The 118,712-nt window shown below is 40.0% G+C and overlaps 18 protein-coding genes and 1 pseudogene across 30 annotated transcripts; 8 read left to right on the forward strand and 11 right to left on the reverse strand.

Annotated features, from left to right (window-relative positions):
* Positions 1-9,900: 9,900 nt before the first annotated feature.
* LOC137934192 (aspartic proteinase CDR1-like) lies at positions 9,901-11,196 on the reverse strand. The gene has a single exon (XM_068778461.1). The coding sequence runs from the start codon at positions 11,194-11,196 to the stop codon at positions 9,901-9,903; it is 1,296 nt and encodes a 431-aa protein (XP_068634562.1).
* A 951-nt stretch (positions 11,197-12,147) lies between these two features.
* LOC137934193 (probable folate-biopterin transporter 7) lies at positions 12,148-13,666 on the reverse strand (annotated as a pseudogene).
* LOC137933987 (LRR receptor-like serine/threonine-protein kinase FEI 1) lies at positions 13,566-25,376 on the reverse strand. 2 transcript variants are annotated; one of them, XM_068778149.1, is made up of 14 exons: positions 25,275-25,376; positions 24,273-24,491; positions 24,041-24,176; positions 23,316-23,387; positions 23,152-23,223; positions 21,945-22,016; positions 21,593-21,664; positions 21,424-21,495; positions 21,002-21,087; positions 20,310-20,480; positions 19,355-19,687; positions 17,197-17,442; positions 14,366-14,499; positions 13,566-14,213 (listed from the first exon to the last, which is right to left on the reverse strand). In XM_068778149.1, exons 2-14 carry the CDS (start codon positions 24,406-24,408, stop codon positions 13,995-13,997), a joined length of 1,821 nt encoding a protein of 606 aa, XP_068634250.1. In that variant the 5' UTR covers positions 24,409-24,491; positions 25,275-25,376; the 3' UTR covers positions 13,566-13,994. The 2 variants fall into 2 exon arrangements, with proteins under 2 accessions (XP_068634250.1, XP_068634249.1); XM_068778148.1 differs by having other exon boundaries at positions 20,996-21,087.
* Positions 25,377-25,955: 579 nt separating this feature from the next.
* Positions 25,956-30,956, reverse strand: LOC137934655 (SH3 domain-containing protein 2-like). The gene is made up of 10 exons (XM_068779108.1): positions 30,559-30,956; positions 29,751-29,867; positions 29,589-29,658; positions 29,357-29,505; positions 28,478-28,579; positions 28,206-28,409; positions 27,355-27,417; positions 27,050-27,202; positions 26,535-26,609; positions 25,956-26,243 (listed from the first exon to the last, which is right to left on the reverse strand). Exons 1-10 carry the CDS (start codon positions 30,616-30,618, stop codon positions 26,124-26,126), a joined length of 1,113 nt encoding a protein of 370 aa, XP_068635209.1. The 5' UTR covers positions 30,619-30,956; the 3' UTR covers positions 25,956-26,123.
* A 1,775-nt stretch (positions 30,957-32,731) lies between these two features.
* Positions 32,732-35,417, forward strand: LOC137934194 (uncharacterized). Its single transcript, XM_068778462.1, has 3 exons — positions 32,732-33,733; positions 35,149-35,271; positions 35,400-35,417. Exons 1-3 carry the CDS (start codon positions 32,732-32,734, stop codon positions 35,415-35,417), a joined length of 1,143 nt encoding a protein of 380 aa, XP_068634563.1.
* Positions 35,418-37,669: 2,252 nt separating this feature from the next.
* On the reverse strand, positions 37,670-40,960 carry LOC137934686 (maltose excess protein 1-like, chloroplastic). Its single transcript, XM_068779168.1, has 9 exons — positions 40,526-40,960; positions 40,237-40,404; positions 39,845-40,135; positions 39,664-39,753; positions 39,299-39,400; positions 39,100-39,218; positions 38,873-38,935; positions 38,726-38,787; positions 37,670-38,118 (listed from the first exon to the last, which is right to left on the reverse strand). Exons 1-9 carry the CDS (start codon positions 40,787-40,789, stop codon positions 38,036-38,038), a joined length of 1,242 nt encoding a protein of 413 aa, XP_068635269.1. The 5' UTR covers positions 40,790-40,960; the 3' UTR covers positions 37,670-38,035.
* Positions 40,961-44,389: 3,429 nt separating this feature from the next.
* LOC137934687 (probable serine/threonine-protein kinase PBL15) lies at positions 44,390-46,294 on the forward strand. Its single transcript, XM_068779169.1, has 5 exons — positions 44,390-44,858; positions 44,971-45,106; positions 45,197-45,333; positions 45,500-45,623; positions 45,734-46,294. Exons 1-5 carry the CDS (start codon positions 44,451-44,453, stop codon positions 46,138-46,140), a joined length of 1,212 nt encoding a protein of 403 aa, XP_068635270.1. The 5' UTR covers positions 44,390-44,450; the 3' UTR covers positions 46,141-46,294.
* A 186-nt stretch (positions 46,295-46,480) lies between these two features.
* LOC137934753 (xylulose 5-phosphate/phosphate translocator, chloroplastic) lies at positions 46,481-48,087 on the forward strand. The gene has a single exon (XM_068779276.1). It carries the CDS (start codon positions 46,548-46,550, stop codon positions 47,865-47,867), a length of 1,320 nt encoding a protein of 439 aa, XP_068635377.1. The 5' UTR covers positions 46,481-46,547; the 3' UTR covers positions 47,868-48,087.
* A 936-nt stretch (positions 48,088-49,023) lies between these two features.
* On the reverse strand, positions 49,024-52,513 carry LOC137934684 (protein NUCLEAR FUSION DEFECTIVE 4-like). 2 transcript variants are annotated; one of them, XM_068779166.1, is made up of 3 exons: positions 52,024-52,513; positions 49,963-50,804; positions 49,024-49,711 (listed from the first exon to the last, which is right to left on the reverse strand). In XM_068779166.1, exons 1-3 carry the CDS (start codon positions 52,474-52,476, stop codon positions 49,231-49,233), a joined length of 1,776 nt encoding a protein of 591 aa, XP_068635267.1. In that variant the 5' UTR covers positions 52,477-52,513; the 3' UTR covers positions 49,024-49,230. The 2 variants fall into 2 exon arrangements, with proteins under 2 accessions (XP_068635267.1, XP_068635268.1); XM_068779167.1 differs by having other exon boundaries at positions 49,600-49,711; positions 49,967-50,804.
* Positions 52,514-53,420: 907 nt separating this feature from the next.
* Positions 53,421-71,824, forward strand: LOC137934666 (uncharacterized). 3 transcript variants are annotated; one of them, XM_068779127.1, is made up of 26 exons: positions 53,421-53,681; positions 54,833-54,913; positions 55,088-55,225; positions 55,595-55,705; positions 55,831-55,881; positions 55,981-56,081; positions 57,075-57,165; positions 58,455-58,592; positions 58,670-58,939; positions 59,032-59,110; positions 59,212-59,303; positions 59,405-59,488; positions 59,649-59,723; positions 59,786-59,833; positions 59,984-60,079; positions 60,503-60,732; positions 60,860-64,404; positions 64,774-64,850; positions 65,896-65,979; positions 66,200-66,271; positions 66,373-66,493; positions 66,564-66,615; positions 66,810-66,938; positions 67,066-67,183; positions 67,354-67,436; positions 71,177-71,824. In XM_068779127.1, exons 1-26 carry the CDS (start codon positions 53,517-53,519, stop codon positions 71,625-71,627), a joined length of 6,582 nt encoding a protein of 2,193 aa, XP_068635228.1. In that variant the 5' UTR covers positions 53,421-53,516; the 3' UTR covers positions 71,628-71,824. The 3 variants fall into 3 exon arrangements, with proteins under 3 accessions (XP_068635228.1, XP_068635230.1, XP_068635229.1); XM_068779129.1 differs by lacking the exons at positions 67,066-67,183; positions 67,354-67,436; positions 71,177-71,824 and having other exon boundaries at positions 66,373-66,464; positions 66,810-66,899; XM_068779128.1 differs by lacking the exons at positions 53,421-53,681; positions 54,833-54,913; positions 55,088-55,225 and having other exon boundaries at positions 55,636-55,705; positions 55,841-55,881.
* A 3-nt stretch (positions 71,825-71,827) lies between these two features.
* Positions 71,828-75,194, reverse strand: LOC137934668 (uncharacterized). The gene is made up of 7 exons (XM_068779133.1): positions 74,763-75,194; positions 74,547-74,668; positions 74,219-74,467; positions 73,788-73,922; positions 73,470-73,652; positions 73,161-73,322; positions 71,828-72,458 (listed from the first exon to the last, which is right to left on the reverse strand). The coding sequence occupies exons 1-7, from the start codon at positions 75,163-75,165 to the stop codon at positions 72,006-72,008; spliced, it is 1,707 nt and encodes a 568-aa protein (XP_068635234.1). The 5' UTR covers positions 75,166-75,194; the 3' UTR covers positions 71,828-72,005.
* Positions 75,195-75,550: 356 nt separating this feature from the next.
* On the forward strand, positions 75,551-84,936 carry LOC137934667 (pentatricopeptide repeat-containing protein At4g02750-like). 3 transcript variants are annotated; one of them, XM_068779132.1, is made up of 7 exons: positions 75,551-75,678; positions 75,823-75,994; positions 78,992-79,170; positions 79,268-79,508; positions 80,292-80,428; positions 80,524-81,356; positions 84,760-84,936. In XM_068779132.1, exons 2-6 carry the CDS (start codon positions 75,856-75,858, stop codon positions 80,749-80,751), a joined length of 924 nt encoding a protein of 307 aa, XP_068635233.1. In that variant the 5' UTR covers positions 75,551-75,678; positions 75,823-75,855; the 3' UTR covers positions 80,752-81,356; positions 84,760-84,936. The 3 variants fall into 3 exon arrangements, with proteins under 3 accessions (XP_068635233.1, XP_068635231.1, XP_068635232.1); XM_068779130.1 differs by lacking the exons at positions 75,551-75,678; positions 75,823-75,994; positions 78,992-79,170; ... (1 more) ...; positions 80,292-80,428; positions 80,524-81,356 and adding an exon at positions 81,594-84,507; XM_068779131.1 differs by lacking the exons at positions 75,551-75,678; positions 75,823-75,994; positions 78,992-79,170; ... (1 more) ...; positions 80,292-80,428; positions 80,524-81,356 and adding an exon at positions 81,594-84,102.
* Positions 84,937-85,124: 188 nt separating this feature from the next.
* LOC137934669 (trihelix transcription factor GT-3b-like) lies at positions 85,125-87,019 on the reverse strand. Its single transcript, XM_068779134.1, has 2 exons — positions 86,598-87,019; positions 85,125-86,019 (listed from the first exon to the last, which is right to left on the reverse strand). The coding sequence occupies exons 1-2, from the start codon at positions 86,922-86,924 to the stop codon at positions 85,447-85,449; spliced, it is 900 nt and encodes a 299-aa protein (XP_068635235.1). The 5' UTR covers positions 86,925-87,019; the 3' UTR covers positions 85,125-85,446.
* A 456-nt stretch (positions 87,020-87,475) lies between these two features.
* Positions 87,476-91,039, forward strand: LOC137934842 (phytochrome-interacting ankyrin-repeat protein 2-like). The gene is made up of 3 exons (XM_068779386.1): positions 87,476-88,159; positions 89,905-90,076; positions 90,625-91,039. The coding sequence occupies exons 1-3, from the start codon at positions 88,040-88,042 to the stop codon at positions 90,837-90,839; spliced, it is 507 nt and encodes a 168-aa protein (XP_068635487.1). The 5' UTR covers positions 87,476-88,039; the 3' UTR covers positions 90,840-91,039.
* Positions 91,040-91,146: 107 nt separating this feature from the next.
* On the reverse strand, positions 91,147-92,423 carry LOC137935183 (F-box/kelch-repeat protein SKIP25). The gene has a single exon (XM_068779872.1). It carries the CDS (start codon positions 92,421-92,423, stop codon positions 91,293-91,295), a length of 1,131 nt encoding a protein of 376 aa, XP_068635973.1. The 3' UTR covers positions 91,147-91,292.
* A 1,067-nt stretch (positions 92,424-93,490) lies between these two features.
* On the forward strand, positions 93,491-100,268 carry LOC137934787 (uncharacterized). Of its 3 annotated transcripts, XM_068779315.1 has the most exons (8): positions 93,491-93,657; positions 93,794-93,867; positions 94,208-94,551; positions 94,679-95,938; positions 96,026-96,075; positions 96,175-96,280; positions 96,420-96,478; positions 100,081-100,268. In XM_068779315.1, exons 4-8 carry the CDS (start codon positions 95,837-95,839, stop codon positions 100,130-100,132), a joined length of 369 nt encoding a protein of 122 aa, XP_068635416.1. In that variant the 5' UTR covers positions 93,491-93,657; positions 93,794-93,867; positions 94,208-94,551; positions 94,679-95,836; the 3' UTR covers positions 100,133-100,268. The 3 variants fall into 3 exon arrangements, with proteins under 3 accessions (XP_068635416.1, XP_068635415.1, XP_068635417.1); XM_068779314.1 differs by lacking the exon at positions 93,491-93,657 and having other exon boundaries at positions 93,741-93,867; XM_068779316.1 differs by lacking the exons at positions 93,491-93,657; positions 93,794-93,867 and having other exon boundaries at positions 94,171-94,551.
* A 2,408-nt stretch (positions 100,269-102,676) lies between these two features.
* LOC137934559 (uncharacterized) lies at positions 102,677-107,551 on the forward strand. 4 transcript variants are annotated; one of them, XM_068778977.1, is made up of 4 exons: positions 102,677-102,983; positions 104,310-104,555; positions 104,689-104,793; positions 106,358-107,551. In XM_068778977.1, the coding sequence occupies exons 2-4, from the start codon at positions 104,366-104,368 to the stop codon at positions 107,104-107,106; spliced, it is 1,044 nt and encodes a 347-aa protein (XP_068635078.1). In that variant the 5' UTR covers positions 102,677-102,983; positions 104,310-104,365; the 3' UTR covers positions 107,107-107,551. The 4 variants fall into 4 exon arrangements, with proteins under 4 accessions (XP_068635078.1, XP_068635079.1, XP_068635080.1 ...); XM_068778978.1 differs by having other exon boundaries at positions 106,367-107,551; XM_068778979.1 differs by lacking the exon at positions 104,689-104,793.
* A 127-nt stretch (positions 107,552-107,678) lies between these two features.
* On the reverse strand, positions 107,679-111,351 carry LOC137933949 (gamma-tocopherol methyltransferase, chloroplastic). Its single transcript, XM_068778089.1, has 6 exons — positions 110,938-111,351; positions 109,715-109,884; positions 109,017-109,121; positions 108,459-108,662; positions 108,111-108,213; positions 107,679-108,018 (listed from the first exon to the last, which is right to left on the reverse strand). Exons 1-6 carry the CDS (start codon positions 111,272-111,274, stop codon positions 107,915-107,917), a joined length of 1,023 nt encoding a protein of 340 aa, XP_068634190.1. The 5' UTR covers positions 111,275-111,351; the 3' UTR covers positions 107,679-107,914.
* A 1,073-nt stretch (positions 111,352-112,424) lies between these two features.
* Positions 112,425-114,564, reverse strand: LOC137934695 (protein CDI-like). Of its 2 annotated transcripts, none has more exons than XM_068779183.1 (2): positions 114,126-114,564; positions 112,425-113,579 (listed from the first exon to the last, which is right to left on the reverse strand). In XM_068779183.1, exon 2 carries the CDS (start codon positions 113,517-113,519, stop codon positions 112,689-112,691), a length of 831 nt encoding a protein of 276 aa, XP_068635284.1. In that variant the 5' UTR covers positions 113,520-113,579; positions 114,126-114,564; the 3' UTR covers positions 112,425-112,688. The 2 variants fall into 2 exon arrangements, with proteins under 2 accessions (XP_068635284.1, XP_068635283.1); XM_068779182.1 differs by having other exon boundaries at positions 113,913-114,564.
* Between the last annotated feature and the right edge of the window lie 4,148 nt (positions 114,565-118,712).

A 118,712-nucleotide genomic window follows, 5' to 3' on the forward strand; every position in this document is an offset into this window, starting at 1 on the left:
TTCCGATCTGATAATGCCCCTGAGTTATCTTTTGTTGAGTTTTTTCAAGATCAAGGAGTCTTACACCAGTTTTCCTGTGTTGAACGACCTCAGCAAAACTCAGTTGTTGAAAGAAAACATCAACATCTCTTAAATGTGGCTCGCTCCTTGTTCTTCCAATCTCGTATTTCCGTCTCCTTTTGGACAGACTGCATTCTTACTGCGGTTTTCTTGATTAATAGAACTCCATCTTCTCTCTTGCGACACAACACACCTTTTCATTTACTCTACAACACGGCTCCTGATTATCCTTCTCTTAGGGTCTTTGGTTGTTTAGCTTTTGTTTCCACCTTAGCTGCTCACCGCACTAAGTTTCACCCTCGTGCTCGCGTTTGTGTGTTTCTTGGTTATCCTGCTGGTGTCAAAGGCTATAAATTCTATGATGTGGAGACCAAACATGTTTTTATTTCTAGAGATGCAACGTTCCATGAGGAAGTTTTCCCTTTTCATACCATCACCAGTTCAGATACCGTTCCGGATCCCTTTCCTGATTTGGTTCTCCCCCATTCCTTTCTACAACCTCCTTCTCTGCCAGACCTTGCTTCTTCCTCCCTTCATGATTTACTAGCTAATTCTGCTACCCCTGTTGCTGATATTCCCCCTAATCCTCTTCCAGTGCTTGTTCCTTCTACATCTACTGACCCTTCTCTTCGCAAATCTACTAGGCCGATCCATCCACCTTCTTACTTGCAGGATTATCACTGCAATTTGCTTGCTGGTTCTTCTTCGTCTGTTTTCTCCTCCACCCCTTACCCGATCTCTAACTACATCTCTTATCATTCCCTTTCTGATTCGCACAGACAATTTGCCCTCAATGTCTCTACTAAACTTGAACCTCAATACTATCACCAAGCTGTAACGTGCCCTGAATGGCGGTTAGCTATGCGGGACGAATTGAACGCTCTGGAAACCAATAACACCTGGACCGTCACTTCTCTCCCTCCTGATAAACATTCCATTGGTTGCAAATGGGTCTATAAAATCAAGCTTAAATCCGATGGTTCCCTTGAGCGGTATAAGGCTCGTTTGGTAGCCAAAGGCTACACCCAACAAGAAGGTTTAGATTTTGTTGACACCTTTTCCCCTGTGGCCAAATTGGTCACTGTGAAGGTTCTTCTTGCCCTTGCCGCCTCTCATAATTGGCATCTAGCCCAGCTTGATGTCAACAATGCTTTCTTAAACGGTGACCTTTTTGAAGAAATCTACATGGATCTTCCTCTTGGCTATCTTCGACAGGGGGAGTCCTCTTCATCCCACAGTCGGCTCGTTTGCAAGCTTCACAAGTCCCTCTATGGTCTCAAACAAGCTTCGCGGCAATGGTATTCCAAATTTTCTCATGTTTTAATCTCTTTTGGTTTTCTCCAATCGAAATCTGATTACTCCCTTTTCACCAAAGGTCATGGTCCCTCTTTTGTTGCACTATTGGTTTATGTGGATGATATCATCCTTACTGGCCCTTCATCTCGTGCTATTGCTGAACTCAAACAATTTCTGCACACTCAGTTCAAGCTCAAGGACCTCGGTTGTCTTAAGCACTTCCTTGGACTTGAAATTGCTCAGTCCAAAACCGGTATTGTGCTTTCTCAACGTCATTATACCTTACAATTACTTGAAGACTCAGGTTACCTAGCTTGTAAACCCACTAGTGTTCCCATGGATCCCAAACTTCATTTAACTGCCACTGATGGTGACCTGCTTCCTGATATCACCCACTATCGGCGACTTGTTGGGAAACTTCTTTATCTCACCTTATCCCGTCCCGACATTACTTTTGCCGTTCACAAGCTCACTCAATTTGTGGCCAAACCCCGCCTTCCTCATCTCCAGGCAGTACATCACCTGCTTCGTTATCTCAAGACCAGTCCTGGTCAGGGTTTGTTGTTTTCTTCTACTTCTTCCTTGCAGGTACGCGCTTACTCGGATGCTGATTGGGGATCCTGCCTCGATTCTCGCCGCTCTACTACAGGCTTTTGCATCTTCATTGGTGATTCTTTGGTCTCTTGGAAGGCCAAAAAGCAGACCACCGTCTCTCGCTCCTCCGCTGAAGCTGAATATCGCGCTCTTTCTTCCACTGCCAGTGAAATCATTTGGTTGCAGCAACTTCTTCAAGATTTTCAAGTCAAGGTTGCCTCTCCTGCATTGCTCTATTGCGACAATCAAGCTGCGATACATATTGCCTCAAACCCCACATTTCATGAGCGTACAAAGCATATTGAGATCGATTGTCATTTTGTTCGTGAACGTGTTACTTCGGGCGTCCTCAAATTACTTCCTATTCGCTCTCAGTACCAGTTGGCCGACATGTTCACTAAACCTCTTCCTTCTACCCACCTTTCTTCTTTGTTGTCCAAGATGGCTATCAAGGATATTTACAAGCCACCTTGAGGGGGAGTATTAGAATGTAATTTAAATATATTCATTGTTTATTTTATTTTTTGTATTTTTACCATTTTACCCTTTTTACTTTTCTCTGTATAAACTTACCTGTTATGCGTAACAGTAAACTTAATAAATTCAATGAATATATTTAAATTACATTCTAATACTAACATATAACTATTCGGATGCCTGGAAACAGTCATCTTCTTCCCTAACCTGAACCAATTTGTGTTTGATGATGTTACAGTTGCTTTCATGGATCTTACATCTCCATTTCCTGCATCTTTCATCGCAGGTTCACATACTACACAAATTGTTGAAATGCAATGGACCATGTTACAAATTCCAACTTACTCTTATCTCTGTGACGAGGACAAGGGAGCCCTGTCGGCGGATCCCTGATCCCAAAAGTAACTGGACTCTTGATACGAGTAAAACCCTGTTCACAACATAACTTTACCTTCCTATATGCACACTGAATTCCTTCTGAATTATCTTCCAGGGTGGTAGGGAATTAAAACTCATCTTAAATAACTCTCAAACCACGCTCTCCCTTTTCCACCCTTATTCCCATGCATCTTCCCTTCTGCCCTCTCAACTCAAGATCTCTCCTATGGCCAACGGAATCCGCTCCACTGATGCCATCTCCACTATTTTTTCCATCAACTCACAACCATCTTACTATAGTTATTTCGGAGTTCCTGTTTTTTTGTTGCCAGCTGCTTAGCATCATAGAAGGAAAATATGTATTAGTAGCAACAACTCTGTATTTTTTTGAGAATTTTACCAAAATACCAATTTGAAAAAATTTATTTATGAAAATAACAACGATTTCAACTTATTTGCAAAACTACCGAACTTTGACCGGTTCACTGTACATGTAGACAGTCAAAGGCAACACGTAAGCTTTGACCGCTTACGTGTCGACACCACATCAGTGCAGCATGGTAGTTAAACACATGGGCCGTCATTATTTTTACACACATGTCATCTGACATGTCATTATCAATTTCCCTCATAGCCTCGTCATCTCTCACCACGTCAGCTCACTCCACGTAAGCCCTTTGTTATATTTTTTTCATTCTAATATGTATTCCTCAATCTTTCTCCTCCTCTCCTCTCACCCTCGCTCCTGCTGCCGCCGCTTGGCCTCGCCCTCGACGCCCCCCTCTCAACCACTCTCTTTTTGTCTCAGCCTTATCTCTCGTTCTTCTTCTTCATTCCCGCCCCTTCTCTCAAAACTGAAGCCCAACTCACCCTCCAAACCCGAATTTGAATTTCAGAAGCCGATTTAGGAGGGTGATTTTTTAGGGTTTTTGTTAATTGAATCTAATTATTGTATTTAATTATATTATTGATTTGAATTTAGGTGTTTAATTACTTTATTGATTTTTTTGTGATTTACTGTTTAATTTCTAATATTATGTTAATGAAATTTCTGCCAAATTAAAATTATTGTAAAGTTTTGTAAGATTTTTAATTAAATAATATATTTTTTAATAATTTATTATTTTTTAAATAAGGTGATAAAAATTATACAAATAAATTATATTTTTAAACACTAAAACAAATTTTTTGTATATTTTTTTAATTTATAAATATTTTAAATGGATAATATATGGGTAAGACTTAAGAGTAAAATTTTTTCTATTTATAAATATTTTAAATGGATAATATATGGGTAAGACTTAAAAGTAAAAATTTTCTATTTATAAATATTTTAAATCCATAGTAAATGGGTAAGAGTTAGATTATTTCTATTTATAAATATTTTAAATTTCTAAATATTATTATTTTGTAAATAAGGTGATAAAAGTATACAAAATTGTATTTTTAAACTCTAAAATAAATTTTTTGTATATATTTTTAAAATTTTAAATATTTTAAATCAATAATATATGGGTAAGACTTAAGAGTAAGATTTTTTAAATTTATAAATATTTTAAATCCATAATAAATGGGTAAGAGTTAGATTTTTTCTATTTATAAATATTTAAAATTTTTAAATATTATTATTTTGTAAATAAGGTGATAAAAAGTATACAAATAAATTGTATTTTTAAACTCTAAAATAATTTTTTTGTATTTTTTAAATTTATAAATATTTTAAATCTAATTAATTTACTTATTTTATTTTATTTTTTAAAATTTGAAGAAATAAAAAGTGTAAAGATAATTTTTTTTTAATTAATAAATATTTTAATTGATATTAAATGGTGTTAAATAAGTAAGAGTTATTTTTTTAATTATTTATTAAAAAATTTAGTAATTTATTATTTTAGATTTAAGGTAATAAAAGTGTATTTGATTTTTTTAAATTTATTTAAAATTTTATCATGTAATGACATGACAGAATTCTACTGCTCCCTCACCTTCATGAAAAGAAAATACAGCAGCTTATAAGTATCAAAGACCCAAGCTCTGTTTCCTTTACAACGACGTCTAATCTTGGAGATTGTACGAGCTTGAGGCTTCAGTGAATGCAGAAAGCAATAATATAGAATTGGTATTTGCAGTTATCTCTTTAGATGTGCAGTTATCCTGTCATCGGTCTCAAGAGCCATTAAAGAGATCGGCGTTATTATAGAGGAAGAGTTTAGCCGGCGCCGTTGCCGATCCCCCAAGCTCGTACAATCTCCAAGATTAGACGAAACTCGAATTGCCATTGGTTGTAGCATTCATTCACATGGCGGCGAAATGAACCCGTCAGCTTCATCTTCCATGCAAAACCCATCCATCAACGCCAGAAAAAAAAAGCGAGCAAAATCCTATGCTTTTTACGGAAGATAATGTAAACAGAAGAGAATTCAGTCTCAGTTATTTCAACGAAAAGTTGCAATGCAAATTCAATATGGCTTTTGATTAATAGGTTGAAGTTCTCTTCTGGCTATAAAGCCTTTGATCCCTTCTCCAATGATAAGGCTTGATTCTACTGATCTTTCCTTTCCGAATCCGACACATTCATGGAAGCAGTAAAGTGCTTCTTACAAGGGATAAAAAAAAAAACACATTTTACAGAGACAATTGGTCATGGTCAATCATCCGCTTCCAGAGACAAATGGAAACATCTTCAGCTGTTACCGAGAAAATCTGGAAGAGAGAGGAACAAAATGAACCACCAAGAACCTGACGTGAGTCTGTCATGAAAAGATGGGCAGCAGGTGCTTTCACTTTCAGGAGTTTCTGGAGTCTGAAAGGATATGCAATTGGGTGAAGAAGGACAATCCTACAAAAGAGCATTGATTCTGCCAAGACAAGAACTTATTGCAATTGAGGGAATGGTAATGGATTCCCTTCTTCCATCTTTGTTGCATTGGAAAGAACTCGTAATTGAATTACGTAAATGTCTTTGCAATTCATAAGCCTTAGTGTCAATCAAGACTGTTAAAAGGGTAAAAACGTCAGAAAATTATTACTGGTTGACGTGATATGCCTTTTCCAGAAGATACTAATCTGCCCAATGAGTCCGCTTCTTCTCTTCTCCGCTCCGCCTCTATAAATTATCGCGCAGAGCTGCACCACACTGCATTACACCCTCCCCGTTTGAGCAGACATGGCCTCCTCCCACGGCCTGCGCTCCGCTGCTTTGCGACCAATCTCCTCCGCCGACTTCCCTGAAGGGATCGCTTCCGCGGCCTTCCCTCGCCCAAACGTTGTAACCAAAGAGTACTGGGCTGGCGGGACTGATCCTTTCAAGCGGAAGAAGAAGGCATCGTCAATTTGGCGTGGAAGAAGGTCCGCGGCTTTTCTCTTACGACTCTTAGGCCGGTTTAGGAGCAAGAAGAGCAAGGCGCCGGCTCTTTACACTAGTTCTGCTGGCTCGCAAAGTGGGTCGGTCGCCATCGAGTCCTATTTCTCCATTCCGGTCATGCCGGCGATGGCCACCAGTGCGTCTGTGTGAATCAGAGTCTAAAACTTGTTTCGGCTGCTGAAAAGTGAAAACTTCCCTCTCGGCTGCTTGTTGTAGAAATCGATTATCTTGTAAACCCAGTCGAATTTATGATATTTGATTAAGTAATTAAATTACCTGGAAGAATATGATTGAGACCAAGACTTCATGCTGATGATAATCAGCAGCATCTAACACGAGACCCAAGGTTTTTCAGAGATTCAATTATCATGTTGGAGCTGACTCGTATGGATATGAAAAGAACTACTTGGGTACTTCTGTTTTTCCTGCCTACCTTGTCAAGAGAAGGCCGAACAGATCCTCCATTGTAAGGAACTGCTGATGCTTGAAAGCTCCACGGTCCTGCTTCCAGATAGAGAAAAACTCACTGCCGCTGCCAACGATTAGCACTGTTTGTTTATTTCATTTCTCTCAAACAAACTGTTTGATTCGAGCCGTTTTTCCTCCTTTCGTGGAAATGTGACTCAGAATAAATGAAACCCAATAAAAGCTTCCATCACCATAGCTTCTGGAACGAACAATGAAACTTGAGGCGGTGGAGAGAGGACGCGGAAGAGAGAAAAACATCATAACTGAGAGACTCCCCTACCCTTCTGAAGTGACATTCATTCCGTTTCAGGTTTTGTCGGCGCTGTGATGGAAGTTTGTGGAACACTTTCTGCTGAACTCTTTGCCCTGAAATTTACAGCTCTCATGGACGTAAATTACAACAATATTTTTTAACTTTGATGTAAACGGCTAAGGGAAAGTTTCCATTTTCTCATATAGTCCATTTTCTCATGAACTCCATTTAATATACAGATCCCACATCTTTTCATATAGCCTTGTTTTTCTCCTAGTCTTTATAAAGCCCACGCTTGTGGATCCAATTAGTGTTAAATCAGGACGGAGTAGGGAACGGAAACTTTTGAGGGATCCTTCAAGTGCGAGGCTACGGAGGCGAAGGCCGCCAACAGTTGGCCGTGCACGATGGAGTTGAGAAATAGCACCGGCGTTGAGGTGTCGACAAAGATGTCACGGTCCAATCCCGGAGCTCGAACGACGTGTTCCCCAGGAGGTTCGTTGAGGTGAGGAAAGGAGTGGACACGACGCCGTTGCCGGAGGTTAGATTTGGACCGGGGACCAAGCACCATGAGAACTTGCCACTGATGGAGGAACACGGTTGACGTACGAACAAGAGAGGACCGCTGCCAAGGCCGATTTGCCGTCCATCCTTGGGTTGTTCTTCCCGCAGCCAAAGGTGACGTTCGGAAAGTAAAGCGGCATCCGCCGGCGAACTCGAAGCTCACCGTCTCCGTCGCCAACGAACCACTTGAGTACGATACAGTATTTATAGAGTTAACAGCAGAGACACAGCAGGGCTTGCAGTGGTTCTATACATTATCATTACCTGTGTCCAAAATCCCGACCATTTCGCCGAAGGAGGTTATGTTTGTTCTCCCGGTGACGACGGAGCTTCTGAACGACGGGTTGGAAGGTGAGAGGAGGTATCAGCACTGGCCGTAGAGCGGTGAGAAAGGAGAATCTCGATGGATGAGAGAGACGCTGAAGAGACGGTTTCCTCCTGCCGTTACTTCAGATAAAAGAAGCCAAAAAGCATCGTGAGTTTGGGTGGTTTCGGAAACAGCAACCATACGTGTGACACAATTTGATATTTTTGTACGGTTTTTTTACCTAAATACCAGTTTTAAAAAACTTATTTACGAAAACAACACCTTAATTTATTTGCAAAACTACTTAACTTTGACCGGTCCACTGTACATATGGATATTCAAAGAGACATGTAAACTTTGACTGTTGACGTGTTGACACCTCATTAGTGCGGTATGATAGTTGAACACATGGGCTACCACGTAATTATTTTTACACTTCATCTGACATGTCATTTGACACGTCATTATCAATTTCCCTCTTTGCCCCGTCAGCTCTCACTACGCCAGATCACTCCATGTAAGCCCTCCTTTATATTATTTTTGTTCTAATGTTTCTTCCTCGATCTATCTTCTCTCCTCTCCTCTCGCCCTCGCTCCTACTGCTGCCGCTCGGCCACGATCGCTACCCTGTTGCTGCCGCTCGGCCTCGCCCTCGACGCCCCCCTCTCAACCGCTCGGCCTCGCCCTCGACGCCCCCCTCTCAACCGCTCTCTTCGTCTCAGCCTCATCTCTCGTTCTTCTTCTCCGTTCCCCTCTATTCATCCTCTCGTCGCCCCCTCTCTTAATACTCTATCATTTCACTCTCTCGCCGCCCCTTCTCTCAAAATCGAAGCCCTACTCACCCTCCAAACCCAAATTTGAATTTCAGAAGCCGATTTAGGAGGGTGATATTTTAAGGTTTTTGTTAATTAAATCTAATTAATGTGTTTAAATATAATATTGATTTGAATTTAGGTGTTTAATTACTATATTGATTTTTTTGTGATTTACTGTTTAATTTATGATTTTATGTTAATGAAATTTCTGCCAAATTAAAATTATTGTAAAGTTTTGTAAGATTTTTAATTAAATAATATATTTTTAATAATTTATTGTTTTTTAAATAAGGTGATAAAAATATACAAATAAATTATATTTTTAAACAATAAAACAAATTTTTTGTATATTTTTTAATTTATAAATATTTTAAATGGATAATATATGGGTAAGACTTAAAAGTAAAAAAATTTCTATTTATAAATATTTTAAATCCATAGTAAATGGGTAAGAGTTAGATTATTTCTATTTATAAATATTTTAAATTTCTATATATTATTATTTTGTAAATAAGGTGATAAAAATATACAAATAAATTGTATTTTTAAACTCTAAAATAACTTTTTTGTATATATTTTTTTATTTTAAATTATTTTAAATCTATAATATATGGATAAGACTTAAGAGTAACATTTTTTAAATTTATAAATATTTGAAATCCATAATAAACTGGTAAGAGTTAGATTTTTTCTATTTATAAATATTTAAATTTTGTAAATATTATTATTTTTTAAATAAAGTGATAAAAAGTATACAAATAAATTGTATTTTTAAACTCTAAAATAATTTTTTGTATTTTTTAAATTTATAAATATTTTAAATATGATAAATTTAATTATTTTATTTTATTTTTTAAAATATGAAGAAATAAAAAGTGTAACTATAATTTTTTAATTAATAAATATTTTAATTGATATTAAAAGGTGTTAAATAATTAAGAGTTAATTTTTTAATTTTTTATTATATTTTTTTGATAATTTATTATTTTAGATTTAAGGTAATAAAAAATATATTTGATTTTTTAAAATTTATTCAAAATTTTATCATGTAATGACATGGCAACTTGCATGGCAGAATACGTGTCAACTATAATGGCGTGGCAGACGATGTGTTAATTTACGGTATCGCATTAATGACATGGCGACGCATAAGCAGTCAAAGCTTACGTCTCGCATTTGACACTCCACATATACAGTGGACTGGTCAAAGTTTGGTACTTTCGCAAATAAGTTGATAAGTAGTTGTTTTCGTAAATAAGTTTTTTCGAACTGTTATTTTGGTAAAATTCCCTAAATTTTAAACATTTCCGATTGAAAATTCTAATCAGACAGAGCTTGGCTTGCTGCAATCAGCACCAGCGAAGGAGACCTTCTTCTCCACGAGATCGAACCCAACCTGCAAATTCTGCTGCGCAACTGCTCCGAATATGGAGATACCTTTATCAACCACGACACCGAGGCACACTATGTCGTCGTGCACATGGATGAGCAGATTCTCCCCGCCCAGTCTCAAATCCGCCCCCGTAAACCCAAAAGTAACGGCAGGGAGACGGGAAGCGTATTTGGCCTCGTAGCACAGTTTGAATGATTGGTCCGGACTCTCGACTGTAGGAAGATTTGCAAAGGCGGCGACGGCCGCCACCAGTTGGTCGTGCACGGTGGTGTTGAGTAAGATTACCGGCGTTCCACTGTCCACAATGATATCACGGTCGTCTGACGGGAGCTCGAACGACGTGTTCCCGACGGAAATCCTGTTCAGGTTGAGGGTGTAGAAGGTGACGTCATGGGGTTCGTTGAAGAGAGGAGTGGACACGGTGCTGCCGCCCTCACTGCCACTGCTGCCGATGGTCAGTGTACCCACGGAAGTTTTGTCTTGAATAGGGACCAAGCAGTATGAGAACTTGCCGGAACCTAGTTGACGTACGAGCGAGAGAGGACCGCCGCCGAAACCGACGATTCCGTCCATTCTCGGATCGAACGAGGCAGAGTTGTTGTTCCCGCAACCAAACGCGATGTTCTGAAAAGCAACGCTGCGTCCGCCGCCGGACTCGAAGGTCACCGTCTCCGTCGCGAACGTACCCCGTGTGTACGAGTACGCGTACGTGTAAGTGTACTCGCAGAGGGCGGAGCCGCTGCAGGTGGAAACTTGCCTGCAAGCAGGTGAGTTGCAGGCGAGGCTTCTATAACTAGCAGAAGCGGTCGGATCGAATACTTTATCATTCTGGGTGTAACAGCTCAAGCAGGGCTTGCACTGCGTCCATGTAAGATCGCTCCCGGTGTCGAAAACCCCGAGAATATTCACCGGCGGCGTGCCGATATAAAACGACATAAGATAATTCCCGCCAATGGAGGTCAGTTCTGACCGCCACTGCCGCCGCCGCGCAGTGCTTCTGAGAGACTGGTTGGAGGATGAAAGGAAGTAATCAACGCGGGCCTTTGAGAGAAGGATATCTCTTGCTACGCTATCTCTCAAGGTCAAAGAAGGGTCATAGAACGGAGAAACAGGAGAATCTCGATGAATGAGATCGACGCTGAAGCCACGGTTGCTTCCTGCTGTAACTACAGAGAGACAAAAGAAGATGGCCAAAGAGAAAGAAGCGAGACTTGCAGAAACCACCATTTTTGCAGAGAGAAGAAGGGAAGAAGGAACGGATCGAAAGCTCGATGATACTTGTAAACGGAGAGACGAGAATCTTAAATTGTATCAAGCCAGCAAAGATTTACCTGTCATTAACGTGAGATTACCAGATTTAGTTACACCATAAATTTGGTGAAGTCTCGCATTGGCAATTAAATCTTTTCTAATAGTACCCACCTTCTTCGTTTGTGAATCGTGATCTCCATTTTAATTGCTTTTGATTTGGTTGAACTCTCTTAGTTTACACTTGAACCAGGTGATTGGCTATGTCCAGGAATGTGATGGACCAAGGAATCGAACAAATCCCATATCCATGCATGCACATAAAAGGCTTGTTAGTACACGTTGAGGGAAAGTGAAGTGAATTCGAATTCACTTGTACTTTACTTACCTAATATCATTAATGTGCGCCGAGAGAGTGAAAGTGAAAGTGAATTTCCTACATAATTCACTTTTACTCGTTCTCTCGATGCTCCTCTCGCCCTGACTCCAGAACTCTTGCTTGATGCCTTCCTCCCGACGCTCCTCACTCTCGACTCCTTCTCAGCCACCCTCTCTTCCTTTCAATGCCCAATCTTCGTCTTAGCCAATCAATCACCTTATTAGAATTGAATAGAACCGAACTCCACTATTTAAGACCCAAGCGATCGTGGAGACCTAGACTCACTAATGTACTGGATCAAAATTGATGAAACTCATTTGATCCAGTGACGTGAGCAATTCAAGTTTTTGGTATCCATGTGTATGATCCAATCAACATTCCCGACCTGTCAACTCCCACAATGTCTAATTTGCACAACCACTTTTTCGCCATTGGAATCCTCATGAACGTAATTTGCATCAAAACAGCAGAAAGACAACCCACGGTTCTCCTCCAACAAATGAAGAAATATACATCTGAAACTGAACCACGAACATTGCACTGCATTCATCTCATTCCTGCTTCTTCTCAGGCTGTACACTATAATCAGGAATCCATGTAGCCCAGTAAATGGGGAGCAAAGTGCAGGCAGCTTGTATTAAAATTGCTAGGGGAAGGGCAGAAAAATCCTCCCCGGAAACCCCTGCAATGGCTGCCAGAGCGACACCCAGATACCTGCTCACGATGGTAGCCAGAGCCCTCGCATCCCCGGAGGCCACACCTGCGCCCCCACCAAGATAAACGGGAGCACCTTGAAGAAGATAATCACATAGACTTAATCGGGCACGCCCCATCTTCCGATACATTTCGTTGACAAACAATGCATCGGACACCATGAAAACAGCGATCATAGCCTGCACTGCTGATATGAGCTTTCGCGGGGGACCCAGTTCAGCCTTCGATTATAAGCTGCACTCCATGCCTGACCAAACACCTTTGAGACAACTTCAAGTCCTGGGTCTGGTAGAAGAACAATGTCCCCACCAAGACGGGGATGACTGGCATAGGAGGCTGCGAACCATGCAATGGCGTAGGACAGTTGTGACTTCTTTAATGCAACCGAGAGCTCGGAGAGCTTAAGTATTTCAGTACTGGATGAGCTCTTGGAAAGGTTCAGAGAGGGTTCAGTGAACCCTCGAGGAACTGGACAATGAGGAGAAGGCCGAAGAACAGGAACATGGTTCGAGGAGAGAAGAGGTTCATGGAAACGCCACCGATGGACGCCATCATCCAGACTAAGGACTGGAGCTCCCCGGAAGAAGAAGAAGAAGAAGAGGACAAAATGCATGAATCCTATTTCAGACGCTTTTCGGCTTTCATTTTTACACCATTTTTGGGAAAAGATCCGCGATTAGTTAATACACTGTTTAACGAAATGAGAATCAGGGAGTTTCCACATTTAGCTAGAATCAACAGGTAACTCTGGGTGTTCGATTCAGGTGGCAGAATCAAAAGGACAAACCTTCCCACCCAGGAACTTGTAAAGCGTGGAGAAGACTGAAACTGTGAAACCCTAATCCCTCATCAAAACTGAAACTCGAAATCTAAATCTTTAATCTAATGAACGGAGCAATGCGGGAGTAATTCAAGTGCACAACCTGTTAAAACAAAATGAGAATGAAATCGAAGCATGGTGATACTGACAGGTTCGAGTTTAAAGAGACCGGAAGGAAGCGATTAATTCGTCATTTCCAGGACCACCCACGACAGAATTGGGAATTCTGCAAAGCAGGAGCGTAGAAGGAGCGAGTCCGAGACCGTCTTTGACGAAAGAGTTCACAGCCATCCATGGGAAGCATCGGAAACTTGTAACCTTGAACCCAGAATCCCAGGCCTAGTAATCGTCGAAGAGGATAAGCGTGCCGTGCTCTTTGTAACAACAAATGCTGTTAGGATTATGTTACATGTGAAATATTACAATACTGCAATCTGCAAAAACTATCTGTCCTTTTGTAGGACACTAGAGGGTATTACCATGGTCGTGCAAATTGCATAGGATCTCATAGAAACAAGAGCGGCTGTGCTATCCATGACAGCATCCACAAAACAAAAGAAACAAATACTTAAAACAGATGGAAAAAAAAAATATGAAAAGAAGGCATTTGTTACATTTACATCAAGTCTCCCACCTGGAATACATTGTTACAATGGTGTATATAAATGACACGACACAACTCTACAAAAGAATTAACGAACGAAGATCACAAGATGCAGCGAGGTCGCAACCCTCTTGCAGCTTTGCATCATTTTTCTTCTTTCTCCTGGAACTCACATTACCCCTACCCTCTTTGCCTCATTTCCTCGTTTCAGATACTAGCTATCTTGCAAAGGACAAGCTTCGCTTTTTTCAACTCTCAACTTACTCCGAATTTGAGTCATAGAAGTCACTTGGGCATGGAGTCATAACCTCAGATTCCAGTATTTGCACCACTCTGTGCATTGTAGGCCGCTCCTCTGGGCTTGATGATACACACTGTATTGCCATAGAAAGCAAAGCATCCAAGCTTTCCATTTGGACACCTTCACAATTTGGGTCGACGATTTCCCTCTGTCGGTCTTCCACTACCAAGAAGTTCAACTGCAACGAGAAAATCAGATAGAAAAATTATTAGAGGAAAGCAATCCGTGATGAATATTTTAAATAGAACATTTCCCTTTGGAAAACGCAACAAACAATAGAACCGGAAATTTCCTTTGTTAGTACTAAGAAACATAAACATCTAGACATACCCAACCAACAATGTTCAGGCCCTTCTCAATGAATGTTGCATCAGTGGGTCTTTGTCCACTCAAAATTTCAAGCACCAAAACTCCAAAACTATATACATCGGTCTTTTCTGTTGCTCTGCCACTTTGCATATATTCTGCAGGAGAAGTTCCCAAAGGAGCATTCAGCGTAAAGCTTTCATGATTCAGAATTAGAACGGAGCAAAGATATTGGAACAACATGCTGAAGCTCAGTAAAAATCTTTTAAGAGTCAATGATGTAATACATGGCTCACTTGTAGAAGAAGAAAGTCATCTATATATAAAAGAAAGAAGACTGGAAATTCAGTTGTTTCTATCTTTGGAAAGTTATTGTCTTAGGGAAAATACTCTATTCAGGTACTTTTATATATGGAGGAAGTCAGCATTTTCCACTTTACAAAATTTCCTAGTTTGTCTACAGTTCTAATTAGGAAAGCTTTTGCTTTGCAACCCTTTCTTATTAGTAGTCAATTTAGGATTGTAATTGGGAGGTTTAATCCTGGGAAAATTCTATTTTGGTGATGTCACTTATTTACACATGTTTTAGTCTATAAATAGGTGAATCTGTAGTAACTTTGAACAAGTTTTGAAATTCATACAAGTCTTTCTTTTTGGTTGCTACAGCAACATTGCTATTCTTTCTTTTCGGTTGCTACTTTTTTTTTTAAAAGGGCGCATTTAATTCAGAGCCCCCAAAGGCAACACAGCTACATGAAAGAAGAGAGGGGGTCCTTACAATGAGAGATTGGTAGGAAACCCCCTCTTTGGCTAAAGAGTTAATACATGAGTCCAACAAATCATTTTCAGCAAGGTTCATAATTTCAAAAAAAGATGGCACAACATCCAAGGGGGAGCTTTCTGCTGGTAGATCAATTGATAACAACCAAGGAATCCCTCACGATAATAAGCTAACCATTAAATTTAAACTTTGAAAATCATCAAGGCATGGAGAAGCCCAGAGAGTTCAACAAAGGTTGAGTGGGCTGTTCCGAAAGGGACAAGGAAAGAATGGAGGATATCACCTCTCAAAGCCTGCTGGATCAAGGGCCAAGCAAGCTCCTGTCAAAATTGAGCTTATGATGACCAATAAGTTATAGAGTGTCCATTGATTGGGAAAGGCATCCCACGCAATAGATTCCCAATCATGGACACCACAATGCCTGCAGGTTATCACAGGTTAGAATCTTGCCTTTCGGAGCACTCTAGATGAAGAATTTGGCTTTGCAAGGGGTGCAGAGGTTGCACGCCAAGTTGGCATTGTTGTACTTTGAACTCTGGTTGTTAGAGAGAAGTCAGAAACAGGAAGAGACCAAATAATCACCATCAAGCTTAGGTGACCAAATGAGAGAATCAGCCAGGTTGCCTTTAAGATAAAGAGTACCTAATCACTGGAGCAGATTAGAGGGGCTTCAATGGCTTTAGAGTCAAGAGGAATTTCTACTGAAGCTAAGTTCCAACAAGTAAAGCTTCAATCACTAGAAAACATGGAGTCAAAACAAGAATATCTGGCTGCGGCAATGATGAAGAGGCAGGGATATTGAGAGTTGAGGGGTTCATCTCCAAGCCAGCAATCATGCCAAAATGATGCATTGTTACGACACCCAATTTGGATACAGAGGACAGAGCAAATCTTAGGAAAAATTTATGCATAGACACGTCAAAATGAGAGAGCCTAGAAATATTTCTATCACCAAAACACCAGCCAACCTCATTAAATCTCACTTTATGCACAACAAAATGCTGCCAAAGGGATTCTCTGTCACTATTAACTTTCCAGCACCATTTCGCAAGAAGCACTAGGTACATAGTTCTAATGGGATTAATTCCAAGATCACCATGCTTCTTAGGACTACAAATATCACTCCTTTTGAAAAGATGACATTTGAATCCATTATCTGCTCCTTGCCAAAGAAAAGATTTCATCAGCCTTTCAATCCTCTATGAAACACTAACTGGACAATGCAGGAACGAGAGGAAGAAGGAAGCAATTCCACTAACAGATGAGTTGATACAAGTCTGAGAATAGTTTCTTAGTGACCTTTTATTTCATACAAACTATTGCTAGCAACAAACAGCACCTGAAAATTCAAGTTCCTTTGTTGGAACTTGAAAACCAGGTATTCCTTAAAGTTGAGAAGCTGGCAACTGGGTTATTCATACTTCAGCCTTCAGTAAGTTTGGAAGAGCTACTTGACAAGCCTGTTTGCAAATTTTTCTGTGGCCCCCTCAAATAACCAATTGAAACATATTTAATTAAGATTCGTGACTTCTTTTATTCTTTTCAGCAAAGAAAGTTGTAAGAAATTTTAAAGGATAGAAATCTTCTCATGATTATCAATTTAATTTGTAGATAATAATATAGTAACAGCACTAAGAAGGCAGTAGGTTATGAAAAATTTGAGGTTGAAGTTTTTTTTTTTTTTTTGAAAAGGAAAAAAAACTTCTGCAGCTCTATTTAAAAGATAAATGGTTCATTGATTAGAAAAAAGAATAGGAAAAAGAAGAAGAGACAAATGGTTATGTTCAAAAGCACCTCCATGATTAGTTTAACTGCTACAATAGGTTTAGGAGGATCTAAAAGACCTTCTGCAGCTCTAAGTTGCCGATTGGCAGGCAGAAGGTGTTTATTTTTTCTGTATCAGTTTTTTCATTGCCCTTTTTTTTTTGTAAATGACGAAGTTCTGAAACTGAAAATAAAAAAAGTAATTTTATCAACAGCACATACCCCATGAAAGAAGTCAGAACTAACTCAATAAAAATCATTTAACAACTACAAGAAATCTCCAATACTCATAGGACTTAAAGCAGTATACCTGGGGCCAGGTAGCCAAATGTTCCAGCAACAATTGTAGTAATGTGTGATTCCTCATCTTCCAACAATTTGGCAAGTCCAAAATCAGATACGCGAGCCTCCAAATTCCCATCAAGTAAAATGTTGCTAGATTTTATGTCACGGTGTATGATTCGAGGAGAGCAATCATGATGCAAGTAAGCAAGTCCTTTAGCAGCTCCTATTATTATATTTACACGAGCATCCCAGTCCAGCTGCTCGGACCTCTCTGTTAAGCAGTAAGCATCTATATTATTACAGATATATAATGGCTTTGGTCAATCAAAGATTATGAGAAATTTTATATGAGAGGGAGGGTACAAATTGAAAGGCTTATAATAGCTAACAGTATTAATTCATGAAAAGATTATAGCCGACAATATCACCCAGCAAATCTCCTCAAAACATGGCTTGGATGCTGATGATTAATCCATGTTAAGCCACTTCTACATTTTTTCAACCTTTTTTAACTAAATTCCATCTGATTCCTCTTCTACTTTTTTTCCTCTTTTAGAACTAAATTCTATCTTATGCCACTTCTACCTTTTTTTCATCCTTTTTTAACTAAATTTTCTAATGAGTGACATGTACCATATTTCAACTTAAATGGATTGTCAAGGGGAAGCTTTGATATGGAAAAGCCATGTTACATCTGTCCCAATCAGTACAATCATAGACAGCTTGATTAGTCTCAAAATTTTAAATAAAAAAAACAGCTTGATTATAAAATTTTCAAGTTCCAAGTTCGACAAATGTCCAAACCCACAGGTCCCTTTTGCTACAGAATCATTCACTCCATCAAAAGATCCTATATTTTAGGAGAAAACAAGAACATATATGAATCATTTCCAGTTTGAATAAGAACAGGCACACATCAAGTACTCAAGGATCTGCTTACACAAGTCTTGAAGGCACATATGAAATTAGTACATAACATTTTTTTTAAATTAATGCAAAAACCACATGTAATGTATTTGATGCATTTTTCTTTGAGAAAAGTAAAGTTTTATTCCAGAAACAAAGAGTAAAAGCTTAGGAAGGGGAGCCTTATAATGAGAGATTGGAGGGCTTCCCCTTGCTTAGCTAAAAGATCAGCTGCATTGTTTGCTTACAATAAACTCCATGCATTCTCACAATCAAACATCCTCTTTATAACTTTCCTGGTGTCTTGGTTTTCATCTATGTTTCTCTTTCATTTTTTACAAGTCCTTTAATTCAAATAAAGTAAAAAGACCTGTTATACACTTAATCAAATATTCATTAGAAAAAAGTTCAATGAACTAGCAGATAAGGATGGCAATGGTGCAATTAGGCCTCAACTCTGTAGTGAGGGGAGAGTGTCAGGAAAACTCATTCCACTTGAAATTCCCCACAACCAATCCTTATGAATTGGCTATAAGATAAAATATTGATTAGTTTGATTTGATCACCACGAGTTCTCACCTTCATGATGAATAACATTTAAAAAATAAACCAACAGGAAGGAAATTTAAATCTCCTTAAAACAATGAGGATCTTGGATGGGAAGCAACATTCAGATTACTCCTTAGTTCACTCTCTTGCTATAGAAAGTATAACTCATCAACAGACTGTTATTGTGGTGCCTCCACATTGCAATTTTCAGTGTGCTTGCCCATTTTTTGTTTTGTTTTTCTTTTGCCTTTTCCCTTCGAGGTTTTGTTTCCTTTTACTTTTTAGCCTCATTAGAACATTCACTTTTAAAAAAATATACGAAATGAAGTTCTTTTCCCTGTAAAAGAAGGCAAATAATATGTCCAGTAACAGCTTCAAAAGCAAGGAAATTTGGTGATAGTTCCATTAAATGCAAACCTTCTCAAGGTTTCTCAAAGACTTAATAACAGGGGTGTCGAGCTCATTTATGCTGTCTTTAGACCTCCTACTTTAAGTTCCCACATACTTTGTTCAAAAGGTAAACCTGAAGGCTTGAAAGAATTTCACAAAAAAGGACGACAGCTTGGAAGCACTAACAATTGAACCACTAATTGCCCACTTCCTTTTCTACAGCGTTCCAGCCTAAGAATTCTCCCGCCATGCATTTTGGTCTTGCAAATTCAGGTCAGTGAGTACTAACAACTAAAAAGGTACAGGGAAAAGAAAAAAAAAAAAAAAAACTCACTCACCATGAAGAACTTCATCCAGGCTTCCTCCAGGGAGAAAATCATATATTAACAACTTTGAGGAAGGAGAGTTACAATATCCGCGCAGATTTACTAGATACCGATGTTTTATGCTGCCAAGAATTTCAAGCTCCCTTTCGAAAAACCGATCTAACCCATCATTTGTCTTCATAATTCTTTTCAAAGCAAACACATTGCCATCATCCATATCAAGCCGGTACACTGTCCCAAAGCCCCCAGAACCGATAATATGTTCATCATCCAAAGTCTCCAATTTTTTGATAATATCTTTTGATGAGTAGGGCAGATCACCATGAAAGATAACAATGGAGGCACCTGATACAGCAAAAGCATGTAAGATGTCAAAGTGTTTCTTCTGTGGAAAAGATGCCATTTGCTTTACCTACTTCCAATCATATTCTTGTGACCAGGGTCATTTATAAACATGATTGCAAATGAACTTGTGGCATGAGTTAGTTGTATTAAGAAAATAAGTTTACACAACTTGGTGAAATGCTTGAATGGGTGGCTGAGAATTTTAATATTCCTTTCATTTTCAATCCATTAATATTCCCCTTTCTTATTGCTCACAAAAAAATAAAAAATCACAATTTATCGATGAAGTTATGTATAAATTATGATTCTTCAATTTTATTTATGAAATAATGATTCTTCAATATTCGGGCAAAAATGCCCCTAAAGTCAACTGCTTCAACACAGAGACCATAGAAGCAGTCGGCTGCTTCCTATGTGTTGAAGCAGTCTACTGTAAGTGCAGTTTCAAATCGTCATTTCATAAAAGAAATCAAAGAATTGTAATTTATACATAACTTTATAATACATTGTAAATTATTCAAAAAAAAAAATCCAGCCCACAAAAGTCCTTTAGATAGACTGAAGAAGGTTAGAAACCAATGCACTCCAGAGAAGCAATTCACATAATTAAAAACAATTTTACCTCCACTGACATCCATGGAAAGACCTTTGCCTTCACTTTTCCCAAACTTTTTGTATAGAAAGCATCCCCAGAAACACATCAGAGCAACCAAAAGTAAAGCACCAACTGTTGCTGAAGCACTTATGAGAAGCCTTGCAGAATCCCTTCCTGGCCTCTTAGAGCGTTGATTTTCTGGCATAGTCAGATTATTTGAATTCAGAGAAACTAAAATATATATAATATATATAAAGAAAAACCAATAAAAAAATGACTAGTATCAAGACCAACAAAACTTAAAACTAGTATACCCAAAATATTAGCAGCAGAAGGTAATAGCGAGATCTTTTTCTGCCTTGTCTTCCTTGCGACACATTATTTTCAAAGAATATGGATGCTCAGAATATGTAAAAAATCTCATAAGAGCCCAAAATGGCCATCAGTTATGCCAAAATAAATTGCCGTGGGATCCAAGTGTCTGAATAGTTTTTTTTTTCTTTTTTCACTTATTGAAACAGTGACTTTTACTTCATCACAGAAAAAAAAATTTGATTAAGTTCTTGAGTTTCACCCTCACCCCCTCCCTTACTCCAACTTGGTCTTACCAAATTCTCAGTAAGATATTTAAAGAATGATGGAGACACAAACTTGCTTTACTCACTTTTTCTCTCCTAACAAAATCACCCTAGTTTGCATAAGATTGGAGTTACCTGAACCTGAAGGTTGAGAATTTGTTGACGGCTCATTATCCTTGCACTGAACACTGATTTGCTGCCCACACAAGCCTCTGTTTCCAGAAAAGCTGCAAACATATGCATTTGGTGAAACTTATGGATACATTACAATCAAATATGAATTTCTCCAAGTTCTGCCAGACATACTACCAGTTTTTCAGTAAAATCTAAAAACAGGTACTTGACCTTGTTAGTAACATAGGCATCATATTCCCATTAGTCAATTCTCCAATATCAAGAGACATAAAACAATAAAGCAATAATGGTTAAAAGCAAAAGATGAAGACCAAGAAATGTATTGTGAGAAGAGTATGTGCAAATAGTATATAGCAAACACAGACAACATTTGAAAGACATAAACATATTATGCCAATAAATTCAGCATATAAGAAAAGAGTACTTACGAGCTTGTACTAAACTTGCTAAGTGCACCGTCAGATGGTATGCTTCCCATCAAGAAATTGCTCGACACGTTGCTTGAAAAGTCGAGAAAGGAAGAATATATTTAACAAATTAGTTTGAGCAATATTTCAATCCTGAGACACACAGTTGACAAAATGAGAAGTTACTCACAGTGTTGAGAGTTTGCTGAGCTTCTCCAAGGATGGAGGAATAGATCCACTAAGAGTGTTACCAGAGACATCCCTAGAAATTACAAATCAATATATGATATGTTAAAACAGCTTGTACGCGTTAAAAATTTCAGAAACTGATCAAACCTGAAAATCTGGAATGTAAAGCCACAGAAATATAAGATGAGAAATAATTAATACAACTGTAACTCTGGACAGCTACATACTAATTATTTCCAAATGATAGATTCGAAATCTAAACAAAATGTTATAAAGCGAAGATTTTACTTTAGAGTAACCAAGAAGCCTTTAAGTATACAAGATCAATAGACACTGAGCAGAAGGTAACTCACAGGATCTCAAGCTCTGCAAGATCTCCTAACTCTGATGGAATAAATCCACTTAAATAGTTACTCTGCAAATATCTGCAAAACAAAAAATGGTAAATTCCCTCTGGTTTTCTCAGTGAGCTTGTAGCTCCACCATTATTTTGGCATCACTATATAAAAATGCACTTGAGAGAACCCATTCAGAAAAGCGGGAAGGTACAAAATTGCTCAAAAAGGTATCAAACAGTTATAATGTAAAGTTCCACTTAAACATAAATTTGAACAAGTCAACACTATTGGAATAGACTTTAATTTCTACGACACAAAAGGAGATTGGAAGCCACCCACGCATGTGCACTCTCCAAAGTTTAATTGAACACAGAAACAGAAAAGAGATTGTAAAACTTAGTGACCATTCTGCCACTCAACAGGCCACATGTTCTCCCTTCCCCTATATTGGCTAAAAATGAAATTCGATGGCTGCTCTATCGGAAACCCAGCACCAACATGGGTTGAAGGCATCATACGTGACTGCTTAGATCAGACACTACCGGCCTTCTCTGGTCCAGTAGGACACTGTGATTCACTTGAAGTAGAATTGAAGACTATCCGTGCAAGAGTGAAGTTATTTTCACAGCATTTGTCCAGCCCATGCATAGCAGCAGGAGACTCAGCACTTGCAATAAATTGACTTACATGTTGCGAATAACTCTCCTCCTCCATGGAGGATCGAAATCATTGAAATATGTCACAGTCTCTCAGTTGTATGACACACTCCATGTGCTGCAAATAGTTCAGTAGATAGGTTTGCAAAGGATGGGTTATTTTATCACTCTGTCATGTTTTGAGGCTCTCTCTCCTGAGAAATGAAGCATGTTTTTCCCTCTTTGTAGTATTTTTCATTCATTATTCATTAGTTAAAATCCGTAAGTTCAAAAAAAAAAAAAAAAAAAAAATCTAAGACAAGGAGAATAAAAGGTCACCTAGTGAGCAACACAGTAATCACGATCACAGTGAAAGGGATAAGTAAACAAGAGTCTTTTCCATTGAGAAGATGTGAATGAAGACTCAACAGGTTGCACACACATTATCATGCAAAGAAAATTATAATTTCTGCATGATTGACGAAAAAGATTACAATAGGTAACAGGATTTCCAAACAGTCATAACTTGCCAAAACTAGAACGAAGGAGAATTGAAAATGAAAATGAAAATATCACAATGAACATACAAGGCACGTAGCTCAGAACAATTAGCCAGTTGTGAAGGAATTGCTCCATACAGGTTGTTGTTATGAATAGCTCTGGAACAAACAAACCATAAGTTCATGTTAATGATAACTGTAGTCATAACTTTGAACCTCTCATAGAGGAAAGGACTCCAGGAAATACATACAATACTTGCAAGTTATTTAGCTTCCCAATGTCAGGTGAGATTGATCCACTGAGCTTATGATGAGGAAGACTCCTGAAAAATAAAGCAATAAGTGTGAAACTGATGTTACAGATTATACTATCCACAAAGAACACTTGTTAGATCACAGGAAAGACAGAAAAATGAACAGCAGCAGTATTATCCTGTCCTCCTCAAATTTTCAAAACCGCTTCTGTCTTATTTCCTGGTTGTGTAACTGAAATTGAAGTAAATAAGAACACCACCACCTGCTCTCAAACAAAAAAAGAGCGCCACCACCCAATATTATCAGCACCAAATTGCCCATGATTTTCATGATCAACATAATCTTTTGTAAGATACCCTTCAGTACATTTGTTTTATTTATTTATTTATTTATTTTATTTTTTTGAGAAGGCTTGCCTGCATCAAACAAAGAGAAGCCTCATTCCTAGCAGGCATATCCACCTTTAACAATATCAAGATGATGACTACTTTGAATTGCTATTTGTTCATATATTTGACTTCCATCACCATCAAATGGGTATCATGATGTAAAAAAGCTCCCTCTGTTGAGTAGTTTCCATGGGATCCACTAATCACCTACAGCAATGTAGCTAGGTACAAGACTGTAGAGTTTATACAAATACATAATTTCACGGGTTGGAACAGATACGCCGGCATGCATAAATAAATAAAAGAAAATGATTAACCATCAATTAACTCACAGATAAATAACTCTCTTGGTTTTGGCATCACACTTTACTCCTTCCCAGCCACAAGGATCTGGATCTTCTGGTCTCCATTGAAGAAGAATACCATCAGAGCTCACAATAGCCATCTTAAAGCTAAGAAGGGCTTCACCTGCAACAAAAGCTCAATGCTGATTACAGCGTCAATGAGAAAACATTAAACAATCACACAAATTTTCATCCAAAGTGATAAAACAGGTCCTTGTACCATCAGGACTGATACCCGTGCTTTCATTCAACAGAATACAGGACACCAGTATCAGAAGAAGCATTGTCTTTGATATCTCAATAGAGCAAAGGACATTGCTATACATTGCCAGCACATTAACAGTATTCCTAATCATTGGACGGGTCAAGCCTTACAGCTCTCAAGTAGTTAATCTGTTTATCGCCGGCATGCAGCACTAGACCAAGAAAGCAGCTGTCCCTGGAAATAGAGAGGTAATAATCGTTAAGGAAATAATAAGAAGAAGAGCTGCTCAATTCAACTATGAAACTAGTTTCTGGATTAGCATTAGATAAAGAAGCATTACTCCAGATAAATTAAAAAAGGTTGTCTATGTTACAACGGTTTATATCCCCTACTTTACAAGAAAATTAAGCAAAGAAAATGCATCACTAAAAGGAAGCAGATTAAAAGAGAGAGACGAGCTCTCTCCAACAGAGACTTTCCAATTATCCCCAAACAATCATACAGTAGCAAAAAGGCTTGCCAACTATAAACATATTAAAATGTACCTGCTTATTGCAGTTGAAAATTCTGGCTTAACAAAAAAATTATAAATTATATGTAACTCCAATTCTCTAAGAATAAGGAACCGCAGCACACGAAAAAGCTTATCTAGAGCTTCTCAAAGCAGAAAATTTAACCACATAGTTCGCATTTAGCAACAGTATAGAGCTATTCATAATCGAATGGAAGCTAAAAGCAAGAAGCCATCATAACATCCAAAAAAAGTAATTAGGACATCTTCTACAATTTTGAGCTAACATGCTGGACTAAAAACACAGGACATTCGATTTCAGAAATTCAAGCACCACAATTCCAAGCTCAAAACAAAGCGGTGCGCGTCACCAAACTCAAGCTCAAAACAAAACCTAACCGAACAAAAACCGAATTACGACATTCTTCGAGATCTTGGACAGCTTTCTAAAGGAAAAACCGCCGAAAAATCACACGGGAAGACACATTGCAAAGCACCAAACACACCTCAATTGGTCTAGAACTGCGTTTTCCGAGAAATGCAGGTGGAAAGAGCGAAAAGCCCTAAAATCGGTGTACGGTCTCGCAAGTTTGGCAGCCAGTGATGAATTGGGAAGAGGCGAGTGACGAGTGACGACAGTGGAGGGAGCTGGAATTTAAAGGGGCATTATTTCCAACCAATGAGAGAGGAATACGTTGGCACGCGAAAACACCACTACCGACGCGTGCGACCGACGCCTAGATTCTAGAACCGGCAATCGCCATCGCATCCAATGGAACCAAATGACTAAAAGGCCCTTTTAGTTCTTAGAAATGACAGAATTCTTCGGAAGATTCTCTAAGCAGAGCAGCGAAATAACGTTTCGAGCGAGAGCAGTGGCCTCTCGGCGCTTTCTTTGACTTCCAGCAGGGAAAGCAATGATCAGTCGTGTGACCGTCTTGCCCTTGTCCGCCTCCGAATCTTAAGGAAGAAAAATGGCAAAAAGGATAGAAAATCGAGGGTAAATAAGTCAATAAAAACAGCAAAGGAAATGAACCCGTCAGGAAACTCACCCGGCATCACAAAATCGAGTTAACAGGTGAGTCCAACCAAATTTACATTATATTGTTGTTAAAAAATTTCCCAATTACTAAGTGTGTGCGAAGATGAATTTTAAACAAGACACTATCACAAACCTTCACATATGAAACAACTTGAGCTTTATATATGATCAATTTACACAGCTGCCGGCAGATTATAAACTCAAGTGGGCATGTTACAGAGTTAATAATACAATGAATAGATACAAATAGGTGCAGATGATAATGGGGCTAAAAGCATGTACAGGCAAGTTTGGAAGACGATTTGGGAAATCGCTACAAGCAAGCATCATTGAACTTGCTTGCAGGAATTTGTTCTTTCTTTTCTATATAAGCAGAAGGAAACCAACCAGCCTTTCCATTGCACTCTCCTTCAGACCATCCATTAGGTGCAACCTGTCGATTGTTAAAATGTGAGCAGAAGCGTTTTGAAGAGATTCTCATGATTTTCTATGGTCAATGCAAAAATAAATACCAAATATTATCTTCACCCAGTTTTTTTGTTTTTAGAAATGGCTATTCACCCTTTCAGTTCAATAACCCATAATTTTGAACAAGTGGGACTTGTTTACAATAAAACTAATAATTATTTTTGCCCCGTTCAAGATCTCATAGAGGGTTTTAGCTGAAGATGATACCATATAATATCAGCAAGTTAAAACCACAAAAATTAACAAGATGGATCACCTGTCTAACGACTAAATAGTCGCCAGCAGATAGACTGAGTTCACCCTCAGCCTGTGCATCAAATGAATGTAAAACCTGCATGTAAACAAATGAAGTACCAAGAATGGTTAAGTATAAAAATAGACAGTGGGCATAACTATTTGAAAATAGAAACTTTGCAACATAGATGAGCATGGAAACAACTTCAAAGAAACAGGTAGCCTTTGTCTTAAACAAAATATTTATGAAAGAATCAAATTCAGTTGTAGAAAGTGGAATCCAGGACATAGAATTTAGAAAGCGTAAGATGTCTCCATATTCGGTTGTCAGTTCACAGCCTTTTGACAAAAGATTTTTTAAAGAAACAAAAGTCAGTTATAGAAAGTCAAATCCAGGAATAGGAGATTTATGAAGCATCAGATGTCTGCATCTTTGCTTGTCAGTTCATAAGCTAATTCAAACAGTTCACAACATTGAATTGCTCTCTATTCAAAAGTAAATCATACAGAAACAGTTTAACGCATTTAAGGCCTTACTTTTGCAATAAAAAACATGTTTTTCTCTGTAACAGTCCGCAGATCATTGGATTTACTAGAATTGGTATCTGTCCACTCAGTTGCATTCTGCTCAGCACTTGATGAAGCTGGGGCTTTTGGGTTTGAATCAGAGAGCTGCTTCTGCCAAAGCATCTATGCCCAACAGAAAAACACAGTTTAGAGAAGCAGATTCCGAAACTAAATTTCTTCACAAAGATGCAAAATGCTGTACTAACTTGTGTGCGTCAAAGTAAAACAAATATACACATGCAAAATTCGTGGCACTGGGTTGTAATGTGATGTACCTCAGAACGAAGATTATCCAGAATTTTGGCGACACTCCGATGGTAAGATCTCTCAGCATTTACCTACATGGTGAGAGCACAAAGTCACATCATTCCACGTACCACATCCTCGCCAAATACTACTTACAGATGCATCATATTCACATCCACAAAGAGTTTATATGGTTTATTGAAGCTCACAGATAAATAATATATATACATAGATGCATAAATATTTACCTAGTTGGGTAAAGTTTTATTATACTGTAGGTTTTTTCGGGCTTTTTTTTATATCCACAAAGAAACATATGGTTTATTGAAGCTTACAGACAAATAAATATATATACATAGATGCATAAATATTTACCTAGTTTGGTGAAGTGTCATTATACTGTAGGTTTTTTCGGGCTCTTTTTTATATCAAGATAAAGCACATTTGCCTACCTCAGAGAAGAAACACAAAGTAAACCATTGAAATCAGGAGATCTATTTTTCATAGAAAAATAAATAAAAATAAAAATAAAGTAAATAAATATATCCCACTGTTATCAAACATTGGCTTTCCCATTGGGTAAAACTGTATCTGTATCTTCTCTTCTTTCCCTTTCCTTCTAAGTCCAGCAAGGCACTGGTCATACATATGATACAATGTGGCACATATCAAAGGCATTCAACAAACTCCAATGCCACATATCTTATGTGATATGTTTCCCCTTCTTGAGAAGCATTATCTTCTCTTTTGAGGATGATCACCACAATTAAATCCATATATGTCAAGTACTGGGAAGTTAGAACTTATATGAAGTTGACGATTCATCTAAGCAAAATCAACTCATGAAGTTTAAGATATTGACAGCATGAAGAGGCATTACCATTACAAGGAGTTTCTGATATGTGACACGTTGTTGTTGAGCGTCAACTGACGTCATGGCAGCAGTTGCTTCTACTCCCAGTGCAGACAAGGCAAATCTGAGATCTGAAAGTTTTGATTCTGCAACTTGAAGCTTTACTGAAGTTTCTGCAGACCCACCACTACTGTCTCTGGACTTCATTTGGCGCTTGACAACTTCAGCTGCCTGTGTATGTGCATGCATATTTCAGGTGGAGTTAATTAAAAGGATTATGTTTTGCAGTGCCTATATACCTGAGCTTCAACCTCTTGCCAGGTCCGTTGATACTGGTGAGTCAAGTGGCGAGAATCTTCTAGAGGGGCTCCAGAAATCATTTCCCTCAAAGGCCCTGAAACCTAATACATGCAAAAAGATTTGAAATGCAACAGGAATGTCAACTCTGAGCACCATATGAGTGTCTCTGGCAGTCATAAGAGCATGAAACAAACACAGACATGAGGGAACTAACACAAATATGAGGGAGTTTACACAGGATATGAGGAAGACCATGTAATATTTAATTTTTATTACATAACAAAGAGTTGGAGCAAAAACTCAAGTGCACTACCAACTGGGAATTTCTTGGAGCTGCTATAGTTTCAATTATGCAACCCCATGAATTCTTTGACTACTAATATACTTTCAACGAAGATGATACGCAATGGAAATCCACAAACCATTTTCTCAAAAAATCCACACTCTGCAAAGTGTTTGCAATTTCTTGTCTACAAGCGTGCAGCAGAATAATTATTTGGCCTACATTCACAAACAAAGCATATCATCTAGCAGTATAAAGATCTTTAGGCTAATGACATCAGAAAATATTCTGTGGAAATCATGCCAAAACAAAAGTGCAGTATAGACATTTCTTTGTGCTTCTGATGATAGCTCGAATTCAGTGGGCAGAAAAAAAGTACATCCCCCATTTCCATCGACAGTGAGGGGCAGAGAAAGTATCCATGAGGAATGACCAAAATCACATGCTACTTTGGAAAGCAATCAATCATTGAGCAATAGGATTAAACATCATGAAGAATGGTTGAGGATCCCCAAGATACTTCACCTTGTAGACTTCTTATCATAATCCCTAGTATACCTGGTAAAATGGATAGATGGAGAGAAGAACGACATACCTGACAGGCAAGAATTTTATGCAAGTTCTGCCTCTCCTTCTCCATCATTTTGTGTGAAGAGCCAAAGTGGAGAGAGGCCCTTGCAAGAGAAGTACCGGCACTTTGATTCTCATCTCCATATTTGAAACAGTCATCAGCTAGCTTTTTTACTATGAAAATGAAGAATTAAATTTCTGTCAGTCCTTAAATTTGATGAAGTTCAATTAAAAAAAAAGAACATAATCTCAATTACCTATTTCCACCTGCTTTGAGCTAGTATAATTCAAACCGTCTATACCATGTACAAGATCCCTCTGAAAATGCTGAATAGTGCAAACAATTCAGAGAATGGCATCAGCCAGCTTTTTCATAATCAATTGCATCTTCAAGTAAAGTTATTCATATACCGCGATACCTTTGCTGCCCTGGTGGACTTATAGAGTTTCTGAAGCTGTTCATGACACTGAATATCTGCTTCATTATTAATAGTAGAACTACTGCCAAACCGTGCACTTAATTGCCTAAAAACCACCTGAGATGTAATAAAAAGTGATCATATTGTAATTTACGGTGAGAACATGACTTCCTTTTTCCCCAAATTAAAATTATTGAACTAGCAACTAATTCAAGAAAAAATGGAGTTAGAATATGTAGAAGGGAAAGCAACCTTTTCAATGTGTATATGCACGCATTGTTGGAAAAAACTGACAAAACAATTCCTTTTAAGAATTTCATTTCTTTCGTGATTTTGCATTTTCTATCCGTTAATAGCAGAAGAATTTTATTGGTACATCTCATGCAATGACAGGTTTGTACCTTCTCGGACTAACCTTCAAGCATCTAAGCTCCTATGGCATTCAATTGACGGAATAAGCAACTCATATAAGAAAATAAATTTACAAGAGGGGAGGACTAAAACACAGCTAGAAACAAAACTCGTCGTTTCCATCCTGAAATTACAAATATACAAACTTCATATGTACAAGTCTTGAAATAAGACGAAATCACGGAGTGAACACCTCACCCCAACTCCAGGTATATTAGAAACATAAACAAAAATTAATAATAATTAATAATAAATAAATAAAATTGTAAACTAAGCCGTTGAAACGGCAGGTTGGCCTCGGAACCACAGAATCATCTAACACTCACGCCCTGCTCCCCATGCAAATTCACAAAACATACCACAAAGCAAAATTCTCAAAACCAAGAAAAAGACGCACCTGTTGCTGCTTTGCCACTTGTTCCCTGAGCTTACTCGCTTGCTTACGGATCGTCTCCATGAAACACCTCTCCCTCCCTCGTCTCCCTCGTCCTCAAAGCATTCACGCATCAAAAGAAGGAGACAACGAGTTGAAGGCAACAATGGCTTCTCTTGTCTTGACGATTAAGAAACTCAAACAAATATCATCCAGAAGCTTTCGAATTTCTCAGGAACAACAATCTGGAACCTATTGCACGGAACCGGAAACATGTACAGCGCCCTAGATCCGCGGACAGGGCAGCCGCGGACGGGATTATTTACAGAAAGAATGAACAATTGAGGGAATCGAAATTGGAAAGATGTAACTGTTGGCCGGGAAAAGCTGCAAAAGCGAGAGGGTAAAAACTGACAGGAGGAGAATTTTGAGGTCAGTTGCCAGGCTCGTCCCCCGCGCATTACAAAAATGCACGTGAGGTGGGGTAAAAGGTTATTACTGTACTTTCGCGTTGGGGTTCGTGGCTGGTTGTTACGTCATTAGTCACCTCTGTCGTGAGTACGTGAAGCCAAGAGGTGGAAAAGCGGCCGAAAGGCCAAAAGTTTCCCCGGTGGTTTTTTTTGTTTTGGTTTTTTCTTACCCTTTTGATGATCGGAAAAGCTGATCTAAACTCGGCTTCTGAATTGACTAAGAAGGCCCACCTTATCTTGGAAAGGTATTTTGGCCTGATTCTGACCGTTGTTTCAGTGGGCCAGCATGAACATGAACGGTGCACCCGTGATGCAGAAAAATATGGCCACGAAGTAATAATATAAAATAATTTCAAATAATCAAAACAGGTAACAAAATGAGGATGAGATGAGAGAAGCATTCCAACTAAGATTCGATAAAAAAAACCATTCACTTTTTCGGCTGGCAGGCATTTCAAGAACACTACTTTAAAATATTAAAAAAATAAAAACAGGTATTAACTAAGCCCACGAAGTCAGTGCAAGTCAGGAATAAAATTAAAAGAAGAAGAGCTTACCAGTTTCAACTCGAAGTCTTCAACCACTGCCACCCACCACCGGTGGGAACACCGTCCAGGAATACCAGAATTTCGTCTCGAAGGTGGCTGTCATTTTCAAATAGGTCTTGCACTGCTCGGAAATATCTACTTGTATTATTAACGTATAAAATTGAAAATGTCAAGTAAGAATTTGCTTCTTCCTGTTAAGATTTACTCAAAGATTTCTTCCCTTAAAGAGAAATCATGTAATATTCTGTAAATCTGGTGATTGGGGTAATCCCGTTAATCACTCAAATTCTTCCATATATATTTTGTAAAACGGCTATTTAAGCCGATGATGTTAATGAGAAATTAAGATCGAAAGGGAAGTATTATTTTAAGTTGGTATCAGAGCGGGAGAATCATCTCCTTCTCCGTCTCATCGCCGAAGAGCAGAGCGAAAGCTCTGTTCCGTAATCTCAGTCGACGGACTCTGTTTCGCAGCGAAACAGAGCTTTACGCCGACGACCGTAGCCGAGCCACTGCTCGATCTTCTCCTTCTCCTTCTCATCGTCGAAGAGCAGAGCGAAAGCTCTGTTCCGTAATCTCAGTCGACGAACTCTGTTTCGAAACGAAACAGAGCTTTACGCCGCCGACGATCGTAGCCGAGCCAGTGCTCGGCCTTCCGTAACAAAGCTTCGCCGACCGACGAAGAAGAAAAAAAAAACAAGAAGAGACTCACGGGCGCCAGTCCAGCGTGCGTCTCGACGAAGCCTTCCCGACTGCCGTCAGCCCAATCGACGCCGGAAGGGGAAGAGACGCTCGACGAAGCCTTCCCGAGTGCCGTAAGCCCAATCGACGCCGGAAGGGGAAGAAACGCTCGACGAAGCCTTCCCGAGTGCCGTCAGCCCAATCAACGCCGGAAGGGGAAGAGACGCTCGACGAAGCCTTCCTGACGCCGGAAGGGGAAGAGACGCTCGACGAAGGAGAGGTACAGTAAAATTTTATTTTTTGTTCGTTTTAAACTTAGGTCCGGGTTAGTTATTTGCCGAGCGACCCGGTCTGTCCAAGACCAAGATCAGCCCAGCGAAATAACGTGAACCGGACCAGACCAAATCGGACCGGACCGGACCGGACCAATTTTTTACCGAATCAGTCTACGGATCGGACCAATATTTTTTTGGTGTCCCCGCCGATCTTCTTTTCATCATGTCGAAGGAATCAATACCGATTATTCATGTGCAATCCGAAAACTCTGGTTTTACAACCAACGTCACTCTTACTGAAGTCAACTATGATGTATGGTCCCAGATCATGGAGATGCAAATTGCAGGACGAGAAAAGCTCGAATATATTATGGAAAAAACACCATTCCCACAAGAAACGGATGCCTCTTATGCGAAATGGTATGCTGAAAATCAAAAAGTCAAGGGGTGGTTGTTAACCTCTATGTCACCAGATATTATGAAGCGCTATATTCGGCTGCGTACCGCACGCGAAATATGGAAGGCTCTGGAAAAAGCTTTCTATGATGGGTCAGATGAATCACAATTATTTTCATTGAATCAGAGAGCTTTCTCCACCAAACAGACTGGTCGCCCTTTATCAACGTATTATGGTGATCTTGTGGAAAATTTTCAAGAACTTGATCATCGTGACAGGACTATAATGAAAGATTCCGATGATGTGATTGCTTATAGAAAATCCGTTGAAAGACTGCGTGTTCATATTTTCTTAAACGGATTGGATGCAGAATTCGAACAAGTCCGTGGCGAAATTCTCAGAAAAGACCCGATATTGGATCTTGAAGAAGCCTATGCTTATGTACGTCGTGACTCTGTTCGTAGAACCACTTTAAATAGTGAAGTTGATCGTGTTGAGACATCTGCAATGGTAGCACGTCGAGCTAAGCCTAAAATAGCTCGACCATCTGGTCCTAACAGTGATCAAAATCGAACATCAGGATCTCAGAATCGTAGCTATGAGGTTGGAACAACCAAACCAGAGCGCATTTGTACTCACTGTGGTGAGACTGGGCATATAAAGTCACGATGTTATGAACTTATCGGGTATCCAGAATGGTGGGATCCTACAAAAGCGCCTCGCAAACGAAACTTCAAATCAAATAATCATGTTTCCGTTGTAGTAGCAGAACCTTCCACCTCTAACACAACTGAGGATGCATCAGTCTTAATCGCTACATCTGGTAAGGTTCTTAATACTTCCGCTCCTAGTAGAAATAGTGAATGGATAATTGATTCTGGTGCTACTGATCATATGACCTTTGACAATCATCATGTTAAAAGTATGAAACCATTTGAACAACATATCGTATCTACAGCAAATGGTACTCCCTCTCACGTTATTGGAGAAGGTTCTATCACTCTCACTGAAAATCTGAGCCTTGATTCTGTATTAGTTGTTCCAACCCTCAATCATAATCTATTATCAGTTGCTCAAATAACTCGTACTCTGCATTGTATTGTGGTTTTTTGGCCTAACCTTTGTGTTTTTAAGGACATTCGAACTCAGAAGACAATTGGGTATGGTACTAGAAGGGGAAAACTCTATTACCTTGATCTGCAGCCAGAAAGTTTTCATCAGTTAGCCCAAGCGTTCTCCATGAAGAAAAAATCAGCAGATTCGGATATTTGGTTATGGCATAAACGGTTGGGTCATTCATCCTTTGGTTATTTAAAGAAATTGTTTCCTACACTTTTTGAAAAAATATCTATTTCAGATTTTAAGTGTGATATATGTGAATTGGCGAAAAGCCACCGTGTTCCATTCCCAATAAGCATGAATAGGAGTCCAGTACCTTTTATGATTATTCACTCTGATGTGTGGGGTCCAGCAAATATAGCCTCCCTTAGTGGTAAAAGGTGGTTTGTTTCTTTTATTGATGATCATACCCGTATGACTTGGATTTGTTTAATGAAGTAAAAAAGTGAAGTTAGTTCGTTGTTCAAACAATTTCACAAAATGATAGTCACCCAGTATCATTCTACAATACGAACTCTTCGAAGTGACAATGGGGGAGAATTTGTGAATCAAAGTTTCAAAAAATATCTAGATGATCATGGTATTACTCATCAAACTACTTGTCCGTACACCCCTCAACAAAATGGAGTTGCAAAGCGAAAGAACCGCCACCTTCTTGAGGTTGTTCGTGCTTCCTTGTTTGAAGCTCATATGTCGACAAGTTACTGGGGTGAAGCCATCACAACTGCAGCTTACCTTATCAATCGAATACCCTCGAGTGTGTTACAATTTCAGACTCACCTGCTGTGCCGAATCTACCACCAAAAGTTTTTGGGTGTGTAGCCTTTGTTCACCTCCATAAGTCATTGAGACATAAATTGGAACCCCGAGCTCTCAAGTGTGTTTTTGTTGGTTATGCTCAACATCAGAAAGGTTATCGTTGTTATCATCCTCCATCTCACAAATTGTATGTCACTCTTGATGTGGTATTTCACGAAGAACACATGTATTATTCTACTCCCGAGTTTTCAATACAAGGGGAGAATAGGATTGAATTGAAGACCCTTTATCATCATTTGGATATTGTGGATACTACAAGTGGTCAATATTCCGATTACAACTGTGGACATCAAAATGATTCACAGGATGGAGAAAGACAAGACCTGATGGAAGTGATGCAACCAGAGTCTCAGCCGCCATCTTCCTCCCTTCATAATGTACAAATGGATCAATTGCCTTCTGAGTCCGAGTCCATGTCTGAACCTCAGGTAAGTTCCGAAACTCAACTAAGAGTGCTACCTCATCGAACCACAAGAGGAAAACCTAGAGTCAATTATGAACCTCTTCTCACCTCTAAATCTCAGTATCCCATGCATAATTTTGTGTCTTATCATAGATTGTCAAAGGCAAATGAGGTATTTGTGAATCAATTATCTGCTATATCTATTCCTAATAGTGTGCATGGAGCCTTGAAAGATTCTAAATGGAAAGAAGCTATGAATGAAGAAATGAGGTATCTTCAAAAGAATTCAACATGGGAAGTGGTTGACCTACCTGTAGGAAAGAAACCAGTTGGATGCAGGTGGGTATTTACCATTAAATATAAAGCCAATGGCACCATTGAAAGGTTCAAAACAAGGCTTGTCGCCAAAGGATATACTCAAACCTACGGGATCGATTATATGGAGACATTCGCACCAGTGGCCAAAATCAACACCGTTCGGATTCTACTATCTCTGGCTGTGAATCTTGATTGGCCCTTATATCAGTTTGATGTAAAAAATGCATTTTTACACAGAGATCTCCAAGAAGAAGTATATATGGAATTACCTCCTGGATGCATTATGCAAAACAAAGGAGGCCAACAAGTTTGTAAACTGAGTAAATCCCTATATGGTTTGAAGCAGTCCCCGAGGGCGTGGTTTGGAAGGTTCACGAATTTTATGAAATCTATCGGATACAAGCAAAGCAACTCAGATCATACTCTCTTCCTGAAATATAACAAGGAGGCCATCACAGCTCTTATTGTATATGTTGATGATATGATAGTAACTGAGAATGATCCAGAAGAAAAGAAATCATTGCAAAATCGTCTTGCTAGAGATTTTGAAATGAAGGATTTTGGCTACTTAAAATATTTTCTTGGCATTGAAGTGTCCAGATCCAAGGAAGGAATTTTTCTATCTCAACGAAAATATGCTTTGGATTTATTGAAGGAAACTGGTATGACAACATGTAGTCCAGTCAGTACTCCTATGGAAGAAAATTTGAAACTTGGAATACATTCAGATCAAGTTCCTGCTAACAAGGAGCGTTATCAGAGACTAGTTGGGAGGTTAATGTATCTTGCACATACCCGACCAGACTTAGCTTATGTACTAAGTATGGTTAGTCAATTTATGCACTCTCCAAGTGAAGAACATATGAATGCCGTCAACCGTATCCTACGCTACTTGAAATCATCTCTAGGGAAAGAATTTTATTTAAAAAGGGAGGTGACTTGAAAATTGAAGGTTATACCGATGCCAATTGGGCTGGGTCAATAGAAGATCGACGATCTACCTCTGGATACTTTACATTTGTAGGTGGAAATTTGGTCACTTGGAGAAGTAAGAAACAAGAGGTGGTGGCTAGATCTTCAGCTGAAGCCGAATACAGGGGAATGGCCAAGGCAATATGTGAATTATTATGGATCAAAAATCTGATACAAGAACTACATATTGAGCAGACAAGTCCTATGAAATTATATTGTGACAATAAGGCCGCATGTGATATTGCCCACAACCCAGTCCAGCATGATAGAACTAAACATGTTAAAGTTGATAGACACTTTATTAAAGAAAAGTTAGAAACAAGAATCATTGAAGTCCCTCATGTTCGATTTGAGGATCAACTTGTCGATGTGCTAACCAAGGCAGTGTCTTACCGAGCTTTTAACAAATGTCTTGACAAGTTGGGCATAAGTGATATATATGCACCAACTTGAGGGGGAGTGTTAAGATTTACTCAAAGATTTCTTCCCTTAAGGAGAAATCATGTAATATTCTGTAAATCTGGTGATTGGGGTAATCCCATTAATCACTCAAATTCTTCCATGTATATTTTGTAAAACGGCTATTTAAGCCGATGATGTGAATAAGAAATTAAGATCGAAAGCGAAGTATTATTTTAAGTCTTCCCCCACCGACAGAAACCTGCTCCTGGTTTTTTTGCGAAAACTGTACTTCATCAGAAGCTTAATGAAGATGATCTTGGGCGGAGAATACTAATGGTGTATCAGTGTTTGAACTAAAGAACATGGTTAAGAGCAGGAACTGAGGTACGTTGTGAAATGGGTGCAGCAGATCACTGCAAGAATGATATTTAATATCTCCAGATTCTTAAATACACTTGCATGTTATACATGACATAATCTTTCATGACTAGTTCAATGCTATATTATACATTCCCCTGCAATGAACAAGATAAACTGATAGATCAATCATGAAGAGTAGATTTCACCTGACCTGACATTTACACACAAAATCCTCACAACTGCAACAAGGTAATGTATGATACAGAACTATGAATTACCTACAAAGGTATTTCCACTTTCCATAGGAAAACAAGTGCTCGTATCAAAGGTGAACGCAGCCCAATAAAGCAATTGAAACGAGAAACTTGGCATCCATTAACAGATGTAGACAGCTTTACTAAAAAGTCATCAGGATTCTACCCATACACATGGTATGGTGGCCTTATGAATCCAAAGTATACATGATGCTCTTCCTGTGATCAGAAGTTTCAATAACAAAAAGTCCAATTACGTGGGAATAAGAATGTTTGAAACCAATGAGACAGGGTAGGAGAAATTTATTCGCAACCTATCTTTCCTAAAGTTTCTCCTTTATTAAAACAGACCACAGATTCATGCAATTCCTGTTTTGGAGGAATCTGCCAATTTAGAAGACTTTCAAGAAGCTTTTGTTCCGAGATCTACAGCAATATTGTCTCCATGCCGAAACAATGTGAAGCTCAGAGTAGTCAATAGAATCATGATCCAAATACCAACTCCTTCAAAGACCCAATTGGAGATCTGTACCCATAAGCTTTTGTGTCCCTCCAGAGAGCTATTCCTGAAAGAGAAAGGAGCAACTAAACTAGAAGTTTGTTTTCATTAAATCATGTAGCCTTAACATTATTCAGATAACAACACATATAAGCAATTGTTGATCATTTGCTACCAGGGCCAGCAAGAAGGCTTAGGAAAACCAAGAAGATATCTGAAACCTATAGTAAGAACAGAACTGAAAGAAACAACAGTGTCCAAAAAGTTTGTTAGCTCAAGTCAAGGCACACAGATTTTTATTCTGACCTATTACAGGTTCTAATGATTTCATGTGCTTTATTCTTTTAACCTATTCTACAAAGAGAATAATTTTTTTCTTTCAGTAATATGACATATTCATTACCCTCATAAAGCTATCAAACTAAAGTGAATAGCATCAATCTGCAAGACCAACTTCATCAATGCTATAGGTCGGTAACTAAACTAAAGAAAACACCAATCAGCAAAGACAGTTAATCTAACAACCTTTCAATCAGCACAAGTACAAAAATCAAAGAACCATTAACCTTCGTATTTCGATGATCACATCAAAATGGGATGTTAAAATAAGTATGTTTAACTAAAGCAGAAAATAACTATATAAGAAAACAAATGAAACAAGTTGAGAAGCACACCTATCCATGTAGCTAAGCTAAAAGCTGCAGCCAAGAAGAATTCCTTGCTAATGCTTTTAAAGCTGGGACAAGAATCCAACAACTTGAATTACTTTAACGGCTCATCATGTTTAATAAGATGAATACTTCAATAAGGAGAATTCTTACTAGTACATGCATGCTAGATTCCCAAGTCCCATAAGTACTGAAGCCCAGCCGGAACCAGTAAACCTGGAAAGTACATATTTTTTTTATAAATCAATGACTGATTAAAAAGTACTACTAAGAGCTATTTTATTTTTTAACTGTTAGTCAGAGGAAGTCAAATCAAATAGTTGCTATCTTCAGTACACCAGGGGATGGGGGGGAGAGAGAGACAGAGAGAGAGAGAGTACCACATGAAGTCACGAATGAAAAGTGCTCTTGGAATCATAAGACCATTTCCGATCATGGCAAGCAACATTGATAATGCAGACAAGCCTCTGATGTTATCTGGATTGAGAAAATTTGTCCACTGAAAAAGGCAGAAATGCAATTACCAGCATAATGGATGAACACTAACTTGATTCTTAACAAAACACAGATATCAAATACCATCTGTGCAATTGGCATCCACATGAAGAGCAGAGTCGCAGTCCAACCAGATGTAGAGCGCAAAATTTTGACACCCGACTCTGGGAGTTTGCCTATTCTTGCCTGCAAAGTCCCACCAACTGCACAATTAAAATGTATTCTGCAAGCTCAATCAGACAGTGCCTACAAACTACAGAGAATGCAATAGACAAATAAAATGAGGACAGACTGAAACATAAATAACATGTCTCCATGACAGTATTTATATGCATTTAAATTTCAGGTAAATCAGTTTTGCCTTTAAATGAACGAGGTTTACAATCATTTGTTTTGCTGATGAACTAAACTGATTCGTTCAATAAAAACAAAAGACACATCAAACTCACCAAACCAACAGCTAAAAGGGCCAAAGAGAAGGCAATCAACCCCGGCAAAATGCTGTTGGGGATAGAGGGAACAAACGTCGACCACATTACCTACAAAACCATCAAGTTGAAAGAACTTTAAGATTCTCGTCTTGTAGAAAGACTTGCCACTGAAGAATTCAAATTTTTACCAGAAACTCACTTGAGGGAGAACTGAGACACCTCCGATAGTTATAACATCTTCCCAACAACTCCATATTCCAGCATTAAGCCAGTTAAAATAATTCAAGAAATTCAGAATAAGCCCAGACGCGACAGCGATCGAAGTGACTATGAAATGAGGAAAAGGCATAGCTTTAGCCATCGCCAACTGCACAAGAACGACATAAATAGATATAACTCCCAATGTCTGTACAAAAATAGCTTCTGTCTCTCTCTTCTTTGCGAAGTAGGAAAGAAGGGAAAGGTTCCCCAGTAGACCGGTCAGCATACCCTGAGAACAGGAACACAGAGAGGAGAAGAGAATGGTAGGAAAAGTTAGATATTCGAACATGAAAAGGAAAAGATGAACGTTCCAAAAGGGAAGAAAATTACCAGCCATGGAACTGCAAGCAACGCGGCACTGTTTCCCGCCAAAAGATTCTGAGCGTTGAGTACGATCTGTGGAAGCTGTATCAGAAAAAACGGAAAATTGGACGCGGCGGCAAATTTGGCGGTCAAATAATCCCACTGTTGGTAGTTTTGGTTCTTCTCTAACGCTCCCTGATTAAACAGAGTAACTTCAGAACTTCGTTTTCAGTGCCCTTGAGTTGAAATCATCACAACAATACCACAGCAAGTCACTCCAAAAAATTAAAAAGTCATTTTGGAGATAACGAATCACCTTCTCAAGAGGATAATGAGCGTCGGAATCTACTGAACGGCAAGACTTAAGTTTCAGCCGATGCAAATTTGGAGCCGAAGTGAAGAAGCAAGAAGCAACAGTTAACGGCTCGCAAAATTTTGACGAGATGTTGCGCTCCGGCACAGAAAGAACCGACGATTTCAAGGAAACGGAGTACAGTGGTTTTGACGAATGGAGCAGAGAGGGGAAGCGACGAGAGCACGAAGAGGAAGGCGCCCTTGCCAAGGGCACATACCCTGCCATGAGCCCGCCTGCGACCAGCAAGAACCTGAAACAGATCTATGAAAGGAAAGAGTAGCAGAGAGGCTCTGTACTGTTCGTAGCAGCACGGCGTCTCTTGGGCGAGAGAGACCGGAAACTGAAAATCCGGAGTGAAGGAAGGCAGTTGAGCTCGTGAACTATGAATGGAAGGAACAGTAGAATGAGAATCAGAGATTGATGATCGAAGCTTAAAATGACGCGTGTCTGGCGTTTTTGTCGTCGTGGCGGATGAAGGAACTGGAACACGAAAAGTGTTTTCGGGGAAATTTAACTCCCACGATACTTCTGAAATCTGAATTCTGACGTGTCGGAACCACTATTTGGCCCTCGGTGGGCGTATCGCCGATACATCCGATCTTGATCATACGGCCAAGACAGAGGGTGTATTGTGGCCTTAGGTAAGAGAGTCACTAGATATTTAGTATCGGCTATTTCCGAGGAAGTGATTTCCGACACTACATTGGTGGGGCAATAACGGAGCCCGCAATAGGAAATGACCATCGCCGTCGCCGGATCCTCAGCTTACATTTAATGGATCCCATGTTCGGATCCGGATCCCCAGTTTACCGAATCTTGCGCTCCATATCTCGCAAAAACGCACAATGTGACATGTGAAAGCATGTGACCCATACCCACTTGCACAAATCTAAGGACCCACGTAACCAGTCGGACTTAGGTGCATTTCTGTACAATAACTATAAGCATGGGTATTTTTTACTCTGACTCGTGACTGGGCTCAAACTCGGGTGAGTCGGAAGGAATTCGGATAGAACATAGAGTTGAAGCCAACTCGTCCGAGTCAATTCAATAAGGCAAGAAACATACCTCTTCTAATTGAACTCGATTTGATGGGTCAATCCAAAATGAGTTAAAACAACATTAGGTTGGGTTTGAATTGGTCATACAAATCTAGGTTTGTTATGGACAAGTGACATCAATTGTATCAATATGTGCGAATCTTTGAGATATCTATTATATATAAATAAATTTATTTTTATTTTTATTACATAATTTTACCCCAAAATTATTATTATTATTATTTCATTCTATTGAGAGTTTTTTTATGTAAACTTTAAATTAATTCCACTTCAACGGAACTTTTAAATAATTCACTGGGTATGCAAAATGGGTTGAGTTTCACGTGTCTGAGTGGTGGTTTTTCGCACTTAATAGACCGGTCTGTTGACTTGTATTGGCTAAGCGTTTAATATAGTATCAAACCTGGGCACCACGTTTTGCATTTGAATTCCGACAGAAGCGATAGTGAACGGGAACGGTGGGTGTCAGAGCTAAGTGGTTTCGGTTCACCCCTGGTCCACTGATGGGTTAAGTACTTGGTTTTCCGCACTTAACCGACCAGTCATTTAGATTGTATTAGCCAACCCCTTGACATCAAGAGTTCTAGGGCATGCCATGTCTCACGTTCGAATCCCTTCAAATCCCGTGAGAGATAGTAAAGAATAAGTGGGTTGGATGTCAGAGTAATGCCATCCACCCTTGTGAGTAGTGGCTCTAAGTCAAACTCGATCTATTCGTGAAGTGGGTGGCCCTTAGGGAGGACCTCTTGGTGTGCAAAATCAAGTGGAACTAACTTTCAAGTGAGATGATGCTTCAATCGTTAAAATATAACGAGGGGCCTTAACACGAGAGGATGAAAGCTCGCTCCTTATTTCTAATTGGTATAGAAAATAAAACATTTATTTCTTGAGATAATATTCTCTCTCCCTCTGCGCTTTCGAGGCTTATTACGCAGTCTCTTACTCGATGAAGATGCACTGACATGGTAATTGGTAACCTTCTTCCTTCCTTGGCTAGCTACTATAATTCGAAAATCACACGACGCACTTCCTCTCATCACCACAGAAAATCACACCTTATCGCGCATTTGCGATTCAGGGGAGCAAAAACTAGTTTCTGAGCGATCCTCTCTCTGTCTCACTTGCTCGCATTCTTCAGCTTGCTACGCATAAAACTCCTTAATTACAGTTTGGGAATTTTATCAAAATACCCATTTTAGCATGTATGACCATTCTTTACCCGTTCTATCTTTTTTTGTTATCTGTTGAGTTCAAACTCCCAATAGCGGTGTTCTGTTTTCATTTTTCGGCTATGGGAAGAAGAAAGACAGAATAAAACTAATACGGGGAACGGCCAAGAATCCAGTAAAGGACGAAACACGGGTTCGCCGGACGCGTGAAGAAACTGACGACGTTTACTGGACAACACGAAACTGACTTCGTAAGGGGAAGAAATCGGAAATAATCGATAGAGAAAGACGTCAACCTAGATAGATAACCAAAACAAAAAAGGGAAAGATTATCCAGAGAGATGAGCAAAGAAACCGGAGGCGGAGGAAATTCAATTCTAATACATGTTTATTTACTGAAGCTTCAAGCAAAACGCTTTCTCGAATCGAATCAGCCCTAAAATGCGAAAAAAACACGTTTGTAACGGTTTAGACAAGGGATTTACCCAACCGAGTCATTGTCCGAGTCCACTCGGACTGGACTGCTTGCAGGGTTTCGGACGTTTTTCTTTGTTATAATCAGCTTAGTAGTAACAGGATACCCACTGCAGACCGCAACTCAATCGAACGAGGCAAGGTCCGAGTCAATGCCTGGCCCAACTCGAATGGATAAATGACGGTCTCTGCGTCGTTTTTCGTCGAGGAAAAGTAGCGATTTCTCACCGGAAAACGATACAGAGGCGTCGTCGTGTAAGAGGCCGGAACAGACGCCTCTGCATCGTGTTCCGGCGATGGATCTTCCAAGCGGTAGTGTATTCTCATCGGAAAACGATGCAAATCCGTCGTTTTAATGTGATTTCTCGGTCGGTCCAAATGTGAAACCATTCTGATCCTCATGGTATTCAGCGTGACCTCATCGTCGGATTCTCTGCAAAATGGCTACAAACGTCTAGCAAAATCTAGTTTATTGCGAGTTAGTAAGCAAGATTAGATATTTAAACGAAATCGAAGCTCTTATCGTTTTGTCCGCACTTGCAACTTGCAAGGCTTATTGAGCATCCTCTGCCTCTGTATAACCCTTTAGTGGAGCAGGACGCAATCGTATACTTCCGAACTTCCCAGGCCAACTGCTCCCAAGAATATACACAAAACAATTCTTCTCATCCCCACAAAAGTCGTACCTTATGACGCCTAACAATTTGCGTATTTATAGTATGAGTATACATAACCCAGTTTTTTAATTGTTTATTTTGCAGTCAACATGTTGATGGGCTTCTTTCTTTTGATTTGCAGCAGAGAAGATTGAAAATATTCTACGAAAAAATCGTTACTGATACAGTTTTATTCAGAAATGAGGGAGCATAGACCTTGATTTTACTCAGAGTGGTACAGTAACGGCGAGGTTCCGTTTTTATGATTCATCTGGGACCCGCGAAGCCAATCCATTGTGTCTCATCTTTTGGAGCTCAATTTCCCGACTTGGGGTGTTGTAATCACGGGAAGAAGCGGCAGCAGAAGAAGACAGAGAACAAAACTAATACCGCTAAAGCTCTATGTTCAGCAGAGAACAAAAGGTAGCAGAGTGGTTGGAGCAGTTAGGAAGAAACGAATGTCCCCCCAAATTTTCGATAATAACAGAGTCACACGAGCAGATCCCATGTTCTCCTTCCTCCGGCCATGACAAAGCCTTGGAGACCTTTCACGGCGACTTGCTGCTCCGTCGAAGGCCAGACGGTTTTGGGTAATCTAAGCCGTTGCAGGCCGACGCGGTCCGAGTTCTCGAAGAAGGTTTCTGAGGGGTCATCTTTCCGCAGACTGTCCTTCTCTGACCTTAGTAGCTGTCCTTCCATTCGCATCAACGAAGAGTTCTCGCACTCCTTGGGGTCTGGACTGTATGTCTTTCAGCTGAGCGAGCTCCGAGCCATTACTCAGAATTTCTCCAGCAATTTTCTCCTAGGCGAAGGAGGCTTTGGCACCGTGCATAAAGGGTATGTCGATGATAAGATGCGTCTGGGCTTGAAGGCTCAGGCCGTCGCTGTTAAACTTCTTGACATTGAAGGACTGCAAGGTCACCGGGAATGGCTGGTATGTGCTTTCTTCTCATCTTATTTGAATCCAATCTCCATTTCTGAAGAGGGTCTTCCGATTCCTGCTTACCTATGCGAATGAATCATTTCCCCTGTTTATATAATCTTAGGCAGAGGTGATATTTCTGGGGCAACTCAGGCACCAGCATTTGGTGAAACTGATTGGCTACTGCTGCGAGGAGGAAGAAAGGCTCCTGGTCTACGAATTCATGCCTCGAGGAAGCTTGGAGAATCATCTGTTCAGGAGTATGCCGTAGTTCTCATTTATGCCGTACTTTATAAAACGGACATCCAATTTTCTTGTATTGAGGTTGATCGTAAACATTGATGTTATAGGAATTTCGATATCCTTACCATGGGCGACTAGGTTGAAGATAGCTATCGGAGCAGCCAAAGGCCTGGCCTTTTTGCATGAAGCCGAGACGCCTGTTATTTACAGAGATTTCAAGGCTTCCAACGTCTTACTAGATTCTGTCAGCAGCCTCTATTTCTTATCCGAATTTAATCAATAACATATACACAAACCATTATTTTGGTTTCTTCCTCCAGCAAGAAGCTGGCCTCTTCCAGTTAATAATGCTTCAAAGTCTGAATTGTCAATAGAGATAGTACATAACTTGCTCTGTTTTTGAGTCCCAGGATTTCACTGCAAAACTGTCGGACTTCGGGCTGGCAAAGATGGGACCTGAGGGAGAAGACACCCATGTTACGACGAGAGTGATGGGAACCCATGGCTATGCAGCGCCAGAGTATGTCATGACAGGTGGTGACATCCACCATTTATCTTCAATCTTTCTCCTAGAAATCTCTGTTCAATCTCGGTTCAATTCTCTTACGTCCTCAAAACTAATTCATCAAACATTGTGTGGGCAGGACACCTGACAACCAAAAGCGATGTGTACAGCTTCGGCATAGTTCTGCTAGAACTGCTAACAGGGAGACGATCAATGGACAAGACCAAACCTAAAAACCAGCAAAATCTCGTCGACTGGACGAAGCCTTACTTGACAAGCAGCAGAAAATTGCGATTTATCATGGACCCCAAGCTCGGCGGCCAGTACTCAGTCAAAGGAGCGAAAGAGGTAGCAGGTCTGGCTCTACGATGCGTTAGCTCAAATCCTAAGGACAGGCCGCGGATGTCAGCTGTTGTGGAGACCCTTGAGGGTTTGCAGCACCTCAAAGACATGGCGATCACCTCTGGCGTTTGGCCTGCAAACCAGAGATCAGGCAGGAAGGGTGTCAGTGTTAAACCCAGCAGGGAAATCAAGGCCAGTGCTTAGTAGAAGGCCCGAAGCTCGTTCCTATACGTAGGGAAGAAGGAAGAGTGATGATTTTCCTCTACTGTTTTTCAGCATGTATCCTCATATTTTCAGAATTATATGTAAATATTATGTCCTAACGTATATATTATATCTTACTATAAAATTAGACCAGACCAAGACAAAAAACCCCCAAAATACTAAAGGGCTATCTCAAATGTTTAGTATCCGATGGAATCTCACAGAACTCTCACGATAACGGCTGTAACAGTAGCGTTTACGGAATACCCCCGTCGTCTTGGGATCTTTTTCTCCTCTCGCCTTCTGGGATGGCGTTTGATATCAGAGGGACGCCGCAGCCAGAAATATTAGAACTTTTTAGTATCTTCAATCTTCGTCTCTTTATTTTTCTTCGTGATTTGTCCGGTATGACTAGCATGCTTTCCCTGAATCCCTGCACAGTTCCGACATTTGTCTCTCAAAGCTGCTGCAGCAGAAAGAGATTTCCCGATCGTTTTCATCAGAATCAGTCCAGCGCTTTCTCCAGATTCATCTCAGGTGCCTCCATGTACGATAATTTTTTTCCGAAAGCTTATCTGAAGTCGTTCGGTCATGGCATTCATGACTGCCCATCTGATGTTCCTCCCGTTGCCGAGCAGCGGATACTTGGGTTGAGTTCTGGAGTCTCCAATTTGTTGTTACATGCGAACCCCTTTTCGTTTTCGAGAAAGAAGAAGCAATCGGGAAATTTTCGAGCGGCTTCAGATGCTCCTCGGGAGGTTAGTCAGGATGGGGAGCCTGAATCGAAGCCGAAGACCCTTCAACTGGCTGTCATTTTTGGTCTTTGGTACTTCCAGAACATCGTCTTCAACATCTATAACAAAAAGGCCTTGAATGTTTTCCCCTTTCCATGGCTGCTGGCATCTTTTCAGTTGCTTGCGGGCTCCATCTGGATGTTCTTTTTATGGTCTTTTAAGATCCAGCCCTGCCCGAAAGTCTCCAAAGAGTTCATCTTGGCTCTCCTCGGCCCTGCATTCTTCCACACAGTGGGCCACATCTCAGCCTGTGTTTCCTTCTCCAAGGTCGCCGTCTCCTTCACCCATGTCATCAAATCAGCCGAGCCCGTCTTCTCTGTTGTCTTCTCGACTTTCCTAGGTTCATCCTACCCTTTAAGTGTCTGGCTCTCGATCCTCCCCATTGTTATGGGTTGCTCCCTCGCTGCAGTCACTGAAGTCTCCTTCAATCTGGGAGGGCTATCGGGAGCTCTTATCAGCAATGTCGGTTTTGTTCTGAGAAACATCTATTCTAAAAAGAGTCTGCAGAGTTTCAAGGAGGTGAACGGGCTCAATCTGTATGGCTGGATCAGTATAGTTTCGTTGCTTTATCTCTTCCCTGTTGCAGTGTTTGTGGAAGGATCCCAGTGGGTGGAAGGATACAAACAAGCGATTCAAACTGTTGGGAAGCCTTCGACATTTTATTTATGGGTGATTCTGTCGGGGATTTTCTATCATCTCTACAACCAATCTTCGTACCAAGCACTTGATGATATCAGTCCATTGACATTCTCGGTTAGTAACACAATGAAGAGAGTAGTAGTCATCGTGGCTACTGTGATTGTCTTCAGAAATCCTGTTCAACCTTTGAATGCTCTGGGGTCTGCAATCGCGGTTTTAGGTACTTTCCTGTATTCGCAGGCCACAGCCGCCAGTAAAAATGGGAAGAAAGATGGTGGAGTAAAGAAGAACTGATCAGTGGTAATTTGGACTCTGCTTTGTGTTTCTTTTCTGGTGGGTCTATAGAAAAACAAATTTTTCTTCTTTCTTTGCCCTTTTTTCCCCAAATAGGAAAGCATACTTACTGAAGAATTGGAGTTTGGGAGGTTATGCGATTCTATTCATTTGTCTCTGGGTCTGAGGTTTGGAGGGTACTCCGAAGATGCATTTCATTATTTATGTTTCTTTTTGGATTTTTCTTCTAGTTCATCAAGAGATATCGTGTAGCTGTAGTGAAGCTGATGAAAATCAGAGTCAAAATTTGTTTGAAATCTAGCAGAATGAGATTAGTTTCATTTTTTTTTTTTCAAATCCATGGCATTTGTGGTCTTTTTTCACCAATATCTTTCATGGGATGTTTGTTGAACTGTGATTGACACAAATTACCATTTTAATATAGTTATGACAGTTAAGTAATCCCTCACACCTTAACATGGAACTTCAATGGATGAAAGCTAGCTTTTATCATTCAAATCCCAAGAATCAATCTCCAGCTACTCGATTACTGCTTTCTTTTCTCTGATATTGAAATCCTCTTCATACAATAATAGTTTTCGGAGATTCTTCTGTTTGTTATTTACCAGAGATCGATATATTATCAAATGCAAATCATTTTATGCAGACTCAGAAGCGAAACGATGTGTGTTTACTTTCGAATGTCAGTTGTATGCGCTTGCTACTTCTGCCTTCTCTGTTTTTTTTCTGGATGGATATTGTGGTTTCTCTTAGCCAGCTCTTATGCCGAACCATCTGTTCTGTTTCTGTGTAAACCGTCCATCGCCTCAGATTTTCACCCTTTTTTGTTTTAGTAAAGGCTTGAATTTTCATTTGACATTGATATCTGTCCAAGCTTCATGACGACGCCTCAGTTGAAAAATAAGCTGCTTGCTCAAACTCTTAAGTTCTTTGGCGTGCAATGCTCTTGGCAGAATCACTACTGAAACTCTTGGATGCCATAATCCCAGGATAGGATTGTCTCATTTCAGAGCTAAAAACTTCTGCTATTTGCTGTGGACCTACAGGGATTTGGTTCAAAAGGAGCGATAAATTATGTATCCAGTCTCAAAGACACCCTCACCGTTGCAGAATTCCCTTAAAAAAAAGGATGCCGATGACAAAGAACCCCAAAAGAACTAAACACTGTACTAGCATGATTTTCCAGAATGAAAGTTCACATCCTCTGAACTGTCTTGACTGTCGAGGATCAACTCTGTCCATTTCGATTTGAGGAAAATTAACAGGGTGGAAAAGAGCAATGAGCCGTCAGAAATTCCTCGCAAGAACGCTTCGTGAAAGAGTTTCAAGAGGCAAATCGTTTTTTCACGTATCTTGGTAGCCATTAAAACCCCTGGGTGATAGTTCTATTATATTCGAACCGATTATAAACAGGCCGTGTTCGAAAGAAAAGAGCAAAGCTAGAAGCAACACCCACTACACAGATGCACCCCCACCATAGAAACGTCTCCCTGTAGCACTGTCTACCCATGCACACGATGGCACCCTCCACCAAGACGATGCTATGCGGGTTGGAGGAGCTGCCATTGGCGTCGTAGAGTAGAGCGGCAAGGGATCCGTAGACAAGGGAGCCGAGAGGGATGTTTGTGATCAAAATGTTGTGGTTGACGCCGAAGCTGTTGGGGCCGAAGAGCTCCGAGGTGATGGATACAGCGGCGGCAAAGATGAAGCCGGAGCTTAGGCCGACCAGTCCCGTTCCGATTTGGAGAGCTTTCCCGCCGGTGGCTGTGGCAAGTAAGAGGAAGGCCGTCGGCATGGGTGCTAATGCAGCAGCCAGCCACAGCGTTCTCGCGTAGTAGACCTTCCTGTACATGTAAAAAAGGCATAAACTGAATATCGGAAGTAAAAGATTTAATTACTTAATTAAATACTCATAAAAACATTATTAGTGAATCTTTTGTGCTCAAATGACTCAAAATCATAGGGCCGTTTTTGTATTTTTTTCCCATTTCTTTTTTTATCAACACAAACGATCAATCTAGGGTAGAAGCTAGCATGTAAGTATTAATGGAAGTTAATTAAGGTACTGTAAATTGTAAAATGAGACACTACTTACTCACGGAAGAAGTCTGGAGCGGCAGCAAGCAAACGGCCGAAGAAGGAACAGGCAGAGTAGAGGGTGACAAGCGCCTCCGTCTCGGCAGCGTAACCGAGCGACTGCGCTATCTGGCCGAGGTTGTTGCTGTAAACAATCCCCACGGTCCCGCCACAGAAATACGCCAGGTAGTAGAGCCAGAAATCGAGCCTCCCCACCAGCATCTTCGCCGAGTGCTCCTCCCCCAACACGTTCTCACAGAACCCGCTGCCGTCGTCGCTTTCCTTCCTCTCGCCGGAGCCCCCGTTATCCTTTCCCATCAGCCCCTTCTGCAGCTCGAGATTCTCCACGTCGACCAGATTGAACCCGGAGTAGATGGTCCGTTTGGCCCATTCCCGCGCGTAGATGACCCCTGGGATAAAGAGTGGGAAAGTGAGCGTGAGGAGGGCCCCGGCGAAGAGGAGACGCGCTACGGTGAGACCGGAAGCGAGAGAGTTGAGAACGAGGAGGTAGATCCCGGCGAGTAAAGCGAGAACGTAGAGGAGAAGGAAGACTAGAGAGTCACGCCGGGCTTCGTCCTGGGAGACGGGGTGCTTCACGGCGGTTTGGCGGATGACGGGGAGAAGCACGACGACGGAGATGACTAGTGGGACGAGGGCGTTGAGGAGTAGGTAGAGGGCGTTGGACTCCAGTGGGACGGCTCTGGCGAGGAGAGTGTACAGCGCCGGGCTGACGCCGTTGTAGCTGACGGTGAGGGAGAGGGCAAGCGAGCGGTTGACGGTGAAGTTCCGGATGCAGAGAACGAAGCAGACGGTGTTGAACCAACAGATGCTGCAGCCGGCAACCAGGCAGAGGAAGAACACCTGTAGGAGAAGAAGGAGAAGCAGATTTTCACTTCGTTTGACCAATCAGGAAAACGTCAAACAAATTAAAAAAAAAAAAAAAAAAAAAAAGAAGCCAATATGGTAGTGGCCGGTGGGAACGTGGCTGGACGAGGCGAGCCTCCGCTGATAACGTGCCTGATCTACCAGAGAAAGTAGGTGGCACGTGGTTCGGTTCGTTCAAACACGTGCGGCTCGTGTGGTTGCCATTCCGTTTTAACCGATTTATGCAGAAATTAATAAAGAATGTTCTCTTGACTCTTATGTCGCCGAATCACCGGAAAGGAGGCCGAAACGGCACGTTACACATACAGTTGCAACTTACCACGTGTTGCGCGTGTCTAGACTCGAGGGTGCCTCGCATGCAGGGGGAGGAAAACCTTTAACCAAAAAGCAGAGATTTCAGGGAAGATTTGACTGTGCGCTGGAGCTGACGACGAGGCAAGAAAGCAACTAGGAATTAATCTTTCACGAATTTTTAATCGACAACTCACGGATTCGTGGAATTCTAAGTTGTCTCCTCCCACGAGAATCAGATCAAGCAGATGGTTGAAAACTGGGTAGGACTCGCGAACAGTCGAGCAGCAGAGCTCTGCTTGTTCTTTGAATCCTTTGTTTTTTTTTTTTTTATTATTTGGATAAATGTAAAGAAGCCGTAAAGGTCAAAAACTCTTGCCGGTCCCCTGGAGGAGACGATGACTGCCGGTGGTTTTCTCTCCCTGTGCTTGCGGAAGCAATGTGATTGATGGGCAGATCGCCGTCTTCTGTTAAGAATGAAGATGAATGGAGACTGCAGAGGACACTGAGAGAACTCGTTCTATTGGTTCAATTCGCTAAAAAGATTTTGATTTGTGCATAAGACACATAAGAGAGGGTTCGGAAGAAATGAAGGAGTACCACTAGAAATAAAAGAAATCTTTTTAATGTAATTTTGGTAAGCTGAGAATGCTCCGTTACGCAATCACGAGCGGAAAAAAGATGAAGAAGAGATTTTGGTGGAAATAAGAAATCCAGCGAACCCAATTCGAATTCTGGCAAGATTCAATAGAAATAGAGGAGAAGGGAAAACAGACGCAGAGACGACATCAGAGTTCTGCTTCTGCAGCACGGTTCATAGTTGCGCATGATAATGCAATTTCTATTGGAAACGACAAATGGAAATGAGAGAGAAGTAGGATCAAATGATTCAAAATAAACTCACCATGAAATACGGTAACGAGAGAAGATTCTGCAAGACGAGCCACTGCAACCCGTACCCAACAAGGCCCATGAACGCCGCAATAAACAGAACGACCGGCAACGGAAGACAAAGCAGAGCAAGACCCGACGACCACCCAAACGCCTTCCCAAGATCCGACGCCACTGCCAGGTAATTCAACTGCACCTGAGAAACCCCCATAACCGATTTCAAATTCGACGAATACGCCGAGAAATCGAAATTAGTCCCCGTAAAAGCCTGAATCCAAATCGTCGCCACCAGAATCATCCATTTCCTCGACTGCCCAGCCATGGCCAACCACAGGCACCTGATGTAATCCCCGGGGCGTAAGATTCCAAATTCCCCTGACGGGGAGCCTCTCTTCTTCTGGGTCTTCTGGTGCGGGAGGTGCTCCGGGTAGAACCTGCGCTTTTCGGAGTCCCGTCGTGGCCGCATTTATTCCATAGCCTTTTGCGTCGTTTTCCTCATCGAATACCGGTTTTTCCCTGTAATCTCTTCCTGGTCTTTTGTTCATCTTATACTTCTGTCAGTGTTGGGATTTTTTAAATCTTCTTTTAATCAGAGCAGACGCCGTCGAGTTGTGGGGAATACCGCGAGCGACTGTAGCCATGGTAGCTATTTTATTGCACTATTAAGAGAAGAAATTAAAATAAAAACAGTGTTTATGCATGTGAAGGCAGATAATATTGTTATTTGCTCATTAAATAAAAAATTATTATATGGTAATTATTTTTGTAAAATATAATTTTTATAATATACACAAATTAAAATATTGTTATTGTTTAGTAAAAATACATTTCTAGTGATCATTACCTCTTGTTTATTAAAAATATTTTTTTAATTAAAAATTATTATTATTATAAAAAAATTATATAATTTCTCAGGTAAGATATTTTAGTTAAGATGGATCGGAAAACTATTTGAATTTTTTTTGAATAAGTATTTGATAATTGATGTTATAATACTTTTAAGCACGAGGTAAATTTGTATTTAATATTTTATTTTACAAAAAAATTATTGAATTAGTATTGTAATATATAAGATTGATTATTAATTTTAATTTATTTCCTAAAAAAGGCAAGTCAATTTAATTTTCTTTAGAAAATTCTAATTTTTTTATGTAATTTCTTATTTTCATAAATTTTTTTAACTTTTATTGAAATATAAAATTCCAATCAGGGCACTCACTGGGCCTAAGAGAGGAAAGCTATATCGTGTTAGGACTCGGGAATAAGATTGAGCAGAAGCGGGTAATCGGGTCCTAGTCGGACGTAATCCCGACAGAAGTAGAGGAGAGCAGGTCCTTTTGACTACCAAAAATTACAATCCCGTCCAAAATGCTATTTCTTCTCCCGCCTCCTCTCATCAGTCATCTCTCAATTCCCGTCGCTTCTCAGATGACACTCGCGTCTGCAGCTTGTCTGAGAGTCACTCCGCTCTGTTGAGCCCTGAAGAAGCATCTCTCCTAGAAGAAAATGGAAATGGAATTGGAGCCGAGAGTGAAGCCCCTGCCCTACAAAATAAAAGCTATGTCGCGCGAATCACCCTCGCAGAAAGCTCTTCACGTCCTCGACTCCGACCTTCGCACTCACTGGTCTACTGGGACCAACACAAAGGAGTGGATTTTGCTCGAACTGGAGGTTTGTTTGTTACCGACATCATTCAAATGAATTCTCAATTAGCTAATGGTGCTCATTAGTTGATTTTGTAGTTTCGAGTTTAGAGTTGGTAAAGAGTGGAATTATGTTTTTTTTCGCATTTATAAATTTCAGTATAAATAATTCCTAGCAATAAGTTTTGGGAACACGTGGTGTTCTTCATTTCTTCTCTCCTGTAGGACAAGGTTTGCTACTTATGTCACGGGTGTTATCTTGCTCAGTTAGCGTTTCAATTAAATGGGCGACGCCGTCCCCATTCAGTTCATTTTATGGACCTCAGTTATGGTTTGAGAGTCTGGGTTTTCTGCAAATGTTGGCGGACTGATTAGCATACAGAATTGCAAGGTTTTGAGTTGAAGTATTCGTAACTAGTTGTGAAGGATCCCAATCCAATGGCAGTCCAAAAAGGTTCCCGAGCGGTTTTTACCGGTTACTAAATCTCTGTTCCCCTCGTACACTCTCAGGAGTAGCTAAAGCCAGTATTAGCGGTAGTGGGCTAGTTTAAGGATAGAGAAGCATATTCGGTTGATGATTGTTAGCAGGCAGAGATTTCACATCTTATGGAATGTAGAAGATAACTAGGGCCATGTTAGGGAAAAGTATTTTGAGAAAACGTAGTATTCCATGTAAACAAAGAGCAGCAAGAAGAGCGAAATTCTGGACAGGTACATTCCCACGCTTGCTGCTCAGCAATTTTACACCTTGTCTCAGTTTGGAATAGAATTATTGTTTTTTTTCATTTAATATTTTCTGCGTGGCGGAAACAAAAACGAGTGCCTTATTATCCTTTGTGATTGTCTGAAACTGTAGTATTAGGTTACAGAGACTCTTCTCTGGTTATCACATCAGCACATTTGGACTCAGCCGGAGAATGGTGGAACCAACATATCGCTTCAATGCACAATTATTTTGCTTTGTTAAACGGTTGTCATTAGTAATGAGGAGTTAAGAAAGTGGAAATGGCTTGTAAAAGTAATATGATTCTTTAGACATAATAATCAAGAACATGCAACCTGCAATACAGAGAGATACATGTTTAGTCTTTATATTTTTTCCTTACGTGGAGTAAGCTACTTATGCACTTTGTGTTCCAGCTTGAGATTATTGTTTGCTCAGTATAAATTATTTTGCAGGAACCGTGCTTACTTTCGCATATACGTATTTATAACAAGTCTGTTCTTGAATGGGAAATTGCAGTTGGCTTGCGTTACAAGGTATAAATGATGGAATTACTAAATATTCTATCAGCTACTTGTTAGGAGCATTATACCTTCACTTTTGTGGTTAAAAAGATTTTATTTGTTATTAGATATCAATTTCTGATTGTTTTGAAACTCATGTGTTTTTCAATGGCTTTTATTTTTTATCAACTTGTTTTATTTTCGCAGCCTGAGGCGTTTGTTAAAGTTCGGCCAAGATGTGAAGCCCCTAGACGTGATATGATATACCCCGTGGGCTACACACCCTGCCGCTATGTACGAATATCTTGTTTGCGTGGGAATCCGATAGCAATTTTTTTTATTCAGGTGATTGTTTGGTATATATTTTTTTCTTCAGTGTACATATTTTTGTATGTCTGGACAACTGCTCCTTTGGTTGCTGCCTCACAATGAGCTAAGCTTAAGTTGTAAGTGAAGCAGCAATGTAAGCGAAGCAGCGAGAAGGTTCACTTTACTTAGATAGTACGTATCAGGATAATAGATGTAGAGATAGCTTCAAGCAGTATGCTAGTGACAGAGTGGGAGTGAGGTTGCTGAGTTACTACAACTTTATAGAGTGAGAGACCTGGTCTGCTTAGATAATCCTTTAATTTTGTTACACCCACCGTGTATTCTTTTCCTCTGACATCTTCTGCAGTTTTCAACTCCAAGTGATCACTTTTGTTCTTGTTGTAGCTGATTGGAGTTCCTGTTGTCGGGTTGGAACCCGAGTTTCAGCCGATTGTTAGTCACCTACTGCCAAATATTATTTCTAATAAAAAAGATGCTCATGACATGCATCTCCAGGTGTGGCTCTAATTTCACTGGAATCTTGATATATTCTCTCTCTCTCTCTCTCTCCCACTTTATATACTTACAATATTATTCGTTTATGTTTAAATGCCATCCTCATAACATCTAATTTCTTCTAGTTGCTTCAAGATATGACAAACCGGTTGCTTCCATTTCTACCACAACTTGAGGTATCCCCTATGACATTTATCTATTTAGGAAGCTTCCAAAATCTACATGATTTCTTTTAGTTGTAATAATTCTGGTGTGGTCTTCTCTTTGCAATCCAGGCTGATCTTTCTATTTTCTCAGAAGCAGCAGAATCTAACTTGCGATTTTTTGCAATGCTTGTGGGGCCATTTTACCCTATTCTTAGCCTTTTAAATGAGAGGTAAGTTACCAACATAAAAATTAATTGGAGATAAGTTGTATTCGGCTATTCACCATGGATTCAAGGTCACTCTCATCATAAAAAATATAATTATGTTTACCTTCTGCTATATTTCGTTTAATTGGTTTGGGCAATTGTATTTCATTCTTTAAGGTTTATTTTTTGCGTTAATAGCTTAATGAAATGATCTCTTGGGTCTGTGGTTTTCCCATGACATTCTTAACATTTGTGAGATGTGATGACCAGTTTCATTTGATTCCCTACATTATGAGGTTTATTTAATCTTTATTTTCTGTTTTTGTTAGTCGCTTATTATAGGGGTTTGAATATCTGATCCTGCATTATCCAAGTATGGAGGTTTGTCACTAATCTGCTAACATATGAAACTTTGAGATCCACTATAGAAATCATACTACGCTGACTGCTTCATTGTTGTGCAACTCTGCTCTAGGTTGAGTTCTGAAATTCCTGTCAACAGGTTTTTATAGTGGGAAAAACATCTTAAGTCAACAGCCAAATTAAGCCAAGAGGAAATCATGATAAACAAGAATGGTGTCTCTAACAGATGTGGTTGCTACTTCCAGAAACTATCAGCTTGTGGATCCTGATTTGGATGTTAGGAAGCTAAATGATGGAACCTCATGGCAATAAGGTCATCCATATGTCTGTTTTGAACATACGGCATTTAGCCATCTAGACTATTGACTTGTGTGAGAACTTTATCCCCAGGGAAGTAGTTGACAAGTAAAGAAGATCATCTAGTTCTCCAAAATCTGTGCTTTCCAGAAATAATGATCACATGGCCAGAATAACCTACCGACTGTAGAGTTTTCTTTTTTAGATGTTCTGGAAAGTGGTTGAAGTATATGTTTCTATGAAAGATTTTGAAAGATTTTTGTTTCACTTATCCACTCTGAGAAGGGTTTGCAGTGACTAAGCCTTCTTTTGCTCATATTTTTATGCCAAAAACAATGTTTTTTACTTAAATTGCAGGGAACATGCTAAGGCTTTTGGGAGCCCTCCTGATATGGATGCTTTAAGGCACAATCAAGCCTCAACTTTAACAGTTTCCTCAAACTTTGAGGTGGTCCTTTTTCTTTTTTTCAATTTTCCTTTTTATTTAGTTTCGATGTAACGGTATAGTTCAGCATTATCCTCTTTAAAGTTTTCAAAGTTATTACTGAGATTGTTCTTTTGCCCTTTTCAGAAAGTTCTAGCAGTAAGTTTGCTCTTGAAACGGAATCCTTTTATCTAGGCATCGAATATAGAATGTTCAACCATTTTGGTCTTTACCGTGCTTTTCATCAATGGGAAACACTATTCGAATGCTAGTTCTTAGAATAAAGAATTTCTGTCATTTTGGTCTTTATTGGTGCTTTCCATCAATGGGAACCACTACTTGGATGCTAGTTCTTATGTGTAACGTATGATGGTATGATTACACACTAATATAATGCTTTTTTCTGTTTCCCGTAAGTGGAGAAAGCAAAGTTTGCATTTATTGGGAAGAGGGTGAAATGTAGTTGTTTTTTTCTTGCAATTTTTAAGTTGGTTTGGCGAAGGGATCTATTGTTGATTTGCTGTAAATGAGAAAGGATGCTGAACCTTCATTTTAATATTAGGTGACTTAAAAGACAGAAGGTGTTTTTTTTTAAACGGTGTATTTTCATTAAGAAGAAAAGGAGAATAACAAAAACAATACAATATCAACAAGCACAGGAACCAAACCTATGATGAAATTACTAATAAACATCTTAATTATCATCTAATTAATGTTAGCTTCTTGGTTGTTCTGGGATATGTAAATTGGAGTGAGCCACAATAGATCCTCTCAATTTGGAGCTCCAACTTAGAGTACTCTCCATTGCATCTGGCAGTTACAGATAATTTGAAAATTACGTGCGAAGGGTGCAAGGTATGCTAAGAATGAATCTGAAATTTACCCAATTAGGTATGCTAAGGAAGACATTTTGGTAGTAAATGCTTTTGAGGATCACATGTCCTTATGCTGTTTGGTTAGGAGTTCATACTGAATTTGCTAGGCGTAATGTAGGAGATTTGTTTGGAAGAGTGTCAAGCTGTCAATGCACTAGCAGACTGTTGCAGATGAATAAAACCCTTAATGGATTTTCTGGGTTCTTTGACGATTTTCCAATTATTTCAGTAACACTTGCTGCCCTTAATGGATTTTAAGGTTGCCGATGATTTTCCTCTTATTTTCAGTTATATTTTGTCACCTATTTTCTTATTTCTGCTTCTGATTCATTGACAATAGTGTATATACTAACTTACATTTCTAGGTAAAACACTCCATTCATATGTGTTGGTATGACTGAGTCCAATACCAACTTGAGTTGTTTGTGTTGTTTCCAGGCTCAGCCCAGGAGATTGCGTAGCCCTTCACCTTATGCCCAACCTGGTGCCACCTCCATTGTCTTCCGCCCAGATTCGGTGTTCATACTACTGAGGAAAGCTTATACAGATTCTCATCTGGGATCTGTTTGCCAACTAGTATATCTCAAACTTCTCATATTTTGATTCATGATGCTCTTTACCTGTGTGAAAACAAAATGTTTCGTTCTGTTTAGGCTGCCCGAGCTTTACAGAAGCTTTCTGAGCCTGGTATGTTAGCTGAGGCATTGAGACCTTCCTGTGATACAATATCTTCTTCCGTTGTGTCTGAGGCATCCAAAACTGAAGATAATCTGAATCCTCCAATAATTGCTGACTACTCATGCTTGTTTGGAGAAGAATTTAAGATACCTGATGATCACTGGGATATCAGTTATCTGAATGTTTTGGATATTGGTTTAGTTGAAGAAGGAATCCTCCATGTTCTTTTTGCATGTGCCACACAGGTAGGTAAATTGGAATTTTGGGTTTTGTGATGCACTTTTTGTCATATTCGAATTAGCATAATTCAACTTTTGTGTTATTATCACTAGTGTAGCCTCTTCTCTGCTCCAAGCTGGTTGACAGTAATACAAACTTTTGGTCTGCATTACCACTTGTGCAAGCACTATTACCAGGTGCTGACTCTCCCTCACCCACACACAAACACACGAAATTTTAAAAAATAGCACTGAGTTTGATTCATATGTTGACAATTCCTTTTATGCTCTTCTTCCAGCCCTTCGTCCTCCTATTATCAGTCTTTCAGATCACTTGGATGATAGTTTCTCACAGTGGAAACATCCCTCTGTACAGCAGGCTCTCTTTCAGGTGGTCAGCAGTATATCTTGGTGATTTTATTTTTTAATTAACTGAATAGTTTTACCACAGTTGTTCTACGTAAGTTGCTCATTATCTCACTATAATTGCAGATTGTTGGAATGTCATCGTCATCAGTGTACCTACCACTTCTTCATGCCTGTGCTGGTTATTTGTCATCATTTTTACCTTCACATGTTTGTTACCTCCACCTTTTTTTTTATTAACCATTTTTCAACAAACTTCTTTTTTATTTATTTTCATCATCACATGTTACTTTCATGTTTAGGCTTAATATATGAATCACGGAATATTTTTCTAATTTGAAAGGCTTTAACCTGTACTACACCTTGTCAGGCAAAGGCTGCATGTGTTCTGATCGATCTCTGTACAGGGCCACTGGCACCATGGATATCTATGGTGATTGCGAAGGTCAGTTCTCTTTTGAGTTTGACTATTCAAGCCTTTTCAGTTCTTGATCAATTGCATTACAGGTGGACCTTACAATTGAACTCCTGGAGGACCTTTTGGGCACAATCCAGGTAAGATTCTATGAAATTGACTTCAGCTATCAATATACTGCTGTTTCAATTATCACTTGGGGCATTCACACATGTGCAGAGATACAGATTTTGTTCATTGCACGGTTGTATATATTTGAAACTACTAGTTGCTATTCTGATATATTGCAGGGTGTTCGTTATTCGGCCAGTCAAGCTCGTGCTGCCCTGAAATATATAATTCTGGCTTTATCTGGGCATATGGATGACATTCTACCAAAGTATAAAGTATGATTTCTGTGATTATAATTAGTGCTATGTAATTCCCTCCAGATTTAGAGGAAACCTGATTAGTTTATTTGGTAAAGTTGGGTCCAGGTCCAACTCAATATGGGTAACTGAAGTTAGGAGGTCATTTTGTAACTATAGTAGGATTTTTCTCAACATTTATATATGTGGGACTATTCCCACTAACATTGTTACCCATTGTTTATGGTTGTTTACCAATACTCCGATTAATGCCATATCCTTGTTATATTTTCAGAACAGAATTCTTCACTTTTATGTTCACTGTATTAAGACAAGCTCCATTACTAATTGACCAGCTCTGCTCATCTTTACATGGAACACAGTGTTCTCGCATGAGTTATGTTTGGTGCATACTACTGAGCACTTGGTTTTCTCTTATCCCATATGCTTTCCTACTTGCAGGAGGTCAAACATAACTTGTTGTTTCTCATAGAAATGCTTGAGCCGTTTCTTGATCCTGTCATAACTTCTGTGGGGAACACAATTGCATTTGGAGATGTTTCTGCTATTTTTGTGGAGAAGCGGGAGCACGGCTGTGCTTTAGCTCTCAACATCATTCGAATGGCAGTTTACAGGCCTGCTGTTCTTCCATCCTTGGAATCTGAATGGAGACGAGGATCAGTGCCTCCAAGGTTTGAAACATTGGAAAGTCATTTCTGTTTTTTTCTTCGTCTTCCTTGCTCTCTCTCTCTCTCTCTCTTATCTCTATATTATTCTCTAGATGGTGTGGTGACTCATTCTCTTTTGTGGCTACTGTAGTGTACTTCTTTCAATTCTGGGACCCCACATGTCACTGCCTCCTGAAATTGACGGGTGCAAATTTTCAGCATCCAAAACAGGGGATCTTGAAGCTTCGACCAATTCATCTGGTTCTTCAGTTCCTCATTGGTCTATCAACAAATCTGTAAGCCATGATGATACTGATGGAAAATCTGAGGCGTTGGAAAATTCTGTGAAGATGGATGTGCTCGAAGATTCCAATCTCCTATTTGCCCCTCCAGAGTTAAAAAATATGATGTTGAGGAGCCCAATTAACCATTTTGAAGGACTTACTTCAGAGAAAATTATTTCAGAATCTAGTCACAGTGAGGTTGTCTCAGAAAGGAAAAATACAGTTAAAAAAAAAATGGATGACCAGAACCAAAATACCATACACCTGGACTTGGGCTTTGCTTCTGAGTACTTCCATTTGCAGGCGGACTATTTGCATCTTGTGAATCATCAAGATTGTGAGCTCAGGGCATCTGAATTTCGGCGTTTGGCAATAGACTTACACTCCCAGCAGGATGTCACTGCAGAGGCGCATGATGCTGCAATTGATGCTTTGCTTTTAGCTGCTGAGTGTTATGTGAATCCTTTCTTCATGATGGCTTTTAGGACCATCAATCCAAAGCTCATGAGTAGGTTAAATGTTGGTGGCACCAAAATAATTCCTCAAAGCTACAACAATATCACAGATCTGAAAAGATTTAGTGGGGTAAATAGTGATTTGGAGAATGTTGGTCATCTTGAACGGAAAAGAGATAGAGTTGTTCTTGAGATACTCCTCCAAGCTGCTGAGATGGATAGGGAGTACTATCAGAACACAAAATCTGACCAGCAATTGTGCGTGTATGATACTGTTGAAGTTTCACAAGGTGTAAAAATTTCTCCTCCGGATGAACTCTATGCAGATGCAGTGACTCTAGTTCGACATAATCAAGCTCTATTGTGCCAATTTCTGATGCAGCGTCTGCAGAGGGATCAGCATTCAATGCATGAAATTCTCATTCAAAGCCTATTATTTCTGTTGCACTGTGCCACTGAATTATTCTGCCCTCCTGAAGATGTGATTGATGTTATATTAGGGTCAGCTGAGCATCTTAACAGATTGCTGACTTCTCTATATTATCAGCTGAAAGAGGGCAGCCTTCTCCTGGATCCAGAGAAAGTCTATGGAGTACAAAGACATTGGCTATTGCTTCAAAGATTAGTAATTGCCTCTGGTGGTGGTGATGATGGTGCCAACTTTGCAATTAACACCCCATACAAGTCCCATTATAGAAGTTTAGTTCCGCCATCATCATGGATTCAAAGGATACCCAAATTTTCAGTTAGTGCTTTTCCTCTGGTCCGATTCTTAGGTTGGATGGCTGTATCTGAGTATGCAAAGCAGTTTGTGGAAGAGCGTTTATTTCTTGCATCGGATCTGTCACAGTTGACTTTCTTACTTTCTATCTTCACAGATGAGCTTGCCCTCGTGGATGAAATTGTTAACCAAAAAAGTGAGGGTCCCAAGTCAGTGGCAGTTAAAGAAGATTTTCAAGTAACTAGTAGTACCGCACTTTCTGATAAAGCACATGGGGAAGAGTCTTTTCAAGTCATTTACCCTGACCTCCATAAGTTCTTTCCAAATATGAAAAAGCAATTTGGGAACTTTGGGGAGGTTATTCTGAAGGCTGTGGCCTTGCAGTTGAAATCTCTGCCAACCTATGCTGTCCCTGATGCTCTGTGTTGGTTTTCTCAATTGTGTTTATGGCCATTTTTAGATGCAGACAAGGACAAGCCATCTACTGGAAGTGTCAGCCTGAAAGGATTTGCTGCTAAAAATGCTAAAGCAATTATCTTGTATGTACTAGAAGCTATTGTAGCTGAACATATGGAAGCTATGTTGCCTGAAATACCTAGGGTGGTGCAAATATTGTTAGCATTATGTAGAAACTCCTATTTTGATGTAGATTTTCTTAATTCTTTAATGTCTTTGCTGAAGCCACTTATCTCATACGCTATACAGAAGGCGTCCAACTATGAGAAATTGCTTAGTAATGAGTCTTCTTGTCTGAATTTTGAGACCTTATGTTTTGAAGAACTCCTGAACAGTATCAGGAATGATAATCAGGTGGGTTCTCCTGACAGAGAATATCAAAGTGCACTGGTAATTTTCATTTTGGGTACTGTCTATCCTGATTTATCCTTTCTGAAGAGGATGGAGGTTTTGCAGTCTCTGTCATTTTGGGTTGATTTTGCCTCCTTTGAACCTGCTTCTTCTTTCTACGACTACTTACTTGCATTTCTAAAATTGATGGAAAGCTGTCAAGAGATACTAATTCGAGCTTTGGGGGTGTTTGGCATTAACCCAGTTCAGAACCCCCAAGTAGCTGAATTAAAAGTTGAATCAAGTCTTCATGAAGGCTCATTTATCCCCTCACATCTTCTTGATAATCCACAAGGTTCTCTGAGAACTGAGGTTCCTCAAGAATTAGTGAATACTGACAGTGTATCCTGTCCATCAATGGGTGGGGGCAATTGCTTATCTTTGAAGGAGATTGAGGAATTCTGTGAAGGATTAGAAACATTGATTTCAAAGCTCAACCCTTCTGTTGATCATTGCTGGAAACTTCATCCGCAGTTGGCAAAGAAGGTAACTCTGGCTATGGCCACATGTTACCTGTACTCCAGATGTTTGGCTTCTATTTGCCAGTCTGCTAAAAGTAATGAGCATGATGACTGTAGACATATAATTTTATCCAATTCAGATGATCAGTTTTTGGTCCATTGGAGAAGTGCTCTGATGGGGACAGCTGAAGCTGTTGTCAAATATGAGCAAAATCATTGTTGGCAAGTGGCATCTTTTATGCTGGACTTTTTACTTGGGCTGCCTCAATTTTTTTGTTTGGAACATGTGGTTCCCACTATATGTACTGCTGTTAAGCACTTCTGTTCTCAAGCTCCAAAAATTTCTTGGCGACTTCGAACTGAGAAATGGATAACAATGTTATTAGCAAGGGACATTGGTAGCCTCCAAGAAGGTCAGACTTTTTTGGGTGATTTGTTCTGTACAATGCTTGGTCATTCTGAACCAGAGCAAAGATCTATTGCAATACAACAGCTAGGTAGACTTGTTGGTCAGGGTACACATGAAACTGCAGGATTTCCTTACTTGACTCATGAAAAGTCATTTGTCTCCCATTCAGTTATATCCATTCCACCAGCTGTTCTTTGCTTTCTAGTCACAAGTACATGGGATATGGTAGCAGCAATAGCATCATCAGATATCTGCATGATTTTGAGGACCCATTCTATGGTGCTTCTATTAGACTATATTCCTTTTGCTCAGAGGAACCAACTGCAATCATTTCTTGGGGCAGCAGATAAGATTCTCCATGCTTTGGCAAAACATGCCTATCCAATGTGTGAGGGCCCTATGACACAGCTTTCACTGGCTCTTATTGGGCATGCATGCTTGTACTCCCCTGCCAAGGACATTGCTTTAATACCTGAAAGTGTTTGGAGAAACCTTGAGTCCTTGGCAATGCCTAAAGCAGGTATTATTCAAGATCCTTCTGATTAAAGTTGTTTTCTGATCACTTATTTCATCAAAGGTATCTAATATTGTCTGTTTGGATGACCAAGTAATATAATGCACTTAGAAGACGAATGATTTCTACAGGACTTGAAGGAATAATGTATAATAGTTTTACAATTGTGACCAGTGTTTATTTTTTTCTTTTTTCTTTTTTTTTTGGAAAAATACCAGTGTTTACTTCACCTGATCTTTGAATAATGGAATGCACCCAATTAGTCCTGCACAAAACAGTTCTTTTAAAAAATTATACTCTTTTGGTGCATTTTTTAGGTAGAGTTAGTAAAATCTGCTAAGATTTGTTTAGAATTAAACTTGGTATGATGTGCAGAGGGAAGGTTTGGTGAAACAGAAAAGACTTGCCAGGCTCTGTGTAAACTTCGAAGTGAAGGGGATGATGCAAAAGAGGTACTTTTCCTACTATTTTTACAAATATATGTTGCATGTTCTTTTGTGAGATGGTTTGCTACTAGTTATAGAGAATGGTTAGAAATAGAAGTTTTTATTCTAGTTACTTCTAGGCATCAATACCAATAATTGTAGTCGTAGGTGAGACTACTGCTCAGTGGTCTCATAGGAGTTTTCTTGTAGGTGAAATCATTCACATACAAATGCTCCACCTACTTTTATTTTTTTTTGAAGTTCTCATCTGCAATACATCATTTCTTTATAAAGGCTGCTACTCTTTCATTGCTTGCCAGGTTTGGAGGACTTATGTTAGGGTTTTAGGTTGATATGGATTGAAAATTGATGTTGGGGAAACCATTTGAATACTTTAGAAATCCTAGTATTTTATCCTAATTATGGTCCAAACGGCCTGTCCATGAAGAGTGAAAAATATAAAAGAAAGGAATCAAGAATTGATTTTTTCTTCGATGTGTCTTAGTCTCCATTGGTGTGAGGCCTTGGGTTCTAGTCTCACTGGGGTATGGGTTGTAATGTGTACATGTAATCAAATTTTCAAAAAAAGAAAAAAAGAAAAAAGTTTTTGACACCGTCATTGAATTGAAATAAAGAAAGCAAGAAGAAATAGAGGGCAATAGGTGTAAGAATGAAAAGGACACAAAGCAGAGAAAATATCCATGTAAGCATCAAACTGACTTATTTCTTTTGGAAAATCTCTGTATACTATCTGCATGACGCTTTATACATTAACCCTAAAGATCTACAGTACTGCTTGAGACAAAATGACTAAGATACAACAGTCTTGGTAGATAAAAATTAAACAGAAATTAACTGATAAAGTCTGACGACAGAAAAAATAATAAAAACCTAAATCCACTAGGTGCAGCATGAATTGATCTTGCTCAAACTTGGGCTGCTCATGGGGCCTGTGGGTTTCACGGAATTCTTGAGAAAATATAACTTTGCTGCTAAAGCCTTTCTTCTTCTTCCTCCTTAATTTCTGTGCTCTTGTTATTTATTTGGAAACTCATGGTTTGTTTTGATAAAGGTCCTGAAAGAAATGCTTTCGTCATCTTCTGCTACAAAACATAGCGATCCTGAGTTTGGGAGCACCCGTGAAACAATTCTTCAGGTTAGCAGCTTCACAGAGTTTCTGTTGAATATTTTGTGTTCTGTGAAACATTCTAAAAATGCAGAGTGCAGAAACATACGTTTCTGTTAGATGCATCTACTGTTTGTTTCCTTCACAAGCGATATCTTAGCATTGAATTTCTAAATTATAAACTTTTTCTTGTTAATTTTTTGAATAACAATATATGCTTTCCATATTAATCCATTATTTTGTTATACAGGTTCTGTCCAATTTGACATCAGTGCAATCATACTTTGATTTATTCTCAAAGAAATTGGACCAAGAAGCTAGGGTTAGTTGCCGCCAGTGTTTCCTTGATGCTATCTCAGCTGTAATAATGTTGTTCTTGTGCACTGGACCAGGTTGTATTTATAGCAATGGCTAATCTTGCAGGAACTTGAAGAGTCTGAAATAGAATTAGACCTAATTCAGACAGAGCAAGCATTGCAGGGCGTTTCTCAAAATTCAATATGTGGAATGCATAAGTCTCCAAGTTCACTGATTTCATCTAGTAGTATGTGTTCACTTGAACTGTCATATGGACTTTCATAAATTGAACCAACTTATGCTTTTATTTTATGCAGCTCATCTGAAGGATAACCGACTGGAACAGATTAAGGATACCATCCATTCCTTGTAAGTGTCGAAGGCATGAATTTCATTGGACTGCTGACAGTTTCCTTTATGCAATGTCCTTATCCAATAATAGCATTAAAGTTTGCTTCTGGACCCAAATTATTTACATTTGAGTCTATGTTGTTCTACAATTGGTTTGCAGGTTTCTTATTCTTGTTTTTTTTTTTTTTGTTGGAATATTTCTCTGTTAACAGAGAGAAATCAAAACTCAGAGAAGAAATAGCAGCACGCCGACAAAAAAAACTTCTTGAAAGGTGTGCTCGGCAAAAGTATTTAGAAGAGGCAGCTTTACGGGAAACAGAGCTTTTGAAAGAGCTTGACAGGTTCTTCCATCAAATCATGTGGTCCAAACTATGTTTCAAAAGGAATCTTTTGGATTCTTTTATACTGATGTTTAGACATGAAGATTAAGTTTTTATTCAATGTTTCTCTGTTTACATCCATATCTAGGGAGAGAACAAGTTTATCTGAACAAGAGATTGAGAGACAGAGGCTATTGGATCTGGAACGTGCAAAAACCAGAGAACTGCGATACAATCTAGACATGGAAAGAGAGAGGCAAACACAGGTAAAGAATGTATTATGGATATCTGGTTACTCACAAAAGTTTTCAGGCTTTAAACCTTTCATGTTTACTACTCATTTATTCTCCTATATATCGGTATGAATGTTTCTGTGCGGTTCCATTATAGATCTAAATTTTTTTTTTAACGGATCTTAAAATTAATTTTGTTCCAGAGGGAGCTCCAGCGTGAACTAGAACAGGCAGAATCTGGAGTACGTTCTTCTCGAAGAGAATTCTCTTCCTCTACTTCCGGCAGGTATGTTCTTAACAGTTTTCTGAATCTTATAATGGTGGTTATATTTATTTGTAAGTAGGTTGATATAGAACTTCCTTTTGAAGTTATCAAATACAATTTTTTTTTTCATTGAGAAATTCTTGATTTTGTGAGCTGTCACACACAGACCCAAATGCACATTTCTATTACCGGTATACATTAGTTCCAGGATCAGATGAACTGCTTTTTTTAAAAAATTGGCAAAGTGCTTTTATTGATAAATTAGAGAAAACTTAGAGGACATCGAGTACAACTTGAGGTACAATCTGGCCAAAGGCCAAGCTAGATAGGAAGAGAAGGCCCAGAGGCCAGGAGGCTTTGGTCACTCAAGCTTTGGCTAGGTGATCAGCAACTGAATTTTCTGATCTATGCACTTTGATCCAGGCAATATGCCCGCTCCAAAGAGAGGTCTGCAATTTCATCAAAGACCTGCTTGAGTTGCCAAAGAGCCGGGGTATTTTTGCTGCCCCAGCTAATGACCAAGGCTGAGTTGCTGTCCACCATAAGAGGTGCATCCAAACTTTGCTTTAACTGCCTGAGATCCTCTAATAGGGCCCCTCAATTCTGCTTCATTTGAGCTGCATATTCCAGCTGTTCCCAGACAAGGCTAGAAGGATTTGACCTGCGCTGTTTCTGAAAATCCAACCTGGGTACTAAAAGAGGAGCCATTGAAGTTCAATTTAATCCAATCTGGGGGTGGGGGTTGCCCTTCAACCATTATCAGAGGTTGTGAATGCTGAACCACATCACTTTTCTCCAGAATTTTCTTATGACTGATGATGGAAATGGAGGGAGACCATGAAAGCTGTGAGCCCATAGGAATAGTATGGATTGCTTTCTCAATCACACTCCCAAATGAGCTGCCTTTCCCTTCAAAGGTTCATCTGTTCCTCTCCCGCCATAGATGCCAGGGGATTGTTGCTAAAGATGCCTTCCTTACGGCTTTTCCATAGAGAAGCAGGGGACAGGAGAGACATTGCTGAAGAAGCTAGTTGAGAGAGAGAGGCATACATAGACAGATGTCGAATTTGAGTAGAATAGCATCCCATAGTGTTAAAAGGAAGGATTTGAGAAGATAAAGAGAGAAAGGAGACGATAAAAGAGGAGAAGTTCTGGAGGAGAGCAATGAGAGGCTCTCCTCTCTTGGGGGTCGAGCCCAACCTCCCTTTCTTTATAACTTTAGTGAGAAAAGTCTGAAGGACAAAAATGCTCCTTAGACACTTACATACCTATAACTCTTACATGTACAACTTCAAGCTACATGAAAATACATCTATAGACACTTCAAGACAATACTGATCATGATGGTGTCATCACTAGGCATTTCTGGAAAGGTAAAGTTACCAAACTATCCCTCATGACATCTTTCAACACATTCTTTCTTTCTAAACTGGCAATGAAGCAATACACCACAGTTTACAGTAGGATCTCTGGTAGCATTTATGAAGGGAGGCAACTGTAAACTGACCAATTGTACAAGGTGCCCATATAATTTCATTGAACCCCTCGTCTGAAACATAGTGGGCTTCAAGCAATGTTAGGTGGCTGACTGACTCTTCAGCTTCCTGAGGTTTGGATTCCAGCACCTGATTGCTCAGCAACTTGGAATCAGAAACAGATATCTTCTGGTTTCTGGCTAGGTTGAATAGTCTTGGGAAGGCCAGCGAGAGAGGTTTGGCTCCAGCCTAGCAATTGGACCAGAAGCAAGCTAGTTTTCTCTCTTAGGCATGGAAACTGAGATTCTCTTCTGTTGTTGGTTTCTGCTGCAAAATTCATTTCCACACACTGGAGAGTGTTTGGAGGGATGTTTCTTGGTAGCCAGCTATGGGCCTCATTTCATACTAGGCATTAATTACCTTATACCATAGTGATCCTTTTTCAGTTGCTTATCTCTGTAGCCGCTTAGCAAGCAGCACTGAGTTCATGCATGTTATTTTTCTAATGCCTTCCCCACCTTTTGATTAGAGTACTTGGCTCCTTTTGACAAGGGGGTATTTAAACTGATTTGAACTACTGGACCATTGGAACTTATGCTGCAAAGCTTCCTATTTGGCAGCAACGCTTGCTGGACATGCTATGACAGAGAAGCAATCGTCGAGAGTGCTGCAAAGGTGGCTTTTATTAGTCTGTAGACGAACTGGTTCAATGACATTGTATTAGAAGAAAAAATAGATAATCTATCTCCTAGTCTTAAATAGGATATGTAACGGCCTGTTGACCCAGGTAATCAAAATTTAAACTTCCCAGTTGGTATTTTCTAGGTTTTCCAAAATCTGTTGCTATAGTAAAATCAATTGTGCAAGCTTCAATAAACAATCAACCATCTAGAAGGTCTCGTTTTCTATGTAAATGCAAATGCTCATGGCTATGATTGTAATGCAGTTCTTGTTTGATGTGCCTTTTATTGTTTTGGGAAGTATTTAATTGGCATTCCATTGAGAATTGATATTTGCCTAAAATCCAGAAAGTTTAAAATTCTTCACACCTACTGCCATGTTCTTTATTCCATCTCCTGAATCTGATGAATTATAAGAAGCTAAGGAGAGTACTAAATTACCTGTTTTGAGATAAAACTAGAGAGAGAGGTTACCTTAGAGGAGGGAGATTGGAACAAGATGTTGCCTATTAGACCACTCTTTAGCTGGCAAATAGCTACAGATCTATGTGATCTATGACAGCAGTACAAGTGACAGAAAGGTGCTTTGACAGGTCTAAAACGTTTTCAAAGATATATTAATGTCTACACGGAAAGTCTTGTCCTTTCATCCAAAGTATTATTGCTGAAGCATCTCCTCACTACAAGGGTTAAGTAAAAAAAATAAATGTTTGATTTACTTTGAGGTAGGGAATGATCTCTTGCTATGAGAAAGTAGACTTCTACCATATTGATCTCTTATAATGCATTTACAACCTTCTGGCATGGGATTGCCTATGTAGTTAGTTTTGTTTGCGGAAAATAACCATGTAATGTGAGTTTACGGCCCTTTATGTCAATATGCTGCCTACTCGTTTGACATGGAACCACTGTCTAGTGTGAGTTTACTTTCAATGTGGAGTCCGTTGGGTTGTTCCCACATCACAAGTGGCAGGGCAACGACACCAAGTTGCAGACCTGTATTCTCTTTTCATTTGATCTCAGGTTCTCTAATGGAAATAGACTCTGAATTGAAGAAAGCAATCTGTTAGGGGGATGCAACAAATCCTTTTTCTGAAGCATTGTTTGGTTTTCTGCGGTTTCATTTGAAAGCTTAAACATGGTAAGAAACTAGTGGATATAGGAACTAGTAAGAATTACGGAGTATAAATATATTGTGTAAAAGCTAACTCTTGTCATCAAATCATCTGTCTCATCATATTTACATGGCTGGATGGTTGGAAGAATTTTATCAGTACCGCTTATAAATTTATTTTGTAAAAGCCAACTCTTGTCATCAAATCATGTCTCATCATATAGACTTTTTATCAGTATCACTTTTTATTTTGCACATTCTGTTCATCGTCTTCTTTAGGATTTTGACTTATTTAGTAATTAGAAACACTAAGCCACTATCCTCCTTTCTTTGAATTATTCTGCTTCTCTGGCAGTTTTCTGAATTTCTTTTCTGGAATCTGTTGAAATGTGTTGGAGAATTTTATTTCACTAATTCACACAAACCATAAGAAATTTTATTTGTCATTGGACTTCAATTCCTGCTGCCGCATCTAATCTTCTCCTTTTACAGCCGGCCTAGGGAGAGATATCGAGAGAGAGAAAATGGAAGATCAAGCCATGATGGTGGTGGCCCAAGGTCGAGCAGTAGAGGCCGTGAGAATACTTCTCAGCCAGCAACTTCTGCTTCTGGTTTACCTGCTGCAACCAACTTGACCTCATCCACACCTACTGTTGTATTGTCCTCACGTGCATTCCCAAACCAGCTACCTACCATTTTACAATCACGAGATCGAGCAGATGAGCGCAGTGCAGGATATGAAGAAAACTTGGATGGGAGTAGAGACTCAGGGGATACTGGTAGTGTTGGTGATCCAGACCTTGCATCAGCCTTTGATGGGTCTGTAGGTGGGTTCGGTTCAGGCGGCAGGCAGGGCCCCCGTGGCAATAAATCAAGGCAGATTATGGAGAGAAGAGAGAGGGATGGGAGGCGTGAAGGGAAATGGGAAAGGAAGCACTCGTAACGTTTTTCAAGTAAAGAGTTACAGCAAAGGCCGGAAGCTGTGATATTTTTGTTATCTTTTCATCTCCATGTTCAGTCAGAACGTTGAGCTTGGTTCCGAGGCCAACCTTACTGTCCAAAGAAATGTATGTAGCATTTAACATTTGTTTGTCATTAATGTGAGACAAAGTCCTACACTAATTCGAGCAACATTGATACAGGTAAAAAAATATAACTCTTAAGATATCAACGGCATTTTGTTTTTGAATAAAGATTACATATTCACTGAAAACTCTGGTGAAATATGAATACAAGACTTCAAGCTGGAAAACCTCCTGAATGCAGCCAAAGTTTAACATGAATACATACTGGATGCAGCTGAAATGATATTTGCTTTTCCTCATGATGATCTACCATTGTTCTTTGGGGAAGTTTGGGTTTCACAAGATCTTAAACCTAATGTTTGTATTCTTGTTGAAATGTAATCAATCAGTCTTCTTATTTGACCCCGTTGGGTCTTCTGCATTCCAGCAATTAACCACTTGTAGTCCATCAATGTCTCCTCTGATAATGGCTCCAGAAACTCGCACTTTGATAATATTTCAGGTGGAGGTACTCCAGCTATTAGATTTGTGTCTAGCTTTGGTTTTCCCTTACTGGGCTCTTGAGACCATTCCTCAGCTGGAAGCCCTTTGAGGGCTAAAGGTGATGACCCGGGGATGACCTCTTGACAGAAAGGCAGTGCTCTGGCAGGTTGCAAACAGAACTCAATCCACTGGTGTATAAGTGGCGAAGGGCCTCTTACACGCCCACCAATTCGGTCAGTGTTGAATCTACTCGCAGCTGGGATTGCCTGCAAAAGGGTAAAGTCTGCTTCATGAACAGGCATATCCATTCATGTAATCAACTTATGGAGCTTTTCTCAAGACCTTTTCCATAACAATTGTCTACTGAACTTCTAGTTCCTCTTGCAATGTCGAGGAGAACAACGTCCATGAACATAAAAATAGATGGCACAATCATCATGTCTTACATGGAAAAACATCATGCATCAGAAAATTTGATGCAAGCAAACACTAATAACAAGCCATTACAGGTTTATGGAATATTTGGGCTTGATTTTGTTCCAAATTTTCTTGATCTACACTGGTGATGCTACTTGACTTCCATGAAAAGGTTGAATTAACATAGAACTGGGACAGAATGTTGGTGGTCCAATCCATGCTTAATTTCACAAAAACAGAACATATAACTTTTTACATAAAATTGTTGCTCAGTTGAGATACTGGACTAGCTGAGGAGCACAAAAAAAATTCTTAATACACCAAATTATAGAAGTTCTGAAGTCACTATGAAAAAATATAGTATCAAGAAAATGGAGAACAAAAATAATTCTCTCAAAGTAACCAAGAACTGAATGTTGGGGAAGTAGAAATGCAAGCTTAACCCAAAATTTTAAGGGCTTTGCTACTTTTCATGAAAATCAATGTAATGCAAAAAATTCTGTGAACAGCTATGTGAATCTAGAGATAAGTGATCAATAAGTCCATATTACCCATAAATCTGCCCAAAAACTGGCTCCAGACTTGGGAACAATCACTCCGACATTCGACAAGCGTTTGGCAGCAGGAAGCACATCACTGCTCCATCCAACTGCAACCCAGACATCTCCTGCTGCAAATGCCTTCAGGTAGTGGACACTATCAAAGAGGCGAACCTGTATATGGCAAGTAGAAGCACATTACATTACCCCCAAATACTTGGTGCCAAAAATAATGATAGTTCACTATCTTTTTGAGAACTTGGAAGATTAGCAGGAGATGGAAGACACAAAGCTGTGGTCAAGTCTATGTGATCATCACACCTGTCTTTGCAGTCTCATCAAATTGTCCATAACAGAATTTCTTCCACCAGACACTTCATCATCAATGTTCTGTGTGTTATATGAGGCCCCCATGAACTTCAAGACAGCACCGACAACTTCTCTAGGAGAATCAACCATTGAAATTTTGCCAGCAAGCTCAGGCCTCCACAAATCCCCCCAATCCTACAACATGTAACATATTGGTTATGGGACACACACATCATGAACATACATTTGTATTTAATATACAGAAAGTTTAAAAGGTTCAAAACGCAGTAAAATAATCAATTACAATAGATTATATAAGATTTATAATACCTGAATTGGGGCCAAATTGTGCTTTGAGAATTTGCTTTTCTTATATGCAATCACAATGCTTCCCCATCGATATGGCACTGCCCATATTTTCCCATCAGAATCTAAATTGCCATCCTTGTTCCGCCGTAAATATGTCTGAGACAGGAAAGTCATGTGAGTCAAACAAGATAAACTTAGTTTCAATTAATCAAGCGTAATGTCTTGATCTCCAAATCAACCCATAATCTACCAATAGGTTTGATAATTGATTTACCAAAGAGAAAGATCATTTGTCCCTCTATTTTTATTTCTTTTACTTTTTCCATTGTTGGTGAGAGGGAACAAGGACAAATATTGTTGAGAAGGAAAAAGGAGAACTCATGATTGTGAAGTGAAAAATATCAATGCAAACCAAAGTACTTCAGATGGAGAACATACACCAGATGCTTTACCCTCCATTTCTCATCTAGGTCCTTAAACCAATCTTGTTCTTCAACATCTCTAATTGGTTCTATCAAGCCCTTGCTAACTGCCAAACTGAGCCAAGAGTCACCGATAGTGACAATGTCAGCTGCCAGAGCTGATTTACGCTCAATGCTGCCTCTCTTTGCAGCTACTAACAATTCAGAGAAAATGTCCTCAAGCTTTCCGCGAAACTCCGATTGTAACTTCAATCTTCTCCCTTGTACTTGAACAAAGTCCTAGTACACCACAACAGTTGAGCATAAATCACGATAACAAGATACACAGAAACTACCACAACTGCAAACAAGAACAAACCTTAAGCCATGAAGGGGGTACGGACCCACGAAGGGAAACAATTCTTAAAGGAACTGTCAAAGCAAAGGTCTTGGACTTCCATCTCTCAAATGCAGCTTTCAACTCCATTTCCTCAGCACTTTCTGCAAGTTTGTTTTGTTCCGAAATTTTGTAAATGGAACACAATAAGTCAAGACTAAAACATTCAATTACAGGGGACTTGCAAGTCCCACGTACCTAACTTCGACAAGGGAGCACGCTCGCCTTCTTCAACTACCCCCACTTGCGAATCCAAAATTACATCTTGCACGGGGCGAACGAGTACACCTGGGCCAGATACACAGGCGCAGGCGCCGAAACTGAAAAAGAAAATGACTGGAGCTGCTACCTGCAGCAATAAAGATCGATGGGTAATTGTGGGTTTCTGTAGAAGATGAGAGGCAATCGAGGTCAGAGATGGAGTGGGTCCATGACGATCGCCGGCGTGGTTAGCACCTCCGGCCTGCAACTGGAAGTTGTTCTGATCGTGCTTGTAAAGCAGAGAGGATGGTCTTGGGAGCGTATGAGAGCCATAATTGAAGTAACGAGTGGATGAATTCGAAAGACAGGATGATGACAGCAACGCCATTCTCAGCTCCATTGCTGTCCTGATTCTCTGAAAAGAGAACCCTGTCGCTTATTATAGGGTACGCGCTACCAGAGCAATTCCGGTTCAGAATTTTCAAGCGCTTTCCTCGGGATAAAATATAGTGTCACCTCACGTATATTTTCCAGTTCCTATTTCATGAGACGCGTCTCAGATAAGTATCAGGCCATCCATCTTGCATAAATCAAACTCGAAGAAAGTTAAACACTTTTTTGAAAATTTACCGGAATCTGATTCAAAGCGGATATGAAACTGAAATTTCTAGTTGAGTTGAATGAGGAATCGAGTTAGGCGGCGGTGTAAAAACATTGTAAAATCAAGGAGTTATACGTACTTTACTAATTTATAGTTTTTTTCTGTAATTATCCGTATTCCACTCCGACTCGAGGTCTAAACAAAGTTCAGTGGTCTGCGCTTTCCCAAATTGTTCTCTTTCTCACCCGCAAGGCGACGCCACGACGACCGTCCTCTCTCCTGTGGCCTGGAGGAGAAACCGATTAGCAACTGGTACGTTTTCGGCTTCTAAGAAATCCCTAGATCTTGTTATCCCGCATCCGAACTTGGATCCTTTCGTCTGCTTCTATCTCTGCAGTGTACGTATGTTTTTTAGGGTTCAGGAGATTAAATAGCTCGGATATTACTGTTGGACAGACTTTTGAAGTAATCGGGATAGCTTGAACGACGATGTCTGACGAGGGTAGAGCGCACCCAGATTGTATAAACGCATCCAATCCTTACCACGAATGCGTTGAGTATTGCTTCAGAAAAATTGCCGACGCGAAGGCTCGGCGCGATCAGGAGGAGGCTGAAAAGCGCGAAGCAGGTATCTTTCCTCTTCTTTTTTGAGAATTACGGGGATTTTGTGGGTTCGCGCGTAAATTATTGTGTTGTGTACGAATTCTTTCCTTATGTTCAGATTTTTTTTGTTTCATTGAAAATCGGTCTTGTGATTATTCTGATTTGTTGTGTCACTGAAATCGGTCTTGTGATTAGTGTGAAACGTAGTATTTCCTATGGCTGATTATGGTCTGCTTTTGAAAACGTAATTCAACAAATCGGAAAGTTGTATCTAGAAATATATGACATTATAAAGGACACATTTTGCTAATCACTGCCGTATTGGCAGTTTAAAAATTTTAAGCCTGATAAAGGTCTGCAGAAAGAGTGAGAGGGATGAATTTTCAAATAAGCTAGCCAAGTTTTAGTTTTGAATGAGGTGTAATGGTTATCGGTCTTGGTGGCGAGTCTTTCGGTTCCTACCAGAGTCCTAAACCAATTCATTCCAGTGAAACAGAAGTCAGTGTTGGTGTCTTTCAACTTTTTGTGTGTGCAATTTATCTTGAAATTTTGCTCAACTTGATAATATTGGAGCTATTTTCAGGATTTTTATGATGCTTTTTGTGCTTTGTTTTGTTAAAATGAGCATTTGGGTGGAAATTTCCTGGTCATCTTTGTTGGGTTGGATGTGGAACAAGCATAGAGGGGGCTAAATAGGTTTGTTAAAATTTTGCTGCTAATTTATGACTTTTGAGCTATTGTAATGTGTGTCTCCACTTTTATACACTTCAATGTACAATAATTAATTTCACAATCAAGGGTACATGCAAAAACAGTCAAGCATACACAAAAACAGTACAAACATTTATAGTAGTTCGTAATCTTATGTAGGATTGCTAACTCGCTCCTAAGGTAGGTGTGCCTCAGAGTTCAGCAACTATATTTGGATTGCCTAATGGTGCTTGCCACCAATTGCCTCTAAGGCCAATTGCAATGCAGCTCACACAAGAACTTAAACAATTCAATTGACCATAACAACCAACTTTAATAAACTCACCCTTACATAGGATGAAAATAGCAAACTAGGCACACAGTTTAGACCAATAAAGGGATTTTTCAGTAGCTAACTAGGCTACATAAGCCTAGATGCGCACAAGGATTTGGAACAACTCACTAGACACACCAAGCCTGGAACCATAAAGGGATTTTCAGCATCACCTACCTACACCAAGGACTTATAGCTCACTCATCAACAACTTAGATCCACAAAGGATTTTACGATAGCTAATCCTCAACCAAATAGGCTTCTCTGAAACAAATTAAGATGAGGGATGGTCTTGCCTACAAAAGTCATTGCCAATGCTTCCAAGGGTAGCCTGCTTTCAATTCAACCCTTTTTCAATAATTTCTCCATTAGGCTGATTTCACAATTCAAGTATAAAAAAATGCATACACAATTCTAAGTACCTGTTTAATGTAATAGTAGATCAAGAGGTCCTTAAATACCCATATTTTAAAATTGAAGCTCAAACAAATTGGATTTGTCTTTCAAATCGGCAGAAACCATACAATATAGCTCAATATAAATAGTGATTTCAAAGTACAAACCCAAGAGTAGTAACTGAACTAGATGAATAATTTCAACATACAACGACACTAGCTCAGTGTACTCGACTAAGTCCAATCAGAAAATTTCAAAGGCTTGTTGAGACTTGAATTTTTGTAATGCAATGCTATTCAAAAACCCCGACAAATCAGTATGTTAGAATGATTTTAAAGTTTAAAAGCAAAGATTCTAGCATGAAATATGATAAGCAAAAAGATTTCAAAGTATAAGCTAGAAAGTACTTAGCTTTCTAGGGAATTGCTTTTTCAGAAGCTCAAATCAATCTCCAAAATTGATTTCAAAGTGAATATGCACTTTGGAGTGGTTCTGGAAGCCTTAGGACAAGATAGATGTTCTTTGGGGTGGACACAACTTAAATAGTTGTGTTCTCAATGTTAAAAAATAGAGTCATTGAGCTTTGTCCTTTTGTTAATTACATTGAAATCTCGAGTAAAAATCAGAACGTACTTAATATTTTCATGATGAACTGTTGATTATATAAATAGGTCATTTATATATTTTGTAGACCTATTTTAGTTGAATCAAAGCCTTCAATCTCATTGTGCGATTCTTGGAACGTGTCGTTCGGACAGCGATGGACCAGTCGGACAGTCTTCATCAAACATCTCTTTCTTTTCTTTATAGTGTTTGATCTTTGGCTTGGCCGTTCGAACAGGTCGTCAAACGACACTTCTAGTGCCTTTTCTCTTTCATCTTTTTTTTTTTTTAAATGTTCCTTTTCTCTTTCATCTTTGATGGGATGATGTCTGTCCTGTCACATGACCTTCTTTGCTGGACCTTTTTTCTTCTTTTCTTCTTCTTGCTTTCAATGGATTGGTCTTCCGGTTGCTCGGGTGAAAGGTCCTCAATGGAGAATTTTCTCTCTTTTGTTGGTTAGACAGTTGGCTTCTCTCTGTTTGGTCGGATGGGCATGCTTTGCTTGTTGTACTAAGCATTTGTCGGGCTGGTCAGACAGTTTCCTGGACGATCTCTTCCCGATACTTTTCTCTCTTGTCTTGACAAACGGGTGTTGCTAGGCCTTTCGGGTAGTGTGATTTCTGGGATAAGCTGTTTGTCCCCTTTTTGTACGGGGCTGTTTGGATGGTCTTTTCCCGGTCAAATGAATATGCTTTAAGAAATTTCCTTTTGGAGCTTTTTAAGTAACAAGACATACTTAATGTGCATCTATAGTAATTTAAATGTTTGTTACATAGAAATTTGTCTCAATGAGGATATTTTGACCAATAATCTTCTCCTCTGTTGTTATTTATTAGTTTTTTTAAACAAAATTTTCATCTAGGAAAGTCAGATGTTAAAATTCTTTTAATTTTCTCTTGGCAAGCATGACCATGTAGAGTTTGCTCTCATGAAGGTTGTATTATTCTGACCTTGTGGTGTTCTATCCCTGACTGTACCCCATATTGTATTTTCTTGTAGAAACGAGAGATGGTGCATCTGAGAATACTCATAATCGGAGTGAAGATCCTGATAGACAAGCAGCAGTATCTGAAGATAATGCTGCTTCTGGGGATGATCACTCTGAGGAAAACGTTGAAGAAAATTATGCAAATCTTACAGGCAGACAGAAGAAGTTGTTTGAGCTTAGGCTTAAGATGGTATGCATCACTTCTACTAAATTGGCAGTGCTTGAATCAGGTCTTTTCCTCCTTTCTCTCTCTTTTTTCATTGATATATGGATCCTTTTAATTTCAGAATGAAGCAAGAAAGGCCAACCAAACAGCAATGGTAGCAGAGAAGAAGAGACTAGAAGCTCCAGCTGAATCCAGAGGAATTTCAAAACAAAAATGGCTTGATGATAGAAAAAAGAAAATTGGGAAGCTTCTAGATGCCAATGGTCTTGACATGTCAAAGGCTTACATGCTTGATACCCAAGAGATGGCTGAGGGGAAATATAAGAAATGGGAAAAAGATCCTGCACCATTTGGTTGGGATGGTAAGTTTTTAATTTTTCTTTAATGTTTTTCTCAGAAAAAATATTTTTCTTCTCCGGCTCAGGGCTCCAAGTTTCAAAAAATTATAAAAGAGGGTAGTTTCAGGGCTTCAAAAAGAAGTACAAATTGAGATTTATACTATGGTGGCTCCAATGGCATGCAAGGTTTTGTTACCTCATCAGTCAAGAGTAGGGGTAAAACAATCAACTTATATTATGTATTATAGATAAAGACAGACGTTTATGGATAATTAAATATATGCTTAATTTCAAAGGAGCCCTTTTACTTGACTGGGTGAAAGACTTGAAATAACATGCTGGTGCATTAATTATTTTGAAATTTAGGATTAAGATTCTTAAGTAGGAGTAATGTTGTTATTTCCTGATCTTTTTTAACATTTCTTTTCATCTCTATTAGGGAATCGTGATTGTAAATCATATCTGACGAAGAAATCTCAATTCTTGGCTTCATTCTTGAGAAATTGAAAGTTATATCCTCTTCTGGAGTTATTTAACTTGGACCCTGACTGAAATGATAAAGAAGAAAAAAAGAAACTAAAAAGTATTGTTGTCTCTCTGTGCACTTGTTAGAACCAGTCTTACAGTTGAGTTTTCTCATTCTAGGTACTCCTATTTGTAGTAATCTGTATTTGTGAAGTATGAGGTTTCTGATCCATGCTAATACATGAAAACCTGACCAAATACCCAGTACCTTCATTTTGATTTCTCTATTTACAAAATGTTCTGATGCACTGCAAATTTATGATGTGTATTCCACTTGGGCAGTTTTTAATCAGAAGACCCTCTACGGTGCTTACAAGAAGCGTACAAAGAACATAGAAATTGACTTGGAAGAATACACTAAACAGAAAGAAGCTGACCCAGAGTTCTATCGTAATGCTTCAAGTCTTCAGTATGGCAAGGTAGCATTCTTCTAGATTTTACAATGGCGATGCTCTTAACCTGCCCTCTAACATTTGAGGAATGCATTTTCTGATCCATCGCTCTTGTGCTGCAGGCTCCAAAGATTTCAGAGGATAGGATAGAAAAGATGGTGAATGAGCTGAAAGATACGGAAGCGAAGCGGCAGGCATTTAGCAGGAGGCGTAAGTTCAATGAGGAGAAGGATATTGATTCTATCAACGACAGGAATGAACATTTCAATAAGAAGATAGAGAGAGCCTTTGGCAAGTACACATTGGAGATCAAGAACAATCTCGAGCGCGGAACTGCGTTACCTGATTAAAGAATCCGTTTCCGGGTACATCAACGGAAATCCTGTTTTCTTATCGATGTAATTGACTTCGTCGGTTATCTCTGTTGAATTGTCCAAGATGATCCCAGGTATACTAGGCACTTATAAAATTAATGGAAAGAGGCTTATATATCTATTTTTTTATTTTTCAAATATATTATTAATTACATTAATATATTTTCTTTTTTTTACTGTTTTATATTAATAATAAAAATAAAAATAAGAATTCATCAATTTCTATTGTTTTCTTTTTTTTATTATTATTATTATCCTTCACTTTCGGACCAAACCCCGAGCCGCCTTTCGCTTTTGTCTCATCCTGTGTCCACGTCGTTGGATACCTGCCACGTGTTAATCACATGAGCATTAGTTACTGGATTCCCTGGGACGTCTCGAGGTACACGCTGCACGCGAAGAGAGAAAACAAAAGAAGCAGGAGACGGTAGGCGTTCGCTGGCGAGGAGCGGTATGAGATGACGAGAGGAAAGCAGAAGATTGAAGCCCAGAGACGAAATGCGGAGAAGAATCAGAAAGCCAAGGGGTCCCAGTTCGAGGCCAGAGCGGTGGCTCTCAAAGTGACCTGCCCAATCTGCAAGGTTAATTCGAAACGAAGCTGTGTTCGTTTTTATTAATTTTTTTTTCTTTTTGTGTTTTGATCTACCGCTTTACTGAACCTCAGACAATATTTTGGGTTGCCAGCGGTGCTGTGTTTTTCTTTCTTTATGTCCTACGATATAATTTATCTTTTCTGTGGATTTCCTATGGAAAACTTTTTTTTTTTTTTTCTGAGCCGGGGAGTGGGTGGGTGGGGGTTATGCTACCAAATTCTTTCATGAAAACATTCGATAAAAGATGTCTTGGTTTCAATATATTTCGTTCCGGTTGTCTAATTTTCACTTGCTCTGTCTGCATCCGGTTTTTCGGTACATTAATAAACGGAGAGCTCGATGATATTTCCAGACTGAAGGGAGAGAGAATTGAAACATGTTACGTCGAGCTCAAAAGCTAAAGATCAGGGTTACATGGCTACTTTATGCCAAGAGATGTTTATCACATGAGTTTGCTAATTCCCAACTGAACGTAACAAAGTCCTCTAAACGCGTATTCTCAGGGAACGTTATGATTACCGATTGTTTTAGGCGTGGGGATGTGGAAGCTGCGCGTCTCATATTTGATGAGATGCCAAAGAGAAACCTAGTTACATGGAATTGCATGATTTCTGGGTACATACGAAGCAGCAATCTATCTGAAGCGCAAAAGATATTTAATATCATGCCAAAGAGAAATGTTGTGTCTTGGTCAGCACTATTAAATGGCTATGCGAAATGTGGACTGTTATGGGAAGCTCAACAGTTGTTTGAAAAAATGCCTGAAAAAAATATTGTTTGTTGGAATTCTATGATCAGTGGGTATCTCAATCATGGAGAATTTGGAAAGGCACGAGAATTTTTCAATAAGATGCCCATAAGAAATTCAATTTCATGGGCAATAATGGTTGCAGGGTATCTCCACCAGGGCCTGCTGACTGAAGCTCAAGAATTATTTGATCAAGCACCCAATAAGAGCACTTACCTTTATAATTCCTTGTTGTCCGCTTATGTTGAACAGGGCTGTATGGAAGATGCATGTAATTTATTTAGTGAAGTGCCTCAAAAGGATGAGGCAACTTGGACAACCATGATAACTGGTTATTCACGAGTTGGGGAAATGGAGCATGCTAGAAGGTTATTTGAACAGATGCCAGGAAAGTGTATAGAAGCTTGTACTGCAATTATTTGGGGATATATGCAGAGTGGAGATGTTAAAAGTGCCCAAATTATATTTGATAATATGGCTAGTAAAGATGTTGTTGTGTGGAACACAATTATGGGAGGATATGTGCAGAATAAGATGTTTGGAGATGCTTTAAAGCTCTTTATAGAGATGCCAATAAGTGACATTTGGTCATGGAATTTGATTTTACTAGGGCATATTCAAGAAGGAAACATGATAAAGGCATTCAACTTTTTTCTAAAAATGCCAGAACATGATCAAACTTCATGGAATACTATAATTTCTGGATACCAAAGTGAAGAAGCATTAGTTTTGTTCTCTCAGATGATTAATGATGGTTTTAGACCTAATCAGGGTACATTTACGATTGTGGTTTCTGTATGTGCATCTCTAGCATCAATTGGATGGGGAACCGCGTTACATATTTGTGCTATTAAATCTGGTTATGAATATGATACAAAGGTCAGAAGTTCATTGATTACTATGTATGCAAAGTGTGGGTCACTAGCTGAGGCTTCTGATTTATTCCAGAGTATGTCAAAACAAGATACAATTGCATGGAATGCCATGATAGTGGCACTGGCTTATAATGGGTGTCCAGAGGAAGCACTCAAGCTACTCCCCTCCATGATTCGACTTGGACTGAATCCAGACCACGTGACCTTTCTAGGCTTCTTGAGTGCCTGTTCTCACAAGGGTTTGGTAAACAAAGGTTTGGAAATCTTTAACTACATGCAAAGTCATTGGAAATTGATCCCTAAATTTGAACACTATAACTGTGTGGTTGATCTTCTCGGACGATCTGGGCAACTGAGTGAAGTTTTTGAGTTTATAAGTAAAATGCCAGTAGACATCCCTATTTATACATGGGAAACTTTATTAGGTGCATGTAAAGTTCATGGAAATTTAGAACTCGCAGAAATTGTTGCTCAAGAAATTCTGAATTTTAAGCCTTCTGATGGAGGAGCATATGTAGTATTATCAAACATTTATGCTTCAAAAGGAATTTGGGTGGACGCATCGAGAACAAGATCGCTTATAAAAGAGCATGGAGCGAAAAAGGAACAAGCCTGTAGTTGGATTGAGATAAAGGGAAAGACCGATACATTTGTTTCTAGTGATACATCTCATCCTAAGAGGAATGATATATATAAAGTGTTGGGGACTCTTTCTCTCATCATGGAAGAGGTAGTGATCCACTCCTGATGAAGAGATGCCAATAATTAGATCTCCAAAAGCATGGAATAAAAAATGTTTCCACAGATCATCCTACAGAGAGTTTTTTATGATATAATGCTTTTGAGGAGGACCCACTTCAAGTTGCTATTATTTGGCCCTCGTCTGGCAAGTGGAGTATGTGAAGAAGTGGATAGAACAGAGTTTGTAGAAATTAGATCACTTAATAGTTAGATGGCACTGCTTCAAGTCAATTTATCAAAGACTTATGTGCTGAAGTGATACAATCCTAAGCGAATCCACTACATGAAAGCTGGAAAACCCGAATTTCACTGAAAATCACTGTGTTGTGTCATTGTGCATTATGGATGGCTCTGATTGGAGCGACTTGAGGTGAAGCATTGTTTAGCATTTGTCTCCGCAATTTTGAAAGTAAAGAGTTTTGTTGGATCATTAGTTCCATGCAATTTAAAATAAGCTGTGAGCTATCTGGCACATGATTTTATCTGAGAAGTATAGAAAAACAAATAAGCAAAAAAGGCAGTGAAAGATTGAACTTCCTTCATAACTAAGAGACAGTAGGTGTCGGCTGTTTAAAAGTTTGTTTATACTTCTATAGCATATTCTTTTTAGAAGATCAAATCAGAAAACAAGTTCAGTGACTTGTTTATATCATTTATTGGATGCACGTATTTGTAACGTGCTTTTGATTGCCCGAACATGAAAAAACTTGTGGCGAAGTTTAGGTGCACTTTGGAACACCTTTCAGAGACTCACTTAAGATATCTGAGCAAATGGGTACGAATTATGATTCTGACAAACCCTTTCTTTACCTGCCAAAATTATGTTTTATTGAGTTTTTCTAGAATGCCTTTATGCAAGCGGCATCTTTAGCTCTGGCTCTCAGTTGCTTGCATGAAGTAATAGCCCTATGATCAGTTGATCTGTTTGCATGTTTAGATTTATCTTGTGAAATGGTGTTTTTAGCAACATCTTTTTAATATTTCTCCAATTCAACCGTGGTAATTTGTGGCAGCCATGAGTTTGCAGGTACAACTAGCAAATTCCAATCAGCTTGGTGATCACTATGCTTCCAAACATCCAAAAGAGAAACCTCCATCGGACTCGGGATGATTTCTATTCAGACTTGTTTAAGTGATCAAAACTGAATATGTGCTCAAAAAGTTATAAATTGTGAGAAATAAAAACGGGATTTATTGTTGACTAGTTGACGCAATGGGATGGGCAGTTTGATGTTGAGAACAGGTTCCAAGGATTTTATTAGGATCATGCAGCAATGTGAGATAGCCATGGCCGTGCTGCACAGCGCTAAAGCATTGAGCATTTAATATTTTCAACCTAGTTTTTCCCTAGATAGCCTGTTTATGCTTGCCAAAAGTCCAGCTCTTGTCCAGGGTACATGGGAGAAAAAAAGCCTATTATAGGAGATCTACAAATGAGATGTCTTCCCCAGCTTGGATCACCATTGCATGGTACTGTATACATTGGAGAAATTAGCTGTAACGAAGCTTTGTAAAAGAAAAAATATATACTAGGAACGATCCCATTGCCCAAATGACTTTGCAAAAATATTCCCCCCATCTTTTGTTCTATATCAGATCAGTACCAACCCAAATCAAGTTATAATTTATAAATTAACAAACAGTATAAAGAAACGAAGAAAGAAAGTCTCCTGCTTTTATTCTTGTTTCTGTTCTTCTCCAGGTTTGTAATCTCTCAAAGATCTTCGCGAATCAGTTTGTTCAAGAGAGTTGTTATTAAAGTATCCCTTTTCTCAGCCCGAGTCTCTTCCCTCATTCTCCTTTGTTCTTCTCTTTCCCGCCAGTTCTGCTCCATCATCAACCTCTCCCTCTCCTTTTTCTCCATCGTCTGACGCCATTCTTGCTCGAACAGACGCCTCTCCTGGGCACGCCTCTCCATCATCTCCCGCCACTGAATCTCCATCTTCTGCTGCTGTCGTAAGAAGTCCCGGAGGAGCTCCTGGATGCTGTTGGTCTTGGACTTATCCGTGGAACTGGGACGCAGCTTATCCTTTTCCGCTTTGCGTTTTCGAGTCTTTGTCATGCGCTCGTCTTCGCTATCGACCTCCTCGTCTTCGTCGTCATCGGAGCAGTCGTCCGAGGATTTTTCCCCGCTTAGTCTCTTCATTTTCTTCTTCGTCTGCGCTCCCCCTGATTCGGATTCGAGCAGCATGCGCTGCATGCTCTTCGCGCGTTCGATGAAGATGGCGTTCAGTTCGTCGAAGAATGGGCATTGTCTGCCATTTTCGGCATCTGAGGTCTCCTTTCCCTGTTGCGCAGGTATAAGATGCTATCCTTTCAGTATCAAGCATGCCACTATGAAATCAGAGAAAGGAGGAATTTATTAAAAGACACTTTTCGTCGATTTACCTGTTTTTTTTTTTCCCAAACAATGAGAACGTTGGAATCTGACAATCTAATTTCCAACTCGATACCAAACGTTAGGCTGAGAAACTTTTTTAATCATCTTTTACGTATTCACCAAATTTTGACCAAGTGATAAATGACCAGGTGAGTTAATGTATAATCCGATAAAAAAAATAACAAACTTCTACTAAAAATCATTTTACAGAGAAATTGGGTAAAAGTTGTAATACGAAGTTGAAACGCTAAATCCGCAAGTCATTCGGATGCCAGCCAAAATCGTTTCAAAACACAACAAGAGTTCATCAGAGCATCAAGTTAGCTTTGGAAACAGAAAACAACAAAAAATAAACTCTTACCATCCGTTTCTCATTATACGATAATCCGCAAAACGAATACCTTTCGGTCCCAAAAATAGCCAATCCGAACAACTCATCCAAATCCAAAAACCAGTAAAAAGAAAACAACGTAAGCAAAAACCACCTTGTACCGATTAACCAAATTCTTCCACTTGCATTTGCACTGATCCGGAGTCCTCCGGTACCCTCTCTCCTTCATCTTCGCCACCACAACTTCCCACAGCGTCTTGTTCCTCTTAGCCACAGTGAAATCCCTCTCCAATTCGGCGCGGATCGCGATAAAATCCCTCGTCTCCTGATGACTCCATTGAGGAACCCGGTCGTCTTTCTTCTGAGGTCCGCTGGCCGCAGACATGTCCGAGGAGATCGGCGCCGGGTTCAACTGCTGCGGGAGACTGGATATCATGCCCATCCGACTCCGGGCTTCATTGTCGCCGCTACCTAACATCATCCTCGTCCAGGATTGGGATTAGGGTTTCGGACGTATCTTCTTCTTCTCCCGCGCGGTTCTTCTTTATCTGTTCGTCGTTTCTCTGATTATTTGACTGTTACGAAACGCGGAGCTCCCTTTCCGCTCTTCTTTCTGGAAGGCGAGGCGCGTCAACCAGCTTCTGTCGGAAAATCGGTGGATTCTCCACTATAAAAAGGAAATTCAGAAAGCAAATGGCCCTGTAGTTGTATATAATTACTAATATGCCAATTCGCCGCTACAAGTCTGCTTTGAGTGCCGCTCAGATCTTTACTGTTGGCCTTTTATATAGGGCCCACATAAATGGACGATATGATTTCTTCTTTTATATAGGGCCCATCTCTGTTTTTTTTATACGTCTCGTGCTTGTACAGCTCGGACGAAACCTGTCATTGCCGTACGATGGGAGTTCTTCCTATAATCTCATCCGTTGAATACCGTACGCTGCTGTGGACAACAGCCTGTAGCCTGGTTCGGATCGTGCCTTTTAAGCCGATCTCACGCCTCAGTAGGCTACCGAATTCCAGGCCAAGGGGGTTTTTGTTTCTCGCTTTGGCTCGCGAATTTCTTCTCCATGAGCTCGCGGAAGTCCCTTCGCTTCTTCGCAGATAATCCAACTTTTAAGCTGGCTTTAATCTGATTCTACTGCTTTCCAGGGGTTTTCCCTTTCCTTTCCCTCTCTTATTTCTTTTAATCCTACTGGTGTTTTTACTTTCCATTATGATAATCTCTTCTTTCTTCCTGGTCACTGCGTTTGTTGCACCGATCTCTTCTTTCCAAAACCTCCGTGTGTTTGGCCCTGGTTTGAATCCTTTTGTTCCGTACGGCATGGCGAACCATTCTTTCTCTTCTCCGTAATTGTGTTTGACGTTTGAGAACCCTGGAAGCATGTAAACCCTAAAACCTCTTTCTCCGATTTCTCTCTTGCGTTTGCTTTTGTGGTATTTGACAATTTCTGTTGTCAATCCTAAGCTGGGAAGCTACCCTCCTCTATTCACTTGTTGTTATTGAGTGTTTGGGTTTTCTGGTGTCTTTGGGGTATTCAGTTGAAGTTTGCTGTTTATCAAGTCTTTAATTGGATAAAATATAACCACGAAATGGTCCGGTTGAGGAGACAATTGTCGAGTAAACGATCGTTCGACTTTATTGATGCTAACAGGGACGATAGAGGCTGGACTCTACTTCACATCGGTGCTCGAAAAGGTGATCTGAAGGAGGTACAGTACCTTGTCTATCTTTATTTTTTATTTTTTATTTTTTATATTGCAGCCATTTCTTTTAAAGTTTCAAGAAATGATAATACGCATCCCATCATTTGATATATAAATATTATATATAAATATGTTTGGTTTTAATCTTATAAATGTTATTTTTTTCTGTTTAACTAAATGCGAACTTACTTCATTGTCTGTCTTTTTCTATTCTTCTTCAGATAATGAGTTAAGCTATCCTAAGTAGTCAAGAGTTGATGTGTTCTTTATGTTATACTATTACTGCTTTTGAGTAAATACTTCTGCTCATACTTAAGATTTAGCTCTGGACCTTGTGTTGTATCCTTATGTAAAAATGGTGACTGATTTCGAGTATAAGTAGATTGTTCGTATAGATTGAAATTAAAGTTTCACTTTGATTGACAAAGATGGAGCTAGTAATATGATATGTCTATGGACTCAATCTAGGCAATGAAGGTCTGTTGGGCTGACGTAGGCTCTGTTAGTGCACAAGCTAGGGCAAAAAGTGGATTCTCTAGAAAAAGTGTCTAAAATGCATTAATGCATGTGGACAGTTTACATGGAATTCACACTATGCAGAGAGATATTCTCAAGGGTAATACTTGAAGTATTTTTTAAGGTGATTTTCTTTTGCACTTTTCATTTAATCATGAACACAGAACAAATATTCCCAAGGGAAAGTGGATTGCCTTGGAATTCACTCTTACTTTTCTCTTCTCTTCCTCTCCATATGAGATCAGTTTAGGGTTTATTTTTCGTGTTCCATGCATTGGTTCGACATCTGACATTTATTCTTAGAGCAACACTATGTCTTCTGTTCAAATATAGGATAATGTGGCCAGCGAAAAATGTCACATGGTGAGAGTCATTAGAAAGTTGAGAAGTGCTGCTTAGTCATATAGAGTGAATTGTTGTGTCCAGGAGGCAGTAACTTATGGAAATGGCTATTTGGTGCCAGAGTGAGAGTCATCACCTGTAGTATGGAAGTGTGATGGTCTTTTATATGTCTGCTGGGTCCAATATAGGGGTATAGGCATTGGGTTTGGCCTGTTTAATATGGGTTAGATCTAAGGGTTTGATTTACTAATATATGTTCCTTACTTCTTCTTTTTTAAAAGAAAAGAGAAGTCAAGTAGAATGTTTCTAATTAGTGGCAGTTATGTTAGATTAAATATTTTAGCTAATTTGCAACTATTTACACTAGAAAAGATTATTTGCAAAGTGACCTTGTTGTCACCTTTCACTCTTTGGCTCAGATTCTTGGCTGAGAACCAAAAAGACAATCATATTCCCTATTCACTGTAGTTGATATATCTTTGAGAATTTGGACATTAGTTATCATCTGTCTTCTATTTTGTGCTGCTCTAGGGCCTGAGACATGGGCTTATGTATAAGATGTGCTGTTATTCGTTAGGCTCTGATTCTTTTGTTCTGACTGTTGTTACCCACTCTTAAAGCTTTTTAAGTATGGATAGTGCTTTTTTTTAAATTCTTTGGAGAGTTCTTTTTATCCAAATAGCTGTGGAAATTTCTTTCTTGTTGTTAGTGTTTGTCATTCACTAGCTGACAACGACTGATAAGAAGAAGATATTTTTTCTCACCATTAAAAAAGAATGAAATATTTTCATAAACTATTAGGTTTTTTATTTTATATATTGTTTTGTCTGCTCTTTTATTTTACGACATGAAATATAAATTGCAATGGTTCATTCCAAAATGTATTATGGCAGGTGAAGCGACTCTTGGATGAAGGCATGGATGTGAACGTGCCAGCATGGGGTCCCAAATCTCTTGGTGTTACTCCTCTTCATCTCGCAGCCGAAGGAGGCCACCTGAAAGTGATGGACGAGTTACTTGAACGTGGTGCAGACATTGATGCGAGAACAAAGGGTGCCTGTGGCTGTAAGTTGAATATTGGAATCTAATACTCTTGTGATGAGCTTGATACACTTTTTTTTTTTTTTAAAGTGATACAAATGGAATATGCCTTTGCCCCCCGGTAGTGATAGATATGGTATGAGAGCTGCAGGGAGCTACTCTCCTCCAATCAGAGAGATGGGGTGAATGGCCTGCCTGGTCTCCTTCCTCGGTTGAGATCTGCTAGTCCCTGTATTGGCAGTGGAGTTGATTCCTTCAAATCTCATGGAAAGGTTGAATGTGAGACAAAGCCCATTTGCCTTCCTTACGTGGTTGAAAGAGATCAGTCCTAATCCTGGCGTATGGACAGGGAGATCTGCACCCTCTCTTCCTTGTGAATTGGGTCCAAATCTCATACTGCTAGTCACCAAGATAGGATTGGAGCAGCAGGGAGTTAATTCTACAAATTCGAGAGAGCAGGGAGTAGCCCCCTGCTTAGCAGCGATCCAGATCCCCAGTGACCTTATTATTCTTTATGTGTTTGGAACAATCCTGTTAACATGTATTCAAATGTGTTGTGTTGACTGGAGCAGGGACTCCTCTTCACAACGCTGCCAAGGTGCGAAAAAGGGAAGCAATCAAATTCTTGGTCGAAAATGGGGCATTTCTCGCAGACGACATGCATGACAGTCGGTTCAACCCACCTCTACACTACTGCCCTGGCCTCGAATGGGCTTATGAAATTAAGCGTTTCCAAGAAGAAACTTCGTCATCAGGCTTTGAGGATTCCGACAGCTCTGGTAACTGAATTGGCTCATTTAAGTGTCAATTTACTTCTTCAACTATGGTTAGTGTTTCCCAGTCAGTTCGTGTATATTGCAGTATGAGCATTTTGCTCTGTTCTTAAGAACAACTGTGGGTAGTGTAATCTTCTTTTTTTGCCTATGTAACGCTTGTTGTAACGCCAGGATGCTGATAAACTTTCTGTGCAAACTGACATGTATTATATTGGAGATTAATACTTTCACTGTAGCACTCTCTCTTTTTGCCCTTCTCATATTGCCTTATCTGAGAGAATAAACCTTTATTTGTTAATTTTGATTTATTCCCAAAGTTTCATTACTAGGAAGAGAAAATGGAGTATTGGAATTTGCCCATGTCAGCAAACCTTGGCTCTGACATTGCAGAAACTAAAATGAAGAAATTCCGCGCCATTCTTTTCGTGATTTCTTCACTCCCCTATTGAACCAGAAAAATAAAATCAATCCAGCGAGTCCGGCTTACTCATTCTGGGAAGGACGTGGACGGCCACCACGCTCGTGCCGGACGGCGGCTCCACCACCCACATTCTCGGCGGCTGCGCCACTACGTCCACGACGGCGATTCCGGCGCCGTCTGCTAGAACGGCGCAGACCCTACCGCCGCCGGCCGTCACCTGCGACGCCCCCTTGAAATGCTCCGATTCCATCACCGTCGTCCACTCGTCTGTTTCCCATTTGTACACTTTCAGGGTACCCACCGCCTCGTCCACCACGTAAATTGCTTCCTCTTCCATGGACGCCGCGGGCCCTTTCCACCCGCCCAGCATTCCTCTCGGCATCTCTTCCCACTGATCCTTTACCACATTGTAAACGGCTCCTTCCTTGGCCGCGTTCCCGTTCACATTCACCATACAGAGCTTACCTCTGCAGCCCACCGCCTCCACGGCTTCTCTGCTGAATTTGCTGTTCTTGAGCTGCGCCACCTCCTCCCAGTGGTGCTTATTCAGATCCCACCTCTCCGCAGACCGCGCCACCTGCGAATTGTACTCCGCTCCCATGCCGCTTGCAACGTAGACATACCCGCCGGCTGCGCCGGCGGCGCACCACCGACGCCGGGTCGACATCTTGGGACCGAGACGCCATTGGTTGGAAACGGGGCTGAAGACGAGGGGGCGAGGCAGAGCAGGGAGGAGCTGGTGAGTGGAGGCGGCGAGCAGAAGGAGGTGGCCTGAGAGGGAGACGGATTGGATTGGGAGACTGCGACCGATGAACGATGGGTGGCGGAGGAAGACGTAGCCCAGTGGAGGGTCCGGCGGCGGCGTAGGGAGCGGATGCCACGCGCCTGATAGTGGATCATAGGAGGAGAACCCAAGATGGGTCTCGCTTTCGTTTCTCTTCTCCTCGGCCGCCGATGAAGAAGAAGAAGAAGAAGAAGACAACAGCGCGTACAAGGACAGAAAGGGAGGGAAAGAAGGAGAATACAAAAGACGCCTCCACGAGTAACAAACAGAAAACATCACCCGCGCAGGAACGTGCGAGAGGCAGAGATAAGCCAGGTGGTCCGGCAGACCCGGCAGCAGCTGTTGCGCGTCTTCCAGCTCGTCAAGCTTCAGCCTCTTCGCTCTACTCATCGCAAACCAGGACTGCACCAGAACATACCCTTGTCCCCCTCCCAACAACAGATTCAACCCTGTAAACTCTTCACTCCTACGAAACCAATCGTATCCTTCGATTTGAACACAGAACAGACCAGTAGTTCTCCGAGCAACGACCTCCAAAAGCAACTTCCCATGGCAGTTAAGATTTTACTTCCTCAGTCCTCCCTTCCCATTCCCGAAATCCCATAATCCAGAACACCTTCTAATGATCAGATTTTAGACGCGAAAGAAGTAAAAAAAATGGCACAGGGAAATCGGTCAAGTTGGGAAGAAGACGACCGCGAGGAAGGCCCAATAAAGAAGGATTCAAATGCAAAAAAGTCTGTAGGTGGGACTTAGAGGCGACCAAGGCAACGAACCCAGTGAATTGGTTGGAAGTTTCGGGCTTACAGCCTTTTGCCTCAAGAATCCTCTCGCCTTTCTCCGCCTGTTCTTTCTACCCTGATATTGCGACTCGCTCTCCAGAGCTTTTTGATTGACCTTTTCACCCTTCCCACTTCTACCTTTCACTCTTCTATTTTTAAAAAAAGGATAAGACCGGAGGGTTTCGGTTGCGGTGTTAGTTTGTTATCATCATTCCCTTTGCGTGAACGCCACGTAAGTCCCCTCGTGTAATGTTGAAAAGGTCATTTTGTTGTATCACACCGAGATCGAAACGTTATAGCCACGTCACGTCAAGCCGAACATGTCAGCGTTAAATGCGATAACGTAGGATAGATACAGATTGATTACATTCCAAGTTACGAGTCTGCGCAGGCGTCGACTAGAGGGCGAAAGGTCCGTATGACTGTCCAACGAAGAAGACAATCCGGTCTTATAGCTTTCATTTACCGTCTTGAATTCGCTAGAATTTCTGAAGATTTCAATTTCTCAGCTCACGATCTGTTCTGCGTTTTTTCATGTTTTATTTTTTATTATTTTTTGCACCCGGAAGGCGGCAAGCACATGGATGATCGAGTTTTCGGCTTTTTTATGCCTTTGGTCTTTTCCACCAAAAACTTTTTCATGATCTCGTTATTGGATTTTGCGCGGTATTTCAGTAACAACAGGAAGAAGGTGAAGCTGAAGGATACACGCTGTTGAGTTGCATTCACCCGATGCGTTGAATCAGGCGAGCGTTAGCTGTTGGATATTGATTGGCATTTAATGGATCGCCTTGATGTTAATGTGCAGGACTGTTCTGTAATAAAGACAGACGAAGAAGAAGGTAAAGGATTAGCTGCGTTGCATTTACCTCAGGAGAGCGTAACTGTGGGATTTTGAAACTGCATTTAGTGGATCGCCTTAGATGTTCAATAGTTTGTGTGTCTGATCTAGGCAGAGCTATTTTGTAATGAATGCAGGGTGAAGAAGAAGGTAATGAATTCGTTTCGCATTCTTGTGCTGCATTTACCTGAAAGAGAATGAGGTGAATCAGGTCAGTATAACTCTCAGATCTCATAGTTCCTTGAATTCATTAATCTGTTCTGAAGTTAGTTGCTTATGAGCTTATTTGAAGGAGAACAGCAGGACTTAGAATCTTCATTTCCGTTTTTTAAGTTTCAGACTACCGATAATACATACATGACAAATGTTTGCGTTTCTGTTTTTTTTTCTCTAGATGCGAAACGAAATTGTGATTTATGACAAAAAAAGCTTTTCAATGACTTTGATGTCAAATTAAATTAAAAAACCCTAAATCTTAAACCTTACATTCTAAACTTTAAATATTAAACCCTAGGCATTAAAACATCTCTCCTTATTTGCTTTTTGGGAAGACGAGGACAGTCGCCATAGGAAATAGCTCCCGAATGCTGACCGCCATTTACCCCACTTATGGAAATTATCACTTCGCCTTCCTGATTCCTGACACGAGACAACATTGCGAAGCACTAGGACCTGGCAAAGCGCAATAAGAGAGGCAGGCCTACTGATGCTCTCTGTGCTTCAATCCGCCATGAAGACATCAACGTTCAAAGCAATGCCAGTGTCTTCGCGAAACTGCAGTGATGTAACTTGACTCTCTGTGACTCATCCCCATGAGTTTCCGCATATTGGACTGTTTGAGATTGACAGAAAATCCTGGATTTCAAATCAAGCGGACAGAGATGGGCTGTTTCGGGTAAAGGCATCTCTGATTTTTCTTCTTCGTTTTAGTTTTTACAGAGAACGGATTTTCTGTTTAAATTTTCAATAAATAACATGGTCAAATCCATGATCGAATTCACTTTGTGTTCTTTCCATTGCAGACTCATTCACTGCAACCCATCAGATCCCAGGGTCAGTGCCTTCTGAATTTTCCCAGACAATATGGAAGGCTTGAACTTGAAGTAAAGATTCTGTAATAAGGAGATAAGGTTTCGCTTTCAAGTCACTTTTATGTCATTCAACTTTGACCCAGTTGATTACGGACAAGAGGTAGTTCAGTAGGTTAACAAACAAAAGATGAAGTTAATCTGCCTTCAACCACTCAACCGGACAGACAAAAGAGGTAACCTGCGGAGTTGATTGAATCATGTAACGTATACTGAATCATCTCCAAGTCTTGTCTTCCTCAGAACTGCTACCGACGAGCCTGTCTTTTCTCCCTTTACCCAAATATTTCCACTCTTAAAAAAACCAGGTAGAATCAGGGTTTCAGATTAGGACTCAGAGACCGTATGGGAAATATAAAAATCAAGTTACATCAACTGGGTGGGTCTGGATGGATTCAATGGGAACAGAGCAGTTGAGTCTTTCCCTATAATCTGACTAACTCAGTTTAAAATCCAATCTAACTTATATATATATAACCTTAAGCCTAATTAGAAGCTCATCTATGTACTTCCCGATGGTTAGGATAAAATTTCCATTTAACTACAAGAATTATAAATATATGTACTAGGGGAAGACTTCAGCCCCAGATTATCATTTTGGTTGGTGGTTTATTCTGTGGAGAGGTGAACCTTGTGTTTTTTTTTAGCTAACGAGGACTTAGAAATTCTTGTTGGGTCGAGTCTCCCACGTCACAGAAGCTTGACTCAAAGCGAGTCTGGAAAGACTTGGTGCAGGTACTCAGGCTGAGTCCAACTCCAACAACCTGTCCACTTTTCACAAATCCGTGTCAACTAGACCTACCCACCGGTCTGCCCATGAGTCAGAATACCAGATCAGTAACTCGGTCTGGAGTCGGTAACTCACTGGGTCTTTACTGCGCATCGCCTTCAACGATTTGTCGAGAAAACAATAACAGGGTTGGAAACCTGAGTCTATTACGCCTTGGAGCAGGAGGACACTCGAGTCTGTGTTCCGAAGCATTTTGATTTCAAACGGGATCCGTCAGCGCGGCACAACAACCTCTATAGGAATTCTGTGCCGGGTTCCCAGCTCTTACTGCAGTGTGCCAATCGCGCATCTCGCTCGTTTTGATGGCGAGAACTCCACAATTTCCTTTTTTCTTATTAATTACCTTTCTTCTCGTAACGTTCTTTGCAGTTACTGCTTTAGGTAAATCTTCTCGCCCGATCTCGGTGAGTATTCTGGTCGCTTGTTCGATTAATTTATTCTTTTTTACTCCTTTTTTTTTTTTCGCTTATACTTCTTTCTAAAACTGGCAGGATGAAGAAATCAAAGAGAAGAAAGGCTCTTGCTATGCAGACATTGAAAGGTTGGTTAGCTAAAGGGATCAAATTTTTGGCCGGGAGTTATTATTGCTTTTTAAAATGTTCAATCTTTATGGATTCTGTTGTGGTTTGTGGCAATGAAGTGGACTTTGGGGATGGAAGTGCAAGTCGTCAGTCATAGAGAAAGAGAATTGCGCATTGCAATGCCTTTCTCCAGTCTGTTATGAGCTCATTTACGGAAGCGATCCCGTGAGTTATATTAAATTTTAAGGACTTACATAATATTCGCGTTATCTCCTTGACCAGGCAGAGATTTGAGATATTATTTATTTATTGCCTCAAAATGTTTTACTTTTTTAATTTTTTTATCCGTCAATTCTTTTCTCAGCTGGAAGAAGGTGAGAAAGATTACATTCGAGGCCAGGAGTACAAATATTGCATGCACAAGTAAGTGACACTACCCGAAGTTTCAGTCTTTCTAGTTAACTTCCAGAGAAATATGAAAAATTGAGCTTGCAAAATGAGCTTACACACTTGAGCTGCCATAAAATTTTCTGCCTTTTCACCTCCTGGTCTTATTCGAAGCTCATAAGAAATCGAGTGTGTGGGGAATCCTACTTAACCAGTCCATCCTTCTTTGGGAAAAAAAAAAAAAAAAGGCTCGCTCGATGTTGGCGGGAGTGTTGAGGAATTTATTCATACCGTAAGTTCATCTGGTAATGGTATCTCAAGTAATAAATAAAGCTTCACCAGTAAAAAAAACCCGAGAGCAAAAATATTTGGCACAACAAATGCAACAAAATGTGTTTGTTATGTAAAGTGCGTGCACTTAATTGTTGTCATTTGATCGGAAGATTTTATTGGTGCTAGACATTGGCCTACTGGATCCTTTATTCTCTTTCTTTAAAAAGCCTCTATTCTGTTTCTTGTACTTCCAAATGTTACTACCGTAGATATTATTTTGAGGTGTCCTTTGTCTGGTCAATTGACCTTTGATCACAAGAACCTGATGTTGGGAGGCGGTTTAGCAACTTCCAGATTTAAGACTTAAGAGCAACTACTATTTTAGCAACTACCCGTTTGAAACACGGGAAATGTACACTAGGTACCTCTTTCCAGCCTCTGAAATATAGGTGAAAGGCCACAATTGAGTTTTTCTTACCAAGCGTGGACTAGATAAAAGGATAGCTACTTTTAAAAACTTCAGCGGATGAGTACCATCTTCTTCTTTTTCTTTCTTTTGTGAATGGTGTGAGTATTAATAAAAAACACACCACAATACAATCAAATCAGGGGTCTTGATACAACAAGGGATCGGAGGTTGCAAGAGAGTCAGCAAAGGAGTTTGTTGATCTAGGGACGTAAGTCCAAGTACAAGTCAAAAGGGAAACAATATCAGAGATTTTCATGGAACACTGTCCAGTGGCTCCACCAACTAATCACAACCTTCAAGTCTCTTTCAATGAGAGAGGCCTGGAGAGATGAACCGAGAATATGATGAGGCCTTGGAGGACTGCAAGGAGCATAACTGACGTGGAGTTGGAGATTCCCATTGGGCCAGCATAGGAGAAGAGAGGGACTCTATCCAAGTTTGGGATGACACCGGCAAAGCCAGCCAACCCAGGGTTGTCAAAGATGCAACCATCGAAGTTGAGCTTGAGAACACCTGCAGGGGAGGGGGGCTGCCAAACTTCCATTGCAGGAGGCTGGGGAGGGGCAGACATTTGTACCACTGTTCGCCAGTTGAAACAGATGGGGACGTCCCTGAGGCAATTGAACTCTTTTCTGGTGCAGATCCAAGAGGATATTGGGTCCATGCTGATTTTTTTTTTAAACTTCCTCCACCCTTTGGGATTTGCAGTTAAATCTTATTTCTTTCTTTCCAAATACTCCAAGAGATGAGAGCGAGGCAGCTGGAGAGGAGAATTTTACCCAGCTTTGGGATGTTTATTCTCAACACAATGTGATTGGCGGAAGTGAGATCTTTGGGAATGCACAGGTGGATGCCAATTCGATTAAACTGATGGGATCAGACTTTCCATGCAAATGGGCACCAAAGGAGCAGGTGGTGTACGCATTCATCTTCTGCATTGCAGAACGGGCAAACGATGCAGAGGTTGAGATTGCCACGCTTTTGAAGTTTGTCAACCGTTAAGATTTTGTTGAGGGAAGTGGTCTAGAGGAAGAATTTCACCTTTGGTGGGGCAAACAATCTCCAAGCAATTGCAGTGCCAATGGGATTTGAATCAGTAGTCCAACCATTGTTGAACTGAATACCATCTTGTTGAACAGCTGACAGGATCATGTATATTGCTTAATTATCTATACAATGCAGAAGCGATTAAATGTAGCCTGAATACTGTTAGTTGCTCTATGGAGCTCACTTGGTTACATTTATGAACTGAAAATTTTCTGTCTGGTACAGTTATGAGAGTGTCAGGCCCTCCAGTAGGACACTGCCCCTCCAGAATTGCTGTAATGAACTTTCCAAAAGTATGCATATCTTTTGAGAGATGAGATAGGCTACCATGCTTGGATTTTATAGAGATGATATAAAAGAACAATCTTGAGGATGCAATAATGTGTGGCACTGTTTATTTCTTATCCGGTTCACCAGTGCATTTTGACCAGCAACATGAATGGTGTTCCTGGCTTGTGCTGAAAGTCTGAAAGAGTATGGAATATGATAGTAGGTTATTTGTGTTGCCGTAATAGGAACAAGTATCTCTTCATTCAATTTTAAATTGAAGATCAAGCTATCTAACATGGCTTACTCATTGCACTGATAATTAAACTAATTAGAGGAAATCAGGTTCAAGATTATAGAGGCCTAAAAACTGCTGAGTTACACAAAGGGGCTTTGCATCAATATGGTTCAACCTGTGGGTGATGACTCTGCAATTTGTATGAGATGGCTGCCTCTTCTTGGTGAGAGGGTGCTGCACAAAACATAATACTGAACCCTCCCCAAGTTGCCTTTGCTGCCGTCTTTGATAAGGAGTGATTTGTGTCTCTGTTCTAGTAGAGCTGGGGATGTAAACGTTGTCGACCAATAATTGTTGAAAGTCTGAAGTCTCTAACCAGAGTACTGTGAAGCTGATAGGGGAAAAACTTGGTTTAGCAATTAGATTCAAAACCTAACACATAGCTGCTTCTGCTTAATATTAATGGTACATTGAATCATGTTCAGTTCTTTGGCAAAATTATATCATTTAGTTCAACTTTTCAAAAAAATAAAAATCATCCCATTCAATGGTGGCAGTGTACTCCAGGAAAATAATGTTTCTGACTCTGATGTATTGAAATTATGTAGGATGCTATTTTACTATATTCTCGATTAATTTCTGCAACCATTTATCTCAGGCTGCAATGTGCTGTAACTTTATTCTGCAATAAGCTTCTTTGCAGTGCTTTTTCATTAACCTATTTTCTGTTGCAACTTTAGTTCCTGTGCAAGAGCATGCATAGAAGTAACAGAGTTATAAAAATAAAACCATATATGATTGTTGGTAACTTGATACACCCTTGGGCATGTTTTTACCGACAAAAAAACCAAGGAAATTCCTACTCATACCATGTGATCTTCATTCATGTTAGATGCGTATATGATGTATTTGTTTTCTTCATAAGAGTGCAGTTGGGTTGTGATATTTAGTGATTGAAGTACCTCTCTTAAACTCTATTATTTATCTTGTAGATAGGTGATAGATTTAGAACTTTAGTTTTCCCAAAAGTAAAAGAGAATGCAAATAAATTAAAATGTGGATCTTTGGTTACTTTCTGATTTGACCTTTTCCAAGTCTCCAAATTTAAAATTTCAGGTTTTCCTGAACATGCATCAGCATGAACTACAGCTTAAACGTTTCTGTTGGCTGCCCTTCTATGAACATTGCAATTTGAATGCATGTGAAGAAACTCTGCGTCTCTCTTTTAAGTTATTAATACTTCTTCCATCTCCCGTATCGGGATTAACAACACTATTTACATGTTTCTCTGTTTGTTCTTGATTTTATAGAATTTTTATATCATGTTTCTTTTGTTCATTTCAGGCTGTCATTAGGAGAGAGCCTCGAGGGAGTAAAAGGGTCTTTCGACTATTAGTGAGTACAAAGAAGTCACCACAGGAACAGTGTATTTCCCACTTCTTGTGTCTAAAGGTTGTAACTTTACTGCTTGGTCATTGCAGTTCTCTTCTTATAAATCTTTGTTTTAAGCACTTATAACCACAATTTCTGAAGATATGCAGCTGTCTCGTTGATACATGTTTACTTATTGAATTATGGGGTGGGTGCGTCTGAAAAGCTGAAATTACTGTTTCCTCTCAGAAAATTCCAAAATCATTTTCGTTCTTTCGATTTTTAAAAGACAAAGAGTCCTTGGGAGAGCAATAGTCTCTAATGGAATTTCCTTGCAGAACGGAACAAAATAAACGTAATAGAAGTCTACGATGAAACTGGAATACTCACAGTGACGCACTTGGAGTTTGTCGCTATAGAAGGAAGAGATGATGCGGAAGGAAGGAGAGACGGGAGGCTCGATACGAAGGAAAGCGATTTTACGCCCATTTGCAAGCTTCGTTTTTCCTTCGATTTCAACGAAGAAAATGAAATGCAGGGGACCCTCTTGTACGAAATAAATGAAGAAATAGCATTATCTTCCCTGAATAAATGAGCTTTGCCCTATTGGAGGGAGCGTCCTGCCCTTTTTCATGCAGCGTCGCACAATTCAAAGTCCTCGAAGGTGTTCTCTTTTCGGCATTTCGAGCTGCATGGGATAAAATTTTTTCTCTAGCTTCCTCTCTCTCTCTCTCTCTCTCCAAATGTTACTGTCTCCAGTCGTCAATCCTCGCTTAATGGCCGGAAGCTAGCCGTGGTTTCTTCAATTCTTTGAAACAATGTAATATGAAAGAGATTTTGTGATTAGTTCTTTGTAAAACAGTTCCAGTTTGATTGTGTATTTGTGTTGATCTGTTGCATTTGGCCTGCCGATCTACCTTCGTTTTGATTACCCTGGTTTAGACTTCGGTGTCTATGAGAGAAGAGTGCTTTCTGGAAAATGATTTACGTATCTTAAATTCTGATGATCGATTCTCTGTTCTCTGTTGTGTAACATCTCAGATGTCGAAGACCAGTCATTGTTACGGTATAGGATTTGCTTCGTTGAAGCAGAACAGAAACTGCAATTTTTTACCGAGAGCGGCTTCCGGGGGTGATAGCGCCACAGTCGGCGACGATGCAAAGTTTCCTGGTGACTACTTCGAGCTTCTTCAACAAGTAGGTGTGGCATTGAGTTGAATCAACTCAGCAGCAGCTCAAGTTTTCTTATTTCTCACCCGAGTTTCAGCCCCAAACCAAGCTCATTTTGGCTCGGTAGCTATTTTTTAACACTGTGTAAGAGGCGTTACAGGGCTGGACAGATCAGTTTTCCGATACTTTAACCTCTATATCCAATATAAGCCAGGGCAAAATCCAATATATATTTGTAACCAAACCAAGATTTAAACCCTAAACCCAAAATTAAGAAATTAATCCCTCCCCTCCCTCCTCTTCTCTTGTCCTCTTTGATCTGCACTGTCGTTTCATTTTCTCTTGTCCACGTTTTGGGGGTCGAGGTCGAGGTCGGTGTCGGTGGTACCCAGAAACCCATAAATATGATCCCTCCGTCTCCTTTCTTTATTCCTACCCTACTCAAGAGCTGTCACAGAAAAGGAAAAAGAAGGATAAACAAAGAGAGACGTTTTCAGTTGGCTCGATCCTAACTACCAGGCTTTGCCTGTTAAGTCACCTACACGTTTGCCTTTCTCTCGTTCATTTTCTTTATTCTCTGGGGCCCTTCTGTTCCTGTTTTCGGAATCGTAGCTTTCCTCAAAGTACACTCGAGGCGAGCTTGTCAGTAAATGGCAAAGTCGTTGTCGTCTTTTCTTGTTCCTGAAACAGTTAGGTAAGGAAGGTAATTTCATCAGATTCGGACGGGAATCAGGACGGTTCTCTGTTTTTTTTCTTCTCACTTTCTGGCAATTCGCAGTGGTGATCGGTAGTTCTGCGGCGAGTCTCGTCTTCTGAAGAGATTTTCCTGGATGATGGTTTCGATTCTGAATGGTTTGGTTTTGTTGAGATCTGCGGATGAATCAAAACTACGGAGAAGGAGAAGCAAAAACAGAATCAGAAATAAAGTTTCAGAGAATCATAATCAAATGAACCAGTCTCGTCGATGCAGGAATGATTTATCAGCTTCTTCTGTAGGGCAGTGTGGTCTGCATTTTGACCAGGCTTTTCCCGGGTTAAAAATTTAAAAGTCCAGTGATATTTTCTGAGCAGTGATTCTATCTCAGTAACAACTTGAAAGTTTTGCTTCCTTGAGAGGCCCCTTTTGTGAGAAGCGACATTAGAGTACTCATCCCTAATCTTCCATATTATTTTGAAAAATTAACAAGTAAAATTGTGTTTTAAAATATTTAATTAATTTCCTTACTTCTCAGGTGCTTCTCATGCGAAGAACTGTCATGGTGCCACCTGAACCGAAAAGTTAAAACCCAAAGAATTTTTTTATTTTTTGGGCTTTCGCGGTTTGTTGGTTAGCTGTGGCGCGGGGCCAGGAAGCATCGGAATCGAGTGATTCATTTTCGGTCGCTGAAGAGAAGAGGACACAGCGCGGGAGAGGGAGAGGAGAACTGCTCTGCCACAGGGAGACCCGTTCCTTTAGGGCAGACTCTATACGTGTCGACTGACGTGGAAGAGATTTTCGAAATCCGCTCAGTTGAAGCAGCCAAATCCAACTGAGGGTTTTGCTTCCCAATAAGTGCTAACCAGCCAAGTTCGATGAGAAGGAATGTGTTCCTTTTTTTATGCGTTACTCTTAGAGGAAGGTCTCATCTTCTCCGATTCGTTTGGTGGTTATCACCGAAGGAGAGGTGAGAGGGAAGGATCGGAACCATCGTAGTCACTTGGATGAGGTCCGTTTTTTGTCCTAATCTTTTGAATAGAGTTAATTTTTATATATTTTTTTGTTAGGGTATTGTTTGCGTTGATCGGGCGTGTTTGATGGTTCTCGTTTTTTTTGTGGAGGTTCTCAGATGATTGGTTTTATGGATGGCTTTTGATTGGCTTCTAGGGTTTTTGAATTGCTACGTTTAGTTGTTTACACGCCTTTTATTGCGTTCGTCCGTCGAAGGAGAATGTACTTGATGATCCGAATGGTTGGATTTAATGAGTTGTTTACTAGGAACGGGGAGAAGGACGAGCAATGCGGTGGAGGCTGTGTTTTGGTATTTGAGTGTCCGATTGATATACTGTGAAAATGCTGGTGGGGAAGGCGTATTGGTGAAGTTAAGTGTGTTGATTTTCTAACAAAAAACACTAGAGGTGGCAAAGCCGGGGAGTGTAGCCGCTGGTGAGCTATTGACAAAGTGACACTTGTGCAGAAGATATTCGGACGAAAAATCCGTTAATGTGTTTATGCAAGATAGTTAAGTGTGGTTTTGGGGAAGATTCTGATTGGTAATGGGAAGTAGGAAGTCTTCAGGGAAAATGACACAACTAGAAGCGCCAGAGTATGGGAAAGGCATAGACTATTGCAAGCTAAGTTTTGGAGTAAATCACTTTAATTTGGCAGACAAGGGGTTGACGAAGAAAAAATCTGGATCTCTGAGCTTGCGCGCAAGTCTTCCCTATACTGCAGCCTAGCAGAGAACTTGGTCTCAGTACATAGAAGAAAGTTAGATTCCTGAGATTATCCTGATTTTGTTGTGAACAGCATAAACTGTTTTAGGAGACGCTTGTACCATTCATGTTGCAATACTTGGAATGAGACTACATTACAAATTCCATTGAGGAACTTGTAATTGGAAATTAAGTCGAACGATAATATATTGAGTATTCTAATAAAGTGAATAAGAAGAAATGATAAATTATGAAATAGAGTCGGAAGTCCACAGGCTCACTATAGTCAACTATTAAATGAACTTACTTTTTAGAATCTCATGAGTATAGGTGGGTTATTGTTGATGTTTATGTTTTTGGATCATTTTTATTTAGTACTTCATTTAGTATTATTATCTGGCCTTCCTAAATTTTAAACTCAGATGAGATTGTGCATCTGTTGTGTGTTTATTTGTTGCCTTGCTTATCCTAGAATGAGGGAACCATTAAATTGTCATGTTTGTTTGCTTTTTAATTGACAATGTCTGATTTATCTGGTCTGAACTTGTATAATAATTCTCTGGACATTCTTATTATAAGTATCTTATCCTGGCATCTTTTTTTTTTTTTTGTTGGACTAGGTCACATTTGCTTCCTTCAGAATACTTTATTTCAAGTTCCACACTGACACTTAAAGATGAAATCAAAGACAGATAGGACAATACCAAGAAATCTCAGAGCAACGCACATTCAGGGGGAGGGACTGAATTGGGTGTTTGTTGCAGGAGGAGCCTTGTTGAGTACATTATCCATCGGTATTGGTTACAAAGTGAAGCAAATTTTGGATGCGAAAAAGCCAGTTGATAATGCTAGTCATGACTTGAAAGGTCCAATTAGAGTCTGACTTTTTTTGTCTGAATATCTTACTTTATTGTTAAATTTGGAATTGCTAGTCACCATTTTGTGTGCCAATTGTAATTTTGTAAATGCTTGTGACTATTGAGGTTGTCGCTAATATAGGAAATAGGAACCCTACTTCCAAAAGAAGGGCAGGTGCTTGCCCAATACATTCAAACGTTTATTGCTTTACACAGGATGAAGAAGGGTGTTACCATTGCTTATCGGGTATGGTGCTTACTTCATCCCTCAGTAATCATCCTGCTGTTGTTAGTTCACTTGTATACATTTCCCTTGACCTGGAGAGACATCAATCTAGCATAAGCTTTGTGTCTTGTTGAGTAAATTAATGATTTATGCTAGACTTCAAAAAAAGTAAAAAATCATTTCCATGCCAGTTGCACTGCAAGTAAAAAAAATACATTGGGTATCACAATCTGATTGGTGGCTTTTGTATTTGAGCATCCAATCACAGGTTCACTCATCATCCATGTGACAACTTTTACTTACAAAGGTGTAAGTTGAGGTTACATTTTCCATCAGAAAATGTACTAAATGTGTTGAACATGTCTCAGTCATAGGCAAGTGTGTGCCATCCTCTTCCTCACAATTTAAGTGACAGTTGAAAGTTTAGGGTCTGGTTCTCATAGGTGAGTGTGTCTCACTTGCTGTCTGAAATTCTTTCCCCATTTAAGAGCTCTTTTCTTTAGTTTGCTTTAGCTGATATCTTGTCTATTCATGTGTTGTATTTTTCCAATCTTTGTTTGTACTTTCCCTTTTCAGGAACCTTCTTTGTTACAAAAGTAGTAGTAGTCACTTTGATTTGTTCATTTTAGGTGCAAACTTGTATCTGCTATAATTTTCATTTTTGAGATATGAGGATACTTTTCCTTTTCCTAGTTGATTACAGGCATCTATTCATTGGATGTGCAAACTTTTGTCTGCTATTGTTTTCATCTGTGAGACATAAGGATAGTTTTCTTTTCCTCATTCTGAAAATGCATTTGATGAGATAAGATGTCTTGTGTTGCAATCGTCTTCGTCACATAGGAAAAAGAAGTTGGCCTGTTCCTCTGACCCAACCAAGCCCATATATTTGTCTTTGTGGAAAATCTGATGTGTTCCAAGCAAGAGACAATGTGTTTCATCCACTGGACTGAACCAGTTGAATGGATTTAGTAAGCAATAAATGACAGGAATCTAAAATGGATCATCCCTATCTGAGATAAAAAAAAATGCATTTATTTGTTTGTGTTGCCATTTAATTGCAGTCCGGAAATAACAATAGGAACTTTTGAGGAATTATAATTAAGTACTAGGCCATTGATACCATGTCAAGTAATAGAACTATTAATACCTTTAGTATGTCCGCTGAACCAATCTAGCTTAAAGGTGATCATAAAGAATTAAAGCTGAGTGACTTTGTCTTTATTATCTCTTGTGATTTGCAGATCAAGGATTGTTATATGTGGATGTGGAAGTTTCCCTACCAATTCAATTAATCTAGTTGTGCCACTGCAGTTTTATCTTCTGTTAGCAAATAATATTTAAACATCATTTCCTCTCTTTATTTTTCACTTCTTTGAGAGGAATTACATATTCTCTAATTGCTTATGAGAGGATATCAAATTTTATTTTATATCAAATAATTTTTGTTTTCAATATGTAGTTTGCTTTTGAGATTTTCTACTGTCACTACTTGACTTGTAAAGTACCTTTTGACACTAAGCTGGGACAGTTAAAACATGTTGAGTATTCCTGCTCTCTTCTAACCTTGCTCATCTTTGGTCAGGGATCTCAGAACGTATGGAGTCTAAGCAGCATCCCCGTAGCCCACTGTCGAAGGAAACAGATTTAGGACTTCCTCTCACAATTCCCCCACCAGAATCTAACAAGGACAGTGGCATGATATGGGGATCATCTCCTGAACGCCTTGAGCTCCCCCCTAAACCATTTCACCATTCAAACGGTTCTGACTCTCCATGTGTCTCTGAATCTGGTTCAGACATCTTCAGCAAGCGGGAAGTGATACACAAGCTTCGACAACAGCTTAAGAGAAGAGATGAAATGATATTGGAAATGCAAGCGCAGATTACAGATCTTCAAAATTCACTTAACACACATATATCCCAATCTGCTCATTTACAGTCTCAGCTTGATTCATCAAACCAGGAGCTTTTTGAGTCAGAGAGAGAAATCCAGAGACTTCGGAAGGTCATAGCTGACCACTGCGTGGGTGGAATAGACTCCCCTGGAAAGCCCGCATTGGCCAGAAACCAGCATGTTGAAGCTAGGAATGGACATGTGAATGGTTTTATTAATGGGGCAACTAATTTGGAGGTGCAATTTACTGGTGTTGAAAAGGTGACAGGTGATTCAAGTGGGTATGAGATGTTGAAAAAGGAAGTAGGGGATTTAAAGGAAGTTATTGAAGGTAAGGAGTTTTTGCTGCAGAGCTATAAGGAGCAACAGATGGAGCTCTGCTCAACAATCAAGGAGTTGCAGCTGAGACTAGGGGCTCAGGTGCCCAATATTTTGTAGAGTTTACTGATGATTTCTTTCTAGTATTTGTTGGTTTTAAGATACCACCCTCGACAAAGCCTGCTCTTTTCCTTTTTCTTTTTCAAGTCCAAATGTTTTATCATTGATTTTGTTGCGTTTCGTCTGGCAACTGCATGTGTAGAGAGGAGGAGCACTTGGAAGTATACGTGTGATGTCTGAAAATGGAGAAAGTGTACACCTAGTTATTGTACTTTCAGGGTTGATATTCTCTGATAAAGCGAGGGTGGCTAAGGTGAGAAGAAGCTTACGAAACTTCGAGAGACGCTGTCGCCCAGTTTCTTTGGTACTGTAACATATATTCTGGTTTATTTGTCAAATTTCACGTCATACTTTGTTTCGTTCAGTGAACACAATTTTGTTTTAGACTTGTGGTCGGGCTTTTCCTTCACACAGAGAACTACTAAAGCTTATAATGCAGGGAAAACTATATAACTGGCTGATTAAACTGAATTCAATCAAACTTGACCTGATATTTGGCATTGAATTGGATTCAATCAGATCTGACCTGGTTTTTTGTCACCGAATCCGTCACTGTGAGACCTGTACTCGAGTGAAAAACAAATTTAGTCCAGGTTCCTGGTTTATTTGCTAGATTAAACTTATTTAACAATTTTCAAGTCAGTTATTTCCGAAAATACAGCTAACTTAAAGGTCGAAGAGGTCTTTAGAAACACCTATCTGAGTAAAACACTAATCAAAAGGTACAGATGGCACAAACACGTATTATTACTCTGCAGAAAATATTTATTAGATGGCCCGAGAATGAAAACAAATTGACAGTCGTATTTCATCCCGGTTTCTTGCAAGTGATGATGGCAAATTTGATTAAATTCTTCTTGTAGCCTTCAATCATTAGTGGCATAACGAGAGCTCCCCTGATTGTTTTCCAGCCTGCGTTATCCAACAGTAGAAAGGATCAGTACATAGCAGACTAAAGCTAGCACTAATGGAAACGAGAAGAACATTTGAATTATTAAGCTTACCGGCTGTAAACAGCGATGTGAAGCCCTTCCATGTCAGAGCAGAACGGATAACTGCTGGCCAAAACGGTGCTACGTTATCGGACCAATCTGCTGACTTTATATCCTGTGACAGCACAGAAGTACACAGCAGTCATCTTGTGATCTCTTGTAAGGTCAACTAAGTGCAATGACAGTAAGCAGTCCAAAGGGTGAAAGATGGAACTTGGAAGATGTCGTAAGACAGATAGGATTTCATGAAATATAAAGCAAAGGATGTGAAAAATTCCAGTGTTTCCATATATCTGGAGAAAGAAGCAAACTTCATACTAATGATAGGCAAACATATTCATGTTAGAATATCAATTTTACCTCAAGGGAAAGGGATTGTGCAATTTTAACATAGTCTGCAGTGGAACACCAAGCAGGAAGATAATAAGCCTTGCAAATCCTGTCTAAGAGTTTCTTTTCTTCAGACTTCAAGGAGTCTTCAGATGGTGAGAGATCTCTGTGGCACCATGTTACTATTATGATTGTAGCCCCAGGGCTTGCTATACGAACAAGTTCACTCATGAACTGCAAAGAACAAGCAACAGATAAAACATACCAACTACACAAAATGCATGAATTAGAATGAATATAGTTGCACCAGCGAGGGGGAGAGAGTTTCCAACCTCTCTTGTGAACTGAGTTTCTGTTACATTGTTAATGGGATTACACAAGAATAACACAAAATACATAGAATGAGTTTCCTCCTTCACAAAGACAGTCTCAATTGCAGATGGAAAATGAGAAAACATAGAAAGACTGTAATAGGACTAGGAAGTCTTAAAGCAAAAGAACTTGACGGCAACCTATTCATTGAAGAGCCAGAAGAAACAAATGAACAGCAGCTGGAAAGGAATATAAGGGTTCAAAGGAGAGAAATACCTTCTCTTTATGGGGCATATGTTCTCCACTCTCCATGGACCAAACCAGGTCAAACTGCCCATCAGGGAAGGGTTGCTCCAGAGCATCTGCAACTTGGAAGGAAACCTGCTTCCATTCTTTCAAAAATGTTATAATTGAGACTTGAATGATGTGCATAAATGATGGGACATTGGGCAGGCAATCCCATTTTGATTCATTTAGATGCTATTATTGCTTGATATCCAAAAGAAATCAGTCATGTTGATGTTTTGTTAGATCCTCCCAAGGTGACTGATCAAAGTTATGGGATCTTAATTAGTAAGATTAGTCCTCTTTAAATCTACTGAACTCCCAGAAACACTTATGTTACTCTTTAACAACTAGAATGATATGTCTAGCAAATGCACAAAATAGAATGATGGGGCATTTGATCATCGATAGGTCATATTACACTAAAAGCCAATCTTATGCAAGCTGGGTTTAAAATGCATATTTCAAGTTCAAAGATTTGAAACATACTGATTCTATTGTTGAATTTAGTGATTTATACCGATGGCCATCAAAAGTTAAGCTGCCAGAACAAATAAAAATCATAGAGATTACAGGCTGCTATCACAGTTATTTAGCAGATAAACAATGATTTTAAAGCCTTGTACAAAAGACAAAAAGGGAAAATGAAAACAATATGAAGATCTGTTTATGGCAGGAAGCTCATATACCTGGCTTGCTAACCCCTGAGCAGCAGAAAGAGCTTCCGCTCTTTCAGCTTGGATGGGGCTCAACGTGATACCTTGGCATTTAGCCCCATATTTCTTGGCTAGATACCGAGAGCTACCTCCAATACCACACCCAACGTCAACAATATTTTTAGGCCACTTCAATGGATCTTCTGCATCACCAAAATGAATAAGGTCAATCCTTCAATTACCCATTTCAAAATTACCAAACAAAGTTAAAGAAAAATTCGAAAGAACCACAGAGAAATAAACCATTCCCTAACATGTTCATAATCAGACGGGATTTTCACTATTCTCTCCCGGAACAAAAATAAATTCCTGATGTCGTAACTGAAAAACTTTAAATGAAGCTCATTTGTTCATATCAATGTTCCCGTAATGTGATTAATGTAATAAGCGGTAGGTGAAACTAACATCCAACCCCTAATCCCGCATTCGAAACAAGCAGAAACGCGTCAGAAGATAGAGCTGATCAATAACCTATAGCAAACGCAATGAACTGAAGCAGTCGGAACAAAAGAAAGCCAAAAGCGAGAAAAAAGCATGATAGCTGCATCATGACACTCCATCGAAAAATGGGGGAAAGTTTCTACAGTCCTCGCAGAATTGGAAGAAAATTATTTTCCTGTAGCAACAGAAGTTCATGAACTGTAGCAATAGAAGGAAAAGAAAGCAAAAAGCAAGAAAGAAACAAAAACAACAGATGCTCCACCACATTCTCCTTTCCAAATAACACACAAAAAGCTACAGTCCCCGATGAAATGGAAAAAAAAAAAAGATAAGTTTTCCTGAAGGAATCCAGGTTAAACTAGCTTGCAACCACAGAATTAAGATTACATAGATTCAGAATTAGGATAAGAAGATTGGTTTTCGGGTTTAAAAAATAGAAGTTCTAGTTTAGTTAAGAGTTCTGATTCTGTAAGCCATTGTTTGAGTTGTAATCTTTCTTTTAAAGAACGAAGAAAATGGCAGAGCACAGTTGTGATCAGATGCAGAAAAAAATTGAGGTCTTTTGCTTTTCATCTCGTTCCTTCTTCTCTGTTTCAATTTTTAAACCAAACATTTCACGAGTAAATAGCCACTCCCGGATTCCGCAATTCGTCGAGATAAACTACGTTCGTATCTCTTCTTTTAATACCCAATGGTTCACGTTTGGTAAAAACATCAAACAAGATAACCACTCCAGAATTAATTCAACAAGAAACCTGAGACTCCGGCGAATACGAGTGCCTCCTCGATCATTCGAATCTGAGCCGACCGATGGTCAGAAACGGAAGCCTGCACGTTCGGTTCGTAGAACCCATGGTGCATATGATCCCCCCACACGTTCTCCCACACTCCCGACGACTCGTCGTAGAACTCCGCGATCCCCTCCCTCAGATTCGCGGCCCCCGGCGCCATCACAAGCGGGGCCACTCCCCTACTGCCGCCGCGCGCTAATCTCGCACAACGCCTGTCCGGCAGCCTCCTCTCTAGTTTCAGAGGCCCGCGTCTCTGTTGGAGATAAGGAAATTCGTAGGCGTTAAGGAGGCGACTGACCATTGGGGAAGAAAGCAGCAGCTCCCACAACTGCAGCTACGCGTCAGTACTGACCAGTCTCGTAGTGAGGAATAAGGCCACGAAACGAGGCCTATTGATGGGCGGCGGACGGCGGGCGGGGTGGCTTTTCTGAGTTTAAATACTAAACTGCCCTTGTTTCCTCGAGATTCCTCGACAACAACCATATCTAACGTACGTCGACAAGTGTTAAATTCTATAAAAAAGAAAGAGGCCACCCCGACGAGCTGTACACATAAATTTCTATATTTAGAAAAATATTAATTCCATTATATTTATATTATTATTATTATTATTATTATTTTATTTAAGTATTAAAAATAACTTTCAAACAGGACACCTGAACCAAAAATGCTGCTACTTTCTTTCTCTGTATCTTCTGGTTTTCTTTCATGTGGCTGCTCCAAAACAACCATTCTCAAATATCTTTTTGAAGATCATAGAATAGAGAGAAAATAATTTAATGAAGCAGGGACTTAAATTTACAAACAGAATGGTGTTTACAAAGGCTCTTCCTTTCTTTTGCTTTCTTTCCTGAAATCAAGAGAACAATTACAATTTGCACTGCTACATCTTCATAGCATGCACCACAGAAAATTTCTAAAAAAAAATTGAGATTTAATAACAAATTGAAAACATAAAACAGATGAATCTAAACCATGTTTCTCTTGAAGGAAATTCTTATTCCAATCTTAGAATCAACAAAGAAAAGGGTTGACAATAGCATGGATAAACTTTTGAGTTTTACAGGGATGCAGAACTGATTGGCATTTAGATTTCTCACAATCAGAATCAGGTACCAACCCATGAATCCTCTCCAGAATCACATCTTTAAGATTGAAACAGGAGACAATTCCCCTTACCCAGAGTGCCAAGCCATTAGTTTTAATGAAACTTAGGAGAAATTTACATTCTCTTTTCTATTTCAACAACCAAGCTAGCAAATAGATGACTGAACATTGATCAGAAAGCTTAATACTTTCCACAAATAGAGACCTTTTAGCAGAGAATTTTTTACACCCCACCAGATCCAGCACTGCTAGTACACTACCAAGAAAATTAATTCCCAAAATCAGCTACATATAATCAAAACAACTCTCAGAAGTCGAAACTACTTTTCTTCTGAACCATCCACTGCATCAATAACTAATAGAATAAATGCACCTCACAGGTCCAACTGATAAGAGAATTTTACATGGAAAACTAAGAACATATGAAACAATACACGTAATGGAACTGTTGGACAAGATATACCAGTCCTGAGCTTCAAATCCCTATACAATTTAATCATGAGAATATGGACCTTAACAAAGATACAACAAAGAATTGAACAGACAAAAATATAGAGAGGTCACCCATCAACTTACGAGGGAACAATTTTCCCAGTATCTGCTAGTATCTACTTGGTCATCTGATCCTCCTTTGACTCCTTTATGTACTCCTTCATTTCATTCATCCAAAGATGTGCAAAATCACAGTTCTTCCATGCTTCAAACCATGGCCCTCCACTGGTGTAGTGAATAGCCTTTGGGGTGGAGGTTGGGTCACTCTCATCAACCTTGTTGTGACCGACCAAGAAATTCCAGACAAATGGGATGGCGCCAATTTCATGATCCTCAAGCCACATGAACCTATGAAGAAATGCACCTGTCTGAGAGTTGACCAAATCAGGTGTCAAAACTTTGTTCTTTGGATGACCACAGTTATATAAAACCATGGATGACCAGTTCTTCCTTGGATAAACGGTTTGTACTGCGCCATCCATCTTGGTGGTCTCCTTTGGCTTGTAATCGTGTTGGACACACATAATTGCATACTTATCATCTACAAGGTCTGTAAGCTCTTTAATGTCAACTGTGTAAAGAAAATCACAGTCCACAAACATTGCCCAACCATCAAAATTCGCAAGGTAAGGAGTCAAGAATCGACTGAAGGAGAATTCTGTGCTCTCGGTGGTACCCCTCTCACGCCAGTAAAGACCTTTGTTCCTCAACTCAGACTGTTTGATTGGATGAATTTCCACCGGAACGGTTGCCCGCTTCAGAAGAGAGTAACGGCAGACCTCATAGGCAAGATCTTCGCGAGGATCATAGCCTATGAATATTTTGAACACTTTTGCATTTCCATTGCTCAAATTTGTCTCAGAATATCCGTTTGGTACGTGTTCAGAGACTGAATCGGCGCAGATAAGGCCATTCCCACTCGAGTCTTCAACCATGATGGATGACATTCAAAATGCAAGATCCGCTCTGCTAGTGTAGCCGCCGAAACAAGACCAGTAGACCCAGATCTGCCAACAAGAACCAAACCGAAACAATTAGACAATCTCCAAAATTTCCTCAAACAGGAAGTCATTTACGAAGCTATCTTCGATCCAAATTCCAGAAAAGCAAAAAACAAGAAAACAGAGACTCAATTCCGTTAGAGGAAACCATTACAGATCCGGAAACAAGCATTATCTTCCCAACAAACATGCCGGAAACGAAAAAAATAAACACATCCATATCATCGGAGAGTCACGTCCTCCAAAATCAAGAAAGCCTAACCAAGCCCTTCAGCAACCCAACTTTAAGAAACCACAGATCCTACCAGCCCTTTGCGAGCCGATGCCGACAATCCGTACCTATAAAACGAACAACGACGACAGGATCTAGGGCTTGGAGAAACCACACCATTCGAAATTCCCACAAGGGTGTTTTGGCTCTTTTTCCACCGGTGGACGGAGGTGGCACTAATGGAAGGGGAGGCGAGGCCCCGCGCTTAAATAGCGGAAAACCGGAAGGGGCGATGGGATAATCGTGGGAAAGTTCGAAATTAAGTGCGGGTATTTTTTAACCATTTTCCGGCGGCGAGGATTTTGCGGGGGAGAACGCAAGTCCGCCCACCGGCAGTCGTCGCCGGTCAGATCCTAGCCGCTGAGGTGGGGCCGATGAAAGCGTGTCCCGCCGGCTTCGATGGAGGATTGGAGACCGTTCATTTGCGTTTGTGAGTGGGGCCATCAGTCTGGAGCGCGTGGATTTCGAACACTGGAGAGTGACAATCTCTTGCAGAACCGTAGGGCAGAGGTGGGAAACAGGGAAAGACGGCTAACAGACTGGAAGGCAGAGCTGAACCGTAGGTTTCAGCAAATCCATGCACCGGCCAGCGAGGCATCCGGCTTCACGTAATCGGAAAGAAGCGACATTACATGACCTTTCCTTAGACCTGACATTGTCTGCTTCGTCACGTTCTCTTCGTCCAACAGTGACGGAGGAGGGAGGAGGGAGGAGGGAGGAGGGAGAAGGCAGGCGAAGAGCAGGTTTACGTCCCGATGTACGTAAGGCGAGTTGTCGGTCGGAGTGAGTCATGATATGTCACTTTTCCGTGTCAGGAAATCAGTCGATAGTACATAACTAACGCCTACCAGATCTTACCCGTGAAGCAGTTCTTAGCTGTGATTTATGATATATGGCGCCCTTGTTTGTCCTGACCAACATGAATTTGCAGGTTCTGCCGATACAATTTCTTGAGGAAGACCCATCAGAAAGGGACAGGCTATGTCTGGTTTGTCCTCGTATGATCAGGAAATTCACAGCGAGACAGTCGCCTGAAAAAACTGTTGATTCTTGCAGGTTTGATGCACGGCCTGCTGTCAGAATTTCATCACGGAGAGAAATCTCGTACAGAGTTGAATCAATGATGGGACCATTCAGCTTCTATGAGTTTCATAGCTGAAAATGTACTTATTAACGGAAAGTTGTCATGGGCAGTGCAGGATAGAATTTTTTGGGGAGTTGATTACACTGTTTGGTAAGAGAAAGGTTATAACTCCCTTGTAAAAGGAAATAAGTCTTAAAAAATGTACCTCGTTTACAAGAACACCTAGATACAAGTTTTGCTTCAACAGAAATTGTGGCAGAAATGAGTTTTTTTTAAATAGGGGTTTTTTAGTATATTATCTAATTTTTTAAAAATAATAACATAAATACTTATTAGTCAACTGCTGCACTTGCGTACAATCAAAGGTGACACATAAACTTTGACCACTTATGAGGTACCATATTACCTTACCACATTAGTTATCGTGGTGTTATTGGACACATCATCTATAAGCTATGGCATTCAGGTGCTGATGTGGCATAGTGACATAGTATTATGTAAACGGTCAAAGTTTATATGTCACCTTTGATTGCATAATATATTTGAATTGGATATTTGTTAAAATAAATTCAAAAGTTAGTTATTTGTGTTATTATTTTACAAAAAAAAAAAGATAATATATTATTATTCCCTTTTATATAGATAAATGATGTTTATGATTTTCTCCTTCTGCTCGGATGATCGTGGGATTTCATTGCAGAGATTTTTATTGCTTCTAATGTGGGTTTATATATATGTAATTGCAGTCGCCGTAAGAGTGTTTTGCTGATTTGTGTAATTACATAAACCGGTCCCCATTTTTAGCTCTTGTCGTGCGATCTCCGGGCTCCCAAGGCAATGCGGGGCTTCTTTCTGTTCACCAGCTTAACACCACCTCGTCTATGGAGGTTTTGCCACCGACCCAGTTTTTTGCTCTTCCCTGTTCGTAGATTCTCCCCGATTTTCCTCGAGCTTTTCTGCTTATTCAAAGCCATGTCCCGGCGTTTCCTCGACCCTCGCATTACATGTCTGAGAAAAGTTTCCATGAGAGAGTAAAGATACCCGTGCTCTGGATTCCCCAATGTCCTCGCTGCCCGATCGCCGTCGACCTCCTCTGCGGACATCTTCCCTTGGTCAGGTTTCCTATGGAGGGCTTTCCGGATGTATCTCCAGAAGGATTTATGGGTGCGGTCATCAGGTGGCGTCGCATCGCTGTCCGAGTCATCGTCGATTCCACTACGGCCACGGTCATGATGGTGGTGATGATGGTGATGGTGGTGGTCGTGGAAGATGACGGACAGTTTGTTCTTCAGCCTCTTTAATCGCCCTGGCCTCTCGGTCTTCCTGGTGTTAACGGGTTCCGCCTCCCGGAGTCGGCAGTCAGCAAAAGCCCGTGGAGAAGACTTCGAGGAGGAGGAAGAGGAGGAGCTGCCTCTGCTTCGTCGTCGTCTCTCCTCGGCCTTGTGATTGATGGTAGTAATGCGCCGGGCGCGCAAGGTCTTGTTCCTCGAGAGAAATGTCGGACCTATGTAAGGTGTAATAGGGACTATTCGATTCTTCGCCTTCTTCAAACCTGAGGTTCTGCTACTCCACGTTGTCGTCGCCGTTGGAGGCCTGGGTAGCGACCAGGAGGAACTGGAAGTTTGACGACTCAGTGATGAGTCAGACACACTGCTAGTCTCGAGAGTCGGAGACTCGCTGCTCGTTCGAGTCCAAGCGTCCTCTTTCGCATTTGAGCATTTGCTTTCATATTTTCGATTTGTCTGTCGACTCCTCCCCTGGTGTGACGGACAAACCTCGACTGAATTTCTAGCATCGATTGGGTTCTCAGGCATCTTCTTCATCCTCTGTTTCTGTGGGGGGTTTTCATCTCTAATCAGAATGGCCTTCTTCTCAGCTCCTGGGATGTTGAACTTGCTGCCAGAATTACTCTTAGAAGCAGCAAGCAACCTAGGATTATCAGCGTTCTTACCGGCCTGAAATTTCTTTAGCCGTGCGTCCCTCCCCTCTTTCTGACGAGCATACTCTGCTCTTCTGGGTCGGTTGCATTTGGAGCAGCTGTCTGGGACTGAGAGAGGCAGTTCCATCACCGCACCCGATTCTGCCTTCTTTTTCCTGTTTTGCAGAATCTGGGTAGGAGTGCTTGAGATTTTATCTCCTGTTTTTTTGTTTCTCGAGCGCTCAATATTAGCGTTTTGATTTGCTTGTTCTTTTGTCGCTTTTCGATTCGCTTCCTCCATCCCCCGACTGGGTTTTGTAGTCCGGGACGAAAGTCGATTGGATGTCGTGGCGGTCTCAATTCTTGGCACTACTGTTCGTGCCGGCAGAGGAGAAAATACATTTGTTGAAATTCGATTTTTTGATTCCTTCGCTGCTTGAGAGTGCTCAACATGAAGCGATTTTCCCATCTGCCCACCATCGGAGACAGTTCCATCTCCATGCTGCTCCTTGTTTCTCTTATCAAAACAATTAGCGCAACGAAGAGCCACCTCATCCTTCATCAAGGACGATGCATGTGTCCTCCCTGTATCTTTCTCTTTTCCAGACCCAGGCGCCTTTGCTTGATTTTCACTCGTCTTTCGAGTAGACACGCCGGGAAACCTTGAGAAGGAAGTACTTCCTCTCAGTTTCTGGTTTTCCATGGCGAGTTGAGCCTCTGTTCTGTCAAGCTCCGATATATCCGTCTTTCTACTCCGGCTTCGCTTCAAGCAAAGCTCTCGGACCAGTGGAGTGGCCCCATGAAAACGCTTCGATAGTGCAGGCAATGCAGTGCCTGAGGAGACCCCCCCCATTACTGCTCGTTCATAATTGGTATAGAGTTTACCACGCTCCGAGGGGATACAGACAGGTTGGAAACGAGTCGTCTCTGATCTTTCCACGCTTGGGGACCTGTGAAATTCGCTCGTCTTTCTTTCACTCTGTTTCGCACCATTATCAGATTCTTCTACTGGTTTTTTGCCGCGGCGGTCAGGCTGTTTTTCATAGTGATGACAAGGTACAGAGGGATGATCTTTATCTTGCTCTCTGGTTCTCGGTCTTCCTGTTCTCTCACCAGGACATCTCATACTCGACTTCAAGTGGCCTCTGCTGCTGCAATTTGAAAACACTGCAGGCTCCTGCTTTGATTCAGACCAAGCAGTTTTCATTTTCTTCTGCTGGAGCCCCAGACCTCTTTCTGCTTTATTTGTTTCTTTTATGTCGAATGAGCAGAAAGGATCAGTAACCCGGTTTTCTGTTTCCTCCCCTCTGAAATCAGACGAGAAACTCTCTCTTCTCGGCTGCAGAATCGTAGTTTGAAATTTCATCTCCTCTTGAGATTTTTCACAGGGAGAATCGATCGAAAAGAAGGTAGAATTCCGCTGCGTGGATGTCTGCATCGAGATGGATTGCTATCAGTATCGTGTACTAGTATTTAACCGAAAAATAAAAACCGAGTTTCATCACTGACCCTCGACTGACCTTTCCATCAAGAGCCTTCTCCGCAGCGCAATCCAGTAACTTCTTCAACAGGATTCTCGATTTCTCATCCAACTGATCACGAAAAACCAGGAAAAGAAAACAATAACACTCATTACGCAAAAAATGAAAAAACAAAAATAATCTTTTAAAATGCAGAAGAGAGGAAAATACGTTTCCGAAGCTTGCTCTCCCTTGAATGCTGCCTTGATTCAGGAGTAAACCGTATAGTTTCTTCAGGGCCTGAAGATCTGACAAAGCATCCCCTAGTTCCCTCGCTCTAGCCATCTTCACTGCATGTCTAGATTTAAATGCTGCAAATCGAACCAATCACAGGAATAACGAGAAA

Source organism: Aristolochia californica, unplaced genomic scaffold (assembly GCF_029961685.1).
Source record: "Aristolochia californica isolate CCGP_79_NKW_82.1479 unplaced genomic scaffold, dmAriCali1.0.hap1 SCAF_6, whole genome shotgun sequence".
Classification (NCBI taxonomy): Eukaryota; Viridiplantae; Streptophyta; class Magnoliopsida; order Piperales; family Aristolochiaceae; genus Aristolochia; species Aristolochia californica.

Bases quoted from the DNA above. Each gene is read 5' to 3' on its own strand.
- LOC137934192 (XM_068778461.1), bottom strand. From the start codon at position 11,196: ATGGTGGTTTCTGCAAGTCTCGCTTCTTTCTCTTTGGCCATCTTCTTT.
- LOC137933987 (XM_068778148.1), bottom strand. From the start codon at position 24,408: ATGATTAGGAATACTGTTAATGTGCTGGCAATGTATAGCAATGTCCTT. The intron at 22,017-23,151 runs GTATGTTCATTG...TTTGTTTTGCAG, and splicing joins TGTTCTGAGCTACGTGCCTT to ATATTTGCAGAGTAACTATT. The intron at 14,214-14,365 runs GTATGTCTAGAT...TTCTCGTTGCAG, and splicing joins GCCTGAACATTGTTGGTTGG to TTGAACTTCTTGGTAGTGGA.
- LOC137934655 (XM_068779108.1), bottom strand. From the start codon at position 30,618: ATGGAGACGATCCGTAAGCAAGCGAGTAAGCTCAGGGAACAAGTGGCA. The intron at 27,203-27,354 runs GTACATCACATT...TGTTGGGCATAG, and splicing joins TGGATAATCTTCGTTCTGAG to ATGCTTTGGCAGAAGCAGCT. The intron at 26,244-26,534 runs GTGATCCATCTT...AACAATCGACAG, and splicing joins ACTATTTAGTCGTTAGACAG to GTTGCACCTAATGGATGGTC.
- LOC137934194 (XM_068778462.1), top strand. From the start codon at position 32,732: ATGTCGAAGGAATCAATACCGATTATTCATGTGCAATCCGAAAACTCT. The intron at 33,734-35,148 runs GTTCTTAATACT...AATGATTCACAG, and splicing joins TAATCGCTACATCTGGTAAG to GATGGAGAAAGACAAGACCT.
- LOC137934686 (XM_068779168.1), bottom strand. From the start codon at position 40,789: ATGGCAGGGTATGTGCCCTTGGCAAGGGCGCCTTCCTCTTCGTGCTCT. The intron at 40,136-40,236 runs GTAATTTTCTTC...TCCTGTTCTCAG, and splicing joins TGCTTGCAGTTCCATGGCTG to GGTATGCTGACCGGTCTACT. The intron at 38,936-39,099 runs GTACTCTCTCTC...TGTACTTTCCAG, and splicing joins TTCATTCGTGACTTCATGTG to GTTTACTGGTTCCGGCTGGG.
- LOC137934687 (XM_068779169.1), top strand. From the start codon at position 44,451: ATGACAAAGCCTTGGAGACCTTTCACGGCGACTTGCTGCTCCGTCGAA. The intron at 45,334-45,499 runs GTCAGCAGCCTC...TTTGAGTCCCAG, and splicing joins CCAACGTCTTACTAGATTCT to GATTTCACTGCAAAACTGTC. The intron at 45,624-45,733 runs GTGGTGACATCC...TTGTGTGGGCAG, and splicing joins GCCAGAGTATGTCATGACAG to GACACCTGACAACCAAAAGC.
- LOC137934753 (XM_068779276.1), top strand. From the start codon at position 46,548: ATGACTAGCATGCTTTCCCTGAATCCCTGCACAGTTCCGACATTTGTC.
- LOC137934684 (XM_068779166.1), bottom strand. From the start codon at position 52,476: ATGCGGCCACGACGGGACTCCGAAAAGCGCAGGTTCTACCCGGAGCAC. The intron at 50,805-52,023 runs GTGAGTTTATTT...CTTCTCCTACAG, and splicing joins TCTCGTTACCGTATTTCATG to GTGTTCTTCCTCTGCCTGGT. The intron at 49,712-49,962 runs GTAAGTAGTGTC...TTACATGTACAG, and splicing joins GCTCCAGACTTCTTCCGTGA to GAAGGTCTACTACGCGAGAA.
- LOC137934666 (XM_068779127.1), top strand. From the start codon at position 53,517: ATGGAAATGGAATTGGAGCCGAGAGTGAAGCCCCTGCCCTACAAAATA. The intron at 58,593-58,669 runs GTATATCTCAAA...CGTTCTGTTTAG, and splicing joins TGGGATCTGTTTGCCAACTA to GCTGCCCGAGCTTTACAGAA. The intron at 66,939-67,065 runs GTTCTTCCATCA...ATCCATATCTAG, and splicing joins CTTTTGAAAGAGCTTGACAG to GGAGAGAACAAGTTTATCTG.
- LOC137934668 (XM_068779133.1), bottom strand. From the start codon at position 75,165: ATGGAGCTGAGAATGGCGTTGCTGTCATCATCCTGTCTTTCGAATTCA. The intron at 74,468-74,546 runs GTTTGTTCTTGT...GTGGTGTACTAG, and splicing joins TACCCCCTTCATGGCTTAAG to GACTTTGTTCAAGTACAAGG. The intron at 73,923-74,218 runs GTAAAGCATCTG...TTCCTGTCTCAG, and splicing joins ACCTAGATGAGAAATGGAGG to ACATATTTACGGCGGAACAA.
- LOC137934667 (XM_068779130.1), top strand. From the start codon at position 81,745: ATGTTACGTCGAGCTCAAAAGCTAAAGATCAGGGTTACATGGCTACTT.
- LOC137934669 (XM_068779134.1), bottom strand. From the start codon at position 86,924: ATGATGTTAGGTAGCGGCGACAATGAAGCCCGGAGTCGGATGGGCATG. The intron at 86,020-86,597 runs GTGGTTTTTGCT...CCTGCGCAACAG, and splicing joins ATTTGGTTAATCGGTACAAG to GGAAAGGAGACCTCAGATGC.
- LOC137934842 (XM_068779386.1), top strand. From the start codon at position 88,040: ATGGTCCGGTTGAGGAGACAATTGTCGAGTAAACGATCGTTCGACTTT. The intron at 88,160-89,904 runs GTACAGTACCTT...GTATTATGGCAG, and splicing joins GAAAAGGTGATCTGAAGGAG to GTGAAGCGACTCTTGGATGA. The intron at 90,077-90,624 runs GTAAGTTGAATA...TGACTGGAGCAG, and splicing joins AACAAAGGGTGCCTGTGGCT to GGACTCCTCTTCACAACGCT.
- LOC137935183 (XM_068779872.1), bottom strand. From the start codon at position 92,423: ATGAGTAGAGCGAAGAGGCTGAAGCTTGACGAGCTGGAAGACGCGCAA.
- LOC137934787 (XM_068779315.1), top strand. From the start codon at position 95,837: ATGGCGAGAACTCCACAATTTCCTTTTTTCTTATTAATTACCTTTCTT. The intron at 95,939-96,025 runs GTGAGTATTCTG...TAAAACTGGCAG, and splicing joins AATCTTCTCGCCCGATCTCG to GATGAAGAAATCAAAGAGAA. The intron at 96,479-100,080 runs GTAAGTGACACT...TGTTCATTTCAG, and splicing joins TACAAATATTGCATGCACAA to GCTGTCATTAGGAGAGAGCC.
- LOC137934559 (XM_068778977.1), top strand. From the start codon at position 104,366: ATGAAATCAAAGACAGATAGGACAATACCAAGAAATCTCAGAGCAACG. The intron at 104,556-104,688 runs GTCCAATTAGAG...TCGCTAATATAG, and splicing joins TGCTAGTCATGACTTGAAAG to GAAATAGGAACCCTACTTCC. The intron at 104,794-106,357 runs GTATGGTGCTTA...ATCTTTGGTCAG, and splicing joins GTGTTACCATTGCTTATCGG to GGATCTCAGAACGTATGGAG.
- LOC137933949 (XM_068778089.1), bottom strand. From the start codon at position 111,274: ATGGTCAGTCGCCTCCTTAACGCCTACGAATTTCCTTATCTCCAACAG. The intron at 109,122-109,714 runs GTATATGAGCTT...GAATGGAAGCAG, and splicing joins CTCAGGGGTTAGCAAGCCAG to GTTTCCTTCCAAGTTGCAGA. The intron at 108,019-108,110 runs GTAAGCTTAATA...TGGATAACGCAG, and splicing joins CACATCGCTGTTTACAGCCG to GCTGGAAAACAATCAGGGGA.
- LOC137934695 (XM_068779183.1), bottom strand. From the start codon at position 113,519: ATGTCATCCATCATGGTTGAAGACTCGAGTGGGAATGGCCTTATCTGC.